At 36.7% G+C, this 141,127-nt stretch overlaps 4 protein-coding genes across 6 annotated transcripts; 3 read left to right on the top strand and 1 right to left on the bottom strand.

The window, feature by feature from the left end:
• The first annotated feature begins 7,494 nt into the window (after window positions 1-7,494).
• LOC105380542 (STE20/SPS1-related proline-alanine-rich protein kinase) lies at window positions 7,495-26,165 on the top strand. The gene is made up of 10 exons (XM_048632596.1): window positions 7,495-7,686; window positions 12,034-12,158; window positions 12,506-12,744; window positions 14,916-15,081; window positions 16,948-17,095; window positions 17,573-17,775; window positions 19,404-19,575; window positions 20,009-20,066; window positions 20,580-20,790; window positions 22,747-26,165. The coding sequence occupies exons 1-10, from the start codon at window positions 7,605-7,607 to the stop codon at window positions 22,819-22,821; spliced, it is 1,479 nt and encodes a 492-aa protein (XP_048488553.1). The 5' UTR covers window positions 7,495-7,604; the 3' UTR covers window positions 22,822-26,165.
• Window positions 26,166-29,010: 2,845 nt separating this feature from the next.
• On the top strand, window positions 29,011-34,740 carry LOC105380498 (U-scoloptoxin(19)-Sm1a). 2 transcript variants are annotated; one of them, XM_011550072.3, is made up of 3 exons: window positions 29,011-29,178; window positions 31,627-31,769; window positions 33,372-34,740. In XM_011550072.3, exons 1-3 carry the CDS (start codon window positions 29,085-29,087, stop codon window positions 33,378-33,380), a joined length of 246 nt encoding a protein of 81 aa, XP_011548374.1. In that variant the 5' UTR covers window positions 29,011-29,084; the 3' UTR covers window positions 33,381-34,740. The 2 variants fall into 2 exon arrangements, with proteins under 2 accessions (XP_011548374.1, XP_011548372.1); XM_011550070.3 differs by having other exon boundaries at window positions 29,017-29,178; window positions 31,624-31,769.
• Window positions 34,741-37,067: 2,327 nt separating this feature from the next.
• Window positions 37,068-55,531, top strand: LOC105380541 (BTB/POZ domain-containing protein Tiwaz). The gene is made up of 5 exons (XM_038122131.2): window positions 37,068-37,637; window positions 49,189-49,374; window positions 51,077-51,282; window positions 52,622-52,782; window positions 53,284-55,531. The coding sequence occupies exons 2-4, from the start codon at window positions 49,190-49,192 to the stop codon at window positions 52,768-52,770; spliced, it is 540 nt and encodes a 179-aa protein (XP_037978059.1). The 5' UTR covers window positions 37,068-37,637; window position 49,189; the 3' UTR covers window positions 52,771-52,782; window positions 53,284-55,531.
• A 2,267-nt stretch (window positions 55,532-57,798) lies between these two features.
• Window positions 57,799-110,765, bottom strand: LOC105380497 (aryl hydrocarbon receptor nuclear translocator-like protein 1). 2 transcript variants are annotated; one of them, XM_038122040.2, is made up of 11 exons: window positions 110,610-110,765; window positions 99,558-99,741; window positions 78,209-78,381; window positions 69,318-69,475; window positions 67,578-67,768; window positions 66,285-66,453; window positions 64,585-64,816; window positions 60,613-60,875; window positions 59,583-60,177; window positions 59,261-59,337; window positions 57,799-58,937 (listed from the first exon to the last, which is right to left on the bottom strand). In XM_038122040.2, exons 2-11 carry the CDS (start codon window positions 99,713-99,715, stop codon window positions 58,854-58,856), a joined length of 2,100 nt encoding a protein of 699 aa, XP_037977968.2. In that variant the 5' UTR covers window positions 99,716-99,741; window positions 110,610-110,765; the 3' UTR covers window positions 57,799-58,853. The 2 variants fall into 2 exon arrangements, with proteins under 2 accessions (XP_037977968.2, XP_048488596.1); XM_048632639.1 differs by lacking the exons at window positions 99,558-99,741; window positions 110,610-110,765 and adding an exon at window positions 90,706-91,042.
• Between the last annotated feature and the right edge of the window lie 30,362 nt (window positions 110,766-141,127).

The following is a 141,127-nucleotide window of genomic DNA, read 5'->3' on the forward strand; positions in this document are numbered from 1 at the left end:
AATCTTTGTGTAAACGCGCTCATCTACTTTATTTCGCCCATAACTTTTCAAGCAAATTCAACGAATGTGAAGAAGATGCACAAAAAAATATGAATCGGGGATTTTTTTTTGACACAGCACAGATTAGGTCAGAGTGACATTACTTTATGTACGAGGCAGCTGACGTCACAACATGGCCGATAGCGTTTTCAGGGTTCAAAATCTGGAGTTTAATTAGAAGCCGAAATCAATATACTTATTTTGGTTTCGTAAATTAATACCTACTCATTTATTGTCCTGAATTTGATATGAATCTCTATTTAAAAACCAAATAGGTATGGCTGTGAGCGTTTTCGCCTGTTTACGAAAAGTGAAACTTTAAAATTAAGTAGGTATTTACTAGGTCCCAAAATATGAGAGTACATATATTATTTTGTTTGATGTAACAGAGCAATTATCAATCATAGGAGTCCTTCTTTAAAAAAGGGTCAAGTAGCCTATTAGTGTACGGTTGACCGGAATAATGTATATTTTGTAAGGCTTACTTAACTCTGAATAACAAAATATCTCCTTTAAATAACATTATGAATTTGATACACCAACCGATCGTCACATTGATTTTTTTTAAACCGTCCCTTTTTATAAGAAACCGTCCGTTTTTAGGCAAACTACCGTCCGAAATGGTTCTATGGGACTGGCAACACTGCCGTGAGTGTATTATCTATTTCCTCGGTGCGTGAATTAAATAGTTATTACCTAGGTATTTAAATTTTTTAGGCCTATATAAGAAATAAGTAATACAGTCAAATAAATAAATTAAGGGTTGTTTTAATAAAGTAAGTACCTACAAGGTGCAATACAAATGAATACTTATGAAAATTCAATTAAGTACCTAGTGAAAACTTGTAATCCCATCAAAAACATTACTTGTCAAAAAAAAACAAGTCTCGTAACTCAGTTGTTCTACGGTAAAAAGTTGTGAGATCCATGTAATACCAAGTCTTATCCACGCACGCATCTCAATCTTTAAAATCTTTAATGTTTTAATATATTGACTCGGCCATCGCATGGAGACACGTGTTAATTAAATTATTTAGTGCGATGATATATTTATATAAAACATTAAAGATTTTTATATCTAGAAAACTGGACCAAAATTGAAAAAATTTACTCGAGTTGGTGGGCCACTACCGTGCTCCCAAATATTTTAGTTTTCAAACACTACTTATATTCCAAATTTAAAGCTTCTAGGTCTGCTAGAAGTGCCTTAGAATTTTTATGATCGGTGAGTGAGTCAGTGACAAAATTTAGAAACTTTGACCCGTTATAATTCTTAAACTACTGGTTCAAATTGAATGAAATTTGAAATATACCGTGTCTTTACAATGCCTGCATGGTTAGTGAAAATTCAGTCTTCTAGTTTTATCCACAACGAAGTTACAGGGGGTCGAAAATAGCCTGAATTGCTTCGAGAAAAGGATGGTACGGCCGTGCCGCTTTTTTGCTCGACTTGGTGGGGGGCACTGCGTGCCCCCAGATTGGCTTTCAACTGTTTATTTTTAGTGTATATCTGTAAAATTATCCATAAAATAAAATAAGTACTTAAACTAAGAAAAAGATTTATGAATTAACGATGAAGCCGTAATAAGTTCCTTTAAAACTTTTCTTGAAAATGTAAGTTTTGGCAATAAGTACTGAAATTACAATGATGATAGTGGATCCGAATTTAAGGACTTCAGTGTAAGTAGGTACCTACTTATAGTTATAGTTATAGTTATAGAAAAGGGGAGGGCAACCAGTGCCCATTCGCCACTGCGACCTAAAAGATCTATTGTGACTCCCCTTGCCGAGTCAAATCTCACTCTCCAGGCCCAGGTCTTTTATAAACCTGATGATTTTACCGGGAGGGAGAGACCTGACATCTATGGGGGCTAATTTGTAGCCGCCCAAGATTCTGTTTCTCTTGTGAATGATGGCCTCACATTCACAGAGAATATGCATGGGCGTTTCGTCCTCTTCATTGCAGAATCTACAAATTGGAGTGTCGGACAGACCCATTTTATGTAGGTGACTGTTCAACCTACAGTGACCTGATAAGGTTCTTGTTAAAACCCTTATCTGGTTGCGTGTGAGCTCCAAAACTCGACGCGTAAATTTCTGTGAATAGCCCACGATTAGGGCTCTTGCATGGTGTTGCCCTGGTACATTATTCCAAGCTTCTAAGCTTTGGTTATGTGCCCAGTCCTTGATCTCGCGACGACTGGTGCATTTTGGTAGCCCGATGATGGGCTCGGGGCCCAACGGTAGGCTTTCTGCTCCCAGACGTGCGAGCTCATCTGCTTCCTCATTGCCATTGATGCCACAATGCCCGGGCACCCACCGCAGGATCACTCTGTTGTTAGCGCCAATTTTGTTCAGGATGAGGATGCACTCCATTATAAGTTTGGAGTTAACTTCTGCAGAAGTCAATGCTTTAAGAGCAGCTTGGCTGTCTGACAAGGTACCTACTTACCTATTCAATTGATTCCAAAATTGATACCATTTTACTTGAATGATCTTAAAATAAAGAACTATGACCTGTAGGCCGGTTGAAGGACTGATGTGGGGATCTGTCCGACTCGCTTGCATGTGTCTAATCGATTCAGAATTTAGTAAGTTACCTTGTTACTTTAATCATATCGAAATAGCATGGAAAGTAACCATGAAATGACCTTCCGTTTGAAGATTTTAAAGCTTTTTTCTTGATGGTGAGGGAATTTGACTCCCTTTCGTAACTATATACCAGTATAGTAGTTCAAGAGCACAACTCTCTCTCTCAGCCTTCCGTAGTCCACTGTTGGACATAGGCCTCTCCTAACGATCGCCACCCCAAACGGTCACCCGCCATCTGCATCCAGCGGCTTCCCGCTACCTTCCGCAGATCATCAGACCAACGGGTTGGGGGGCGACCGACACGCCGTTTGCCGACACGGGGTCTCCACTCCAGAACCTTTCTACTCCAGCGGTCGTCGGCTCTGCGGGCTACGTGGCCAGCCCATTGCCATTTCAGCGTGCTAATCCTTTTGGCTATGTCGGTAACTTTAGTTCTCCTGCGGATTTCTTCATTACGAATCCTATCTCGCAGGGACACGCCTAACATAGCCCTTTCCATAGCACGCTGAGCAACTCTGAGCTTGTGGATAAGCCCTTTGGTGAAGCACCACGTCTCGGCTCCGTAAGTCATCACTGGCAACACGCACTGATTGAAAACTTTTGTTTTCAGACACTGAGGTATGTTTTCAGTGAAGATGTGACGTAATTTCCCGAACGCTGCCCATCCGAGTTGGATTCTACGAGCTACCTCTTTATCGAAGTTGGATTTACCTAATCGGATCACTTGTCCTAGGTAGGGATACTGATCAACAACTTCGATGGTGACACCTCCTACAGTTACGGGCGATGATGAAACATGTTCGTTCGACATGACCTTTGTCTTGTCCATGTTCATTTTCAGCCCAACTTGTTTAGAGGCATCATTGAGGTCTGTGAGCATTTCGCCCAACTCCTCCAGCGTTTCCGCCATAATAACTATGTCATCAGCAAATCGTAGATGAGAGATATATTCGCCATTGACGTTAATGCCCAGTCTTTTCCACTCTACAAGCTTAAAAACATCTTCCAGTGCACAGGTGAACAGTTTCGGAGAAATAACATCTCCCTGTCTCACGCCCCTTTGCAACTGGATCGGTTTTGTGCTATGTTCGTGTAATCGAACTGACATTGTGGCAGCATTGTACATACATCTCAACACCTCGATATAGCGATAGTCTATATGGCACCGCTGAAGGGATTGAAGCATCGCCCAGAGCTCAATAGAATCAAAGGCTTTCTCATAGTCCACAAACGCTAGACATAAAGGTAGATTATACTCCTCGGTCTTCTGTATAACCTGCCGAAGCGTGTGTATGTGATCTATGGTACTATAGCCTTTTCGGAACCCGGCTTGTTCGGGTGGCTGGAAGTCGTCGAGTCTTTGCTCGAGACGATTCGTAATAACTCTCGAAAACAGCTTGTACACATGGCTCAGAAGTGCAATGGGTCTATAATTCTTCAATAGGGCTTTGTTGCCTTTCTTGAAGAACAAAGTCACTACACTTCTGCTCCATGCCTCCGGGCTTGTGCCTTCGAGTATGACGGAATTAAACAGCCTCCGAAGTGCTATTAAAATCGGTCTACCGCCGGCTTTCAGAAGTTCTGTCGTTATTCCATCATCTCCCGGAGCTTTGTTGTTTTTTAGCTGTTTGAGAGCTATACTAATCTCGTCTAGACTGACGTCCGGAATATCTTCGGTATAGTGTCGGGTGAGTGGCGCTCGGCTGTCGTGAGCACCGCTGGTAATAGGGTTTTGTGTTGTGGTGTATAACTGTCCGTAGAATCTCTCAATTTCTCCCAGAATTTCGGGCACTGATGAAACGGTGTTGCCAGTGTCGGTCTTCAGTTGGGTCAACAGAGTCTGCCGAACAGATCGATCTCTAGCAAAGACTTTGGAGCCCTTGTTTTGCTCTATTGCGTCTTGAATGCGCTTGCAATTGTAGCGTCTCATATCGCAACGTCTTGCTTTGGCGATCTGTCTGTTGAGTTTTTGAGGTCCTCGGTTGGTTCGGGACGAAAAATATTTCGATCCTACCTCTCGGACAGTTTCCACAAACCTATTGTTTAAATCGTCAACTGTAACGCAATTCTCTAAACATATCAGGCGGTCGCAAAGCTCAGACTGAAAGCTTTCGGGATCCTGGATTTGAGCAGGAGTAGGACGGAGCGTGGACTTCATTAGACGGGAGCGTTCTATTTTGCAGTTTATATTCAAAGTGCCTCTTACGAGTCGGTGATCGCTGCCGGTCTTAACCCTACTGATCACTGAGACATCATTGAATATGTGCTTCTTATCCGTCAATATGAAGTCGATCTCGTTTTTAGTCTTCCCATCGGGGCTAATCCACGTCCACTTCCTTTGTGGCTTCTTCTTGTAGAAGGAGTTCATCATATAGAGGCCCTCCTTCTCCAAGAAGTCAGCCAGCATTTGCCCACGATGGTTCCTGACTCCAAATCCATGTGACCCCACTTTCGTCTCGCCGCCTTCTTGTTTTCCGAGTTTCGCGTTAAAGTCTCCCATCACCACCGTGAAATGAGTAGTGAACTTACGCAGGGCAGACGATACGTCTTCATACGCAAGTTCGACCTCATCATCGGTGTGCTTAGATGTGGGTGCGTAAACCTGTATGACCTTCATTGAGTATCGTTTAGATATTCTCAGGATGAGGTACGCAACCCGTGTCGACACACTTCCGATTTCAACGATGTTGTTGACGAGGGACTTGTTGACGATGAACCCGACACCCCCTTGGGACAGTTGGTCGCCCTCCCGGTGGTACAGCAAGTTTCCGGACTGGAGAATTTCCGTATCCTCTCCCTCTCGTCGGACTTCGGATAACCCTATAATGTCCCATTTTAACTTGCTGATTTCCTCTTCCAGCTCCTCTATCTTCACGTCTTCCCTCAGTGTCCGTGCGTTATATGTTGCCAGGTGCAAGGGTCGGTTGGGCTGGTAGCCGACTCTCTGCCGGAGATTCTTCGCACCCCCTGCCCCGCCGTTACCGTGACCGCTACCGGAGTCCGGGATAGCGGGGCTGCCGGGGACTGGGGGCCGGGGCTTTGTTTTTTCCATCATTAGGAGGTGTATTTGCCATAATCACCGCGCTTGGCAGGCGTGTTGGTGATTCTCCTTTTTTACGGCGGGAGATCGCCGCCTCTGCTAGGAGAGGAGGTCGGGTCGATTTACCGCCGCCCGACATTCGGCGTTGTCACTCGTTAGCACCACCCAGGGGGCACGTGTAGGGTAACTAGGGTTTGTACCTACGGACGTGAGCGACAAGCCCCCCACAACTCAACTCAATAAATAAAAAAAATTTAGTTTTTATGTTAAGTGGGCCCAAAATCAACAATAATAAGGGTTCTGAAAAATAAATCAAAACCTCATTCCGATGTCCGTGTTAGATACGATGCACTTTACTCTGGTTATGAATCGTTGGATGACCTCAGTAAAATGCTCCAAGACCTCAACGGGTTCCCAACAGGTGGGCGTCAAGATCGACAAGACGAAAGTCATGGCCAATTCTCAGGTAGACCCATTTCCCGCCTGGTGCACGAGCCTACACCCTTTTCCTACATTGGAAGGAGACCCGTGCCCCACCAGTGGGGACGTCATGGGTTATGATGATGAAAAGTATATAAATAAGGTAGGTAAAGTTCGGCTTGACTTTGAAGTTACCTGCGATTATGCTTTTGTACCTTGTCAAACTAACGAACCACCTTCTTTCAAAGATTGACAGTTGGTTAGTATAGCGGGATGAGCGGGATAAAAAGTAGCGAGTTTAATCTAGGGTGTGAGCTTCCTAAAAAAATCCGTTTAGGCTCACTTGCGTAGACCTGGGTTAGCGAATTAACTCGGAGATATTTTTAACCCTGTACTTACTCCATGCAAGTTTGCGTGATAGAGTACACACATCGATATCAACTTCATATATCTTTTATAATAAGGATAAAGTAACTAGGACTAAGGCCCCCATTATTGTAAAGAAATCCCCAAACCAGTTAATTTTATTTAATATTTCAAGAGATTTTTATTAAGCACTTTTTACCCATGACAGCCTAGAAGTACTTAACACTAATGTTACTGCATTCCTTGGACACGGGCCACTCTCAAGCTGGATTCTTCTATTACCTTCTGCACGCGGAGTGCAAGTTTTTAAACCGTTCGAGTAGTGGCGAGTAAACGCCAATATGTCTATGATACAGGAGAGTCGCCACCTACCGGTGCACTCGTAGCACTAGCTCGGCTCGACACAAAGCCTTGATTTGAATTCACTGCTCGAACAAATATCAATCGCTTTAATCTCTATCTAAATCTCGAATATCATACATACACAAAAAAACCAGCGGCAGAATATTGCAGTTTTTCAGGCACCATCAAGGGAGTAAACTCTGAATAGACCCTAACATTTATTATTTACTTTTGTTGTTTTTTGACTATGGAAAATAAAACCGGTTCATAAACGTTTCTTAGTCGACCAAATAGCCACGAAGTACCGATTATAACTAACAGATGGCATTAGAAGCGCAACACTCACCAATAATCGTATGGTATGGAGTAGTTACCTAGCCAAGGAACATAAGTACATCTATTCTAACGAGAATTGGACAAAAGGAAATCAGAATGCAACATACCTACACAGATATACAGTCTATACCAAATTCGCAACGTTAAAGTTGGTCTTCTACCGGCGAAATGAGGATTTTTATCAAGCGTTAGTGATACGCTCAGAATATTAACAGCCCCGCGTGACTCGCGTCTACACAGAGTATTTCATTTCATTTTTACAGAATAAATAATATATCAGTAAACATTTGTGAATCTTGACACATTTGACGTTTATCTGTCATTATTTTGTGAGTTCTTGGCAGTGGCATTGTCATTTTGTCATTTTGTCGCATTTCGTTTCGTTCGGCGACTTTCAGCGGCAGCGTCGGCAGATGTTGTAGATTGGTTGGGTGAATTGGGGTATTTACTGGGAGTTTTTAAGTAAAAGATGGCTGCTCCAGCTGCTACGAGCGCTCCTGTGCCTCCATGGTCAAATAGCCAAGATGACTACGAATTACACGATGTTATTGGTAAGTTATTTTTACATTCTATTCATGGACATTTACCATTAACATAATGGCCAAACCTATTTACAAAATATTTTTCAAAGCAACCGAATACTATACCTAAGTTTGGTACCGTTTTTTAGACTTCTACTAAGGTACTTACTCTTTTTATTTGATGACCTAAATTATTACAGTTAGAACGTTGCAAGCTGGTCAATAATCAGTAACCTACTTTGATTTAAGTTTTTTGTTAGTGTGACAGTAGAATACTTAAGGGCCAGTTATCAATAACTAATTCAATGGCTTTTCTGTTAGAATTATATTCCAGAGCTACTATCCTGCTAGGATTTATTGTAAGGGTTTTCCAGATCTAAGGTGCAGGTTGGTTATCCCGAAAAGTTTTTGGGTGAGTTGGATACATGTTCGTATTTTGTCAATTTATGAGGACTGGTCGGGTTATTTTGATTTGTGTAAGGACGCTTTGTATACTTGAATATACTACCTAAAACTCTGTTTAACAATCTTATCTAAATACCCACGGAATTCGTGGATATTTTAGTTTTAAAAGCTGATATTTTTTTCTTTACACGAGGGTAATTCCAATTGAATGCATGTTATTCCGAATGACATTTAAAATTAGTTTTAGGTAATTTAAGCTAAAGGACCATATGTATTTTTCGATCAGCTATAACCTCGCAAAAACCTATTTCAAAATATGGCCTGGAACTGCCCAGAAGTCTTATACACATTTATATGATATTTCTAATTTGCAATTACCCGATCCATAGAATTTCATAATAAAATGTTCCAACATTCGGAATTATCCGAATTATGGAAAATACAAAAATAAGAGCTAGGGTTTTTAAACTTAAGTTGGCATCAAGGTGAATGGTTCCATGGTTCAAAGTATGGCTGCGTTTGGAAGAAATCGGTAAAAATCGGAATTACCCGAAATTCGGCATTACCCACCTGCACCTTAACTCATTTTAGGTTAGTGGAATTTAATTGAAAACTAGTACAATCAAGATTTCTTCATAAAAAGTTAATATGAAAGCTGTGCTGATGCCACTGTCAGCTTTAACCAAACCCAGCAGTTAAAGCTGATTGTAGATGAGACAATACATTTTTACTGTCACGGAAATCTATCCGTTAATATTATGAAGAGGAAAGATTTGTATGTTGTTACACTTTCATGCAGGAAGCTGAAATTGGAACTTTACTTTTTATCCGGGAATTTGCTTGGGATAACTTTTTAAGGCTAAGTTAAGCTCAACAAATAAGCAGTAGCAAGAATCTATTGCTTTTTAAGAGCAACCTAATAAGTGTTGTTTGAGCCATTACAAACATGCAAACTTGCAATCGCACTTTAAAGTATGTCAGAATGTGAACTTAAGTGCGAGTGTAACCAAAGATGTTCAAGTATAGCCAAGCATTATTTTATGGGAGCCAAGTTGTCTCATAATAATTTATTATCAATTTTAAACCATATTTGAATACAGTTTTGATTTCACTTAAAATAATTTCTATCGAGAATTCCTAAATAAAATCTGGCATGACTAATAAATTTAAAATTAAGTAACAAGATGCCCCCCAACAATCTTTCAAACTTCACCTTTTTATTATATAAAAAAAATAAAATAAAATAAAATAAAATATTTTTAATTCAGATAATAAAATCCATATTGACAGTTTAGATTAAAATTAAAATTATAAAAACACTCATTAAATACATGCACCAGATCAGAAATAGAATAAAATACAATAAAATTACCAAACAATCAAAACAGAATGATTAAATTAAATTAATTATTAAATTATTATTGTCAATTACTTAAATTAAACTAAATATCCAAAATAAACTAAATGACTCTTCTTATTAAAGTTTTCCATAGTGAGGAGGCCATATCCACTACTGTATTCAGAATGGTGTTGGGACTGTTCCGCACTCTGTTTATCAGGGATGTGGTTTTTTTGCGCATAACAGCATGGAAGCCGTCGGTGTAGTTAAGTGCAAACATTCCTGATGCGCTACAGTAGCGAGGTAGTCCCAACAGCATTCTGAATATATTGTTGTACTGGATACGCAGGGTATCCAGCGATTTTTTGGTATGATCAACCCACAGACTTCCCGTGTAAAAGCTCTGACAGTAAGCTTTAAACAACGATATTTTCACTTCTGTGTTACAACGGTGAAATCTGCGGGCAAGCATATTACCTCTGATCGCCAGAGCCCTGCGCTCCCTCTCGATGTCAATATCGTCATTGAGCTCATCATTCAGCCAGTGTCCCAAGTATTTGCACTGCGACACCCTTTTCACATCAATTTTATTTAACTGGATGTTGAGAGTGTTCTCGGGAGACTTAGCTGCAGACTTAAAAATAATGTATTCACATTTCTTAACGTTGTAAGTGAGACCGTGAGAGGCAGAGTACGACTCGCAGACCGCCAAAAGCTCCCTGAGTCCACGGGCCGATGGGCTCAGCAGCACCATATCATCGGCGTAGCTTAGGTTATTGACGCGAACGCCCCCAACGCTACAGCCAGACCTGGTGCTGCTCAGCTTCACTATGAGGTCGTTGACATACACGTTGAAAAGCTTGGGAGACGTCAGTCCCCCCTGTCTTACCCCGCATTCCAACGTATATGGCTCAGACAGTGCACCAGCCCACCTTACCAGGTTTGACTGGTTAGAATACCAGTACCGGAATAGGTTCAGCACTTCCACCGGTACACCCCTGTCCCCCAGCTTCCCCCAAAGTACATCATATGACACAAGGTCAAAGGCCTTGGAGAGATCCAGGAAACAGGCGTACACCGGTGTTTTACGAGCAGTGTAGTACCGGACAGTATGCTTGAGACTCAATATCGCGCTTTCAGTAGAGAGTCCGGGTCTAAAACCGAACTGCGCATCGTGTAGGTTCAGATATGGGTCTAAACAAGAATCAAGCAGACTGTCCAGCACTTTGGCAACGGTGGTCGCGAGAGAGATTGGCCGATAGTTCCCTCTATCAGTGATATCTCCCGTACGGTTTTTCACAATGGGCACAACCAGTGTTCTCATTAGTTTATGAGGTAAGTATGAATGACTCATACACATTGTGAAAAACATCGCGAGTATCCTGGGAAGGTGAACACCGGCAAACTTCAAGTGCTCCACACTCAGCCCATCATGGCCAGGGGACTTACCACCAGTCATCTTCCTGAGTACATGCCTGATCTGCGCTGCAGTGAAGCGTGTATACGGCAGCTCCTCCACTCCACAGCTCTGATGTGTGTCGCACACGGATGATGCTGAGGGGCCGAGCGGAGAGTGTACTTGAAAGTGAGACCTGAATAGATCAGCAATGGCAGCAGGATCACTTCTGCCGTCCACACACGCCGCAAGACCAGGCCTGACATCCAACTTTTTTGTAGCCTTCCAGAATTTCCCAAACCTTTTCGCATGTCTGTGGTCAGCCAATACGTTCATTTTAAGTTGGTCCTGGTTGTTTTGACACCACCTAAGACGACTTTTGAACCTTTTCCTCGACTCAGACATGCTTATAAATACGGGGCCCCTGGTAGGTCTCCTACACAGTACCCAAGTTTCAAAGTCACGCCTGGCCTCTTGGTGTGCTTCGCGAACATGCCTATTCCAGCCACACAAGTGTTTCGCCTTCTTAGGTCTGCTGCTCAACTCCCCACTCGACCTCTCAGCCGCATCACTTAGTATGTGGATCAGTTTATCATACATCCCATCCAGCACAGACCTATGACTATCGGAGCCACATAGACCACGGCTGCACTCAGTAAACTCAGGCGGAAAGTCAATATCCCTTAACCTAGTGTTGCACAAGAGGTGGTACGTATTGGTCTGAGACTCATTTCTTTCCCCCCATATAACTGAGTCGCGATAGACTGTGCGAGTATTTATTTTCGGCCTTACTACGGACAGATTACATTTCATAAATAATGGGAGGTGATCTGACACAAAAACATCCTATATTGTTATATATTATTATTTAAGTACAAATTTATAGTACATATCTTAATGCTGTACAAATATATATAGCAAAAACTTGTGCTGTTAAAATATTTTTTATGACATAATTGTACCTACATAATACTATCACATTCTGAATGGTTGCAATCAAGTGACCTAGTGTGATGCAGGAACTTAAAAAACACACAGCAATCAATAATATTGTTTAATATATCTACATAATAAACTATAAATTATGTATATACAGTAAATTAATGGAAAAAAGAAACAAAGAAATGGTGGCCAGTATTAGTAATTGCAGAGTTCATTATAACAAAGGCTTTCAGGTCACATGATCTATAATGTATAGTTGTAAAGTGCCATCTAATAACTGTTACATTTTTAATAGGCATGGGAGCAACTGCAGTTGTCTTCCGGGCATTTTGTAAGCCGCGGCAGGAGAAGTGTGCCATCAAGAGGATCAATTTGGAAAAGTGGAACACGTCCATGGAAGAACTGCTCAAGGAGATTCAGGTATGTTTTTGTAATTTATGCAATATTATCATCATCAGCCTATGACAGTTCCGTTCCAAAGTATGTCACTGGATGCGATCTATAGCTTTCATCATCAACGAATATGTAGGTACATATATACCATTTGATACAATACAATGTTCATATATATGGTACTCATTTGATACATTGTTTAATTAATAATAAATGTTATCGTTTTCATTATACCATCCCTAGTCCCTACATGGGGCCCTACATCCGTCCACAGCCCAACCTGACAAATATAGTTAGGCTTTTACAAAAAGGGTAAGAAAAAAGAGGGTAACGCATGGTTAAAAGTACATATTTAACAAAAAAAAATGTTGTAGGCTATGTCAAGCTGCAACCACGAGAATGTAGTGACGTACTACACCAGCTTTGTGGTCCACGATGAGCTATGGCTGGTTCTCAAGCTGCTGGAAGGGGGCAGCCTTCTTGACGTCATCAAGCACAAGATGAAAGTCACCAACTGCAAGAATGGCGTGTTTGACGAGGCGACCATCGCGACCGTACTCAAGGAAGTACTCAAGGGACTCGAGTACTTCCACAGCAATGGCCAAATACACAGGTATGTTGTTGAAACCGTAGATGTAGAACATTCAGTTACATGCGTAGCTTTATAATGTTGTACCTTGTCCAACTCAGGAACTACCTACATGGTAAACCTGATGGTTTGTTAGTTTTACCAGCTGCCTTAATTTGGTGGTTTTAGCAATAGTGATAGCATTAATCATGCTACGATTTTTTTAAATATGTATTATTGTGACAAATATTACTCAAATTTAAGCAGCCAGATTCAGACTACAGTAACAAAAGTGTAAGATAGCTACTTATTATAGCTGACCGTACTACTTTTGGGTATTTGAATGCAAATACATGGAAGTCAAATGCTGTATGGTAGAGTTTTGTACTATGTTTTGTATTGTAGCTTTTGCACGCGAACTAAGAGCTGTTGCGCTAATCACGACTCTCTGTCGTTGCATTACACGTGTCGATTGCATGACAGCAATCTAAAACTTCGACTTTCGTCTAGCCAGAGTGCCCCCCTGTGCCGTACCTACGTATTTACTTATGTAGGTTACCACGGCACGGGTAAGAAGCACTTGGTTCTAAATCTATATTTTGTTGTCTTGTACCTAATTCAACTTTTGCAACCAAATATTCAAATTTGCGTTATTTTCAAATGCGATGCGAAAGCGATTATCTTTGTTGCCTAACAATAGTGGTTTCATGCGTCACTATTTGCTGACGAATGACAAAATAGGTGTATGATGTGCTAGCAAATATGTTAAAATTTATACCTGTTTTTTTGTTATGCTCTCGTTTAAATTTGTTTGTTCTGGAATAAACGTACCTATATACAAAGTATCGCCATTCTGATCTAAGGCGTACAATATAATTTGACACCTCCATAATAATAGACGGCGAATGAAAATGTAGTACAGTCAGCTAAAGAGATATGTGTCTTTATGTCACCCCAGCGCATACAGTTTGATCCTGAGACGCATGGGTGAAAGATCATTTAAATACTATTTTGTCGATAGGCAAACCATCTCTTTAATTTAATCCCCGAATTCAAAGAGCTTTCCACTTCAAAATAGGTTTAAAATTGACGTTGTGACACAGTTTTTATATACGAATTTCATATTTTTTACTGACTTAAAGAATATTATAATATTCAATATTGCACATTGTTTCTTTTGAAACCTACTTAGGTTTCGAATTTCTAATATTAATGTGCAGAGTTTACTGAAAGAGAATACTTCTGCGTAGTTTGAGACAATTCTCTTTATAAGGAAGGTCATTATATTATGCCAACACTTGATTTTGTATTATTAGAGGTACCTATATAGGTAGGCAAGTACCTTCTTATTTTTGTATGTTGTCCCAGGATATCGAGATGCAATTTAAAATGTATTGTGTCGAATGCAACGGCAATAATAATAATATAGGTATACTAAAATAATTTATATTTTTAAAGATGAAGCGAATTACTGTTTGTTTTTGCGAACTACCAATCTATTCTATTCTCTGTGGGGGTCTAAGTACCTGCACCTGGCTCTCTAGAGTGGAACCGTTGTGCATATCCCCAAGGTCTAAACTGCCTCTGTCTGAACTACCAATCTTTGTTATATATAAAATTATACATAATACTATGGATACAATCGTGTATGATAGTATGTTAATTTATTTTATGTGAATTAATTTTAACTTAGGGTATAGGTACTTACCCAACACTTATTTAAATGTAGCAGGTACCTAAATTGGACCTTTTCAGTTTATCAGGTAAATTATGCTCGCGCCTATGTAAAATTTATGAATATAATTATATTATAATGAGCTGCGAATGATATGGGCTTAAACTATTTCCATCATACCTACATTTGTAATAAAAAAACTGGGTTTTATTCTTCATATGAAAAGCACCAAAGGGACAATTGCACCAATTTACTCCTGAACGGAAAAAGCTAGCTTAATGACGCCGTCGCATATTAAAGTACTTTTTATGGCGCACTAGAATATTAGCAACTAAAAAGTAATACTTTAACCCTTTTTTATTAAATATAAAAAAATGGGGTTATTTGGTGACCACATTTTGTAAGTGGAAGAGTTTATACCTTACGAGTGTACATTTTAATAACGTACATATTTAGGTACGATCTTAATTACATTTAGGTGCATGTTAATAACATTACTAAGCGTAGTACCTAAGTAAAAATCAGTACCACTGTCTTCCAGGGACATCAAAGCGGGTAACATTCTGCTAGGGGAGGACGGGACGGTGCAGATAGCCGACTTCGGCGTGTCCGCGTGGCTCGCCACCGGCCGCGACATGTCTCGGCAGAAGGTGCGCCACACCTTCGTCGGCACCCCGTGCTGGATGGCTCCCGAAGTCATGGAACAAGTAAGTGGCATCGTTCTGCTAGTTGTAAGCCCCTTTGGTTGGGACGTCGTAGCGTCGTTGTTGTCATATATTTATGTCTTATGAGCCGATGACTGTTTCTATGGGATGCCGTCGCATGACATCGCAATGCGCCAATGGGGCCTCTCCGTTAGGGTCCAGTGATGCGACGCCTGTGTGCGGGTGTCTGCAAGTCCATATAAGAAACCCTCACAGACTCGCGCCACGCTGGACGGCATGCGAATTGATGTTGAACCTGTGGAATACCGTGTACCACCCGGCGGCAGAATAGCGTCGCCATCCCGCCCGCTCTTGCTATGTGGTGGAGCCCTCAACATACAATACAGACGCAGAAATGACGAGCCAGAGCACCATGAGAGCGCAAACCCAGGGTGCTCCAGGGAGGTCGCTCTATAATGGTTACGCAATCGGCACGCTTATTACAACCATATACGTGAACATTTTGGTTCGTTCGTCGATTCGTCGATTGAGTCGATTTAGAGAGTGACCCCCCTGATTGTTATATTATGTATAATACATGTGCCAATCGCATGTCCGTTCTCCGAAACTTCATATTTCGTGTTGCAAAAGTACCTAACCCAATATCTGTATCTAATTACGTTAACGTTGACTTAGTTAAAAACAGCGTTTTAAAATTATTATTAGCATTACGTAGAAGCGGCTAAATATTCTTCAATACACCTACATTTTAGGTATGAGATATAAGTAGTATGTACGTCTGCCGAATAAGCATTGGATTCGTCGAACCAAAAACCTTTTTTGTAAACATGACTACGATGCTGAAATTTGATGTGTGAGTAATTCGATGCAATATTATAAACATCATAGGTACTTAAAATGTATTGGAAAGTTTAGTTTCGTAACTTATCAGATATGCTCACGAATATGACTAAGTAATAACTGGGGTACTTATAGTCTGAGTAGTCTGACACGCAGACTTGTGTGGGCGCTTATTAATATTCTATCGATTTGTCGTCGAAAGTGCACTTACGTAGCTTTCCTCGATGTACTTACATTAAATACCTCCCTTCTGAGAATAATAATTGAACGTAAATGCGAGCGCCATACCTACCTCCTGTGATTATTTATTGTAATTGGATTCCTTTGAACATGTTGATAACTTGATAGCTCTATTAGTGCCTTCATCATATTACACCGGCGTACCTTACCTACAGTAATAGACTACTTTGTTCAATATTCTTCGCCGAAGGTAGAGATTATCTTTCCCTTTGTAGTTTAGACACAAAAGCTTATTTATGTTCAACAAAGACATAAAGCACAATAGATACACAATAGATACAAATTTCACAAATAAACTATCGCGGATCAATATGTTCTACATGTTTATCTCACAACAAGAATATCAAATTCAGACACATTAAATACTGAGTGAGATAAACCACCATATAATTATGTACATCATTGAGATTTCTATAGTTCTTCTCAAACCATACCTTTTCAGATTCAGGGCCTTCAGGGGCCAATAGACTTTTTACCTTCTTAGCGTGTCGGTAACAAAACCTGATTTTGTCTATAAAAGGATAGCGGCAGGCGACTGACCAAATTCTGATTAGCTAGTTTGTTTACTGCCCAGGGTGTACCGGACGTGCATAAAGTACTGTAGCTACGTCACTCGGGGATGCTCCTTTAGGCTGTTTTTAACAGAATGCGAACTTGATCACACGCTCGGGATTGCCCCGCACGCGTTCATACCAGTATTCATTGTAACGTATGGAATATGCGCGGGCGTGATGAAATCGGCATGCTATTAAAAACAACCTTAGAGTTTTCTACATTTATAGGTACTGTATGCTCAACTTATGTATAATATTTTATTATATTTTTCAGGATCACGGCTACGACTTCAAGGCTGATATTTGGTCGTTCGGCATCACGGCCATAGAGATGGCCACCGGCACTGCACCATACCACAAGTATCCCCCGATGAAGGTTCTCATGCTGACGCTACAGAAAGACCCTCCTACCCTAGACACAGGTTAGTATGATGTCTGTTACTATAGAATAGATTGGTGTTTTATATACAGGGCGGAAAAGTGGTAGGTATGTATTGAGTACTAATGAGCCATGTAAACTGCTAGTGCGCATCGTAACGTAAGCAAAAATGATTAAGTATTAACAACAACTTGTATCCACGACTTCTAATAATGAAAATTGGTGATAGTTATATAAATTTGAGCGCAGTAGAGTTTTACGTGGCATGTATAGGTACTGTAAATTAAATAAAAAATTAACACTACTGAAAAGTTAACGTCCATTTGTATCTTTTTAGATAGATAGATAGAATATTCTACACATATTTACAAATGTTTATAAATAAACTTACATAACTTAAATACTAACACAACATATGAACAAAAATGGCGGCCTTATTGCTAGCGATTGTTTCAAGACAACCTTAGGGTGGAAGGATATTTATGATCTTTTTATTGACTTCCTTCATCTCATCTTTCAGGTGCGGAAGACAAGGAGCAGTACAAAGCTTACGGCAAGACGTTCAGGAAGATGATCATAGATTGTCTCCAGAAGGACCCCACGAAGCGTCCCACCGCTACTGAGCTGCTGAAACACCCGTTCTACAAGAAGGCCAAAGACAGAAAGTACTTAACGCACACGCTGGTCGCTATTGGGCCCAGTCTGGAAACCAGGGCTCATAAGGTAACAGTGAAGAACATTGGCGCCTGAATTTTATTAGGTTGTAGCAGATGATAAGTTGTTGAACGACGCTATCTGCCAAATGAAATCCATGGAAATATACAGAAAAAAGATAATGTTTTTTGTTTTCCGAAATAGCTAATTTAGCTTACTTAACCTAAAGTCGTTTGCAATAGAAACCAACAATCATGTAAACAAATATGGCGGACTGACATTGACAGCGTATTGTTTATGCCCATAGTGATGTCATAGTGTTCTAATTAGATTAAATATATAAGCCATAGACTATAAAATAAAACTGATTATATATAAAAAAAACCGGCCAAGTGCGAGTCGGGCTCGCGCACAAAGGGTTCCGTAGCAGCAATTACAGTTAAATCAACCTATCTCAAAAACTATAAGAGATACTTTGATCAAACCAAAAATCGTTGAAAGAGTTAATTAGCATGCATCACCTCTATTTTTTTTAGAATTTTATACCCCGTAGTTATAAAAATAGAGGGGGGGGGGACATACTTTTTACGACTTTGAGAGCTGATATCTCAAAAACTGTTCACTTTAAGAAAAATGTTTTTTAGAAAACTTTATATCATTTTAAAAGACCTTTCCATTGATACCCCACACGGGTATGTACATCGAAAAAAAAAAATTTCATCCCTCAGTTACATGTATGGGGGGCCCCACCCCCAATTCTTTTTTTTACTATTTAGTGTCATATTTTTGTAGCGGTTCATACAACACATATTCCCATCAAATTTCATCACTGTAGTACTTATAGTTTCCGAGTAAATCGGCTGTGACAGACGGACAGACGGACATGACGAAACTATAAGGGTTCCGTTTTTGCCATTTTGGCTACGGAACCCTAAAAAGTGTTTATTAAAACAAATTTAAATCTTCGTCTTCGTCATCATCACTATCAGAAGTGTCGCCGGTGACCGTAATTATAAATGGAACCACTATGTCATCGCTTGCCATGTCTAAAATGCCGTCGAGCTTTTTCATTTCTTCCTCTTCCTTTTTTCGTTTTGGTTAATTATATTAAGCTCTTGAATTTTTTTTTAATTGTATTCAAATAATATTAAATTAAAATAATTTATTAAATTAAAAATAAAAGATAACTTCAGATTACGAACAACACTAACTTTTCAATGACTTATAGAGTTCGATGAGTAAAAAACTAAGATGACAGCTTGTCAAATACTTCGAAATTTTTACGTTGCAAATGTTTTAACAAATTTAACTTATAAATACAAGTTAAATCGTGTTGAAGATAATGTGAAAACAATGGTGTGTTCGTTGAAATCAGACTATGTTCATAAATTGATCGAAAATGTATGTGATTACGGAGTAATCGTGACAATTTGGTTTGTTTACATGATTGCTGGTTTCCATTGCAAACCACTATATACATATGTCCTCAATAAGTCTGCTATCGTCCATTGGTGGACGTAGGCCTCCTCCAAGCCGCAACGTAACACTCAGTCATTGACCATCCTCACCTCACCTACCTTTGAAGTTGGCCGGCTGGGTGGCCTCGCGCGGTCGCCTGTTCTCTTCGTTCAATTCAAAGGAAATTTTCCCCCCCTTTAATCGGTCCTTCAGCCTTCTAAACATACACAAATTGACAGGCAAGCAAAAGGCAGCCGGGCACGTCGGGCCGCCTGCACCGCACGGTGACCGGCGAATGGGTGTGGAGCGAGGAGGAGGAGGAGCGGGCCGAGGACCAACCGGCGTCCGACGAGGAGCCGGCCGACGAGCACCGGCCAATGAACGAGCTGCAGCGCGCTGACTCGTCAGCTAGTGAAGATGTGAGTGCTGTTGAACTAGTGCAAAACTGGTTGAGAGATTTTGTTTTCAAAGGGTGGCCACCGTCTTTTTAAAATGTGATTAATGATAGATAGTTTTCTAAGCTATGCGCGAAAACACCGCATTTTCGCGCATAGCTTAGAAAACTGTATCGGGTACATCCCTATACAGTCAGATACTTGTTTTAGAGAAAGATACAGTATAATTAATGTATAATACACGGCAGGACCAAGAAAGTTTCCACTGTTAAAGTTCGCACTAGTAAGAAGCTAGTGTAGATACGTGTGATATTGGTGACAGCCCTAATCACGACTTCTGTAACACTTTTTCGCGTCTATAGAACCCTGAAGAATGATAATTTGTACACCGACTAATATTTATGTTTCTGTGTTTCAGGAGAAAGACGACCGCTTTGAGCAGCGGCCAGTTTCCGGGGGATTGAGCGAAGATATGCCGGAGGTCATCAATCTGGTGTTACGTATGCGGTAAGTTAAAAGTTGTTTGATCAATTATTTACGACATATTCAGATTCAATAAAATGCTGACATTGCCTCGGCCGAGCTTTTAGCTAACGGTTACCTCAAGATCTAAAATAAACAGCCGCAGAACTTCAGGATAAAAGGCATGTGAGTCCCTGTTACTAAAAGAAAATCCTAACGGAAACCCATATTTTGTTGAAATTGTGCATCTAAAATTGTAACGCTACTCATATTAGTATCAGATTCATTAGTGTTCCGTCCCGGAGTGGCATTTACGCACCCAGACGGTATCTTTCCTTCCCTCATTCACCCCCTTGTTTATTTACATACATACATAATGTTTAGGACTGTAATCCCCGAGGTGGTAATCAGAAGTGACTAACAAGCGAGACACCCGCTTTTCGCTGTACATTCGCATCATGTAACATTGCTATACTCTCCTAGGTCGTGAAGTCGCGAGCCGTATATTTATTGATTATACTCATATATTACATAATTATATACATATTTTGCTCACAGAAACGCCCGCCGTGAACTCAACGACATCCGCTTCGAGTACATAACCGGCAAGGACACGGCCGAGGGTATAGCCGCAGAACTCGTCGGAGCCGGGCTGGTGGACGGCGCGGACTCGGCCGCCATCGCCGCCAACCTCGACAAGCTCATCGCCAGCTACCACGTCGAGCCCAAGCCGGAGGGCGGCCCGTGCAAGGCTGTCACTTTCCATTTGGTAAGTAATTAATAATTTAACTGTTTATTGCAGAAATGTAGGATACTAGCTGTTTCGGCGAGCTTCGCTGAGCCTTAAGAAGTTTTCCCGTGGGAATTCCGCGATAAAAGTAGCCTATGTGTTAATCCAGGGTGTCAGCTAACACAATACCAAATTTCATTTAAATCGGTTCAGCAGTTTTGACGTTAAGAAGTAACAATCATACACACATACTGTCAAACTTTCTCATTTATAATATTAGTAAGATAAATGTTCAAAAAGCTTAATGCTAAAAGCATTTTCCACCATCCAACCTACAGGAGGTACAGTTCCCATATTAATAATGCGCATGCAAATCTTCGCAAACTGTCGTATTCCCGGAAACACCCGAATCTAGCCTTAAACAATGCACTTGGATTTTGCACCTTGATTGAAAGAAATAGGAGTCAATGTCATGTGTACATAATAGAAAACAATTCGGGCTGTCGGCGGCTGTCACCAATCAGTCAAAGGTCCTTCAGTTCTTGTCAGTCAGTTATGTGGAATTATATATGTATAGAGCTGTTATTTACACATCGTTCTTGGTTTTTTTTATCAAATGTGAATTTAATTTCCACTTCAATAAAATTATTTTTGATGACGCCTTATTACGAAACAAGTTAAAGAATAAAATATATGTCACATTGATAGACTTGAGAGCGGTGGTAGCTCAGTCGGGTGAGCGCCCGCTTCTCAATCAAGAGATGCGGGTTCGAATTATAATATTATGAATTATCGAATCATATTTCGTTACTGATAAATCAATATCTCTTTTAGCACCAAATACATAATTCTACTAAAATTGCATTAAGAAAATGCACTTAACCATTCTAAATATAGTCGTTTGCAATAGAATCCAACAATCATGTAAACAAATATGGCGGACTGACATTGACAGCGTATTGTTTATGCCCATAGTGATGTCATAGTGTTCTAATTAGATTAAATATATAAGCCATAGACTATAAAATAAAACTGATTAAAAATAAAAAAAAGTGTTTATTAAAACAAATTTAAATCTTCGTCTTCTTTATCATCACTATCAGAAGTGTCGCCGGTGACCGTAATTATAAATGGAACCACTGTGTCATCGCTTGCCGTGTCTAAAATGCCGTCGAGCTTTTTCATTTCTTCCTCTTCCTTTTTTCGTTTTAGTTAATTATATTAAGCTCATGAAAATTATTTTTTATTGTATTGAAATAATATTAAATTAAAATAAAAAATTAAAAGATAACTTCGGATTACGAACAACACTAACTTTTCAATGACTTATAGAGTTCGATGAGTAAAAAACTAAGATGACAGCTTGTCAAATACTTCGAAATTTTTACGTTGCAAATGTTTTAACAAATTTAACTTATAAATACAAGTTAAATCGTGTTGAAGATAATGTGAAAACAATGGTGCGTTCGTTGAAATCAGACTATGTTCATAATTGATCGTCAAATGTATGTTAATACGGAGTAATCGTGACAATTTGGTTTGTTTACATGATTAATAATATAATAATAATAATAATAATAATAATGTATTTATTTCACAAAAAAGGTTACAGTAAACTTAAACTAACTTAACAGATATTAACAATTTTTGTGTTTAAAACTAGGTTACATGGTGAGGTTTTATAAAGTTAGTTGCTTGCTGAATTTATTTAATTTATTTACTTGATTGTTGGATTCTATTGCAAACGACTATACAAATAGTTTTCTAACGCTCGGGAAAAACGACCGTTGCCGAACAATGACGAAGATTTCTATGCGCATTATCAATTTTGGGGAACTGTACATGAATACTAGTTTTACGCACGTAAAGAATGAAAAAATATGAAAATTTGAGATGTATGATTGCAAAAGAGGTAGATTGGCTAACTGAGTCTCCTGCTCTATTTGATTTGGTTTGATTTTTTTTTATTACAATTGTACTTATTTTCTGTTTCAGAATTCCGCAGATCCAAGCCAACCATTTGATGACAAAGCTCTCATAGGCTTTGCCCAAATATCAATTGTTGACTGAACAAGACAGGGTTATTTTAAATTTACATTACCTATGCTAAATATTTATCTACACTTCGCGAAGGATAGGGTAACTTTTGTATTGATTTTTTATTTACTGTAGTATGGTTGCTGCTTACTTATCAATTAGATATGTTTTAATTATGATAGTTATTCAATAAAAAGCTAACTGATTTAAACAATCTACCTTATAATCATGAGCACTTCTCATATTTAAAAAATGCATTAAAAAGAGACAACGCTCTCTCTTTCAACTTATTCTATTCAGGATTTAGTAAACTTTTCAGGTAATCAAGCATGGTTTTTTTATTATTATTTTATACTTACCTTAGATGTACCGATTTCCGAATTGATGCGTCAGCAGTGACCATTAGCTATCGCCGGTTGGTAGCGCAATTTTAAACCTAGTAATTTTGTACAGTGTATTTATTTTAATTTAATAGAGGCATGTATTAAAGTGACAATAAATGAATCTCATCTGGTGTGAAAAGTTTGTAGCGTATTGAGGAAATGGCCGAATTAGGAAATTGTTTATACAAATTGTACTTATATTTTTTACATATTAATTATGTTGATTGTATTTTAAAGTATGTGAAGTAAAGTCAACCACTGTTTGGCTGGATACCATGAAAAGACAAATTAATACCTTAAAATGTAAGTGGTTGACTTTAGACAAACATGTACACTTTATAGTACAATGGGTGCCCTTATTCCGTGCCCCTTACTGTATTTGTCCTAATGCTTAGCTTAGTCTATTAAAATATACATGATTTTACTCCTAATGTGGTGCTACAGAATTAACCATTTCGGTATTATGAAGTAGTACACCGTTACTTTATAATCAAAATAGTATTCTTATTATTAACGTACTTACTCTCGGTACATTAAGTACTATAAGCGTTATTATGTTCTTAATTTTATATCGTGCTTCTAGTATCAATGTATTTGTTATAGCTAGGTATATAAATGATGTGCATTTAGATTTCATTGTTGTATACAGTTTTAGATGTTTCTAACTGTTCCCTTGGGAGGGTGGCCTACGTCAGAGGTGACTTTCAGACACAGACTATATAACCTGATAGGCGGCACTTTGGCAGAGAACTGCGTTCGCCAAAATTATGCTTTATTTAGCATACAAAGCCCCTGCTGTCAAGTAGACTAGATAGTTAAAAAAAATTATGCCATTGAACGTTCCAATGAAAACAAAATATCCTCTCCCCGTAGTCCAAGTAAAATTATAGCATGTGTTTTTACGGTGAAGGAAACAATCGTGAGGAAATCTGCCCATCTAGATGTGTGAACCCACCTACCCGCAATGGACCAGCGTGGTGGGAAATGTTCCAAGCTTAGGAAAGCAGTTTAGACCTTAGGGTTTGCAAAAACGTTCCAATAGATAGAGCCAGGTGCAGTCAGGCACTAAACACCCTTGCAGATACCTACCTAATAAGAAAAGATAAAATAAACTCCCGGAACTTATTACTTTTAGGGATTAGATTTTCACACTGAACTGAATCTATGCGTTGTCTTTTAGGCTATATGGTCTGTGTTTCCAGGCCACCTTCACACTATTTGCTTAAATTTTAAGATTCGTCTCGATTTGGCTCACATTTTGTCACTGACGATGGTTTTAGGTCCCATAACCTCGACTTCTTGTATATCTAACACAGGTTTTGATAGATTCTGTAAACTATGAAAGGTTTATGTTTTTCTGGCATACAAAGTGGCGCTTTTAGCGAAAACTTTCAAGTTACTATCAAATATTTATGATCTGTACAAAGGGTCTCAACTGAGTGAGCAGAGTTTCTGTGACTAAGGAGTGTCACAGTCAGCAGCACATAGTGAGCACTAATCGGAACGAGATCTTATTGTACCACGGGATAGGTTGTAAGCCGTATCGCCGTTTTAGAACGAGTACAATGTAAAATAAGTGGGTACAAATGTAGAATGTATATGTGGAGGTTTTCTCTCGGTGGTTTACATCAACGTCGGAGAAATCTTATAAATTGTACTTAAATTCCAAAGAAATTATTGATCATATTGTGGCATGAACTTACGGCAAATAGTTTAAAATCTGTTTTATCGTTATGAGTCGAATTAAACGTACGTAATATTATATACTTAAATAGGTATTACCTATATTTTCCCTTTATGTTTTAAGGACTGTTTACTATGTTAAATTTTCATGATAATTATATTATGAATGATTTAATTCCCATATTTATAGAGTTTAAAGTAGATCACTAAATGTTCCTATAAATACGTTACTTGTTTATGTTAACTAGTAGTTTACTACTGTGTGACTATGTACAACATTTTATTTTGGTCTTATGTGACTTAATAACATTAATATACAACTACTTACACGTAAACCTTGATACTTTTTCAAGGGTTTTAAATCAAATTAAAATAAATTACAAGCTTTGATGAAGTATTAAAATTTAACCCCGTATTTATAGAACTAACATAAATCGAGAAACCGAGTTTTACTCTTTGTGTCACTTGAAAATATGAAAATCGTGTACTATGCACCAATTTCAAACCATTAATTGTATTGGTGTATTGTCCTATGAATGGGGGTTAGTGTATGATATTACTTAAATTGTATTGCACTCATTTCTGTATTCAAAGTAAGTATGTGTAAGTCGATAGACATCGTTTTATTAAGATTCTTTATATACAGTGTAATATTTAGGGCAAAACTACTTCAGCGAGTAGTCGCATTTAAAAAATATATTCCTATAATTACGTGTTAATAGTTAATTATGTTTTTTTTAAAACAACTATACGATCTACCGCGACACTGTCTAGCTCGTGCCTTCGCAATAATATGAAAATACCGTAATACGTATTTTATATGATTTTACCCTAAGATGTCAGCTAATTGATAATTTTGTAGTCTAAATATTTCGCCAAAACAAAACTGAACAATCCATTGCACAGCCACAAATCAATCGCAATAATCAAACTACTGCGACAGGTATAATTGATAAGTTAGTGAAACATGGTATAAAGCTTAATTACTTATGTTGTGATGACGAAATAATTATGAAGTTTCAGACAGATCAAGATTAAAGGTTACAAAAAAGCACTACCTTGGTTCTTTAACATGCAACCCTAAGGGCCAACCCACACGTAGTAGGAACCACAACCACACGAAATCGAAATCTTGCGTATAGTCAAACAGTGTCTTCGAGGGTATAGTATCACATGTTTTTGTAGTTATGCGTTATGTTTACGACAAGACTGTCTATGTCATCTCTATGTCAAGTTATAGGTGTCGCTGACAGTTGCGTTGTGTTACTATTTCGTCAGTATCACACAAGCGGTCGATAATGACTGCTAAATGTGGTAGGTATAGTGCCACAAACTTATCTGTTCCGGTGAGAGCGAACTAAATTGGTCCATTTAATCTATGTCAATATGAAATTCATTTAGTAAGTAATGAGGTATGGACCAATTTAGTTCGCTCTCACCGGAACAGATAAGTTTGTGGCACTATACATGTAAATAGAATTATTCATTTTAAATAAAACATATTATACGCCCGACCACGTGGTGTGGTTGTGTTATGGTACCTGTGGATTGGCCCTAACGGTAAATGACCTTGGTAGCGTATCCGAAATGTTTTGAAGGTATCAAATAAAAAAATATTTTAGATCTTCTTTTTCAAATTAAATAACTCAGTGCTAAAATTAAAATCTGCCCTTCAGAATCAAGAGCAAAAATTTGCTAATTTTAAGAAAGTATAATTGTACTTGTAAAAATAATTACAAACAAAAATTAAATACAAAATCTTAATAGGAAATTTTTCTTTGAAAATTTTAATAAGTAATTTGTGGCCAGTACTTTTGCACGATCAATATTTCAGAATAAAAAGTTAGATTATTATGTCACTGTTTTTTCAGGGCTACATTAAATTCTGTGAATTCTTCTTTCTTTCGGTAATAAACAAAAATACCTCCGGTATACTTGTATACCTACATATTTTTAAGTTCTGTAATTATTACTATAATTAAATTATACGTAAAATTGCTGTGTACCTATTCACATTAAATAAAGTGTGATTGTTCTCAAATACCTGTGTTATTTATTTCTAATGTACCTATCTAAAGCCTACTATACACATGCCGGCGGCACGGCAGTAACTAGCCGCCGGCACCGTGTTTAGGAGCCTTAAGGCTGAAAGAGAAGACCAATCGATAGTTTTACGCAATTAACATCCAAGACCCGAAAACAAAATACGTGTCTAGGTAATCAGTTTACACAAATATCGGCGACCGGAGAACGAACCCTTTTAATACATAAAAAAACGATTACTTCGAGTCAATCTGAATAAACCTCTGTCCTAGGCCAGGTTAGCTAAACTGTATTATAGTAACCCAGCCCCAGGCCTGCCCTACATTACGAAGGCCGATGCTACATTGTATCTAATCTACTGTGATCTAGAACGGGATAACGACTCACAGGATACGCCAATAGCACTTAGGTAGATCCTTAATTTAGAATACCTACCTCAACTACCTACAATTTAACAAGCTGTTATGCTACGCACAAATTGCACGCACGTACAATGATGCAGCATCAATTGCATATTTTATTATTTGGAATTGACCGTTTAACCGATTAGATACATTTAACCGAAAAACATTCTTTACATTCTAATATTGTACTTACCTATGGAAGTTTAAGTACCTAAAGGTTGTTTTCCACCGGAGACGACACTGCGCAACTCAAAACGCAGAGGGTTTTGAGGTTTTTATGATAAACGGGCCTAAAATCCACATTAAATTGCAACCCTAAATTATTCTACCTGGTGGTAGGTACGTCGTGTGATACCTACCTATTATATGAATAGGTACCCCTGTATGTTTATTGAATTGTTAGTTATGTTGCAAAGTTCATAGAAGCGATCGCATCCAATCGTCGAGTGATCAATTAATTAAATCGATGAGGCGTCACATGAGAGGCGAAGAGAGGGTCACATGCATTCATTGAAACCCGATTGAAACACAAACAATACGTAGTAAGTAAGGTCAAGTGTGAAACCTTCAGTTTTTCGTATATTGAGGGCGAACATTGGATAAATACATATTTAGAATTAGGTAATTACTAAACCAATCGGGTGTCGAGTTGTGTATGTGTCGTTCTATTTATTGACCTATGTCATGCTAAATATTTATGTAAAACGTCATTATGGATAGTTATTCAATGAATTAGTAAAGTTGTAAACACTGTAAGAAAATTACGTATTACTACTCGTATTTAATTATACTGTACTTACCTACTGTACCTATACTGTTTGTCTGAAAAGATTTCCGTTTTATATATAAAAAAAAACTACTGACAGTTGTGTTTTTCCTACTTAACTAGGAAATTTGTGAAAATTGAAAAGATTCATTCAGGATGGTGCACATAGAAAATCTGATTAGAGTTTTTGTACTTTCGTCCACACCTATATTCAAAGAATTTCATTTCGAAACAATAACATTGATTAAACATCAAGCAATAGGTACTAGCCAGCGAAGCTGTAAGATGGCACAGCCACAGAGGCTGCTAAGGTTAACATCGTGAAGCTTTGTTTGTTAAGAATGAAACAATTAAGGTTGCTGAAAAATTACCCCTTTCAGAGTATATTTTGCCACTTCAGTTTTTTGAAAACTGCCTATGTTTATCCGAAACAAAATGGGTAGTTTTCGGACATACGTTAGAACCTTTAGACACGTAAACCCAGCAGGAAGTCGTCGGCTTAATCCTGACCTGTCTGTGTCCCTGAAAGTATTAAATTCCTCTATCGAAAATAGAATTTTTAATTTTCATGCAATAATACAGGAATAATCTTACCGGTACCCCCGTGGAGTGTACGTATTGTGTGTACCGTACCTGCCTTAACGATTATGGCTATAAAATCACAGGGCGGTTACTGTATTATGCCGAATACCGAAGTTTCGGAGCGCTGTTGGCCACGACTCTATCACGTTGTAGGTATTAACCACTCACGTGTCGGTGACCCATTGGTAAACCAGATAGATTTTTTATTGTCTCCGATTTCCCGGCAAGTGACAGGTTAAACATACCGATGGCACGACAGCTCTCGTTCGTTCGTTTTTCGTCATTATAGAGTAACCTTCCTTATAGATACATGATCGTGTTTATATGAGTGAGTAGTTAGCTGCCAGCTGTATATAAAGAAGTTGGTGCGTGTGGCCGCTACCAGACGCGATCCTACCGAGCTGAGCAGCAGACCACAGAGACATAGCGGTGACAATGCGTATCCTACTAGCGCTGACGGTGTCGGTTCTGCTCTTTGCCGCAGTGCACTCCAACCCTAAAGGGAGAAGGTCTACCACCCCACATGACAGTAAGTTTTTTAACTATTTGTTCATTTCTATTTGTTTCTCTATTTAGTAGTTTTTGATTATTCAATGAATTTATAATTTATTTGCATCATTATTTTTGAATAATAGAGTAATTTTTTTTATATTCAATATTCATTATTAAATTAATTAATTATTTAATTTCATTTTCTGATATTCACCTTACTATAACACCCTAATACACACTACTGGTGATAATTATAATTTCACACTTGGTTTTTCCTGCTAACTCCACCTTGCGCCTTTGTTATATTGAAAATATTATTTATTTACACATTTGCAAAAGCGAATTATTGACCATTTACCATATTCAGTATGTACCCTTTCATAATATTATTATCTGTAATCATAACATAAGTTCTTTAGTACTAGGCCTACCAACTTATTTTATACCGATCCTGAAATATAGACTACTAGCTGTTCCCGCGAGCTTCGCTTCGCCTTAAAAAGTTTTCCCGTGGGAATTCCGGGATAAAAAGTAGCCTATGTTCTTTCTCAGGGTCAAGACCATATGTGTACCAAATTTCATTCAAATCTGTTCAGTAGTTTTGGCGTGAGAGAGTAACAGGCAGACAGACAGACAGACACAGTTACTTTCGCATTTATAATATTAGTTAGGATATAGGATATAGGTATAGGTATGCATAGGTACCTATATTTATTCTCAGCGGTAGCTGAAGGGTAGTTTATTCATGTATGTGTGGCAAAAAGGGTACACTAAGGTGAAACCTACGTGTGCATCATGTTATAATTACCTATAGGTATCTAAGCCGGAAAATAAAATCAAAATTTCATAATTCGGGAAAAAATCAATTAATTCTCCTTAGTAAAAAGTCATGTGACCAACAAAGTAGGTTTCGGTTTCGTATACTTACCCTTTTTGCAAAACCCTGTATAAAACACATCCTAGTAATTTAATTTTCAATCTGTAAAACTGGGCTGGCCCAAGTAGGTATTCCAAAACCTACGAGTACCTACTTAACTAACAACACAACTACATGGATTTAAAACAAGAAACCGAATAAGTATCTTCTCCCAAAAGGTATCACCGTCGAGTGGTATTAAAATAAAAATATTATGTTTTAACACATAATAAAACATAGTAGGACGACCGATAGTGTAGTGGTTAGAGATAATGACTGGTTATGCAGGGGGGTCCCAGGTTCCATCCCCGGCCGGCAGATCATTACATTTGTTCTCGAGTCCCAAATGTTTGTTTGTGTATGTGGTATCTTCAACCCGCAACGTAGAGATTATGGGAATTCGAGGCCCATGTCCCATAGAACAACGCGGACTCGGGTGACCATTCATACTCAATGCCCATGTCCTACAATGAAATATTAACGCTCTGTGTGTGTGTTTTTTTTAACTTTTGGAATGAAGATTTTTAATTTGTTGTATGAGTAATTGATTAATAGTATCATAACATGCATTATTTAAATCCAAAATCTATTAAAAATAGTACTTATCACATCATATATTATAAATTCATATAGGTATAGCGTCGTTAGTATGAACAATGACTGAATCGCAGGATCTTAATGCAGTTTGCATTGCGTCCCAGCATGTGGCATTATTCAGATATGTACTTTATTACCTACGATTTTCCTACGTAATGTTTACGTTTATAAATACCGATTCATCGGTGGAAAAGTTTTATGATTTCGTTAGTAAACACGGCGACGGATTAACATATTCGCATGCAGAATTATTATTAGTGATTGGTGAGGTGATATGATCTACATTGGTCGTAGCCAGGTGTTCTCAAAATTCATTCTTATGGGAAAAATTCATAGTACTCAAGTGTAAAACTGGATTGCTGAGTTAATTTTGTTATCAATGTCGGGGGTTTTTATTAAGTTCGGTTAGTTTATTGTTATGAGTGTGATAGTATTTTGTCACATGATTCTGGATAAACAGCCGGAGCCGAGTTGGTCACGTGAAGTCTGTTGTGACGGATGACCATGTGATGCTTTATCAATTTTGATAGTGTGTAACATAAATTAATACTGATAATTTTTAATTTTCTTAAAATCATTTAGAGCTACTCGCTAGAGTAGAGTAGACTTATATCCCTTGGTTTAGTAAGCTGCGAATTTAGCTCACATTTTAGATTACTTAGTTTCGTTTTGTTGCATTTGTTCTGTTCATACCTGCAAAAAATAGGTACTGTGTCCTATACGTCCTATCTATAACTTACTGTTAAAATGCCAAACTAATCTACCTACCTATACCTTATTTATTTATCTACATATAATATTATTTGTACTTATTTGTTCTTATTATTACTTAAATATTATTATTTCGACATAACTCTCACTCACGAGAAGATGCTCTCTTTGCATCTGTGCTAAACCCCTGAACAACTACATGACATAACCTATTCAACGCGTTACATTTAAAGGGTAAACGTACCTTATATCTTCCAGTAGTGAGCATCATCGAGCTGGAGGAGCCGTGCGTGCGCCAGGGGGGGATCTGCATGAGGAAGGAGGACTGCCCCAAGGACTACATGGTGAACGTGAGGGCCATACTGTGCCCCCAGCAGCACAGCCTCGGCGTGGAGTGTTGCTATGTGAGTATAGACAAAAAGGCGGCGGCTTACCTCAAACTGCTTCTGGATTACGTTAAAACTTAGTTTTAAGGTTTTTTTTGGGATGGTTTCTGTTGCATGAATAGCTTATAATACAATAGTCTTACTTATTTTCTGTACCCTAAAAATATATGTTAAAGATAAATGTTTATGTTTTGAGCACGCTTAGTAACGTGGCGTGGTACCTACAATTTAGTTCCTAGGATGAACGCTAGGGGAGCGCGAAGTATTTATCTCATACTTTAACTATTTTATTTACCTACACGATTACAATTTTGTTACTGCTGAGCCATTTTCATTGTTTGAAATGCGATTGACAGTTATATTGAATATTTGTCTGAATAATGTGTCTAGTAAAAATCATGTAAAATGCTATACAGGTAGGTTACCTAATCGTGCAGGTAACCTACCTGCACGATAACTAGAGTTACTTAACAGTCATACAAATTTAAAAGAAGATTATTAATTTGAACAAAATAAAGTTGACCCTCTCAATATATTTACTGACGCGTAGCCTCCTTATAAAGAAAAGGAACTTTGTTCTGTTGATCAATGGATTAATAAAAGTGATTATTTAACGTAATTATGATTAGGTGGTTGTTGTCAGTAGTAGTAGTAAACCAGATTGTACCTACCCAGCTTGTACCTACTACTATATACAAGCTGCATTGCGATTCTGTAATTCAGACTTCACTTCGATCTTCATTCTCCCTTCACCTTTCACTTCACGTTCGAACAGTAATGACACTATATGTATGTCATCTCATACATTATTTGTCAAAATCTCGAAATTACTTTAGTTTAGTTAGTGCATTCGATGTGTCTACGGAAGTTACAGATTGCCAATTTGAAAACTCACTCCGGATTCAGAATCGAGTTTTGACAATTAGTTTTATAGAATCGCAAGGCTGGGTACAATCTGGTTGACCGTGGTTTTATATGGTTTTATACGAATTATTCAGATATTAAACTAGTAAGTAAGTAGGTAAGTAATAGGAAGTATTATAGTATATACGTATTTTAATAATACCTACTAAGCTTTTCATTATGTGCATGTTAAACTTAAGTATTAAAATAAATTATGATACTATTTACATTAATTTCATTTTTTTTCATTCATTCTCGTTCATTTCAGTACCTACATTTAGAAGTAATGCTAACTTCGTTATTAGACTCATTATGCAATCACTGAGAGCGAACTAATATAAATAATTATAAAATATATAAAAAACTGATTTTCAGAAACTTACTAAAAGAAATAATTCAATTTTGAGACCAATCCTAATTTTCCTGAATTTTAATTTCAATATTATTTCTCATGATAAGAACAGGACGTACTAGTCAATACGAATTATGCAAGCTTAAACACAGAGGAGTTCCCTCGACTGCCTTCCGTTTCCATCATCAGATCAGCCATCAGTGGAATTTTATTTTTGAAATTAAAATTGGACTACCCCTGAGGTAAACCTACAAAATATACATCAAAAGAGCATAAAGACGAAGAATTGGGAATTTCCATGCGGTTTTATTGCTAAGTATGCTTTGTAACACCTTAATAAAATAAGTTTGTTTCTTTGTTTTTAGAATAATTGAAGATCTCCTTTGGCTTAGCCAGACTCCGCCTACGATAAAAACTAAGTTATATCAAGTAAGTTTATAAATGTACAAAATATATGAAAATTATGTTATTATATTATAGTTACCAGTAGTACATAAAATTTTGTTTATAAGTAAGTATAGGTTTTATATTGTAATATTTTTGGTACTCATGAGCGAATGCGCGTTTCTCTCTTAACAATCAAAAAAAAATAATTATTATTCGCAGATTGTATTTATTAAGTATAGAATAAATTTATCATGTATTTTCAGTGCTAAAGCTATAAAATTTGTAATGAGGTTTTAAAAACCATACTTTATGTGTATTTGTTTGTTAATTCTTATTTATTTTTAAAATAAGTATGTACCCACTATAATTTGGCAAATCTATTATTTGAATTACTCCAGAATTATTTAATGTAATATTTAAAAAACCAAATGAATAAATATCATATATAAAATCAAGGCATAAAGTAAACAAGAGTAAACATTAGAAAAAAAATATCCGTTTTTAAAGGTACCTATATAATATACCTAACCTACACTACTTATAATATATTTGATATGCTCTAGCGCTATAAAAATATATATCCTACTCTAATATGTAAGTATATAGTGTATCATTTTTATTTACATGTGTATTTCATATACTTACTCACGTGAAAAGAAACAGTTCCACTTAAAAAATCCGACACTAAATGGTCTGAATTTTTTATACATTTAATAAGAAATTTTAACAAAATATTTACGTATTTACTTGGTATTATTCTGGTGATCTTTTAAAACTTTAATATTTCAGACGGCGTAATGAAGCTAGTCCTTTCCACTTAGGACTAACTTGGTGCTTTTCTGACTGGAAATTTTTCATTGCCCGTGAGTGTAGTTTTCAGAAAATTGCTAGCATTTTATAGTCTCTAATTTCAATATTAAAAACTCAAGTAAGTAATACGAAATTAAGTTTTCTAAACATAAAAAATATATTATTTATTATATAAATATAGTGTTATTATTAATATTGAATAACTATAATATGAACTTTCAATGATAAATACAGGATGTAACTGGCTGTGTAACCTGCGCGGTAGTGGTACAGTAGACCGAACCACGTAGCTCTCCAAAAAATTACATAAATCTGTTAAATTGGCCTACTTCTTTCTCATCAACCACCGTAAAAATTAAGCTTTAAAACTCTAATAAAACAGATGTTTACATACATACGTGTACAATTACATAGGATATAACGCACGTTAGGAAAAATTAAGACTTTATAAATTGATCTACTTAGGTATTAGAATTAAGTACATACCTACCTATAATATAAATGGTTAAAATAAATTTTATACCGAAACAGCTTAAATTGCCTTTTATTAACGAGATGCTTTTCTTCCTTGGCTATAAGTAAGTATTGCATATAAATAACAATGTGATAAAGTATGTCTCGGGATTGTTTAAACAGTCTTGTTATGAATAGATCATGAATAGGCAATACCTAATTACCAAGCTCACATGTTAATTCAAAAATCTATTCACATCATTAAGTGCGTAGTTAGAATGGGCAAGTACAAAAACATCTAAGTACTTACATGCAAATTATCGGGTCCTTAGTTGGGTAGGTAGGTACTTCAGTAGTAAACTACAATTATTACATAAGTTTCTAAATTAACATAATGGAACAATAGAGTAGTTTTTAGGAATCCGTATCTAAGAAGGTAAAACCGCAATCCATATATTATCATTACTTTATTGTCCGTTTGTCAAGTTCATTTCTGAAAAAAACTGAAATACAATATTATTATTCTGAAGGACTTACTAGCGAGCACTGTCATTAAACCCTTACTGCATACAATTGTAATTTTGAGTTTTCAGTAAATATTTTCATAATTACATGACCTGGATTTTTTGCCTGCTTTTTTATGGTATATTATAACATAAGTATATTTTTGTCATACATAACAAAAAATCCATGCACTAAGGGGTAAAAAATAAGTAAAACTTAATTTAAAAAAAAAAATTCGGCAAGTTACAGGCCGAAAATAACAATATTCGTAATACTTATTCAACTTTTTAGAACCACCTCTGAATATCTAGAATCTATAAAGTTAAATACTTACATATTTATTTCCAGTAGAAGAGAACGGTTTTGGCGTTTTTATTAAGTTACCTACTTCTTGATTTATTTAATTTTACAGTTAATGTAATGAAGACTGTGGATGAAATCATTTGTTATTATTATTTGTTATATTTTTACCTGTACCTAGTTACCTGAATTACGACGCAATTTTTTCATCGCTGGGTGCTCATCGATCTATTTTTAAACACTCTGTAGAATAACTAGGTAAATATTCTCAGTTAAAGTATAATTATAAAATGCTATGTTACACTTGCGTATGCAGATAAAAATGTGGATGTCGATTTGATACAATACGACATCATAATGTATTAAACTATGGGGCCAATGATAAAAATCATTCCCCTTGAAGCCTGAAAGGAGAATGGCCATTTTTCTATGGCGCCATGACCCAGAGCGGCCATTGATGAAACATACACTGATGTGTAGTCCGTGACTACAGCATATACTGGTATTAATTTTATTATTATGAGGCATGGGAGAACGAAGATATAGGTGATGAAAGATCAAGTCTTTCTACTGTACTAGATGTTACCCTCGAGCTAAAAATTTATTTTAAAAGTGTTCCCGTGGGAATTCCTGGATAAAAAGTATTTTATAATAAGTACTTCGGGATAACGGAAACTTGAATAGAATGAAATAATTTTTGAAATTGGTCTCTTTATAAAAATAGGTTTCTGAGTGTGAAATGTGCAAAAATAATTATGATATTATTTGCATAAATAAAATCATGTAATACATTTTGTGATGCGCTATGTATTGGGAATCCCATGATTTAGATTATAAAACTTATTTGTGCGTGTACCATTCATCAAAATCTTATTTAACAAAAAACATATATTTAATTAATTTACTTTTTAACCCTAATATCTCAAGAACCCCATGGTTTAGATTTTTTTAACTATTTTTCCCTGATAATAGACATTTTTATCAATTACTTAAAATAGGTTTGGTTAGTGGCTGCTAACTTATGCAAAGCGGGTCAGGTTTCGCCATTCTTCTTTACGTGGCAAATGAGTTTCAGCCGAATTCTCGCTAGATGACTCTGTCGGCGGAGCTTTTACATTGCGGCATGGTTTGATCTTTCAGGCAGGTATATTAATTCGGGCAGCCCTTCATAAAATCGCTTAGTGTAACATGAGGCCTTATTAGGATTAGGTACAGTGCCTTATTTATAACGCACTTTAGTACCTTCTTCCTATCTAGGTATTAGTAGAATTAGTACTTTATATTTTTGAACGGATTGTCGTGTAGGTTTTGTAAGCGACAGTCCTAAGCTAACTCTAAACGCGGTCCTTTCATAAGTTTTATTAAAAAATATTTAAACAAAGGACCACACCACAACGCTAGAATAATTAATGCCGCAAATTGAAAAAAAAACATTTCATCTCTTTAAAGCTTTTTACCAAAACTGCTAGATAAAATCTGTTCCACCCAATCATGCACAATAAAGAAGTTATTTAACTAGGAACAACCGATCTCAGTGTTACTAACTACATAAACATTTTGCATATTATGTGGCCGAATAGTTGTAGCAGCTACCTATTCGTAGCAGTACAATAATAATACAACGTGAGTATGCCTGCCTAAATAAGTTTCGCATAGTAATATATTGAATCATATTATAAATAGCACTTTTAAGATGAATTTTAATTTACAACAATTTACCTACAACTTGTATTGAATCTTGAATAGAACAAAATTTATTTAGAAAGACTAACGGAGTTACCCCTTTTCGGTTAACTTAATTTATTTACATTTACATCTTTTCAACACGTAAGTAGTAAAGTTTAGTATAATATAAAGATATTTAACCCTTAACGAAGCTGTGCAGAAAGCACAGTGTGAAAAATTTTGCACCACTTCAGCTTCAATTATTACTTCGAAAATGGACAATATAAAATATTCAACTGCAACAACAGAACAAAAAAAAATATGGGGAATTCTGTCTCTCACCCCCTGGCAACACCAGAGAATAGGGTTGGGGTAGGTCGCTAGTGGTGGACCCTCTCTCCCGCATCAGTCCATTCTCGGCGCGCACTGTGAGCGCTCGCGTGAAGTCGCTCTGTCGTCGGTGTTACCACGCTGCGCTACGTTTTTCGTCTACCTGTCGGGAAAAAAACAAGGTGAGGATGAGAACTTTTTTGACTGCGATTTTTTTTTTATTGTGTTGTTGTATTTTTATTTTATTTTTTATAGACTACTTTTTAGTTGGATTATATATGTACTAACGTCTATTTACTTAATAAATAGTACAAGTTTATTTGAATAATACTGTCATATTGAGAACTATTTCTTGAAGTTTTTGAAACATGAGTAAAGTTATATAGTACTAGCTGTCCCCGCGCGCTTCGCTTCGCCTTAAAAAGTTTTCCCGTGGGAATTCCGGGATAAAAAGTAGCCTATGTTCTTTCCCAGGGTCTAGACCGTATGTATACCAAATTTCATTCAAATCCGTTCAGTAGTTTTGGCGTGAAAGAGTAACAGACAGACAGACAGACAGACACAGTTACTTTCGCATTTATAATATTAGTTAGGATTTATTACTTACTGTATGTACTTACCTTAGGTGAGACATCGTGTGTAGCAAATAGCATTATTTCTATAAAAACTATTTTAATTACTTGTTTAGGTACCTAAATTTATTTCCAACTTTTATAAGAAAGAAGGAATTTGTTGCTAAAAATGCCAAATTGACAACATTTCAAATAAAATGCTCACCGATTTTATTTTATTTTCGACGAGATATCACAAATTTAGATGACCCGTATTTTTTTATTTCTTAATATTTCTATGTTTTAATATATTTTTTTGATTTCAAAGTTCAAAATATTTTTAGTATGAGTGACGTCACGTCGAGGCTTGGGATAAAAATATTTTCGTTGCCTGCCTAACCTAAAAAAAAAAAACCGGCCAAGTGCGAGTCGGGCTCGCGCACAAAGGGTTCCGTAGCAGCAATTACAGTTAAATCAACCTATCTCAAAAACTATAAGAGATACTTTGATCAAACCAAAAATCGTTGAAAGAGTTAATTAGCATGCATCACCTCTATTTTTTTTAGAATTTTATACCCCGTAGTTATAAAAATAGAGGGGGGGGGACATACTTTTTACGACTTTGAGAGCTGATATCTCAAAAACCGTTCACTTTAAGAAAAATGTTTTTTTAGAAAACTTTATATCATTTTAAAAGACCTTTCCATTGATACCCCACACGGGTATGTACATCGAAAAAAAAAATTTCATCCCTCAGTTACATGTATGGGGGGCCCCAGCATGCAATACCGCAATACCGGTATTCGTAATACCGGGATCCCGTACAAAATTCCCGCTTTTTTCAATACCGGTATTGAAAGTTAATACCGGTATTGAAGTAATACCGGAATCGGACTTTTTTAGGCTATAAATAAAGCGATTAAGATTTAGTTAGCCTTGTGTGTGTATATACTGTGAAAGCGCACTTGTTCCCAACCGTTTAATGCAGTTTTCGGCTGCTAGAAATCTACTGTTGACCATGCGTAAACCGGCACCGGATGTAAAAAAATAGTTTATTCTAAAATTTAAACTCTAAAACTGATTTCTCGTAAAAATCTACAACAAAATACAGAATATGATTGCATTTTCTTGTTTTATTTTGATGTATACGACCTTTAAACACAGTATATGCCATTTATTACAAGGAAGTCTAATACCGGTATTAATACCGGGATCCCGGTATTGAGTTGTAATACCGGAACTCAATACCGGTATTGAAAATTGTTCCGGTATTGCATGCCCTAGGCCCCACCCCCAATTCTTTTTTTTTACTATTTAGTGTCATATTTTTGTAGCGGTTCATACAACACATATTCCCATCAAATTTCATCACTGTAGTACTTATAGTTTCCGAGTAAATCGGCTGTGACAGACGGACAGACGGACAGACGGACATGACGAAACTATAAGGGTTCCGTTTTTGCCATTTTGGCTACGGAACCCTAAAAAGTTGGATGACATTAACTTGACATGAACAAGGACCAATCAGCTTCAACTTCAACTTTATTTTGTGGCAAGGACCAATCACGTGCTTCCGTCATTGACAAGGACACATAAAAGTGACAGACATTTGAGTGATGTTTGTCATTGTCATTGTCAAAGTGACATAACATGTTTTTTTGTTGTTTATGTTTTAGAAGTAAAAGCCCGTTTAATTATTATGCCACATCGTGGTGTCACGAATGATAATTTAGATTTTTATGTTTTTCTCTGAAATAAATCAAAAGAAAAATCGGAAACATTTTTTTTTGTGAATATTAGAGCCATATCTCTAAATGGTTTTCGAATTTCAACTGTATAAAATTTTGAAATGTTGTCAATTAGGGTCGCAGCACTGTCAAGCAGGAGAGTTACTCTACCCTGACGAAAAACGAACGAACGAGAGCTGTCGTGCAATCGGCACGTTAAATACAACTAGGTAGAGTCGCAGTTCACGTAGTAGCGCTCCGAAACTTAATATTTTTCTTATAGAGTGACCCCCAAACCTTAGACCTAAGGGGTATACGGTAGATCAGTGCTGTATCGCTTCTAGAGACTATAGTAATTGTTGGCTAATGCCGAATTTCTAATACGTAGGTACATAGGCCACATTATGTCTCACAAAAAATAAAAACACTGTGTCCCAGGCTGTAGTGAAACTACCTGCTTCCGTAACACAGGGCCACGGGTTCGGATCCCGCCATGGGCAAACACTCGTGTGATTAGTTCTATTCCCGCGAGCTTCGGTTCTCCTTAAAATACTTTCAGTATTTTCACGTGAATCTTATGCTTTACCTTTATTCTAAATAATTCTGATGTACCGACGATCAGATTCATTAGTATATAATATATAATATGTACCTACACGTTTGTACCTTGTAAAAGTTTGATTTAATAAATCGGCGCTTGGCGGTTAATGAGTTTGACAAGGTACAAAAGTGATAGTTGCGTAAAAGCTCCGCTACTCCGCTCCGCTCTGTGGAAAAGCTGCTAAGGGCTGATTTTTCAATAGTCAGATAAGTGTTATCTGAGGAATAAAATTATAGCTGTCACTGTCTAATACAATTCTAATACAAATTCGGTCGCGATAGCATCAGAATTAATCCTCAGATAACTTTTATTTGACTATTGAAAAATCAGCCCTAAGTTACTTAGCTGACAGTTAAGAGTGAATTTTACCAAACGCTATTAAACTTGATAACAAACCTAGTTAATTATTAAAAAAACATACATATTATAAACCTATTTAAAGGACACTGGGCACAAATATATGGAAGCTGCGACCATCACCAATAAAAATGAGTGATACGTCGTTGAAAAGGTATTTTTTTGCAGAATATGAATAACGGAAGCGCTAGTCCTGATTTACTGTCCAATTAGAGTAATCGTATCTTGAAAGTTTTTATATTTTATTTCTGTATTTTTAATGTTTTTGTTGTTTTTTTACATTTACTTTTAATTTTTATAACAAAATGATCATCATTCATCATAATATTATATTTGTTTATTATCTCAGTAAATAAAACCAGTTGAAAGTAATTTCTCCTATTTTAATAATACGTGTTTACGTGTATTACGCCCTAACTGTCATCAGAAGAGAGAGTGCAATGCCATAGAAAAATACTTCCTTCCGACGAATATATTACAAAATTGACAACTTATACGGACTCACTCTCGCTCACTTGAAGAGCTATCCAACGATGTATGACTCATCTTTATTGGACATAGGTCCCAAAACGCCCAATGTCCTTTGTATTTATACTTAAATCCAATTTTAAATAGGTACATACATTGACCTATATATTACTAGCGTAAGGACAGGCCCAACCGCTCTAGAAAATGACACCCTCGCGTTGGCCCTAAAACCTCATAAATCTGTCATAATTTGTATGAAATTAGGGCCAGCGCGCGGGTGCCATTTTCTTTTGACAAAACGTTCTGACGGGCGTATCCTTGTTTTGTGTTTGGTAAAAGGTACCTACCATAAAAATCGATTCAGAAGGCTTAAATTAACATTTTAGTGTTAACAAAACCGGATTAATTGCACTCTCTCAGTGTCTCCCTAAAACTAAATTTGCCCTAGGTACACGTAAATTAAATATTATTATCTTTTAAAATTAAACAATGAGATACCTTACGCTATAAATTAATTATGGTTAAAATAATTACTTTAAACTCCGAATTGATATAAGTGAAATTCCGAATTTCAATTACAACCTGCCACTGCCAATGCCAATTGCCTCCTAGGCCTCCGCCACCTACCAATCAGCTCACCCTTACTGACTAAATAATTAATTAACCAATCAAACAATTAGTTTACCAGTTGTACCTGCTCAAATTGAATCACACCGAGCATAGAACACTAAACAGTCCTAGCAAACTACCTATATGTTAACTTAATTGTATCCAACCATTCATATGTACGTATACCTATGCGAGCATTTGTATAGGTTAAGTTGGGTTTTCGAAAACGTTTCTTATCTACCGCCGGCGGCTATGAATGCTTGGTAAAAGAAGAGGGCTAGGTACGGGCTTGGCGCGCCAGAGCCCCGGGGCTCCGCAGCGCCGCCGCCGCCGCGCGCTCGCAGCGCCCGGGGCAGCCAGCCGGGGGCGAAGCCCCGCCCGCCTGCCGGCCCAATAACTCCGCCGTAATATACAACTCCGCGTATACATGCTACCCTGGTACAACAAAACAAACATTTGCTGTGTGTCACTCGTTTTTTGATGGCAAATATGAAACGCGGAGTAGACAGTTAATTAATTAGTTGGCAGCTATTAACCATTAGCTAATAAGGGATAATGAAAACCGTGCATTAGTATTATCGGTCGGCGTATTGCGGATGAACTATCATTGTTTTCAATCAAATCATCAATACAGTTTAGCAGTCTAGCTGGTGGTATTTATTCACATTTTAATTGAAACTTCATGTTTGGTGATGAAAATGTACGAAAAACTATCTTAGTCAAAAATACTGACTTTCAATATTATTTTCTAAATCTGTGATACTGAGGTAAGATGAGGCAAAATAAACTTTACCTGTCCTTAGAGGTATGTGATGCATTTCAGTCCATATGATAGCGAGGCTGCAGCAAGGAGTGCATTGTTAATACTTATTACTAATACCGGGTGTTAGTGATCAGATTTATTTCATATTTTCTTAATGTACCTACCTATCTATTAAACAACAAAAAAATATTAAAATGTACTTACTCACAAAATTTATAAAAGCAGCTACGTTTTTACAAAATGTATAAAGCCGCTGCGGATCCCAAAAACCGTGCGTACAAGAGGGCCATAGGCCACGGGCAAGTGCCGCAAAAGAAAAGCAAGGGTTCATTCTCGAGTTCGTCGATCATTTTGTCCTGATTTCTCGGGGCTTGAAATAATAATTTATGATCGCACTGCGTTTAATATGTAAAGAGGTCTCGAAATGTTGAGTCGTGATGTAGGTATGGCACGGGAGAGGTTCCACTCCCACGGTCGCAGCGACGACAGGGATTCTTTTCAAAACGGTCTTGTTTGTATGTAGGCATGCCAAGTTCTCCAGTAGCTTTGTTTCCCGTCTAGAATTAGTAGTAGGTAGCAAGCAGTAATATAAATAATGATATATTTAGGCAGACTTATTGACATTCATTGTATTAATTCATCATAGGTAAGAAAGGTAAGTACTTATATAACACGTATTGTCAAATATTTAATGCCATTCATTTTGGCTGTAGTTTATTTGTTTAATAGTTGGATTAAAAAGACACACAAAAAATGTTTGCCAATAAAGTTTGGCACAAAAGTGCCAAATAAGAATAAATATACAGTATGATGAAAAATCTTCCAGGATTTTGTAACTTACATATTTATCTTTTTTTGACTAATCATTTCATTAATACTGAATACTGACTTAAAATATTATAGTTACGGGCAAACATGTAAGAAATGAAATACGTAAACTGCAATACCTTCCGCTGTTCCCCTAATGGTAACCGGAGTCTTCGGAAAATGAGAAGAGCTAGTTATCTAGACTGATCTAGACAAAACATCACTGTTACCTGTAAGCAGCCTGGAAGGAGCTAAGAGATCGCGGATTGTAAACAATGAAGCTCGGGTTTTCCAATACGGGGGATGTCGGATATTTGATATGAGTTTTCTATCCAGCAGATGTTGTTTAAGCAAATACTCGGTACGGAACAACCGTCTGTACTTAATTCTATTATTCGTCCTTGTTTGTTTACGGGAGCGGAATATGTACGAGTGTACAAAGTAATTTTAATTAAATCCTGAAAACTCCGGTTCTTCTGTAAGTTTACATGGTTAATTGTACAGGATGTTTAGAAAAAGATTAGTTGTAAGAGTTTGACTAAGTACTACATCGTCATTTCGTGGTAGGCTGGTAGCATCAGTGGTCTATATATACACTCGGCACTCGTCTGCTCTTCCTCTGTAGGTATATTAGTCCATCGCTCTGACAATGCTTTGTGTACCTACATCTATTCTAAATTTTCGCCTTGCAAGGTTGGCTAGAACTTCAACCCAACTCTACTTTCATTATCGTTTTCGAATATAAAGTTGAGGATTATTAGATAAATGCCTAGCATGGCGGGTTCAGGGCGTATCGATCTTCAACAAAACATACTACAGGGTGTTAATTACATGCTTCCGATCAATTTAACTACATCGCCTAATTTAACAAGTTTTCAAGAAACAAACCGTAGTTGTGGCAAATAAACTTTTTTTTCCGTGAGGTAGGAGGATTAGGTATTGATTAATGTTTTCGAGTACATCAGATTTACAGGGTGTATGAAATAATTAACGGACAACTCATGTTATCAACTTATTACATAATTCCCGAAATTGCTTACTTTGGCTAATTATAATTGAGCATGAGCACTCTGGGAATAGCTTATATTAGGGCAAAACACCAAAATGTTCATATGGTCAAGGGACACTGACATAAAAATAATAGCATGCAGGTAACAAATATTCATGGTATAATTAGTAATAATGCAAATACTTATTTACTTATAACAAAATCGACGCAATGCTAACTCCAGGCACCCACATCGCTTCAGCATCTCCCCGCTAGTCCGAATAAGGGTTTGAGCAGTTCCTACGAATGCTCTCTGTAAGGCGACTATTGTTGGGTCTCGCTTGTAGCCCGCGGTAGCGCCCCAGGCGAGAGCTCTTGTATGGAATGAAGGTAGCTCCGGCTAAACCTAAGCAATATTGTAAAATGAAATTCGCCCGTACTTTATGTAGGTAGGTTAATACTTATTAGAAAAAAATTATGATGAGTAAATGTTAGGGGAGGTTTTTTTTCGAACATACTGTTGTTCGTATATTCCTACTGAATGGTACAGATCTATAAGTTTAGTTTTTTATTTAGGTTAGGTTTGCTTCCCCTATAAGTACTTACTGGTTTTTATGGGTAGCTTTACCGAGGGGAAATGCTGATAATAAATGAAATGAAAAAATATTCACACAAAACACACAGTTACCAAGAAAAATAAGTAAGTGTTCGCAAATAATAAAGCTATTACAGTAAGCAGTAAGACAAACAATAATTCTGACATAATAATCCTCGTTTGGTAGGCGGGTAACTTAAAATAATTATGCTCTCAAAAAAGCTCCAAAGCTCTCATTCTAATTGACAACATTTCAAAAAACTAAAGCTGCTGTAAATTGAAAACCATTTCGAGATTTAGCTCTCAAGGCCACAAAAAAATGTTTTTGTATTTTTTGGATATATCATTTTCGAGAAAATCATAAAATAGTAAAAAAGTGCTGATGACGTCATGCATCAGGGGCGATGCATTTTGATGATCAAAGCCTATAGATTTAAAAACAAAGTAACTGTCACTTTCATTTTTGATTGACGTTGACGTTTTATCGAGTCGTTGTTTTATTTGGGTCATTTTCATAAATTCTGTTCTGACACTTTCTGACTATTTTTTTAATTTATCATATAAAATGGTTAGTACTTATTAAGAGATGACCTCTATTTAATATGTCCCAGAGCATGCCACCGCCTACATAGCTGAAAAAATGCTTCTGCTTATTTTTTTACATGATAAGTACCTACTTTGTATCATCAGAAATATCAATGTCATTTGAAAATGACCCATTTGTTGGTTGGCATGTAAACAAAGTTTAAATGTCACTTGTCAATGTCATTTATGTTTTTTTTCGAGACTAAGGCAATAGACAAAAATAAAAATTGAGCCTAATATGTGATGTCACTCCCGGTTTTAAAATAATTAACTTTAAAGTTTAAAATAACATGCAAAAATTCATGTATCTACAAAATAAAAAAATACGGGTTCTCTAATTTTTTATAACCTTTCCGAATAGCTAATAAAAATATAGGGTAAAAAAAATGAAATGTTGTCCATTGTACATACTTACATTATTTACACACTTACCCATAATTAGGCAGGTAGGTTATTTATATACTTATAAGTTATACCTAATATCATTGATTTTGTAGGTAGTTTGCAAAAGTTTTCTTGCGGCGACTTAGCCAACAAGTAATTACGTAAAGTAATTAGTAAAAGCAATTGTAGAGTCTAGGCACTAAGCAATACAGTGCACTACAATCGCTTATTTATCGCTTCGCTAGCGTTCGTTGTCAATGAATTACTTAGTTCAAGAAACTACCCCTGAGTTTAGATACTCATGTCATAAGCTCAATTTTGCCATCATTGCTACCATAAAACTGGATTAATTTCCACTAAAGTCTCAGAAACGTTCTTTAAAACGTCACTTCACGCCATTTTATAGCTAATAAATTCATATTGTCCAGTTTAAAACATAGAAAATTGAACAAAAATTAATAAAAAAGGCAAATCGTATTAAAAGCGTTTACTTCCGAATATCAACTACTCAATGCATTAATTCGATACATATGTACTTAAATAAACTTTTTTTACGGACCCTCGAAAGCGTCGCTTATGTGTCAGGTCTAAATGGAAAATGAACGTTTGCGACTGAATAGAGACAGATAATATGACAGGAGTGGCTCTACATTATTTTTTTCCCCAACATCCCAAGTGGACACTCAGTTTTACACTTTTACACGTTGTACGTACTTAACTTGGCATAAAAAGCAAATGTAGCACAATTTTATAATGGCTCCTATTATTGCACAAAAGTACTTATATAATTATATTACTTATCATTAACTGAAGTGACCCACTGACTTTTTAATCTGGATCATGCTGTGGTTTTATTGTTGCTCCCTATATTGTCTGAGCCTCTACTAATTTTCCGCAGCTAGATTGAAAATAATTGAAGCCCGGATCTCCTTAGCCCAAGAAGTATGAGGTATGAATCATGCGTAGGTATTGAAAAATATAATTCAAGTGTTAAATACTAAGATAAGTAAGTAGTTCACTTTTGTAATTAAAGTACCTAAGCTAGCCTGTGTACGGTAGGTGCGTGCAACTACTTCGATGACATGAATTTTACAGTAACTTCGCCTTGATATGCTCATGTAGGTTGTTGGTAGCGGTTAAGTACAGTACTCTACCCCACCGCATACACGTAGCGTAGCCGATGGCGTATTTTTAATGAAACCAGGCAGGCAGGCATCTACGCCAAGCTTGGAGCCCTAGGGCTTCTGTCTGACTACCGTGCGGTGGTACAGTGGGGGTCTCACTAAACGAAACACGTTTGACTGTTCACCGCTCTTAATTCATGCGCCGCAATACTTAATTTCGACTCCGAGTGTTGCTTATGCAGTGTCTTTCACTGTACGGGCGGTTTTAATGTCACGTGTGAAAAATGTGCGGTAGTTTTACAATGTATCAGTTTTCATTTACACGTTGTAGCGTGGGATGTTGTTGCCGCTCCCGTTACATGCGATCATCATGTTTCGGCGCGAATATGGGAAAGTTAAATACCGTTTTAAGTTAAAATTACCTAATTGTAGGTATACATAGGATCATGGGCACATTTTTTTTCCCAGCGATTATTATCGGCCCGTTATTAATTTATTTCGGTGTTTTGAATATTGATCGATAGCGCGGGGTAGCATTGGAAATTCGACCAGTTTTCTTATGTCATCTAATAACGTTATATAAAAAATATTTTTATAGTCAATGTTCTGATTACTCGTACATAAAAATAATACTTATGTATCTAGGTATGTATCTACTTTTATGTACATAGGTATATACTTCCTTCCAACCACCATGATACCATGATACCAATCATTGTAGTATATCAAATGGAGCAGGTAAATGTATATACGTATATAATACGTAGTTAACTAAGTACCTATACATATATGAAGAGTTTAGTTCTCGGTTCTCGTGAGAAGAACAGCCAAGAGCCTAGGGCTTCGCTCGCGGCTCAATAATAGTAATGGGTCATTAGAACATTCCCAACGATATTAGAATCTAAGAGACAGACAGACTTAGTTAGATGAAGGATGAAGATGTGTTTGTGTTATGGATATGGCCAGTAACCAGTAACTTAGGAAGGTTTGCCTTGTATAATTTGCATTTTTTATTTCTTATATGTTGACTTTAAAACATTATTTTATGCAGAAGTGCAAGTTTATCCCCACGGTTCTCTCCTTCACTCATAACAATATATTCTATGTACATATGTACTAGAAGTAGTTACTTAGTGATCATTCTAAACATTTTACAATGTAACCCAATTTCAAATAGAATGCTCGTAACATGAATAAGCAATTCCCGTGCACAGCTCCCTACATTGCATTCATCGTTTTTCACCTCACAAAATGTATTATTTCTCTTTCAAAAAGTACAAATATACCCATGTGAATGGGCTCACATATTCCGAGTGTGAAAGTTGCTAGATAGTGCCGGTGTCAGGCGACATTACTGGAGATGCATTCAAAAGATAAAAATAATTGAAGTTGGACTCAGGACTGCAGTCTCGGACTTCCCCGAGGGGCTTGGTTATAAAAGACCACTACTTGTGGGGAGCCCTTTGTGCATGCTCGGTGGGACACCATTGACGCCACCTCAAACATGACGATTGCAGTGTGCTTGAGCTGTCTCTAAAAGTAGAAGGGTTTGTTGGAGCTTTTGGTTTAGATTTTTTTAGTGTAAGAGTGGAGAATCGAATAAAATAAATAAATAAAAAGCGGAACACACGAGAAAAAATAAAACTAAATGTTGGCTTCACAACTGAGAACGTCAAGTTAAGCACATCTTAAGTGATGCTGTGATTGGCAGATTTGCTTTCGTAGATTTACTAATCGATTCGGGCCATTTCACAATAAGCTTCAATAGTTGGATTGTGATAAAAAATGCAATTTATCTAAATAATAACGTTGTGACATTGCATGCAGCCGGTTCTGAAGGCAGGTGATAGAATAAAAAACCGAAATAAAAGGATACCTCTAATTCCATTTGAACAAAGATTTAGACAGCACCAAATATAACACACCCTCTTCTCACGATGCGCGATATCGCGGACCAGGGGGGTTATTATAATAATATAATAATATGACGAAAAACTAAGTTTCCGATCGCTGCTGCGCAAGCCACCACTCTACCTCGTTGTTTTAAACTTGCCAATATCACAGCTCTCGTTCATCCGTTTTTCGTCACTATAGAGTAACCCCCCAGCTAGCTCACACATCGTGGGAACCCAGCCTAGCTTCAGCCCTCTCATCCATGTTTCCCCTGCCCCCAGCATGCTATCATCAGTGAAGCCGGGCAGCCCCCAGCCCGAGACGGCGGCCTGCTCCATGGACATGGACCTCGCCAAGAAGCCCATCGCCGGGATCCCCCGTGTAGCCGTCACCACCAAGTTCAACGCCCCCGTGCACATCGACGTCGGCGGCACCATCTATACGTCGTCGCTGGAAACTTTGACCGCGTAAGTAGATTTTTAGTCCTGGCGGAAAGGAGGGGCTTTATGTCTGTCTGTGCTTGCCGTGAAGAGTGCTTGGAGATTATCAGCTTTTGTGTCTGATTGATTCCAAATTTCGAAATGTACTTAATCATCATTCTGATGTGCCGTTTGAAGATAAGCTCTTTAATAATATTATGAGAGATAGATTGGGCATGCTTGTGAGAGTATGTTTTTGTCATCTAAATAATTTGGCTGGCGAAATGCGGTCGCTAGGAAATATTTCATGGGCGACTTTTAGACTGCAGTGTTTTAATGCAATTTAATAAATGGGTCAGGTTACTTAAAAATTGCTTGTACTTAGCAATATATTTCAATTTACAAGATTTAGGTATACAATAAAAGTAATAAATGTGCATGTCAAAGAATATTCAAATATTTCAAATGAACAGAATGCCACATCAAAGGAATATTAACTAAAATAATCTAGGCACCTAGCTCGGTACGAAACTGCAAACGGCCGATTGCCATTTGGTTTCAAAGCGTTACTCTTATATCAATAACCCACTCAAATGGCAATGAAATATTCAAAATGTAGCCAACCTCACTACCGCACATAGGTACCTCGGTTGCGTAGGTAGATCGGGTTGTAAATAAGGTTGTTTTATCAGCGGCGCGCGCGAGTTATTTCTCGTTGCGAGTCGACGGCCGCGGGGCCTGCCGCGGGCTGGGACCAGGGCCCCCACCCCCAACTCGGCTCTTTTAATCAACTCACTCCAGGGCATGAAAGTAAATATCTTGCCAATTGTACCCCACGGCGTCTCCCTGACGTAACGATTACTATGGCATAAAATCGAAGCGGCGAATTTTGAATTATTCATCCTGTATGTGCGTCGCCGCTGCATGCTGTTGCTGCAACATATTATTCTTTTTTTTTGTTTGAAAATTTGGCGTTATACTTAATGAATATTTATTTTAATTTTAAAGCGTCAGTTTTAGGTGATTGTGTAAATTTTGGAAAAAGCGCGCGAGCTTTGTTTCGCTTTAAAATTGGTCTCCTGTGAATTTCAGGAATAAAGTTCACAGTAAGTAATATTAGAATAAGAATTAAAGCGAAAGTTTTTTTCTTCAAAATAACCTTTTCGGACGGTATTTAGTCGTATGGACTTATTTATGTGAATGTAAATTGAATCGGACCCTCTAGCTAGGTGTTTGAGCCAATATCCGCTGCAACGCTGCAAGGTTGCAACTGACTCAATAACTGCATCTGGCCACTTCCACGACGGATCAACTATTTGAACTGGAACTAACTTCCTGCGGTCGAGTTAGCTCTCAAATACAGACACAAATCATGGCAATTAGTCTGAATACGATTCACTTAAATGTTAGAAAGAGAACTTGCCATGATTCTCTCTTTTGATGTTGAATTGAGCCTATTTATATATTTTATATTGGAGTTTGCATTGTTAAACGACCGAGTGTTGTGGCGTTCCTTGGGAAAGACGAGGATGATTATTGGCTAATGATGATGATTGTTAAACCGCCCTGGCACCAAATTGGGTCAGGCCAGTGCATCTACAATAATGTCAAAATTCAAAAGATTAGCTTGAACTTTGATTTTGCACTAAATAACTCTAACCGAAAAAATGCCTGCTAAAAATATTAAAAAAAAAATACAACGATTTAGATACTTACCTACTTAACACAACTACTCCCAACCCTATTCCAGGTACCCCGAATCAAGACTGGGCAAGATGTTCAACGGGACCATCCCCATAGTCCTAGACACGCTGAAGCAGCACTACTTCATCGACCGCGACGGCGGCATGTTCAAGCATATCCTCAACTTCCTGAGGAATAAGAAGCTGCTTCTGCCCACCGACTTCTCCAGTCTTGAGCTGTTAATGCACGAGGCTCACTACTTTGAGCTGGACCGTAAGTTTTTTTTCATTAGAGATAATATAAAGGACGTTGTGTGTCATGTACGGAAACCTTCAATTTAATTAGTAAATGTACATTATTAAATAATAAGTCTAAGTAGCACTTTGTTCGTGTAATAAGCGAATGTTTTCTTTGTTACTCATCTTTGCTGGCGTTTATTTTACCTACGCATATTTTCATAACACTTATGTTTGTACTAAGTTGCACTCTGAGCCCGTCATGAGCAAGCGGGAACTTTGTATGAAGTCTAAAAACATGATAAAGTTTTAAGTTTGACTGAAGCATCGCTTCTCTTTCCACTGTTACTTGCAAAATAGAGCTTTTGAAATATAACCTATGCTACACTTTCTAGTAAGTTAGACGTGAACTGTCATCAGCACCTGCAGCTTAAGGTTCACAGTTAGAATATTGTAACTTAATAAGGTATATGTGATCTTTTTACTGTGCGTGATAAGTGGTAGTGGTAGTGTTAGTAAAATGTGTAGTTATTTGTCTTACATTAGAGATGCCACAGGATCTGACAATCTGAGTTCCTCCTTACGGCTTGCAACACCCTGTAATATATTTTAATTCTTTTAGAAAAAGCGGAAAAATATGCAATAAAATTTAACTGAAACGTTCTTTGACATAATTGCAATCTAGATGTAATTAACTCTCAGAGCTTGTCTTTGTAAAGCATTTACAAAGACGAGCAGAGTCCGTGTTATCTCGAATAAAAGTTTAAGCTTTGCGTTTCTTCTACATAGCGTTTGAAAACAGCAAAAAGAATACATCCACAAAAATAAGATTATAATTAAAGTGTTTGTGCTAGGGTGGTTAAGTAGCTCTTTGTTTTGTTATCTAATGCTAAAAACGCATGCAGACCAAGAACTTAATATGAGCCTTCTACGATAAAGCGAAGTGTTAACCATTACCTAGCTATTGGTTCCACTTCATAAATGTTATAAAAACCAGTGCATGCGATGCGATATGATGCGATGTGTATAATAATATGTGATGCGAATGTGACACCTTTTTAAAGGTATAAAATCGTTGTTAGTAGGTACACTATAGAAAAGACTTTCAAACTTAGTAGGGGTTTCCGCGATCTTCACTTCGCCTTAAAAAGTATTCCCGTGTGAATTCCTAGATAAAAAGTAGCCGATGTGTTAATCCAGTGTGTCACCTAACTCCATACCAAATTTAATTAAAATCGGTTCAGCCGTTTTGACGTGTATCAGTAACAAACATACACACACACACGCACATATACTCACCTTTATAATATTAGTAGGATTATGACTACTTCAACACTACACCCTGAAGTCCTAATCCCGACCGCATCTCCTTCCAGACATGGTGTTCGCCCTCACGAAGCTGCAAAGCGCCCGCGAGGGGGTTGCGCAGGAGCGCGAGTGGCTGAGCCAGGCCACCGACCGGCTCAAGCAGGAGGCCGAGCTGCTGCGGCAGGAGCGGGACCGCCTGCAGCAGCAGTGGTCGTGAGACAAGCGCACGGTGAGCAAGAGCATAGAACTATGCTTTTTGAACAGGTGTTACTTTTTGACAGGTGTCACTTCACTTTTTTACAGTGGTAGCTTTTTGACAGCTGTCGAATGTCTGTCAATGCTCGAGCTTGGATTCGTTATTATAAAAGAGTAATGTACACGTTATTAAATTTATACGTTAGCATAAACTTCGTATAAGTGGTATAGTACGATCTTGTTATACTTAGATAGGTATTAGGTATACTTATTACGGTTGAGTTGCGAGCTTTGGAAATATTTCAAGTTCTCTTTCCATCGCATGACTTATAGGTACTGCCATCACATTTAAGTACAAAAACAGTATGCAAATGCTCCCAAAAAAAACATATCACAGCCATATACAGTCATAACAGAATACACAGTGTTCAAAATTATGAAGAGAAACAAAATAATTACTTATATTATACAGTAAATAACAACAACACCCAATTTTTATAAAATAATTCTCATAATGATTACTGTATCGTTTCAGGAGGCACCAGCTGTCCTGTCACCGCACCATCTTGGGAAGAAGAAGAAGAGATCCAACAAGGAACCCCTTAACTAGGGCTACAGATGACATGAACGATAAATGCAAACAATATTGCATGATTAACATGTAGACAAAGGATAAAAACTCTTTGCTTCTTTATGAACTGAATATTAGTTCTGTTGATGTATTAATAATGACGATCGCATACACATTTTTAATTCTACAATTAATAATAATGTTATCATTAATGATCCATAGGGAAAAAATAATGTAAATTTACTTTTAATATGATGGAGAGAGGGCAAGTATGTCTACTGTACTTACTTAATAATACTACTCAATTTGTAGTTTTTCACACTATGTTACATGGCGCATGGGAATCTACCACAGAAAACTTAATGAATCTACTCTAGCAAATATGTTAGAGTGTTATTCCATCTGATGGATGTTGTAAATTAGAGTTAATAATATAATAGATTAGAGCTATGCACAAATTTACTATACAATGTACGTGCATTTTTGACTTTTGTATGTAAAAACCCTAATTAGTGGTAGTTATGTATGTATGATGTTAGATTATGTTTAGGACAGAGTCCAGTGATTTATTCTTATGCGTAGGTAGCTATTATAGAAGTTATACTTAATTTATTTGTATAAATTTCTGCATAGTTTATTAATAAAACATTTCTCCCATCCGACATATTGCTGCTCAGTGTCTTCAAAACATAATACCTACCTAATTTATCAAAGCAAACCACCGAAAGATCAAATATCAGATCACGATAACAATAGCAACCTACATCAGGAATCATTGTGATGGTTTAAAATACAGAGCCAGCTAGAATAGGTATGAGTAAGTCTCGCTATCCAGCATTCATTATTACCGGTCGCCCCGGCCGGCCGGTCGCCCCGGGCGCGCCCCGGGCGAAGCGAGCGAGGGGCCGGCATAATCACCGGTTCTTGCCCAAATGCCCCGGGCAACCGGCACCGTCGCCTGTGGAGGGTTACTCTACCTTCACAAAAAAATAAAGAACGATAGCTGTTGCGCAAATGAATTAGAGTCGTGATTAGCGCAGCAGTGATAGAAAAATTACGTTTTTGGGAAGTTAGAATAGAGGTAGAGTTACTGAGCCGCCGGCTATGGAGATAACGTCTGTGTGAATATAAATCCGTTGACTGTGTTATTTTATTTCGATGGGGATTTATTTGTTTGTTACATAGTTGTGTCCTAAATTATATTAACTAAGTATATTTATATTAGGTACTAGCCTTAGGAACCTTAATGGATTTTGATGAAAGCTCTCGAGCGTCTACATATAATATAGTTTGCGTAATATTGAAACAAAAAAAAAACAATCAGTGTGCCCACTCTCATTTTTGATCGGTAGATACTAGATAATAGAGGTGCGTTCCAAATTGGTACCTATAATTAGTTAGATGTGTATTATAAAGCCAAAAGAGGGTGACAAAGCTTTTGTATATTATTTTAAACAACATATTTATTTCTAAGAATTTTTAAAAGTAGTGAAAAAAAAGAAGTATTTCTGAGTCACTCTCTTTTTGGCCTTTTTTATCCGACTTCGAAAAAGGAAGGGGTTCTCAATATGTCTCTATGTATGTTTATTTTCTATGTCTTTGTTTGAAAAATCATAGCTATCCGATCGAGGAGTCGGTTTTGTTGTGAGTATTATGTTTAGAGGCATGCATGTAGGTATGGAAGTAAGTAGCTATGTATTAAACTATTAACATTTAATTTTATTGTACCTAGTACGTACTAGCCTACTAGCACTATGGTTAGGTACTAAGCTAGTACTTAAGTCTAAACTTTAACTTTTGTGAAAATATCAGTTAACTTAAACTTTATTACTAGGTATAAATACTGCAGATAATCTACAGTGTAGATTATAGGTAATTTTAAGTTATAAGCAGGTATGTTCGAAATAAACTGAACTTATATTTTGGTTGTAGTCAAAGTCAATAACTTCATTATTACTTATATATTGTTTAAGAATTTAAGATGCAATTTATTATATTGAGCTAGCATTAATTCTCTAACTTTATCTATTGTATTTTAATTATAATTTATTACTTATTATGTTACACTGTTATGTGCTGTGTAGGTACTTTATTATCTACACATCACATAATACATAACTATGAACCGTGCAAGACTAAAGTATATCCATTTAAAAAAGATAGCGATGTCTAAACAGTTGAGTAGGTTTGTAAATAAAACATTAATTCACTACGAGACATTTATTTTCCAATTAAAATATATTTTTACCCACGTAGATAATTATAATGATAGTATTCATATAGGTATATGTAGGTATTATTATGAGATAATATGTATGGTTATTATAATAATAGACACAATGAAATTTCTAACATCGATATGCGAAAAATATTTAGACATTATCAAAGACAAAACAGAATGTATCACATGAAATGGCAACGGTCTAACAGTCTTTCCATTCAATATCAGTACCCCCAATCCACAACACTCGTAACCGACAATCCTTTATATAATATAATATATATTAAGTATATAATTATTAAATATAGCATGCCAAAATAGTTAGAATATATCTACGCTACGTAATAAAATAAGTAGGTAATTTTGTTAAAAATAGATATGTACCTATGTTTACATCATAAAATATCGGTAAATATAATTTCAAAAATACTTACAACTGCTTTATACCATAAAGACAAACGTATTGTTTTATAAAAATAACTTTGTGCTCTTAGGTACTCGTATTACGCTTTTATAAGAAAAATACATAAGTACTAAAATATATAAAAATATTTACTTGGTTTACCACATCAAGGCTTTTTGAAGATGTTAATGATAAATATAACAAACAAACAAAGATAATTCAATGGTTATATATCAGTAAAAGAGGGATACTGAAGTTTTTTCTTTCACAAAAAAATGGCTTGAGTCCTTAAATTGGTTATATAAAGTCTGATCATTTTAGCATTAACTATTTAATTTCATTCACGGATTAATTGGACGTCGTCCCTGTAAAATCATATTTAATATAGTGTGCTAATATTGAAGTAGCAATTATTTTATACAAGACAAGTATAAATAACTATTTCAATACACTTTGCTCGAAAACATTACTTTCTGGGTTGAATAAGAATGTTTAAAAGATTGTTTTTTTTTCTTTCGCACTTTTTCAATTTAGTTACGATACATTAATTATTCTGAGTAGGTTGGTGCTTAATTAATGTTTTTTTCGGCTATTAGTAAAGTAAAAATATTTTGCTGTTTTCTTAAAAGTGTAAGTATACTGATAAATGTATTTTGATACAGTAAAAAACCACAGGGCCAATCATTTTTTTGAATACACCTTTCCACGAGCTAAATTTAAAATAGTAAATACAAGTGTTTGCACTACTATCGCAATATACAATAATTTTATTTAAGTAATTAACGAGAATAACGAGATTTGTTTTAGTTTGGATATTAATGTATATTTCGGAGGGTATATTCTTTACAAAAGATTAGTCTTGTTACAAAATTCGATTAGGACGTTGTTTTTACTCATATATGTATAGAAGGTTAATGAAATCATTATGTATTTTAAGATGTCGAAAAGTGACTAGAGATCCAAAAGATTTTAAATACAAAATTTTATATTTTAAAATTAATTTTTGACTGTTTTATGTGTTAATGTTAAACTTATCAGTCTTTAGGATTAGAATACTATTAGAAGGAGTTAAAACCAATAAAAAAACATGGATTAGGCCAATAAAAGCAAAGCAAACACAGCATGGTGCAGGACTAATACCCAAATTTAGATACAACTTACATAAATTATATTTAAAATATGAATTCAAAACTGCAATTTGTACTTTTTCAGTTTTATTTTATATTTATTAATAAAACAAAAATATATGGTTTTGTACGAAATGGAACAGATCCTCGCTCAAGTTATAAAAATATTGGTTTGACTTTCATAAATACCTTTGGAATGTCTCGGATATTTAATAGTTTCAAAAAAAAGTAGGGATCGCATTTTTTCATAAGTATTAATAAACTTGTAAAATTTTGTTTAACATTTGATTGCCGACCTGTTGTAAATGATGTCTGATTTTAGTAGGTAGAAAAGATTAAAATTTTTTATTTTCGCAAGTATAATGCATCAAACCAATAATTTCATCGTTTACTGCATATGCAGAACCATAAATCCAATATTCATAGATTCATAGTAATATAAATTATTTTGATATTAATTATTTGTACTAATAGCCATGCCGATGCCTACATGTACCTACTTTAAAACTGGGATTTACTGTATATAATTACTGTAATAAATTAAATTATAAATCCAAAATAATATGTACTAACATTCCAGAGGGTTTTGTATAGTTAGCTATATATTTATTTAGATAGCTAATGATTTGATTTTATTTAATGATATTATAAAAGAGCCCTCCAAAATAAAAATTAAATGTTGTACGGGAATATTAATTTAACCAAGAATCAATATATACGAGTAGGTACTTAAATATATATATATATAGAGTACCTACCTCTAAATACAGAAAATATAATAATTATTATTCTATAACGAACATATTTTTTATGTCACTTGTATCTATTGTATAAAAAATAAGGTAGACAAAATTAGCATATACTATTCTTAACCAAACTCTTGCTGAAAACAACTACTTTACTAGTCGGTTAATAATAAAAAAACCTATTCACGGCTCAAAAATACATAAGTATTGGGTATATCAAAACTAGAAATTAAAACCAAAATGCACTAGTTTTGGGTTTTAAGTACCTACCTATTAATATTTACCAGTACAAAAAAACAATGATAATGACCCCAAAATGCCTACAGTAGTTAAACAAACTAAATATGATTCATCTTTTACAACGATAACACAATCTTAACGCTAAATTAAAAAAAGACCTCACTTTTATTCTAATGCGAAAGACTATGCTCAAAATATTGATAGAACTATTTTATTCTCTAAATCATATCATGTTATGAGTACAAACGAGATCCAAAATTAATTCACGGTACGTGAAAATGATAAAAGTAAAAAAGATGAAAATATCGCACTGAATAGAGTTCTAGGCCAACTTATTTCCCATAATAATAGATAGGTACCTCGAGAGGTACATAACAATAATATACGAATAGAAATATATGATATAATTACGAGATTGAAAAAAAAAACTACATTCTAAACTAGACCATCGTCAAATAGTCATTGGTGTATCATTCCCCACAGAAGCTTTCGAACCAATGACCTCAATGCTTACCCCAAAATCTCAAAGCTACGATTACGTAGACTACGTAGAGACACATGCATAAGATAGTAAATGATATATTATTTATGGTATATATGATTATAGAGCTACATATTAATGTAGACACAGAAAAAGATATATGTACCTATGGTTAATATTATAATCTCTGTAAACACATAAGTGTTTTAGAGAGTAACTCCACCCTTCGTCACAACTTTTGCCAAACATTCAAGAACTAAGTACTGCACCAATTTACCAAATTGGCTGGATGTTTCTCAATGTGTCGTGTGTTAGTTCAGAAAGTGGCTGCTCCGCCGACAGCTTCGTCCAAGGCCTGGTTGTCGATGTTCTCAAACAGCTCCTGGAAATCGGCCTCCAACTGAAACAGACAGAGACATAATCATTAACTAATTAATTATGACCACTGTATTAAAATTATGGTCATTATAATTAAAGTGATTGAAATGAAAGCTGTGATAAAGGTATGTTTTGAAAATTACAGACGGAAGTTAGAGCAAAATCTGACACATGTTAGACAAATAATTATTATACGCTAGCAGTTCCCGCGAGCTTCGCTTCGCCTTAAAAAGTGTTTCCGTGGAATTCCGCCATAAAAAAATAGCCTATGTTCTTTCTCAGGGTCTAGAATATACAAAATATACAAAATTTAAATAAACAAGTGGTTTCTTTGCTCGTACATACCAGTAACTCCGAAAAAGGGTCAATAGGTTCATTGTCGGGACCCCCAGCTTGCAATATGTTAAGAGCGCTGTCCAGTCCTGTAAAAATTAAAAACATTATAAGTATTTATTATGTTTATGTAATAATTAAATCTACGTGTAAGATTTGATTAGATCTTGAAGAGAAGAGGTTTTTAATCTAACAACGAGCTATTCAGCTGGAGTGATCGCAACTGGCTTTGATTCTGCTTCTCAAGACAAATACATATGGTATCGCATACCGTTCATTAAAAATTTAGTACCTATTTATATTCAATTGAAAAAAAGCTCACATAAATACATACCAGGATCATTCAGCAGCCCATCAATGCAGCTCATATCGAATTCTTCAACAGCCTTTTCTTGGATTTCCGGGAAAATCTCCTCAAAAGCGGTAGTCTCGCACATTTTCTTCTTGAATGTATTCCCGTCGTTCACATCATCATTCGGGCGCTTCATGGAGTAGCCCTGATGGCCGTACCCCATGCCACCCCCGCCTCCGTTCGGTGGAGCCGCGCGGAATATCTCATCACATATTTTCGGGACCAAGTCCTCATCAGCATTGAACGGGAATGGCGTGTCAGCCATGAATGCGGTTTCGAATGGGTCTTGGTTCTTCAGACCCATGTTTGCCTTGAACGCCCTGTTCTGTTTCGGCACTGGCTTGATGACAGGTGTCTCTTGGCCTTTCATTTGTTTCGGGCGTCCCGTGAGTTTTTCCTCTGGCACGAGCTCGGTGATCTTCCCGATGGAGCTGCAGATGCGGTCCGCCATGGGCGGCACGATCGACAGCGGGGTCTTGTTGCCGTCCCGCGGCGGCGGCGGCTTGGGGATACTGTTGACCAGATTCATGATCACCTCCTTTAGGGTCGCCGGGTCCTCCAGGGGTAAAGCGTTGGGCTGCAATTTAAAATAACATTTAATTTCACGGACCCTCATACCTAATATTAATATGTAATTTGATAGAGATAACTAGATTATGGAGGTAGCATATTGTTTTGTTTGTCAGGTATAACATGGCTATAGAGTCTCCACTATGTTATTGTATTTTTGACGTTTCTATATGTCTGGTAAGTAAAGTTGGTTTTCCTTTGCAGTCGTCAAATATGTATGGGATTTCAAATGTCTAAAAACCAATAATATAATGGACAGAGTATGGGTTCGATCAAACCGCTCTTATTCTCTGTTTAGAAATTTGCCCTCGTGGCTTTGACTGCTAGTGTAGCATGAATGATGCACATAACCAGCGCAAAATGCCCATCTTGGATTGAAAAAATCTTGATACAGTGCTGTAAAAAAAATAGTTATACATAATATTCATAAAAGAAAACTTACAAGCAACGGCTTCTGCGGCACTTGCTCCATGAGCGGCGCGATGCTCTCCTTGTACTTCTCCTTCATGAGCTTGATGAGGTGCTCGCCCTGTGCCTGGTCCACCAGCGTGTTGGAGCAGATGAAGGTCTTCACGGTGCCCAGCTGCTTGTCCACTTCCAGCACCCCGCGGGTCCTCAGGTAGATGAACTCGCCGTTCTTCGTCAGCAGGCGGTAGCACGACTCGCCCATCAACTTCGAGTTGTCGTAAACCGCCGAAGTCAGAGCTGAGGAGAATTGGGAAAATCGTAAGTTTGGGAACATCGGAGTCACACGAGTAGATATTTAAAAGATTACAAATAAATTATATTAGCAAAGATTTACAAAACAGTAACTTGAGTATTCGTAACTCCCAATTGGGACGGGGGAATTATAATATTGATCTATAATATGTGGGCTAGTAGGTTTCAAAACGACTGGACCGCTTTGATAGTTTTCTTTGTTTCACAGAAATTATTTGTCGAAGTCTTGAGAAGTAACCAATGCGGATTCAATTCGGTTGGACTGCGTTCAATAATGCTAAGTTAATGAAAGTTAATAAAGCCTTACCAAGCGCAAAACGTTGGTTATCCATAACACAACCCTAACAGAGGCAAGGTAGAATAATCGGCAAATGTAGAAAGTAATAAAAAATCACTGAAACGCCTTTCTTCGACTGCAACTTTCCTGCTACTGAACACCGAATGATTTATGAGTGCTGATGAATGATGATGCGCTGACCCACATCGCACCGCCAAGTACATCTAACGCTGCATTTTGTTTCAAAACAAATGTACTTGATCCGTTTATTTATTACGCGTAAATATAAAATTGACAACGTTTCTTTTAATATGGGTTCTTCTATTTCACTGACGACCGATTGTGAAATCATGATCTTTTGTTTTTCATGCTGTTTCTCCAATGCTTATTTGCAGGATATTATATACTTGAGTGTAATTGTTTACAGTTTCGTTACAATATTATGGCTACAACTTGATTTTAATTAGGTAAGGCATGCAAAATTTTTGACTGCTGCTGCTGTAAAAAACCTTTGTATCGATAGCTAAGGTTCCTACTACAGTTTTAAAAAATCTCGTTAGATTGATACAATTATGTTGTCGATAATATCTCATCAAATAGGTAAAAATACCATACATACCTACGTTACATTAACTCTATAAAAATACTAAAATGTAACTAGTTTTAACGCAGCGTGCAAACATCATAGGTACCTAATAAAACTACCTAAGTAAGCTCAACAAAGTAAGCAGAGAAACTATCACACAATCAATTAGCAAATTACATTAATAGTTGAAGAAGTGGAAATTCACCTCATTTCATATAAGTAAGTTGACATTATGTCATAGGATCACGTTATCTAAAATGTAAGTACTTTGTCTAGCACTAAGAGATAGCAAATAGAAACAGTCAACAATGTCGCTATGTTCGAGAAATGTGCAAACATTATATCTACATTGAAAGTGTACTAAATAGTCATATTGGTCATACAAAGATGTGACTAGGCATGCGTGTTCGATGAAAACCGGGTGACTAGGAAGCGACAACGGCACAGGAGTACATAGTTATTTTATATTGGCCTACATTGATTGTCGATTTTGAAGGCACAAATTTAATAATAAATAGGTGGCAAACTAAATCTCACATCTAAAATACGTAGAAAAGTTTTTCTAGACTTTGACAGTGGTACTAACCTAAAATTAAATTTGGTGCCTACAGAATCGCTAGGTTTACATTACATGTATCCGTGAGTACTGAATAAAATTTAAAGTAGTCTCCCCCTTACTATTGAATGTAGACTAAAGATAGTACTTACTGGTTTAGAACCGATTATAGACGTAGTCCGGAGTTTCCATACAAATCAGTAATCTAAAGCCCGGTTTAAACCAGAACAATCTTTTGTTTTTGCATCGCAACGGTTAGCACTTTACATGACAAAGAAATTCTTATTAAAACTTGGAGATGAAGATCTGATTTAAATCATCAAAGTAGTTCACCGACGAATGCAGTTTTGAAAGGAATGCTAAACTTGGAGTCTGCCTGTCTTTACGTAGCACGGACACACATTCGTCTATTTGAATAAAAATAAAACTTATTAGTAAGCTAGTGGTTGGAATTTAGGTAAGTCTTCCAAAAACCCGTAGGTATTTAAAAGGAGGTGACTCGCAATAATCTTCCTTATTTCTAAACAATTCATTGGTACATGGCTGGATTCGTTCGAATCCACGTCGGACCAAGACCTTAACCGTTACGCCGCCACGACTCTAAACCTTAGCCCTTTCGAACCTGAATGATACGAATGTGCGCTCGATTTTTTAGAAATTCTACTTTAGCGTTAAACTTATTTCACCGCGTGGAACCGAAACGCATCGTTTGTGCGTATCGTTGTAAATGCCTAAAAAAATTGTGGTTGATATTTGAAATCAGTTGGCCTGTGACAGGCGAAGAAATTGGCGGCGTTCCTTGAACCTGACAGCGAGCGTGTTTAGGAATTAATGTAATTTTGCTGTTTTAGCTAATTTTCTTCACATATTTTATGCTACATTGTAATATTACAGTCTTATCTTTGTTGTTAGCATAGTAAAGTTTGCACAACACAATGATTCCGTGATAATTTTTGTCCGACAAAACTGAAACGCACGAATGTGCGGTTCAGGTTCAAAATGTACAAATGCACAAAATTGCATGAGGTACTTTTTGTCATAATAATAGTACTTTTCGTTCCATGAACCAGTTCCATGGGGTCTCAGACATTTGGAAGGCGTTCATGGGCCAAATTATTATGTAGGGACCCGTTTGACAAAATTAATCTATATGAAATGTGACACCAACCGACGATATTCCCTGCTTAGACTATAGAAGAAAGCCCAAAGAAACCCCCCAGTTGGTGCAGGACTGTTCTAAGATATGGAGAAAATAAATAAAGGGTTATGGAATGGGTGCTAAATGGACTGGGTAACTGGGACTATGGAAGGACTATGGCTCCTGTCTGACCTATATATTTCGCACATGGATAAAAAGGCAGGGGGTGACTTGCACACACAGCCAATGAACCCCCCACCCCCCCAAAACAGTCGCTAGCACATTACAGTGGCGTAGCAGCAAGGGGGCAACATGACATGAGGTACTAAGGATGGAGGGGGATTCCACAGCTCTCAGAATAATCAAGTTATGGGTGAAGATATCTACAATACCTTACTGGGTAACATATCCTTCTTTGAGCATTTCTGTTCTAGAGAAACACCACTCAAACCAGCCAAGCAAGGGGTGGGAGATCCTGTTCCTCTTCAGTGTTCTGGACAACCAGTAAAGGCAAGCCAGAGACGAGGAACAGGGGTTCTCCGTAGAATCTGGTGGGTGGAGTCCCTAATGCCCAACAGCTGGCCAGAAGCTGCCCTGCTATTTTATGATTATCATTATTATTATTATTTTCAATGCATGCTGAAACTTAAGATATAAGCTAATAATGATTTATTTTTAGTATTGTACCTTAATATGCACTTCGCTTTCATATTTCACGCCTTAAATATGTTATTTATGTTTCGGAATTCAAAACTATATTATTATCATTAGAATTAAAAAAATAGTCAAAAAGCTAAGTTTTTTTAAAATTTTTATAATATTGTTGCAATGATTGATTTAAAAAAGTGTTTAATACATATTTTCTGTTTTTTATTTCAGTCAATTGAATAGGTATCCTAAGTAAAATATGGTAATGCACAATGGTGTTTTAGTGGTATTGAAACCCAGATAGCACGAACGTGCTATGGCTTTTCCGGGAAAACGGAAAATGCATGATTTTTTTTATAATTTTTCCCTAGCCCTTTAAGGCATAAAAGGCAATATTATGCTATTTTTTTTAACATATGATAGAAAAAAAAACTCAGGTTCGAAAGGGTTAGAAGAGACTTAGAACTTGTAATAAAACACAATACTCACTCTCCTTCAAAGCGACGAGCACGTAGCGAACCTCATCACGATGCATGAAGTTCATGGCATTCAGACCGAACACCTCGCGCTTCATGTAGCCCGTGATGAGCGAGATCTTCTGATCCGACTGGACAATCTCGCCATCGATGGAGTGGCGGGTGTGGTACTCCATCACGAAGGTTTCCAAGATGCGCTCGGAGCCGAAGGAGGCGGTGTATGGGCGCACCAGGCCGATGAACACCTGTTGCGACGGTTATTGGGTAAGATTAGATTAAGAATATACGAATTAGATGGAGTATCAGTGCAAAAGAAATGTCTCGATAAATAATACTAAACTTCTAATAATGAAGCCATTTCGGATAAGTTAACGTTCAGTTAGAATATTTGTGACCTTATTCATTAATACAATGGTTGTCTTAAAACAGCTTGACAGTATACAAAATCATCAGTTTTTTTATTTGTTATTATATGTGACACACCATCTGGTTCGTATTTTGTTAATCTAAGTTAAATACAGACGAATTGATAAACTCCTTTATTTTTGAAGTCGGTTAAAAGAAAAGTATTGTGGAATGGGATAGATAGACTAGCGGATTGTGGAAGAAGTAATTGATGAAGTAGAGTAGAGGATACCTAAACCTATTACCTATCACGTTTGTAGTGTGAGGTGCTAGGAAATTCTAAAAGAAATTAATTGTAGTCATAGGCTCATCACTGAATCTCATCAATGATGTAAATTTAAATATATATGTATGAAAAATTCTTGTTCTCTATGATTCTTTTAATGAATAAGTACGTAAAAAGAATCATCGTCATATTGGAGTAGATTAATCTAAATATCTACAATCATCAAAAATACATGTACCTACCTATCAATAGGCTTATTCTGAAAGTTATTTGCTGCCACGTGATGGATGCAAGATGTATACTTAAACTATGTCCTGTTTGTTAGTCGCAGTGATATACCAGTTTTATAGGTGGCTCTCATCTGAACTTGAACCTAGATAGTAATAATATGTCTTGGGCAACTTTGTCAGAACGCACCGATAACACCCCGGGTTCAGGTTACGCCGGTCAGAGGGTAAGTACCTACCTACATGCTCATGTTTACGACTCTCATTTGTCAAGCCACCTGCAATGCGACTAAGAAAGTAGGTAGGTGGTCGGTACCATTGCAGTTTCTTTTATCTGGGTTACTATACATGTGTGGACATCTCACACACGGCCATCCGAGCCCAAGCTCGGCAGAGCTTATAATATGACATAGGTATTTGTATACCTAGATCTGACAGATTTGTGACAGATCAGTGACACTGCTTAAGGATCGTGGATCAATAATAATATATGTGTCGGTGCGGTAGTGCCAAGGCAGCATGCAGCAGTGGTAAACTACCACCGAACTTTAGCAATTTAAGAATACTTAAGCAGCGTCGCTCGCCTATCAAACATCAGTCAGTTCTGTACAAGTTAAGTCAGAGTTAACAAGTGGGCGTTGCTTTAGCCCCAGTTTCACCATACTCTGTTAGATCATAACAAGGGATTATTTGTTGACTTTTGACAAATCTCTCAGATTTTAATATGGAGATCACGTATAATTTATGAAATTACAATGTAACAGGGATTTTAATGATCTAACATACTATGGTGAACCTGGGCATAATCATTATTAATTGCTAATGTATCAGTGGCGGTAACCCCACAATACTCACGATATCATTCCCACTAGCGCAGGGATTGTCTCCCCTCGCTCGCGCGCGGCGCACCATCTGGCAGCAGCGGGAGTAGCCGCGGCAGGCGCGGTCGGACTTGCGCAGGGACCCCTCCACCACACACTGCACGTACTGGGCCGGCTCCGAGCGCTGCGTCTGCTTCTTCAGCCTGGACAGAGGATGTAGAATAACCCCCTTATGAATAAAAAAGTTTAAGAACGTTCTGTCCCACTCTCTCTCAAAGAACAATTTGTTCTTTCTCCGAGAGGGACAAAACAGTTCATTAGCTAAAACGTTGTACTTATAACTTTTCTATTAAAAACGGGTCAGTGGAGGAATAACATCAAACTACAGTAGTTAAGTGAGTAATTTTGTGATTTTCTCATTGGAACTTTTTCATATCTCGTGAGTGTACGTGTATAATCGTAGAAGGCCAAATATGCTTTAGAGACAGGCTGAACGAATTTGTGGTCTGAAAATAGGCAGCAGAGACAGTGAAAAACACTAGAACAACAGTACTACACAGGTTTGTAGCCGTGGTACAAAACTATGATCTTACAGATTCCTCCAGATACCTTGGATGGAAATACTAATATCAATATAGTGGACTGTAAAGTATGTGCATGTGCACTAGGTGTAGGCAAATATGAATGGTATTTCCGGGAAAAAAAATAAGATGGAACTGAATTTATACCTTTGGAATACTCAGAAGGGAATTTTCTTGAAAACCTTTCAAAGTATTGGAACTCTACAATAGGTAGTTCAATAAACACGTTTATATGTTTTCGCATTGTGCGTGGTAGAAGTCTATTAATATTGAAACGACACGTTCAAGAAAAGTGTTGTGTTGTATCATGTAGGTATGCACTACAGGAACAGGAATAGATGTATCTACTCGTAATAGAATACAATACAACGTATGTAGGCACTCTATCTATATTTACTTTCCAATAAGAATACTATCGGAGACCGGATGCCACTGTTAGTCTAGTAAATTTGAATTGTAGGAAACTGATATAAATAACAATAAGTATCATTGCTTACAAAAGGTTTTCCGCTAATTTAAAATAATATACGTAATTTAATTTGTATAAAAACTGGTGAATGTCAAATATTACTCAATTCCCAAATATCGTCGGACTGAAGATTTTATACAATACACTGCTTTCAAACAGTCAACGCTACCGCCACTTGGCTTTGTATCAAACTGTCAGTTCAACGATATCGTGTCTTGTCGTTATCGTTTCAGTGTGAAACCATTAACCTAAATATTTTTTTCTTAGACCAACTTACCTGATGACGAACGTGCGGCGTTCGTTGGCCAGCGCCTGCTTGATCTTCGCCTTGGCCTCAGGGTCGTCGGGAACCAGTAGCTCCCCGTTCGGACCGAGGATGTTGGGCGTGGTCGGCATCAGCTGCTGCCTCAGGAACTCGCGGTCGTCAGGGTGGACCACGTTCATGATGGGGTGGCCGAGGAGTTCCAGCTGAGAAGCGGTGTTAGATTAGCAGTGCCCACCCACCCGGTTATTCTATACGTCGAGAGATTTCGTGCAATCAGCACTTTTAAAATAACCAGATAGACGCGTGGATCGCGCAGCAGCGCTCCAAAACTTCCATTTAGGTACTAAAGACATAATATTGTATATATAAGTGACATAATATATAAGTATTCTATTCTATTCTATTCTATTCTATAGAGTGACCCCCCGCTGGAGCCTGATTCCGCAGGCACAGGTAATCCCAAGTGTCGACATAGAGATATAGGTATCTAATTTAAATCTCATCTAAAATGACCGTTGCTAAAAGAGGGTTTCGAGGTAGCCATGTAGAATATCGCTTATTACCAACAACTAATTCCGATCCGATGTGATACCCTAGAAAATTCACCCTATAGGATGGATTCTGGGAAACGAATTTATTGAGGTGGGGTAAACTCGGCGACTAGTTATATGTTTCCCAGAATGCACCCACATTTTAATTGCAACAGATCGGAATAACAGCAGAAGTGAGAATAACTAGTACTTTAATAATTTTCACCCGAGATAAACGTTTTCTCGGCGATATCTCAATATTCTTTTCTTTCATTATCTTGTACCTTCGTAATTGAGTTCTTGGTAAATTGAACCTACTGGCATACTAGAAAGTAACGACAGCAGAAAATATAAAAAGCAGATGATGAACCAGCAAAGTTTTTTGGGACCAAATAGTGCTAGCAGAGCAACCAAATTTTCTTGCTGATTTTAAAGTACATAACATAGGTACGCACAATGCATGTTTACCAACGTCATCGTCAGCATGTTTTTGTATTTATTGAGTCCAAAGGATGTTTGAGCTTAGGTAAGTATATTTTATTGTTGTATACAAAACGGACGAAACAGCAATAATGTTGAAAAGTTTTAATACCTATCGTAAACAACTCAGTAATAACTATTCGAAAAACGTTTTTAAAAGTATATAACAATCGCCGACACTGAGCTTTTAATAAGCTTTTGTCAGTTGTCATGAACAATGGCCGGGGTATCCGGGGCGACTGCGGGGTAAAAGTTCAGCTTCCAGGGAAAATCGGCTTGCAGCTGTACCGACTATTACCTAACTGTTAAGCAGTTTGGCGAACTGTTCCATAAACTTTGGACATTTCAATTTCGTTTCAGTGAAATTTGGTCAATGCAGCTTGACAAACTTGTTCACACACACAAACACACACCTTGCTCTGAAAGCGCTTAATTAGAAGCCCTTGTTTCAAGGAATCAAAAAAAAAAGTTTTTATGAAAAAAATATGTGTCGCAAAGTACAAAAGAAAATGCTGTATATTTATATCATTTATCGTGTGGTTACCACCACAACGTATATCTGCCCCGGCCGGGGATCGAACCCGGGACCTTTGGAGTTAGTAATCTTAACGCAACCAGAATGCCCAGCACGCGGATCGCGAGCGTTTGCGACGCAAATCTCGATTAAGAGCGATTGCCACGCAAAACTTTTGTCATGTTGCGTCTTGCGCCCCGTGCTAGGCCGTCTGGTCTCAAAACTAACCTCAGTGTAGCCGATGTAGTCCTGCACATTCTGGGAGGCGACGACCACTAGCCCCTTGTAGGTGACGGTGAGGAGAAAGCCGTCCATAGCCTTCAGCAGCCCCAGCGCCGTCGCCCCGGAGATGTCCGGGGAAGACTGCCCGATGGAGTCTCCAAACACTATGTAACAATAGAAAATTATATGTAACCTACTGGTTGAGTGATTGCACGAGGAAAAAAATAATAAAAAAAATTGAACTGATTATTTCATAAAAAAGGTTAATTGGATAAATTAGTAATTCCCGGTTTAATCTTTACATATTTGAGAGTTTTATCCCTGGGAAGGTTGCCCTCATTTTACATAACTATGTGGTTATAATTAAGTGCCTAATCAATACAAATATAATATAATTAAAATTCTGGATGTGAATTATCTGCACAGGAGTGAGTATCTGCTAAGGGAGGGGTAACAAAAAAAAATCGAAAATCATTTCACTTGGTTGGTTGGGATAGATAGATAATTCTTTATTGCACACTAACACAGAAATTACAATAGTAAATGCACAACATAGACGGTGCAAATGGCGGCCTTATTACTAACAGTCATTTCTTCCACACTACCGCGGAGGAGAGATATAATACAAAAGGGATCTACCTACTAGGCTGATACAGACACATCCACATACACAGAGACGTTAAAAAGATGACACCTCTCTTTTTACGTCATTGGTTGAATGCAAGGACTCAGGACATGGGCCTCCTAGAAGACTGGAGGTTTGTTGCCTATCTCCATGCTAAGCTAATACCTGCTGCGGCTGGGATTCGAACCCGAGACCTTCAGAGTCACTGACCATAACAACTACGCAATCAGGTCATCGGTCATAATACTAAGGACAATAGTGATTAACATTATTAGGACTGTAAATAAAACTAAACGCCTTATTTTACTTTATTTGTATTTGTTAAAATATAAGTAGGTAAGTAACTGCAATAGTTTTTTGAATCAGATTTTGATGGCGAAGTAAAAATAAGTAGATTTGGCAAAATGTTGCAATAGTTCGATTTTCAAATATTTTATGAAACTCATGAATTTTATGGAATGACGCAGATAGATAAAGTCACCCCATTTTAAAATGCATATTCAAATAATAAACATCAATACATTATTTCCTGCATATTGCTTCATATTATAACAGTGTTTACTTAGCATATCAATAGTAGAAATAGGTAATTATGGCAAGCATTTATTTTATTTGATAATTATTTTTTGTGAAAACAATAGTTTTCAAAACAGTACAAAGAGCAAATAATGAAGAACCGAGTTACGAAATTTGGGCATGTCTTGACAATCCGGACACGAAGTAACAACAAAGATAAAATCTGTAGATTATTATTTTGGCAAAGTTGCATCCAGACTTAATTGAACAGCAGATTTTTTGGAAAACGTATATAGCCATTTAACTGAATAAAATACTACCACAGTGAAAACCGTTTAGCATTAAAATACAAACTTTGAAATTTTCAGAGAGAAAAATTAATAAAAACTAGTTTGTTTCAAGATAATAAAGGTGTCGCCTTGTCTATTAGGTTGGCTTTTACATGAATAAATAAGGAGTCTCTCAGTCTATTAGGTAAATACGGCGTTGCCTTGTAAAAACTATGTAAGTAAGTACCTACATTAAATACTGAAGGTAGGGCATGTTACTGAAACTGCATAAATATATAAATCAGGGAATCGATTCTCTTCAAAGTAACATACTTGCATGTTCAGTAAAAGGAAAATATACTCCAGATTTGTCAAGCAGGCGTGTAAAGGGAGCAGTCAATTATTATCTTTCGTAATTTTCAGTTAATTTCGACTGCAGATCTACCTAGGGCCTATGTGCTGAGTATGTGATTTCGTAACTGTAACAGGCAGGTAGTAACCAACACAGACGAACCTATTATTCACTGGCACTGCAAAATTCACGTCATGGCTTGAAAGGTTATTGACCAATGTACGTCAGAGCAACCAATAGAGTGATCATTTCATGCAACTGACGTAATATGCTGTGTACAAGGGAGCTGAATAACTGTCGTATAGCTGGAGTATAGATGCAATATTGAAGCGCATGCAGTCAATGTTAAACACAGGATATTGGAAAATTAGTTGCTGTAATTCTCCAATACCCATGTGTTTTTTTTTTTGCTATTCTGTAAATAGATCAAGTTCCTAATTACTAACATAAATATTAAATATTTATTCTGCACCAACTGGAAATATGTTTAAAAGTTTAAAAAGTTATGTTGTTTATGAAAATGAAACCCTAACGACATTGTAGCTGTAACTGGCTGTAGCCTATAACCCTACTATACCTAATTGAGAAACATTATCAATAACCGCGCGGGTGCGATAATAATTAACTTCACAAGCAACAGCGATTAATTTGTAATAAATAACCTAAACACTCATATCAATCTAATGGTATTAGAAACATTGTATGGTGTTTGTGTATCGTTGCAATTATGCTGAATGCAATTATAATTTCTAGATAAACTTTCTAATGTGTAAGTACACGAATCAATTAGCTATTGAAGTAAACAAATGCAAAAGATAAACCCGATAAGACTAATCGTCTGTGTCAGACTCTGGATATGCAGCTGGGCTAAAGTCTTGACAAACAACTTTATCATGCACCATAATAACTTGAGCAAATTATGCCATGTAGCATTTAGCCCGGAGTCAACTCTTGATAGACGAAATACTAAGTTTTCGACAAGTATTACGCTCATCAACCACCATTCTAAAGCATATTGCATGAGAGTATCTGGAATTTTGTGTTTCTAATAACAAGAATAGCCTCTCTTTACTCATAATTTAGTTATGTCTACGAACGATAACTAGGTACATGCATAAAGTACAAGGGACCCAAATAGACCTAACCGAGACTTCGCATATCAGTTGTTAAATCAAGTATTAATAGGTAGGCTACTGTACTGGGTATTATATTAATAGTACCTATTATACTAGGGTACTCCTATTATATTATATTCCTACCAATTGAGGATTTAGGAAACACAAAAAATAAGAGAAATCCCTTCTACGGGACCCTTTACGGTCGAATCCCACCGGCACTTGCCGCATATTATTGATAAATACTCGTAGAAGACAGTTTGATGGCATTGTCTAGGTGTTGTTACATTGTATGCAGTCTGGCTGATGATAAGCATGGCGTGTTCGGCCACGTGATCACTCTGATATAGACTCGACGGTGGGCAATATCATTCAAGGACGTGGCGTCACGTATTAATAACTGCTTTTCTAATGATTGGAAGTAAAAATATATAATTCGTAGGTAAACGCATTTTCTAGATAAATATATTTCCTAATTTATGGTCACGACTCGAATCCCCGATAATTTTTCGGTGATCATTTTCGTACTCATATTGTAAGTGTATATGGTCCAAAACAATATTCTACCAATAGTAAAAACTCACGTGACAAACAAAAATTGCTACATAAAAAATAAAATAAAATTCATATTAGTTGAAAAAACCGCGTCAGGGGGGTCTTTTGTCATAGTAGCATGATATTTTTCTGCAGGCCTTCCTCATCCAGTCACTACCAGCTGCTTGTCTGGTCGTCCTCGGTCCAGAAGCGGTGTACCGTTTAACGATGCAGGTGTCATTTGTAACGACAACGCATCATTTTATAGAAAATTGATAATAAAATCTCAAATAATTGCTTAATTGATTTCAAACACACACACAAATAAAACAGAAGCTTAACACGTTGTTAAGTAATTTATTAAGGACTGTTAATACTTTTATTACGATTAATAAACTGTGAGAGTATTTGCTCCTTTAAAACAACCGAAGCAGTTATAAATATATTATAAAAGCACGATTCAATGGTGATTGGTGACTCATCACAGAATTATAAATACAATGAGACTGGCACTAATCGATGCGTTAGTACTTACAACTTCTTTACTTTATATGATTTCTCGAGCTATCCTATACCACAATAACTATAAACATAAAAGTAGAGCTGTAAACTAGATATTTGTAACTTAATCCCTGCTTATAACTGGGCTCAAAGTTTGGCGCACGCGTTTTGGTGTCTCGCGCGTATTCAAAAAAAAAAATCCCGTCGTAGGTAAATCTAATGAAAAAAATAGAAAGTTAAACTCAATAATAAGACAGAGAACAATTTGTTCATTGACAGAGAGTGACATAACAGTTCGATATATAAAAACTAATTTATGAGTAAGGGGGATTAATTGTTTATAAGAGCCCGGATTAAAAACTTTAACTAGCAAAAAAGCCTATAAAACCAGTTCATATCAAACGAGTTTCAAACCCAAAGATATTTAGAAAATTCGAAAAGGTTATGTAATTAAAAGCCTGTATCACAATGTCTGGATAAAATATAGTTTGTGGATAAAAATCGTACCTTCATAATAACCTTCATAATATGCGCAGGCCACCTCCCGCCCCCTTACTCAAGCCGGTAGGTATAGAAAAACCAAAAATGAATTTAATATAACTATAATATAAAAAATGAACTAGCTAGGAGAAATCTCAAGTACATAACGCATTCGAGTTATGTACAAAATTTGAATAACTAGATCAGAGTGCTAACTGCGTCACAAGGACAGTCGCCATCTTCTCCAAGTATCTAATGGTATTTGCATTATATTGTGTGGAAAACGAGGATAGATGCCTGACATTTAAAATAATTGAATTATAATAAAAATAATATAATATGTAAGTACCTATAGTATTATTTTGAATAAGTTATATTCTTTGTGGGGGTGTAAGTACCTACACCTGGCTCTCTCGAGTGGAACCTTTGTGCATATCCCCAAGGTCTTAACTGCCTTCCTAAGCTTGGACCATTTTCCACCACGCTGGTCCACTGCGGGTTGGTGGGTTCACATATCTAGATGTGCTAAATCTAGATATATGCAGGTTTCCTCACGATGTTTTCCTTCACCGTAAGAGCGATGGTATACATTGTACTTAAATTCAAAGAACTCATTGGTACATGTCAGGGCCGGGATTCGAACCCGCATCTCTGGCGTGAGAAGCGGGCGCTTGTTTACCCGACTGAGCTACCACCGCTCTTTTTTAAATAAGTATTTTTTTAAGTTTAGTTAAGAAATAAAAAAATGCCTGCCGTCGACTCAATTTACCTGGGGTTATGCTTATGCATGATCAATTGATCAGATGCTTGTGTATATTACATAAAACAATTCGTACTAAACCTTGAAAAAAACATTTATGCTACGAGTACATTGCAAAGAACTTGAAGTCGATGTTTATACATAGGTACAAAAGTATTTATACGTAAAGTAAAAGTCGTCGCTTGCAAATAGTTGTAGTAGGGAGTCCTTAGAAAGGTCTTTTGACGTCTATGAAACTTTGAGCTGCTGGCTGTAAAAGCTTGTGAAGTACCTACCTACTTTAACCAAGGAGGTTGAATATATACGTGCACTAACTACACTTCGAGAAAAGCAGCAATTCTTTGAAATGTTTGTTTGTTTTGAAATGTAAGAACAGAACGACGTGCATGTATTGCATTTACCTACTACCAACCTAAAACAAGACTGGAGGGTTATTGTCGTAATCTCCGCGCTTGGCAGGCGTGTTATAGATGTCTAAGATGTCACAGAACACAAACGTTGGACACCCTTACCTATTGCCTACCCTAAAAAGTAACAGCTGGCATTCGTGGGCGCAGAACTGCAGAAATAGGTAAGTACAATGATGCACACTCCGCGATTTCAGAAGATCGTTGCCGTTAGGCTGAGGTAAGCCAGGGACGGGATATTCCCTCGCTCGGGCGTATGTCCAGCAGCGGACGATTAATGGAGCATTATGATGTAAGTATACTACTTTGTACGATCTATAAGTACTTTTACGAGTCAACACTCAATATTGAGAGGAACATAAACTGTACAGTATTAACTCAATACTGCACAGTTTCAGTTTATAATCCTCTCAATAAGGTACTCATATAATTGCGCAGCTAAGTATAGATTACTCAATAAACCCCGAGCCTGAAGAGCTATTTGATTTCCTTCGGGATAAGTAACTTTATTTACAGCCGCGGATCTAATCAGCCCTGACTCGGCCGTCCACGTACTGCTCAGACAAACATTAAACACTAACGTATCCGTAAGAAAACACCGGAAGTAGAAATGAACTATTTCATGATACTAATCCCGGTAGTTTGAAGTGACTCGCACGCGAGCCACTCATCTATTGCAAACCATTTCAGAATAAGTAGATAAGGGTACAAGTTAAAAAAAATTGGTGAGCAGAAGTCTTAAAGATGCTCACCACAAGTAATGATGCATGTGTAAATAAACGCTTCGATCGCATACACTTACAACAGACAACAACTTCTCCATCTACTTAGTAAATAATTATTTCATTACAGCTAAAAGCTCCCTCTCCGTTTCGCCATCGCGCTGCAAACACACACATTTAAATCGGCACTATTTGAATATTGCTTAAGGGATTTTACCTTGGAGCCGGTTCATTTACAAAGTTGCAACTGTAGAGATTCGCAATCGCAGCATAAATTCATTAGCTTATTTGATTCAGTTCCCAGTAGTCCGTCGCATGGCTTCAGATGTGGCAAGTGCTCAAGTACTGCTTGCATGCGCTCAGCTTAACTAGCTTAGCACTATAATGAAATCAGGGACATTCGCCACAGTTGACGCACTAAAAATAGGGGACCCAAAACATTATCAACAAATTATACTGTTGGTAAATTAAATGAAAGCATTATTCGATAAATATTCGTAGATGTACGATGTAGGCAATGTAATATAATAATGTTTAAGCATAAGCATAGCCTATTCTATTATCATACACAACTGATCATAGGCCTCTTTCGAATAGCGCAAGACCACATCATTCGGTCCCAAGAAAGTGTCAGAATACCGGTGGTGACCCAATAAGGGGGGTTGGGATATTTACCTACCATATACAACAGTCGTGCATTATATATACATTTACTTCGACAGTCTAATCACAAAATCAATATTGTGATTTATTTTATCATCATCATACAGGCAATTACTAGTTGTATGTTACAATTTACATCGACTTAAAAGCGGCCCCGTCCACTGAGTGGATATAGTTAGACTGTCGTTGGTTTAATAGACACTACTAGTGAATTAATAAACACTGTTATGTACGTACTGCCTGAAATTCAGTCAATATAAAATTCTTAAATCATTAAAATGTTTCAATTGTTAGTTATTTAACATTCATCCAACGTTACCGACAATAATGTACATGCTATGAATTCGTGTTCGTAACGACTACAGAAGGAGAAAATATGATTAATTGTAAAGGAAATTAACTTCACATGTTTTACATAAAGGAAAAAATCAAGTTAAGCGGCGCATCCGTAGAGGACGTCCATAATTGAAAAGCTTTCACATTTAATACCATATGGTATTCAATATGCGATAGGAAGTAAGTACTTTAGTAGTAAATTGAATTCTTCAGTTCCTTGTTACAGTACACAAGAGCCATCCTTTGTGAAAGAGGACATGGACAACGGAAAAAAAATATTCATCACAGTAAAAGCGCTCGCTTAATAAATAGTGTCCGCTGCGTTTTCCGTGAAACGTAAATTTTTTAGCGAGAGCAAAGGACATAAAATATTTACAAAGGCCATCATGAATATCAAAAAATATTTCGCAATTTAATAATTAATGCGCAGCATTTATGAAACGAGTTCAGTAAAGGTTCAGTATGACCAGGGATACTGAAGAAATATCTGCTAGATAGTTCAGTCAAGTAGGTTAGGTTAGGTAAGAACACTGTAACATTTCGCCTTACAGTTGAAGAAAATCTTCATATTAAATTTATAGTCACACCATAAGATTATGTAGTGTGTGTGTGTTAGTAAAAATTTAAATAAGCAAGTGGATGTTTAACTCATTTGCATTTATCACCTGAAACGCACCGCAAATTGAAATAACGCACAGCCAATAATATTACCATGACCATGAGTTGTCTATGATTGTTGACTAGAAGGGTCACCTAAACCCACCTTCGTTTTATTACTAACATTTTCGCACAGCCATGATACCTTATAATTACTGAGGGAATGCGTTCGCGTACTTTCTGCGATTTTATATTACATCGATTATCCTCTCTTGCCAGTAGATGTTACACCTATAACACACATTATTAGAAAACTAGCAGTTCCCGCGCGCTTCGCTTCGCCTTAAAAAGTTTTCCTGTGGGAATTCCGGGATAAAAAGTAGCCTATGTTCTTTCCCAGGGTCTAGACCATATGTATACAGAATTTCATTCAAATCCGTTCAGTAGTTTTGGCGTGAAAGAGTAACAGACAGACAGACAGACAGACAGACAGACAGACACAGTTACTTTCGCATTTATAATATTAGTAAGGATTATGTAAAGCCGCAGCGGGTAGGTGTTATTATTACATCTTCGCAAAGTCCAGTAATCAGTACATAAGCCAATCTAGACCCTGTTCTCGCAGCTTCTCGCCTGTAAAATATTACAGTCAGCACACCTTGTTACAACTGCGCGAAGCTGAAGTGGCAGTGGGCTGATCATATCTGCCGAAGAACCGATAACCGTTGGGGTAGACGAGTTCTCGAGTGGAGACCACGAGCAGGCAAACACAGCGTGGGACGCCCTTCTGCCCGCTGGACTGACGACCTTAGCCGATAGTGGCTGGATGAGGAAGGCCGAGGACCGAGTGTTGTGGCGCTCCTTGGGAGAGGCCTACGCCCAGCAGTGGATGATTATGATGATGAAAGCTCAGAATGTGCATTCTCCAAGCTTCTTGCCTCTAGACGCTCAACCAGGGATACTCGTCTAAGCGCTAAACCTAAACCAGACCTCATTAGAACAGCTTAAAGTGTCACTGACCGTGCTGGTGGGCCCTCAGGTAGTGCGCCGTGAGACGCAGCACGCCGGTCTTGTCGATGCGGCGGGAGGCGGCCAGCACGGGGGGCACCATGGCCGCGAGCTCCGAGATGGACTGGTTCAGCTTATCGCGCCGCTGCTTCTCCGCCTTGTTGCGGATCTCGCGGGGGTTGTCGCTGTAAAAAGGACAATCAGTCAGGTACAGTCACATTGGAGAGGTTTTAATGAACAGTTTCACCATAGGCTGTTAGAACATTAACAGCCCTGTTACATTGTAATGTAGTCAATTATACGTCATCTCTATATTAAATTGTTGAGGACCTTGTTATGATCTAACGGAGTATGGTGAAACTGGGGCTAAATGCGGAAAATTCGCTCGCTACGTTAGAAGGTAGAGTAAAGTTTTGGAGGTGATACAAGGGAAATTTTGGGCGTATTGACGCCCCTGCGATGTGGTTTTTAGGTTATATGAGTGCGTGTGCGGTGTGAAGAGCACTGAAAACCCAAATTTGGCGCCACCATTGCCGACCCTTAGTGGTTGCAAAATTACTCTCTGAACCTACTTTTACAAGAAAATGGTACCTAAACGTAATCCTTGCCACTGAAAGTTCATTTATAAAATTCCAACCTGAAGAATAAACTATTCCTGAAACAAGATTTCACGACCTGAGGTTCGGCAACGCTGACTCTCTATAATTAAAGTACTTGTACCGAAGTCGCAATTTTGAATAACATCCGATGCAGCGCGTTTTTTCATTATCTCCAAAGAATATCCAAAGCTAGGAACTCACTACTTCTCGTATAATTAAAAAGCTTTAATATTTCAAAATTATCTGTAGTTATGAAATAAGCGAGCACGTTTATGAAATCTCGAGTTTTTTCATGTAAAGTTGAGAGTTTGCAGAAAGACTTTTTTTTTATTCTGAAGAGCTTTTTATGTAAGCTCGAGCTTGTAAACGGCACCGCTGCACGTGACGGAACTCTCCTCACAAAACTGTAAAGAACTACAAATTATAACTTTTCTAGGTTTACCCTTTCACAGAAAAAAACCTATTAAAGAACTTATAAAAACTGCGAGAGAAAAACAATTTCCCCTTTTCATTTTTAATTCGCAGGATAATAAAAGCAATTACGCATAAAGTTATGAACCACTGAAGTTAATTAACTGCATAATCATACAGAGTTACCTGATACCGAGAAAGATATTTATCATCGGATTGCGGTTTGACGAACAAAGCTATGAAATTAATTTTCGGTGTTTACTGGTAATTCATATCGAGGCCGGCCGCATCAAATTCTGCTTAGTCAATGTATTGTGAATCGAAAACAACTCGAATTGCAAACCAAATTGAAACCGATATTTGAGAAATTGTACAGTAGTGGGTTATTTGAGCGTAAGTAAACAAGCTCTAGATTTCTAGATACTTATTAGGTACCTATACTTAATTGTACTGCGTTGAATAACTGCGCAGTAGCCCTGCCGTGCTAGTGTGGGTAGAAGAACGGAATTGTTTAAAATGTAGAATATTAGAATACATCTAAGTATATCCCATCACTTTTGTATGTGCTTACTTTCCTCCGATCCCTCCAGTCTCAAGATAACAGGAGTCTCTAGTCGGAGTCCTGCAGTCCTAGTAATCCTAGGTCATCCCTATTGGCATCCTCATGCGTGCTTAGGTTGATCAATAACTAGATATCTGGTCTAAATCTAACCAACCCTTAAATATTATTACGAATAATGGCCAATCTAAGAGGCTGACCTGAAACTAAGACAGCTACGGAGTACAATATAGATGGTGTAGCGCAAGAATGATTTTGATTTTTTTCATGAATTTGAAACTCATGCGCCGCACTTGCTGCGACCTTTCCGACTTTCTAAACTAGCTATTATCTATCAACACGATACTGAACTGAAAATACTACAGCTTAATTAATATAATGATTACGATATTTGGCCCAATTCCGGCACAGCCCCATATTTCAGTGAAAGTGCATTAGAGCGCCAAAAACTGTTTCCTCTGGCATGTTACCTATTACGAACTCCCGCTTTAAAATTGTGCAGTTCAGTCAGCTTCCACGAACACCTACTGCTGACTACCTAGTCCGTGCTTTACGTGTCACATGACAAAGCGTTTGCGACTGGCTTCGAGTGACCGGCCGAGGGCTCTCGCCATTTAATCCACAAAGTGACTACGGCATCAATAGGTATCCTATACGCGAACCTGAACTTGTAATAGTGGAGCGAATCTGACTCTTGCCAAGTATGAGATATTAGATCTGAACAATAGACTTAAGGCTGCTTAATAAGGAATTTCGGTGCAGGTTTTGTAATGTTGGATCTGCCGCCGGCGGCACATTTACACTTGAATAATGAAATGTTATATTTTAAAAGGGAACGTATTCATAACGAATAACTGGAAAATTTACTGTGCATCGCTGATTTGGCAGTTATGTTTGAAGCTTATTATTATTATGATACGAACACAAACTTAATATATAGGGTGTCCAATAAGTTAACGTAATCCCGCCAGATTTGACCCCACATATGGGGGATTTTTCTCGATGAAATCACTCGTAGAATCTACTCTTAAAGTTTATCGGGTCCGAAAAACAGCAACACATTGTATAAGTACTTAATATTTTTGCTAGCTTATTGTTTGGGCATGTCTGTTTGTCGTCTTTTGTTGAAAATTGTAAACTCACAAACGTATAAAGAATCTACCTATATTTGGGATGACTGATTATAGCCACTTTTATCAAAATAGGACTACCCACTACCCACCTTATGTAATATACAGTCAGACCTCCCCACGGCTAAAGCCAAAGCAATAATAGTATTTCAAATTGACCTTCCTTAACTGAATAATAGCATCGTCAGGTGCATAAAGTTCGTTATTATGTTATCTGTAAATTCCATTGAATGAAACATGATATTCATAGATACATAAGTAGGTATGTACTCGAACCTAATAAAATATATATTGTCTTGTTAGTGTTAGTAGCTAATCTTTACGTTGAGTAAGGTCTTTGGCTTAACTAACAATAAAATTTATAATTCTAGGAATTTACATATACCTAAGTAGTAACATAATAAATAAATGTTCATTAAACGAGTATTACTGTTATTAAATAGAAAAAAAACATTTCGTTTGTTAATGGTGGTTAGTATGGTAGTTCTCATTTGTAGGCTTGATATAGCATGGAAGGAATGGAAACTCAGAACCATAATAAGTGGCGCTATGATTCAGATGCAGAGTGTGAGATTTCACGTTTCAGGCAATTCTATAAGTAAATTCAATATATAAGTAGAATACATACGGTAATAATATAATATATTATGTACTGGAATAGCTTCGAATACAGAATAGCTAAATTTAGTACTCAGCTCAAGTGTTAGTCATAAAATATATAGGCTTAATGTCGATACCGACGTATTACACTACTTTGTTGGAATCTAAACTTCTATTACTAACTCTGGCTGCCGGGATCAACTTCCTCTTTGCACAAATATTGTAGTTGCTTTTACATAGTAGTGTAATATTGGTAAACTCTACCTAAATCTCAGTTAATACGAGGGTTAGATTCTCAAGAGATGCGGTTTCACATTAAAGTAACATTGTGTACTGAACAGTCTCGAGCAATGAAAAAGTTGCTTAAGTAATAAAGTTAAAAGTGCCAAATGGCCCCAAATTTTTAAAACATTTAGGTAATAAAAATTATTAATACAATATTTACGATTTTCGTTGGAAATATTCTGATGTACTTGGTGCTATTTCACTGTAATTTGTTCATTGCTACCTGAAAGTTTTTGACGAATTATTGTAAGTAACAATATTTGTTTCTCTTTCACGGGAAAAACGCTACTCTAGAATATTTAATATTTAATGGAATTTTCCATAAAAGGATAGAATTTCCACTGGAAAACGTTATAAGACGAAGCGAACCTCGCGGCAAAAGCTAATAATGTTCATAATGTTTGTGTAAGTATATGACTGCGATGAGTTTCTTTCTAAGGCGCTCCGCACACTGCTAGAGTCGGCGCGGCGTCGCGGTGGCGTCGCATCGACTTTAACTGCCAGTTTCAATAATTCTATCTACCGATGACTGGTAGTTACTTTCATACTATTTTGACACATTAAAAGTTACAACCTGTCAAAAGCGTATGAAAGCAGCTACCAGTCATCGGTAGATAGAGTTATTGAAACTGCAGTAAGGCGCAGAGAACCTAGTTACGGAGATCATCTCTAATGTCGAGATATCGCCTTCGATTATCTCGGGTGAATATTGAATAAAAACCGGCCAAGTGCGAGTCGGGCTCGCGCACAAAGGGTTCCGTAGCAGCAAAATTACAGTTAAATCAACCTATCTCAAAAACTATAAGAGATACTTTGATCAAACCAAAAATCGTTGAAAGAGTTAATTAGCATGCATCACCTCTATTTTTTTTAGAATTTTATACCCCGTAGTTATAAAAATAGAGGGGGGGGGACATACTTTTTACGACTTTGAGAGCTGATATCTCAAAAACCGTTCACTTTAAGAAAAATGTTTTTAGAAAACTTTATATCATTTTAAAAGACCTTTCCATTGATACCCCACACGGGTATGTACATCGAAAAAAAAAAATTCATCCCTCAGTTACATGTATGGGGGGCCCCACCCCCAATTCTTTTTTTTACTATTTAGTGTCATATTTTTGTAGCGGTTCATACAACACATATTCCCATCAAATTTCATCACTGTAGTACTTATAGTTTCCGAGTAAATCGGCTGTGACAGACGGACAGACGGACAGACGGACAGACGGACATGACGAAACTATAAGGGTTCCGTTTTTGCCATTTTGGCTACGGAACCCTAAAAATGGTATCCTGGCTATCACGCGTAAAACGTCAAGAGATACATCTTGGGTTTTGAGATTTAGGTATCTCTGGGCGGTTCCCTTTTACCTATTCAATATAGGTAGGTACTTAATATGTATAAAAATTAAAAGGCTGACATATTGTTTGTCGTTATGTTAATAATGTTCTGCATAATATGAATAGCGTAATTTGACCAGTAAAACATAATAATGTCAATCCTACATTATAATCAGCATAAAAATGCAACGTTACAACGGAAATAGATTTGATTTCTAAGTAAATTACCTACTATCAATAAATATTAGGTAGGTATGCTTAATACTTCATGTTTTTCAGCAAAAATATTTAGTTACTTGTAAATTGTAATGAGGTTTAAAAATCTATAGATAAGTACTAAATTAATAACTGTTTAGCAATAATAATACATGCTGATTTATAGGTAGGTACAGAAATAAATACCTATAATAATGTATATGGTACCCTTAGGTCGTTTGTCCATCGCACAGTCAACGTCACGCCACGAGAACGAGATTATTTCAGGCCGAGTTTAGTATGTGCGGTGCCTTAGAATGTTTCAAAATTAGTAAAAGTAAGCCAAAAAGTATCAAAAACAAAAAATCCTTATATGGAAATTTAAAAGAAATAGTTAAGTTGTTTTGTTTGAGGACAGGGATAGGCACAAAATATATCCAATAAACCAACAATCACTCATCTTACAAATAAAGATTTTCATTTTGTTTCAACTACCTATGTATTATGTTGGCTAGGATTGAAAATACATCGTTGAATACAAAGTAGATAATTACAATGATTTTCTGGTACTTAGCCCAAACTTCAGTAATGGACCAGTAGGCACGCTACGATCCATTGCCAAGATTATATTTAGCGTGCACTCAGATTTGCACTCAATCACATCGGAAGACCAAGTCACATGGAAAGTACCGACACTTCCTGCTTCATAGTAAACTTCAGTCTATTTAATCACATCTGCCCTTATAAAGTAATAAATAAATAATAATAAATATGTGGGGACATCTCACACACGGCCATCCGACCCCAAGCTAGGCAGAACCTGTGTTATGGGTGTCGGACAGCTGATATATCTACACAAATACATAGATAGATAGATACTAAATATAAATATCAACACCCAAGACCCGAGTACAAATATCTGTCTTTAAACAAATATCTGCCCCAGCCGGGAATCGAACCCGGGACCTTCGGCTCAGTAGTCAGGGCACTAACCACTACGCCATTCGGTCGTCGAATAATAGAAACGTGGTTTTTCCTCAACCGTGCATACTACGTATTTTTTTGTACTTCGTGCTTTTGAGAATGAGCAATATGATGATTGTTCCTCTGTCTCCACGAGGAGCATAAGGCTTCCACAGTTCTTCTGCAGATGTTCCTGTCCTGAAGGGCTAGCACGGGGCGCAATTAAGACGTGATAAAAGTTCTCCATCGCGCTCGCTCTTGAGGCTGCGCGATGTGAGTGAGCGCGATGAAAAACTTTTGTCACGTCTTAAATGCGCCCCGTGCTAGCCCTTCTGGTCTCTTCCCTTTCTTTGTCTCTTCCAAGTTCTTGCAGGTTTCACTTTTCGCCTTCTACCCTGCGGTTCCAACCTAACGCTTCTTTGTTGATATTCTCCTCTGTTTTTCTAAGACAGTGCCCGATGTCCGATGCAAATCCATTTCTTTTGTAAATCTCTTTGTTTACGGGGTCGCGTTTCCTTCCAGAGATCTTCATTGGAGATATCTTCAGGGCCGGAGAATTTGCCGCAGGTCAATACACTCACGATTAATGAAAAGGTACCAGTGACATATGGAACTTCAATGGCAGGTGGAACATTTTCATTGCTCGTGAGCGTAGCTTAAATATACGCCACCCAACACCAAAGCAACAGCAGCAATGAATAGTTATTTAGGTACCTATAACTAAGAATTACTTTGTATTCTAAAATAATATAATTGTACAAACGTCTATACAAATATTATTTCAATAAAGCATTTTAATGGAAGATGGAGAGAAGGCGAAACAAATAATAAAAACAGGGTCAGCCTGCAAAACTAATCGTCAAAGTTTAATTAAACCGGGTGTATTTTTTCCATTTTTATTTCATCTAGGGACAGTCTTTCATGGTTAACGAAATGCGTGAAGCGACCAAGAACTATTAAATACATAGATAGATAATACTTTATTGCACATAATCAAAAATTACAAAAAGAAATCCACAATTTAGAAGAAAAGTGCAATTTTTTTTATAATGCCTAGTTGTTGAGAATTACATGCATAATCACTACTTACTAACTTTCCGCAAACAATACTAGACTAGGTACTTTCCAGTATTTAGTAGGTAGTAATTTAGTTAAAATATTCTTTAAATACATGTTACCCAAGGGGTAAAACCTACTACTACTATAAAGGGTCATATTTTCATGCCTGTTTTCGGGCAATTCTTCCTATATAATCATACTTTCAAAATATCAGTGATGAAAAAGGTACCTATTGAAATGTAGGCACGTGTAATACTTATATTTGCAGGCCAGTGTACATTTTTAGTGAGAGTCCGATAGCAGTTGCAATTACATTATTGGCCACATCGACACACTCTCATGGGCAATAGTTACATCAACTCATACATGATTTTGCATAAAATGATGGCATCTACCAATCCCTCGGCTATCGAACACACGAGTTCACATTAATAACTTGATCAGAAAATATGTATATTACGACAGCATTGGGAAAACTTCCGATGATCCTACATTATGAAAATACTCTAAAGAATAACTCTGGGGGATACAAGGAAAATACAGTGTGCTGTTTGAATTTTAACAGTTCGAAAACTACTTATTTTCATTCGTTTTTTAAAATATAGGTACTTACCGCAAAACAGGATAATAAAGTATCCTATTTAAAAACTAGCTTCGCTTCGTCTTAAAAGGTTTGCCGGGTTTTTAGAGTATTCCGCGATAAAAAGAACCCTAAGGTATAAGTTAATCAAATGTATCAGTTTATTTAGTATCGACCTGTATTACTCGTTTAAATAGTAATAATTTTCCACTGATTTTCTTTTGATAGCCATTTAAAAAGCTTTATTTAGTGACGATTTTACACTCGATAATCCGACGCGTGCCACTAAAGAACTGGGTCCGTTTATGTAGGCTTATCCGTTACCAGAGTGTCTACCACTGTACGTGATGTTTGACCACGTAGATTGCCAGCACTCACAGGTTTTAATTTTTTGCCTAAAGGCAACTGAACCCTAAAAAACTTAATCAAAAAATTTTAAGCTATGAGGATCGACCAATGATCGAACCTATATTTTATATTAACCAATAATAGAATTGTACGATCGACAACAATTGTAAATTTTGTGTAAACTAACTGTTCTCACTGATTTTGATCTTCCCTGACTGTACTGAGCAACCAATTTGTAACTTCGATTGCCTATTGATAGTGACAGTGTGATGCTGAGATACCCAATATAGTTCAAATTACACCATCAAACGTAGGAAGCTCCAGATTGAAGCGAATAATTATTAAGTCATCAAAGCTAATGAACATTATGAAAATGTGTACATATTTAGTATCAAATTAACTTAACACGCACCCATACACGAGCTAGTATTTGAGAGTATTTTTAACCATCTACGAAAATAGAAGGAGGTTTTCAATTTGTCGGTATTTACAACCTCAAAGCCATACCATAGCATAGACTTGAATATATTATAATTGTGTTTATAAAATTTTCAACTATAGCGTCTCTCAAGTAAATGGTCTTAAGAATTCATCTGTTAGTAATACTAATATACATCTATAGTGTAAAGGTACACCTATACATATACCTAATAAATATATATAATTAATTAATATAACATAATTATGAGCGAGAAGTGTCAGCCGTAAACAAGCTGATGTATTTTATCATTAAATGTTATGATCATTATCATATTATTGCTTTACTTTGTATTCTCAATTAAGATATCATACATGTGAAGGGTTAAATTCTATTTGCTTTGTGTTAAAGTCGAAAGTTTATTCTTTTCTAATCATAAACAGGATTAGTACCGAATATTAACATTTCATATTTTCTTTAGGTAGGTACTTTGTATATGTATGCAGCGAAACAAATTGGTGATCGGCCAAAAACAATAATTTTATTTGCAACGGTGATGATGATGATGATCGTGACTGACAGCCAAAGGAAGGAAAGTAAAGATCATAAGTACAGGGTGTTGCAAAAAAGGTATACTTTCGGTATAGGTTTCGGCTTAGTATACCCTTTTTGCAACACCCTGTATAGGTAAATGTAGTGTAAGGAGCGGATTAAAATAATTTATAACAATAAAATAAAATAACATTAAAACGCCTCACACCTACTCAAAGTAAGTTCTCCCCATACCTACCTACTGTAAAGATCACCAATATTGAGTAGTAGTACCAATGTAATATTTTTTATTTCTGTTGCTACAGATAAGCTGAGGCGCGAGCATAGGATTCGATACTATTTTCGAATCTACACGAAGGGTCGCTTTTACCAAACGCGAAACGTATTTAAATCAAATTTTAAATACATTTTGTACCAACTGACAGACGTATGACAGGCTACTAAATACGTTTAGCGTTTGGTGAAATTCCACCTAACATGGAAAAAACAAATGCCACTTTTGGAACTAACAAATTTGCCTTACATTTTGACAGTGACATTTGACGATACGCAACCAATACGCAACGTAAACGGAGGTTTCGAATCCTGTGCTCGGGCAACTGAAAGAGGGCTCGCACAGCGGTGGTAGCTCAGTCGGGTAATCGCCCGCTTCTCACGCCAGACATGCGGGTTCGAATCCCGGTGCTGACATGTACCAATGAGTTCTTTGAATTTAAGTACATTGTATACCATCGCTCTTACGGTGAAGGAAAACATCGTGAAGAAACATTTAACTTTTGAAATTGGCAGTAAGCAATAAGGCCGCCTCTTTGTACTGTTTTATTTTTAAGATTTTGTTTCGTATTTTTTGTTTTAGTGCAAATAAAGTTCGAAATGAATTGATTTTAAATTGGCATCCGTCACCCTGGTCGGGACTCGAACCCGGGACCTTCGACCGTGCCATGACAAATGCTAACATCTTCGTTTGCGTAAATTATAGCAATAATAAATCCTTGATAACAGGGTACGATTGATTGAGTACTTCGATCACGTAACGTACCTATGTCCAATACAAAGTTCGGCCATTCAAAAGTTAATAACTAACTAGTGGGTAGGTATATAGGAACTGAAGAAACTGTAGATATGAAATAATTGAAGAACATAGTAAAAAACATTACTCTCCTCCTTCGGCAGTCGGGCAAAAAAACAGTTTTTTTGTCATTGTATTACCAGGTACCCTCGTAATATTACTATATTTCTTTCTATTTATACATTGCAATTTCCACAACAACATTATTTCATTTGTAAGATGGCGAAAGTTTATGACATCAAATTAAAAGCCTTACCACTAGACTGTCCAACATTTAATAAAAGGCTCAGAACTAGCTTATTGCAACTCTTTAAGGTAGGCTGATTTATGAACTGCGATAGCTGTATCTGTATAGCCCAGCAGTGGGAAAATACATAGACTATTTAAAAAAAAAAGTTGTGTCTGAATTGTGAAAAATATAAAAAACTAAAGTCTTTTTAATGTACTCGTAATTAAAAACTATAGTTCGCTTAGTTTAGTAGGTAGGATTATACGCGTTGTGTAGGAAAACTAGTATATATAAGCAGAAAGAGGTTTATTACTCAGTGCGACGAGTATTTCTAAACCACTTCCGTTGTACAACTTTTGATAATACGCAAAAATAATGCTTCTTTATAAACATTTTGTTGGTGACTTTACAATAATGATGCAACACTCCGTATAACGGCCAACGCAACGGCGCCGTGCCTCGACTCATGGCTTTGCCCGCCCTCGCCGCGCCGCCCGCCCTGGGCCTCCGCCCGCCCGCCTTCGCGGAGGCTCTCTACTCTACCACGGCTGTGGCGCCGGCGGTGGAGGCAAAACTTGAACCTACAGGAGACTTTGCAAGAGTAATCGTGAGCCCCGTAATAATAGCAATTAAGATGATTCTCTATGGAAATTAGGTAAGACTATGATATTATAGCATACATTATAACAAGTATGAGGACAGACAAACTATCGCAAACTTGTTTCAACGACAATTTTCGGATCAAAATTCGATTCAACTTGTACTTTATTATAATTAGCTACACCCGGCGGCGGCGGCGCACCCTGGGCAGTTAGCGTCTGACAACTGATGGTTACAAACACTAGTCTTGCCGGTAAGAAGAAGAATTGCTTTGTTCTAACTAAATGACTTTAGCATCAATGAGCAGCCCAACTCGCGGGGTTTAGGAAATTTAAAGGCACAAATTCATCCCCTTATAGGGAAAAACGCAGTTCTTTTATGGGATGTCCATGGGAGTAAATATAAAAAAACCTAAGAAACAGTTATTCAGAGGAAAACTTTCAAAGCAGGGCGAAGCTCACGGGCAACAGCTAGTTGAATGACAAAATTCCTTTTTCAAAAGTTTTACATATCCGGAAGTATCCGGATTTCCGATTTCCTGTGAGAATTTAACTCAATAAACGCAATAACATGTTACATGTACGATCGCAATGTAATATCTACAATAGTATGCTCCAGGGCAGATTGAAATTAAAAATACCTTCAATCATACTTAGATCAAAATCTTAAATCAATAATTAAGTAGGTATCTTAATTATATAGGTCAGTCTAATGAATAGTTGTGCACATATACCTAGGTACATACAAAACTTTAAGTTGTGCAAATAATACTTTAAGTAGATTAGGAAGTACAATTGTGCAGTCAGAATGTATTAAAACCTACTCATAGCTATTTATAATACGGTATGCAAAATTCTTAGTGTTTCAATTTATTTATCAATCAATGCAGACAGGAAATAATATTATGGTCCGAGGTGTAAGTACAGGTCTGCCAAAATGCTGACCAATCGTGTAGGTAATAGCGGTTAGAGATGGTGGCTGTTGTGTGAAATGTGACGGATTCGATTTCCAGCTGCAGCCGATATTTTGCATTCCGACCTTGGATGTACCCAAGGATGGAACTACATAGGTACCTATATCTAATGGGATAAACATTATATTATAACACCGGCAATAAGTGGGAGCAGCAATGCACCTCTGCCTGCACCATATAGGAGTAGATCGGCGCATGCGAGTATATTGTTTATGCTGTACATATTACGGGCTGTTGTTGAGTACCAATATCAATTACTTACCGCCAGTGCAATCAGCACATGCGAGTTGAGTGTGGATATTGGATACTTACATACATAATAATAGCCAAACATCCGTGCAAACCGGGATAAACAAGCAACTCTCAGGAGTTACAGGCTAATACCGGCGCCAGTTTACCCTATCAGAACTAAAACACCGATGTTAACAATTAGGCGCATGATGTTATTAGAAACATTGAAGCCGGCTACTTGGCAGCGCGCGTAGGTACATATTGTTGCAAACAGTAAACAACTGCTAATAGATACGTGTTGATAAATACAATTACTTAGTTGGAATTAATTAGAAATTCTCGATTGATAATTTATGATTCTTACCATCGCGGCATCGGCGGCGGCGGCATGGCGATCTGGTCGTAGTACTGCTGCTGCATGAGTTGCTGAGGAGGGATGTTGGAGGAGGAAGGCCGGGGCTGGTAGAGCGGCATGGTGTGGGGGTAGTAGGAGTAAGGGTCGGCCGGGGCCGGGGGCGCGGGGGGCGGCGGGTACTGCGGCATCGACGGCAGCCACTGGGGCAGCGGGGTCCAGTTCTGCGACATGACGGCGACGAAGACGAGAGATTACTGCGCAGCGGGTTCGATGCACGCGTGCAGCGCTAGCATGGCAGACCGAGCGACTGACGCCGTCGCCCCGCGCGTGCCTCCGCCTGCACTTTGCGACGCATTTACCAACAACACTACAATTCCTTTATCTGCTACATTCTGCCTATCTGCAGTGTCAGCGATGACCACTGATTATGCTCTCTCTTCGTAAACAACCTAATTAAGTGGCTAATCTCCGGGTTAGACTTAGTTGCTTATAGCCTCATGTCGGGTGGAAAGTTCCAGCCGCCGCGTGGTTGGCGGGTGCCCGGGGAAGCGCCGCGGTGGTCGAGCCTCGTGGAGTTTTCCGACCGAAACTCAACGCCGCATTCATTTCACTTCAGTGGACTCGTTCCTTACAAATTGCAAGCGAACATGGCTTAGGAGAAATTGCATATTTTTTGCAATGTATATTTATGTATGTAGGTAAATTTTATAGGTTTATCTAGCTAAACAAATAAAATTCGGACACTAATTAAGTACTTACCTAGCTATTTTGAAATCTTTTACAAAATTATTGTTTCTTTGAGAACATATATAATGCGCAAACAAAATAACATTCATATTATACAAAAACCGGCCAAGTGCGAGTCGGGCTCGCGCACAAAGGGTTCCGTAGCAGCAAATATAATAAACTTTAAATCAACCTATCTCAAAAACTATAAGAGATACTTTGATCAAACCAAAAATCGTTGAAAGAGTTAATTAGCATGCATCACCTCTATTTTTTTTAGAATTTTATACCCCGTAGTTATAAAAATAGAGGGGGGGGGACATACTTTTTACGACTTTGAGAGCTGATATCTCAAAAACCGTTCACTTTAAGAAAAATGTTTTTTAGAAAACTTTATATCATTTTAAAAGACCTTTCCATTGATACCCCACACGGGTATGTACATCGAAAAAAAAAAATTCATCCCTCAGTTACATGTATGGGGGGCCCCACCCCCAATTCTTTTTTTTACTATTTAGTGTCATATTTTTGTAGCGGTTCATACAACACATATTCCCATCAAATTTAATCACTGTAGTACTTATAGTTTCCGAGTAAATCGGCTGTGACAGACGGACAGACGGACAGACGGACAGACGGACATGACGAAACTATAAGGGTTCCGTTTTTGCCATTTTGGCTACGGAACCCTAAAAAACATATTTGTCATCATCATCAGCCCGAAATCACCCACTGCTGGATGCCTGATCAAAAGAGCGCAACAACAGTATATCCTCGACCTTCCTCGTCCAACTGCTATCGACTACAAGGCTAATGTCGTCGGTCCAGCCGGAGGGCTTCCCACGGTACGTTTGCCTAATGAAATCAGCAACAACCGCGTGAATTTTAAAGCTGTTCTAAAGGAAAAATATATTATTATATTGGGTACATTCAACTTCCTTCTACCCGCTCACTTATAAATTTCCTCAGTGCAAGCAGCGTAGGCGAACCTGCCATAGAGTTTGTACTCTTTAATTTACAAACGGACCTTTGTTTGCTAACTGTACTTCAGCTGCAGGTTTCAATCGCAACCTTCGCTGTTGTTTCCGACTTGACACTGCAACAGCGCAAAAATATTTTCGTTTGATATTAATCAAGGGACATATTAATAAGTTCTTCTTTAATGTAATTATATATATTCTATATTCTTTGTGTAATTTAATAATTAATATTTTATGTCAAGTCAGTCCGTGACTTCACCCAGGGTTTTAGCTGAAAACCAGCGATATGGCTTACCATAGCACCAAGCTGAGCTAGAACCCGTTTCTGCACCGGGAAGCAACACCCTTGCTCATTTCGCATTACTTTAAGCTTTTTTATTATTATTAATATTTTATTTTATTATGATATGCAATTCAAAAAATAATAAATAGCCGGTTTTTTATAATGATGGTTTGTTTTGTAGGTCTTTTTTCATGATTTTAAATTTGAATTTGATGAAATACATTTAATAAAAAATATATTTTCGCGGCATAACTATATTTATAATGAATATCAGAGATTTAAGACAGATTTCGGTAGTATTTTTTTTTGTCATATTAAATCATGTTTTTAGTTTGCGAATAATGTTGAATGAGAAATTTAGTCACCATACAGATATTTTTTTTCGGTCACGAGACCATACTTCTATATAATATAACTAAACAACGGGATAAAAGGAGAATGGCAATTTCTCTATAGCGCAATGACCCAGAGCAGCCATTGATGAAACATACACTGATGTGTAGTCCGTGACTACGGTATATACTGGTATTAATTTTATTATTATGAGGCATGGGAGAACGAAGATATAAGTGCCGAAAGATCAAGTCTTTCTACTGTACTAGATGTTACCCTTGAGCTAAAAATAGTTTTTAAAAGTGTTCCCGTGGGAATTCCTGGATAAAAAGTATTCTATGTTACTTCGGGATAACGGGAACTTAAATAGAACGAAATAATTTTTGAAATTGATCTCTTAATAAAAATAGGTTTCCGAGTGTGAAATGTGCAAAAATAATCTTGATATTATTTGCAGAAATAAAATCATGTAATACATTTTGTGATGCACTATGTATTGGGAATCTCATGATTTAGATTATAAAACTTGTTTGTGCGTGTACTATTCATCAAAAACTTATTTAACGAAAAAAAATATATTAATTAATTTACTTTTGAACCCTAATATCTCAAGAACCCCATGGTTTAGATTTTTTTAAATATTTTTCCCTGATAGTAGACATTTTTATCAATAACTTAAAATAGGTTTGGTTAGTGGCTGCAAACTTACGCAAAGCGGGTCAGGTTTCGCCATTCTTCTTTACTTTATAGAAACTTTGATGGCCACATGACTTTTTACTATGGCGCAGCAAGATTTTTTTCTCAAAATTATAAAATTCCTCCTCCTCCTGTCCTGGGTCCTCTTTTGGCTTAGTATACCTACTAACCACTAGTAGAAGTGTTAAATTACAACCTATTTTGAATTATTGATACTGTTTGCATCTGTATGGGTGCGGCGGCGTCATTTAACAAGAAAGGGAATGCCATGCTCGAAGCTCAGACTTACTTAAAGCAAAGTCTCTGAGGAGATTGGAATCATATGTACAGAAAGTGGTGGAAAACGCATATTAATCACCGAAAAACGCTGATTTAATTTAAGCGTCCACCTATCGAGTATCGGCATCGTACGAAACGGATGCATCGCATTCAGTATTCTTTCTATAGAAATTTACACAAGTACGTCCACTTCATCGGCATTTCCGACGCCGGCGCCGTTTCTCCATACAATTTTGAAAATCCGTTTGGTCCGATACGTACCTGACGTGGACGCTTTTGGTTGCAAGAAGACGACCAAATGTTACGGTCATTCAAGTGATTCAACGTCTCCAGTGACAGTCTACAAAGTGGCGCCTCTAGCAATAAGTAAAAAGTTTACGTTTTCTAATGTCATGAGACTCATGAGTCATCTTACATTATCTGTCAAAAGTTTCATGATAGTTTCCGCTAGAGGCGCCACTTTTTATGCGAGAAAAAGTACACTCCTATAGTTTTTGACAAACTATCAAACCTGTACTAGACCCGCAGATGACAAATGAAAACGTAAAACTTTTTTGTTTTTATGAATTGAGCCGTACTAGTGTCATGGAATTTATGGAAATCTCTGAAAATCATGGACGAAGGTTTTAGTGGACTCGTGAACATAACCAGTGGCCGGTAAAATATGTAGGTACAATAATACTAACAACAGCTTGCACTAAACACTATTAACAATGTAAAATTTACCTTTAATTTTAATCTACTTTTTCAAGTTGACAATACAAATTCAAATCCAGTGAAACATACACATAAAATGATTCTGAGAATATATTCCACATTGTTGGAACCGCGGATGCATAGAAAAAACGTAGTTTTGTGCGCCATAAAAATGGATTGGAATTCCTACAGTATGATTTTTCCATTTTCACCAATCTGGACACGTGCAAGCTTTTTTCTAGTTTAATATTGACTCTAAAATATAGCGGGTTCGGTGGTGTGGTCCTGATGGGTTATCGGAATTTCACCTTCAGCGATGTAAAAGTTTTGTTCTAAAAAAACTGCTTTTCAATTTCACGTAGGTAACTTTTTAAAATAGAGTGAAAGATTCATCCAGAATACAATGAAGTGCGCTATTTTTTTGGTTTAGGGTAGTCACTATACCTATATGGTTTAGGGTCTTGAATTTTATTCCAACTTAGTACTTACCATACGTCTTGCCAGACCGGAAAAGGGTAGCGAAGCGGGTTGCAAGGTAAAAATCGTCTAAGTAATGAAATTGTATGAGCGGAGTTTTTATCCAGTGTCATTCATACATTTTTACTCCGCACACAGCTCCGCAAGACTTCTCCGCTCCGGTGGACAGAGGGCCATGCTTTACTGACAGGCTAGCACGGGGCGCAAGACGCGCAAGTCAAGACGTCACAGTTAAGTTTTGCATCGCGCGTTTTCGAGAGCGAGCGTTATGGATAACTATTGTCACGTCTTCACGTGCGAGCCTTGCGCTCCGTGCTAGGCCTTCTGACTGAGCCATACTGTCTCTGAATTAGTTTTGAACTTGAAGAGGAACGGGATTGATGACAAGAACCTTGGTCGATTGACGAACTTATTGACGAACTGACGTGGACTAGAAACTTAGTGGATTGATCTACCTGACGCTTGGTGTCAAAGGCAAAGAGAAGAGGCAATTCGGTGGTATAGCTACAGCACATTCAATATAGCTTAATTGCTATAGTAAGGGGTTGATTCTGAAAGCAATACATAAGTACTCTTCATTTGCACCTTATTAGATAACACTACTTAAGTATAAACTAAAAATAAGTACAAAAAGGCGGCCTTATAAACCAGACAATTGTATGGAAGAGATAATTTATGATCATATCACTGAAGCAACACTATATCACTGAACGGAATGCAAGCGTCACTTGATAAAAAGAACTAAAAACTTCAGTGTGCGAATAACGAATATTGTCAACTCTAGTCGATAATGATTCGATAGGCCGTTCACTGGAATTCTTATTGTGTCTTATTAGTTTCTAACGTTACCAACTGATGAAGATGTCACACAATTTGCTATCGAATTACCTATCGATTAGAGTCGATAATATTCGTGATTGGCACACAGATGTGCAATTTATCAACTATTGACCAACCGCAAATTTCACACCTTTAGAATCACACCCGATAAGGGGTAGGTCCTAATAACTACTCGTAATCCAGAACCAATTAAGTGAGGTTTAGAGAAGATTAGTTCTTGTAGTTTATTAGATTTTTAGTTTAAAAACTCTTTATTTTCTTGTGCGTAAGGATAGTTTAAGCATATTTTATATTAGTTTGAATATACCTAGGCATTGCTATTATTTGGTAAGTACCTTCTGTGCACCTCTCCTTAAATTCTGTTGATTATCAGCCTTACGAAGATAATAAATACCTACCTATACATCTTAGGTATTCTCGATGGTATTTTTTGTTGGAAACGTTTGAAAATTTAACCACTATGTAGAAACAGATCATGCGGGTTATTTTTTGGGAGCATGTAACAACATCCTGTATAGTAGGAACAGTTACGCAATAGTTTGCTTAGTAAATAAAAAAAATATAATATTTTAAGTACATGACTTTCAGGAGATAGCCCAAGTAACATTTTTGGTTTTAAAAAGGTTTTGAAAAGGTTCTAGAACCTTTGTATGGAAATCAACTCGTGAGACTTAGAAGGCTCGATAACCTTATATTAACCTTATATTAACCTCCTGAGTGCAAAAAGGGCCCACGTTTTAGAACCTTTCTGAGAGCTACAGCAAAACCTATAGCTCAAACCCAGAACCTTTTGAACAACTTACACAGAACCTAAATAAAACCTTCACAACCTTAATTTAACGTTAACATAACCTTGGAAGACAGCTTTTAAGTTCTAAATTAGTCCTGGGTGTAACTCTACTATAACTTGAAACATATTTGATGGATATTTGTAATGCCTTCCCAGGACTCTCGGGTCTTAAAATGTTTCTGTGTAAGATTTTATAATAATTATAATAAATGGCGCCATTACCTGACACTTTCCAAGACTCAAAATGGCTAACTTGTAAGTGTTGTATTAATACAAAATATAGTAAGTAGTTAGGCTGAAGTCAGGAAATATGAAAACCTTGTGCGACTAGCACTTTATTGTGATACTTTCGGATAATAGTTCTGTATAAGTGACGGGCCTTTTGTAAATGATAAATTTGAAGATATTTTAATTAAAAAAAATAGATAAAATTTTATGTTTGGTGTAAATTTATATAAGAAATAAAAGTACTGTCTATATAAAAAAAACATATATTTGGAATAGTATAGGAAACGCTACTGAATTTTCCCTTATTAATTAAAATGTATCTTTTTGGTAAGTTTTTTTTTTTATTTCAGTGAAAAAATATGGCGGCCGTTAGGAAATTACTAAAAAGCATTAAACATATTTTGAGGATGCCTCTAAAGCTTTAAAATATTCTTGTAGGACTTAAATCATGCCTTTAGCTCATAGCCAGTGCTTAATGCTTTTGGTTTTCACCAAGTAGTCCTAATTTGTTTGCCTAGACAACTCTTATCAACCTAAAGGTTTAAGATAGGTTTTAAAAAATACTTATAAGTAATTTAAATATTCCATAACTTTATGGTTGTATCAAGGTTAAAAATTTAACCTTAAGCTCTCACTTTAGTATTAATGCTAGCTTTTCTAGAAGTAAATCAGGAGTCTACGACAACTATAAGATCCTAGAACTATATGCTCCTGAAATACATGTTAAAATAACGTTAATATAAACTCTTATCAGCAACTACAAGGTTGTATTAATAAACGATTAGTTTTAGGACTTAGTAATCATTCTCAAGTACTCAATATGACCAGATAGCAAAGCATTAACCTTTTCACAACCCTTATAAAACCTAAAGGCATTTCTTACAACCTAAGCTCGAATGAAATGTTACTTGGGAGGTAGGTACATAGCGTGTTGTATTGTACATGTTTCATGCTGAAATATGAACAGCCATGTAAACAAACACTCTAGTAGCCCTACGAAACGAGTGACTGCTGTAATTTGTAAAGTTTTATGTTTGCAGCACTTTCATTATTTTCATATGTTACATGCCTGTAATAGAGTTTAAAATCAAAAGCCAAAGTTTTGTAATTACGTAGACGGTCATTATGTAGTTTCGGGAATATATCGACGGTTTTTTGTTGTTTTAAGTAGTAAGTTTGTTACAAATAATACCTACTTGCATGAATAAAACCTAACTTAATAATATTATAAAACTACTGGACGGATTTTAAGGTTCTATTCTACTAATATTTGTTAACTTCTTTGCCTACTGTCTAGTAAAGGATCGGCCACCTGTAGAAGTGCCTATCAACAACCGATCTCATGATACATAAGGCATTCGGGTCAAGATTGGACGTCATCACGTTATTATGATACGCGGGTATCTGTTTACATGCGAATGCAGCAAATGCAATTTCTCCTCGAATAGTATTGGTTTATAATTTCAGTAACATAATTATTTCGTGAATGCTTAGCTTAGCTATAGTTCGTTAGCTTCTGGTCACGGGGCAATTAATGTGAATATTTAACAATACTTACCTACTAATAACTAATTAGCTAAATATCTTACTGATGTGTTCAACAATGACGATGTACCTATCACACACACACACTCACGCCTTGTACTAATGTACTCCTTTGCGGGGTAGGCAGAGGTGCATTGCTGCACCCACTTTTCGCCAGAGTGTTATGTTAGTCCCAACCCAATGTAATAGGGCGGGCCTATTGCCATTTTACGGGCACATGTACCTATCATCTGCTAATAAACTAGGTGATAATATGATTGTATAATATAATCTATATGTCTATGTCTCAGACCAAGAAATACAATTAAGTAAGTAGGTACTTATCATAAAATTCATAAATAATAACGAGGTAAGTAGTTGAATCTCTGATACTCTGATCTTCCTACATAAGTACATTTCTTAGTAACTAAGTTAGTGTTTAGCGCTGTTAAACGCCTACAAAATCTGTCAAATTTTCTTTTAAACGCTTGCTAAAAAGTTGTATTGTGGTAGTACAATGTTTATAATTGGCTTATATTTATAAATCTCTGAAGTTGTGTAATGTATTTCTAGTCACTTCGTTATTCCAAATCTTGGTGTCCGTTTGATATTAATTTCAAACCACTTTTGTTGCTTCGTGAAGAAAGAAACCTAAAAGGTAAGCGTCGAGCTTTCGGCATCGTTCGCATCGGCAATATTCTTCGTTTGTACATAGGAATTCATCGTGAAACGGCATTGCCGACGCCCTTTCTCCATACATTTATGACAATCCATTCGATGCGATACGTACGATACCGATAGGTCGACTCTTACTTTTAGGGGCTGACCCCTTTGCATAAATTTTCATCGTGAACGTGAAGTAAAATTTGTATGAAAATATGAACAGCGCCCCTGGCGGTCGGTAGCAGCACTAAAATTTTCCTACAAAATTCATCTAGTAATAATGTCACGTTCACGATGAAAATTTATGCTACGGGCCTGTAGTATAAAAATATGTAAGCACACTTACCGAGAAGCATTGCTGCCATCATCATCCCCGGACACCCCTGACAGTGGGGACGACGGTGCCAGCGGGGACGACGGCGCGGGCCCGTCGTCGGAGTCCGACGAGGCGAGGTAGTCCCGGGTGCAGCGGATGACCCCGAGCGAACGGCCCGGCCCCGCCATGGCTCACGGGGACGATAGGCCCATCGCTGGAAGCACCCACGGATGTTAAATGTTGAAGAACAGCAATCCTAATCGTTTGTCGGGAACTAAACGCTCTCGCATACAAAGTGGCGCCTCTACCGGAAAGCATTGTGAAACTTTTGACAGAACATGTATGAGATGACAGGAGAAAACGTGAACTTTTTTAGGTTTACTACAGTTTATCTAGTTTATGATACACTGAAAAAATATAGTTAATGGCGAAAAGAGTGTTACAGTGCCACAAACTTATCTGTTCCGGTGAGAGCTCACGTAAATGTCTAATATTTCTTAATTCTTTAAGATGTTAAGTTTTCCCGTAATGGTAATTTACCCTTGCGGTTTTAATAAACCCATCTAATCTATATCAATATGAAATTTATTAGTAAATAATGAGATATGGACCAATTTAGTGAACTGTCACCGGAACAGATAAGTTTGTCGCACTCTACTAGGTTTGGTCGTTACCCTTCTACAGGGTGTTGCAAAAAGGGTATACTAAGCCGAAACCTACATGTGCAGCATGTTATATCTAAGCCCGAAACTGAAATCAGAATTTGAAAATTCGCGAAAAAAAAAAACATTTTCCATAGAAACTTTTTTAATCACGTGACTTTTACTATGGAAAAAAATATTTTTTTTTGGCGAATTTTTCAAATTCTGATTTCAGTTTCGGGCTTAGATATAACATGCTGCACATGTAGGTTTCGGCTTAGTATACCAATTTTGCAACACCCTGTATAGCTGTACTACGTACATTGTCCATAGCCAGTGGATCTTAAGTTCATTATGAGTGCGCAATTTTCAGGGATATAGTGACGTTTGGAACCTCTTATGACAAATTAATATCTGGCTCCCTATCGCGAACTTTTTTTGACAACGATTTTCGGATTCGTAAATATGTTATTAGGTAGGTACTTCGCGATAGGGCCCCTGTTGTAACACATCAATATATAGTTGGTTATGTAGTTATTAAATCCAAAGTAATGTTTGTCGGGGCTGCCGGCTGCTACTATACCACCTCACATTAGCAATCAACAACCCTTTAAGCAGAAAACGACGACTCATCCAGCCATACACCTAGTTCAACGTGTAGGAATCAACATACATAGGTGTGTAGATTCTAGATCTGTAGGATGTCTCAAGAATGTATTTTCCATCGGCTTGAGGCACGTGCTATAATTGTAGTACGAAAATAAACTTAAAGTTTGCGAGATGGAAGATCGAACCACGTGAGTGACATTATATTGTATCGTATCTAACTAATAATAAAACTATAGATAGGTACCTAGATTAATTTTACTAATAACATATTAACAAGATCATTATTTTAATTTTTTAGTATACTTTGACCCCTCTTTGATCATAAATATCCTTCCACCCTAAGGCGGTCTTGAAAAAATCGCTTAAAGCGATAAGCTATGCGATATTCTATGTATCTATCTATCTAATCGTAGGTGCTGGTGGCAGCCAGATGGCGTAGTGGTTAGTAACTCAGACTACTGCGGCTACGGTTCCGGGTACGATCCCCGGCCGGGACAGATATTGTTACATGCCTTGGTGTCCGACGGATGGCTCACTCCCATTATTTTAGGCCTAAACACACATAGGCGAAAGGTGGGTGCAGCATTCTGCAGCAATGGACCTTGCCTACCCCGCTAGGTAGTTAGTGAGTGTGTCGGTCGTAGGCTAGTAACTTTACTACTTATTTACTTTTCAACCAGAAGGTTTTAGGTGTGCACTAATGGAGCTCTCTGAGTGACGTATCAATTACTGTAGAAAAAATCAGTATAAGTTCCACCTTAGACTAGCAAAAAAATCAAAGCAAGAATGGTAGAAGTCTAATGAATTAATAAGTAATTTACCAAAATTATAACAAAAGAAGGAAACTCAAAATAAAACGGCCAAGAGCGTGTCCGACACGCACAGCAACGGGTTTCATACATTTAGTTAGGGCAACTGCACGACGTCATAAGTTGGTCGAGTAGTAGTACAAAAATAACTATGTATGATACAGACTCCGCTATAGGTAGTTTTCGTTGAAAGTACAGCACATTTTTTCAAAATTATTGTAATAGTATTTCAAAAGTTAAGGTCCAATTTTAACTTTGTATTAAGTAATATATCTCGAGACTGGTTTGATCTACATGTTTTCAAGGCAATTTTGTTGTATCCTATTCTATTCTATTCTCTTCTCTGTGGGGTTGTAAGTACCTGCACCTGGCTCTCTCAAGTGGAACCTTTGCGCATATCCCCAAAGTCTAAACTACCTTCCTAAGCTTGGACCATTTCCCACCACGCTGGTCCACTGCGGGTTGGTGGGTTCACATAATAATATCTAGATGTAATAAATCTAGATATGCAGGTTTCCTCACGATGTTTTCCTTCACCATAAGAGCGATGGTAAACATTGTAATTTAATTCAAAGAACATGCATGTCAGCGCTGACATGCATGTCAGCGCCGGGATTCGAACCCGCATCTCGTGAGAAGCGAGCGCTTACCCGACTGAGCTACCACCACTCTTGTTTTGTTGTATTTTAAGATACCTTTTTACCACACGATGGGGTAAGTCGTTTTTTTTTTAATTAACCTTTCGCTGTATGGGAGGGGGGACAAAAAAAATAATGATTAGATAATTTTAAAAAGGCAATTTTGGGATTAAGAGTATACATCTCCCCACCAATGTTCGTGGCAATCGGTGCAGAAACGGCGAAGGACGAGCCAGGACGGACGGACAGACGGACAGACATGACGAAACTATAAGGGTTCCTAGTAGACTACGGAAGTGGCTATATTGCACATAATAAGGTATAATACTAAGCCGAAAGGAGGTGACTCAGGAGGTCAGAAACTTTGCTAGCCACGTGACTTTTTACTACGTAAAAATAAACCCTCTATGATGTGTTTTACGAACAAAAGCCACTGTCTTCCATGTAATATTTCGTCTTTTACAGCAGTATCAACACTATCAACTATACACCGCACAAATACGGCTTGAAATGTATTTTAGTTTCACTACAATGACCGCTAGATGGCGCAGTCCGCAGCAATGCTACATCGCGGCGTGTTTTGAAACTATACAAGGCCAGAACGCACCCATAGTGTAACTAGCACTGTATAGTTTCAAGAGAGAAAAAATAATATTTTACTTGAAAATATACACGATTTGTGCGTACTAATCGCGTATACTTTCAAGTTGGGATTTACTGAATCGTTCTTGAAAATATACATTGCTATTACGCACATTGCTTGATTGGCGTACTTGTCGAATATAATTTATACCTACATGCTGATTCTGATTTACTTAACTATTTCGGTAAATGTACAATACTACAATTTACTTGTTCTGCCTGTCATACCGATAGAAAGTGAATAAATAAAGATGAACAAGCTCTAATTTGATTGATAAATTGATATTTATAGCAATCATACTTGAAAGTAAGAAAACTAATATCTTATTATTTATATGAATTAATATTAATACCTACTACACTTACAAGCAATGAAAAAGTTCCAGTGATGATAGCTCCTGAACGGAAAAAAACTAGCTTAATGACGCCGTCGGCAATAATAAAGTACATTTAACAGCGCATCAAAATATTATTATTACCAACTTATAACGTAAATTTTGATCAAATTCTAAATTAAATGTTTAGAAAAATTGGGGTAATTTGGTGTTGACTTTTTGTTACTTGGACTTATTCATTGCTCGTGAGTGTAGTAGGTATTACCCTATAGACCTATTACAGACATATTTTTCATCAAGGTTTGAATTCACCGTAATTGTCTTTTATGAATTGTTCTACACCCTCTTCTGAGATCATTTTTACTATTTACAACAGTTCTACAGTTTAATTTAAATCAATTTACTTTTTAACTGTACCTACGATGTAAACAAAAAACACGTTAAGAAAATAATGCCAAGTGCGGAATGATGATGCAATGTTTAGAAAGCAATAGACTTATTACTATAAAGATAAAGAAAGAGAGATCAACAATTCAAAATGGCTACCTGGTAACTAATCACGTATAGTTTCAAGTGCTCGCATTGCCGCTTGGCACTTGAAAATATACACGATTAGTACGCAGTGGTAACTGCTGCAGTATATTTTCAAGCCATAATTTTGGCTTAACTTACTTGAAAATATACGCGATTAGTGCGTAATGGCCTTGTATACTTTCAAGTAAATCATGGCACCATTTTAATTTGAAAATATACGCGAGCAGTCCCAACCTCTGCGTTCTGGCCTTGTATAGTTTCAAAACACGCTACATCGCGGTATGGTTTGGTTTCACTACTTTCACCAACATTTCTGCTTTTCCATTTAATATTATTTCTCCAAAAGAATTACAAATTCACTTACCTAATGAAAAACAAAATATTTTCGAAATTGCTTATTTTGTATAAGTAATTAATTACCTACATAAGTAGGCACCTATCTCAACTGAACAAAAGTAAACCGTAATTTTTCGAAGTCATAGAGATATTTAACCTTTTTCTAACACTGACCCCCTATCGCGAACTTGTAAAGACAACGATTTTAGGATCCAATTTGTATTGAATTTGACACTAATTACTTATGATAAGACCCCTGAAGGGCTAGCACGGACAATAGTTTTGCATCGCGCTCACTTACTTATGTCTTTGTCACGTCTTAATTGCGCCCCGTGCCAGCCCTTCTGATACGTAAGGTCCTTACTGTCCTTAGGTAAACTGAACCTGAATAAGTATTATAAACCTGAAACCGTTGCAAGTAAAGAGCGCTCCTTGCAGGGCGGAAATGTTGAAGGAGTGGAAATAAAATGTACAAAGAGTGAAAAAATAAGTCGGGCACTGGAGGAAAACCAGCTTAAATCTACAAATTAGCTCATTTTAATTAAAGGACACATTTCTTTATTTTTGAAAGAATTTCTGTGTATTTCTTTAGCATATTACCTACATCTGCATAAAAGATGGAAACCTCCACATCTAGGGCTTATGCTAAGGTCCCGACAATTTAATTACCTTTGTTATTGGGACAACACACACCTCTTAATTATGTCTGGGATTAGTTATTTCAATTTTAAGGTTAAACGGAGTTAAACCCAATCCTTCAGGCTAATTAAATTTTTTGGAACCAACCTACATATACCCAGTGCTTACTATAGATGCAACGAATAGCGATTTAGCCGAATACTGAATATTCGGCGGCGCTCTCAGCCGAATACGGAATATTCGCACTGGTGCTTAACACTGGTGGGAAAACCAACTCGAAACAAAACCCAAACCTTATTATAATATACGAGTATTTTGTTAAAAAATATCGGTCCGGTGAGAGTGGTGTGTTTGCAGTGAGAGACTATTCTCAGAAGCAGGTAAGTATTGTTTATGAAGAAAAGCGCTATCGTCTCTTACCAACAAATGTCGGAAAACTTGTCTTTTTTCACCACGATTTGCCTTTTAATAAATATACTATTAAATATACTGATGTTGTATTCTTGTTAATGTTTAAATTAATGATTGTTGGATAATTAAAAGTTTCGATTAAATTTCTTTTTACCCGACTGCCGAAGGAAGAGGGTAATGTTTTTCGATTGTATGTGTATGTATGTATGTATATTTGTCTGTTTCTTTGTTCTCTCCTGTAGCCTAAACGGGACCAACTTGACCGCTATCTAAGTAACATTCAGCTAAATTGTGAACCAACTGCTCGTCCCCGCCTGCGATACTTTCCATTAACATTGGGGCTTGTATTCATCTTTTTAGCGTGCAGTCGGGGTTATTGTTTGTTTATAATTAAGTAAGGTCAACCGGGGCCAAGTCGCCTACGGGGCTAATGCCTCGAATCCATTTATCTTCCGAACCACGTACTTTAGAACTACTGGAGTCATCTGCTATCTATCTTTGTAACTGAAACTTTTACCTCTGACCAATAGATGTCGTATCCGGGTAAATTTTCTGAACAAATCTGCCATTTTAATTTTTTCACCTCTTTCGGCCTCCTCAGGTTTCCTGACAGGTTTTTTTGAATCGTTCCAAATGTGTGTTTGTTTAAAAGAATCTATGTTTCCTAACTGTAAATACTGTTATTGTTTTGTTGCTTTACATATTGTTTTGATTATTTTATTGAAATAACGTAAGAATCGGACACAATTTGTAATTACAAAATTGTAGGTTTAGCTTTTATTTTGGGGTAAATGCCTCTGGGCTGATGGGGTTATTGCCTCTATTGCGGCGCAATAGCCCCATTTTCAGAGGTTCTAAACATTTTATGTTATGATAAATGTATTTAATACACTCACGGGCAATGAAAAAGTTCCAGTGACATTAGCACCAAATTACTCCTAAACGAAAAATACTAGGTTAATGACGCCTTCTGCAATATTGAAGAACATTTAACGGCATATCGGAATTAACATTCTTAGATTGGTAATCCAACTAAAACGTAAATAATTTTAATATATAATAAACTAAATATTTTAAAAATTGGCGTCATTTTCTGTTGACATGATAATGTTGTTAACACGGTATATAGAAAATAATCATATAATAATTAAAAAATAGTCATATTAACAGAATGGTCCCACTTGTTTTTAAAACTCTAAATAGTTTTGTAATGGTTAAAATTCCGTCAGACTCTAAAAATTATATACTTACTAATTGAAAGTTGTGGTTTGATTGCAAATTCAAAAAAGTATGCCCTTGTATGCTTTTATACTGTATTTTAATTTGTCACGTAAGTATTTATACTATTTAAGTCCAATAAAGTTTTCATAAATAAAATGTTGAGCACCCCTGGAATCTTGGATGGGGTAAATGCCACTACAAGAAATTAGGCTACGTAGGCGCCATAGCCCCAAAAATTTTTGATCAACTGATTCTCCTTAACTAAGCGCAGTATTTAGTTTACAAGCCAGTAATTAGCTACGTTAATAGTAATTCTATAAATTATATCTACTTAAACTTGTAAAAACCTCTTCCAAGCACACAAAACTAGTGAAAGAGGCATTAGCCCCACTAGGGGTTATTGCGCCTAAAAATGCAATTTTTTGTAGAAACGCCGTTTACAAGTAGAAGATATTTAAAATTCTACAAAATTGCATCAAAATATGAAACAAGATAAAATTTCCTAATATGTATCACAAGTTATAGCTTAATAGGGCGTATAGTCTGTTTGTTATGATCAAATGAATATGAAAGTCAAAGTATTGTGGCGCAATGGCCCCGGTTGACCTTACATTTTTTTTCGAATACTACTTACTATTCACACACATACACACATATCTACACACACTCACATACACACACACATGCACTCACACACACACACACGCACACTCACACACACACATACACACACACACACACACACAAACACACACACACACACACACACACACACTCAGTCACTTAATTTTCTTTTATCTTCTTATTTTAAAATGTTTAAACCTAAACTTATTAATAAGTAAATAACTTAGTTAACTTAACAATATCAATGCTTGTCTGTAAGAGTTACCTACTTTAGAAGAGCGGGGCTTCCTAATAAAAGTTTTTAAAAATACTTAAAAGGATTGCTCCAGTCATGTACAATTGTACACCTAGATTAAGTATGGTTATTGAAATAAAGATTATTATTATTATTTATATTCGGCCGAATACCTTATACTTTAAAAAGTAGTTGTATCTTGTAAAAGTAAAAAAGGCAATTTCATCGAAACATAATTCGGCCTATTCGGCCAGTTTTCCAGTAATAGGCCGAATCCGAATACCGAATAGTTGCCGAATATTCGTTGCATCGCTATTACTATTACTTAGATACAATGTAGAAGTCTAAGTTATAAACTAACGTTAAACTTATTACGTTACTCTTTTTCCATCGGGGGGAGGGGGGGCCTTTAAAATTTGGGGCCTTTTCGAGTCAGCATACCTAGGTAGACTAATAGAAGGAAAATATAGAATTAAATATAAGTAGGTAGGTTATAAATACCAATCGGCTGTGCCATTTCAAAACACAGTAACAGCCAAGAGACAAAATTTTCAGGAGAGCCAAAAAACGTTTTTGTCCCTTCATTTCAATGCCCTGGTAAAACTATGATACATATCTCAACGAATTTAAGCTTAAAAGAAGCGGCAGAACCTAGGCTTTACATACAATACTATTTCATTTAAATATGACTAATATTGTTGCTGTAATGCACAAAAGAAAACACTAACTAGGTTTTAAATGGTTTTCTCACCCTAAAACCGCCCTCACTGACCATTTTATAACCTAGTAAGAGCCATTATTGTGTAATTTAAGACAAAATAAGTATATTGAAATTGCAATAATAACGTAATAATTTATATGTTTTCTCTTTTTTATATGTTTTGGCGAGATAGGATTCGTAATGAAGAAATCCGCAGGAGAACTAAAGTTACCGACATAGCCAAAAGGATTAGCACGCTGAAGTGGCAATGGGCTGGCCACGTAGCCCGCAGAGCCGACGACCGCTGGAGTAGAAAGGTTCTGGAGTGGAGACCCCGTGTCGGCAAACGGCGTGTCGGTCGCCCCCCAACCCGTTGGTCTGATGATCTGCGGAAGGTAGCGGGAAGCCGCTGGATGCAGATGGCGGGTGACCGTTTGGGGTGGCGATCGTTAGGAGAGGCCTATGTCCAACAGTGGACTACGGAAGGCTGAGAGAGAGAGAGAGATATGTTTTGGATCCTTCACATAATATAAATCAAATTTTGCAGCACTTTTACACGACCGCACTATGTAATAGCTGACATACCGGCATATTTTTAAGTTTGCTTTTGTTTTATCTAAAATTCTAAATGAACTAAATCGCCATATTAAGAAGGCATGTCTGACACGAACATTATTTATGGCTGCCTTAAATTAGACAATATTTCCTAAATTTTGAGCTAAAATTAGTTTACTATGTATGAGTTTTTTTTTGGTTTATGCAAAATAGGGCTAGTAGAAAGGTTCTGACGAGAAAGGTTTCTATTGCTTTTATAAAGAAGACAAAATTTCCGTATGTTCTACTTTTAATTCAACTCTCTAGGTCTCATTGGTTCAAAGATAAAGGTTCTGAAATATCAGATTTTTTTTTCGAAAAAGTGTTAGTAATAATGTATGCCATTTGTGACTTACTAAAATTAACGGGCAAAAATTGACCTTTGCTGACCATTTCAAAACCTAGTATGAGCCATTGACCATTTTAAAACACAGTAAGTCATTTTAACTTACTATGTTTTAAAATTTATTAAGCGTCCGTAGTCGAGCGGAAGCGTCCGTAGTCGAGCGGGCTTCAGTGATCGTAACTGATCACTGAGGTTAAGCAACAACTGACACGGTCAGCCATTGGATGGGTGACCGATTTCAAGTGGTTCTTTTCTGGACGCTTCCGTGCTTCGGACGGCACGTTAAGCCGTGGGTCCCGGTTGCTGCTTCGGCAGCAGTCGTTAAGCCTAGTCAGAGGCCTTCGGGCGGCTTGAAAACATCTGACAGTCGGGTTGCCCACTTACCCGACAACTTCAGTGCATTGTACTCAATTAAAAACGGCGATACGGCTCGCGACCTATCACGTGAGTACAATGTACAGCGAAAAGCGGGTGACTCGCTTGCGAGTCACCTCTGACTACCCCTTCGGGGATTACAGTCGTGAGCATATGCGATGTTTTAAAATGGTTGGTGGCTCTTACTATGTTTTAAAATGGTTTTCGTGGCATTTTTGATATCGCAGGGTGGAGTTAATAGATTTTTAGAATTTTTATTTTCGTTTCTGAGCGGTTTTTTGATATTCTGACAGTGCAGTTTTGTGCGCAACCTCCTAAAATAATGTATAAATCAAAGACCCGATTTTTTTTAAAGTTGGCGCTTACTGTGTTTTGAAATGGCACAGCCGCAATGTGTGAGCATTTTGAGGGTGGAACTTTTTCATTGCTCGCGAATGACCACTTTTGTGTTTTGTTTACTCGTAAATGGACCCTCTGTAAAAATAATTATGATGTTCGTAAACGACGTCGATAAACTCTATGCGTTCCATCAATCACAGCGTCGTACTTATGGCGAATCAAGATAAATAGTGACAGTTAATCTACGTCGATAACGAAGCCGTAGCAGCAGCAGGATATTTCAGACCTTGAGTAAGTGGAACATATGTGAGACAAAAATGGTAAGTAATAGGAGAGCCATGTACCTAGTTACCTCAGGGTCGAGGGGTCATTCAAATAAACTTTTGTACTACTAACCACTCTTTAAATTCACTTTTCTTTTATTATAAGTACAGGCTTTGGCTTTTTAAAATTCAACAAAAGCTGTTTCTATTCCTTTAAGATTATTGCCTCCCTGACCCTGAGTATATACTTGATACTAAGTATACTTTACTATGTGTAGGTCTAGGTACCCAACTAGGTGCAGTGCAGTATAAGACCCAGTAACCCAGTACGTTGCGACTGCAACACTTGAAGTGCACGTAAAAGAGCCCAAAACAAAACAAAGCACAACATTATTAATTTACCGGCCCAACGTCCACTGTTCGGCAGGCCCCCACTATCAGTGTACCTGGCTACTCAATGTTACGCCTGCAGTGTTCCCATCCCAGTACCTATCCCGAGTTCCCCTAATATCAATGTCAATGTAGGCCACTCTCTACACTCGCTCTACATAAATAGGTAGCGAGGTCGTTCACCCCGCCGCGGCTGACACTGCATACAATCTAGCTCCGCTGCATTTAATGCAACACACACACCTAGGCATGCAGCTATTATTTGTTATGACATCAACTCTGTTTCTACACTACCTACTCAGCATTTTGCCAAGTCTATTTCACATTTTATTTTAGGTTTTTGTGCTACATAAACATTGAAACTAAGCAAAATTAAATGATAAACACAACGATATACACACCAAAATCGGCTTCCTTCACTTTCTCGATCAACATTTAGTTAGATAAGTTTAGTTTTTCAAGATTTAAAAACACACTGGTCCTCAAATTGTTTTTTTCTAGCGATTATCATTTTTGTCACTGTAAAGCCACTCCACGATATCAGCCGGGGCAGTGTTGACTGCACTTGCGGTTGTGATGTGCTGGGGTCTACTACAAACATACTATGCCTATGCCTATAGAATACCGAAACGTAACAAAGTTTTGGGAGGGTCTTTACTTTTAGAATCGGCATCCAAATACAAAGTAGCGCCATCTATGTCTAGCTCTTATAACTACATAATAAGGACGAATATCCTAAATTGAGGTGTACACTGTGCAATGTGCATTGCGTGCAGTGGCTCGAGGTGTAAACAGTTTCCCTTATTTACCCTAGATGGCAGTGTGATACTGAATATAAACGGATCTTGAGATTAACTTCGTTGACTTCCTATTCCTAATAAGTACAGTCAGTTTCAAGAACCTCTCTCTACGGATCACGAATAGTTATTACTTATACGTAGTATTTTTAATATAGGTACTTGGGTGAAATCGCCAAAATTTGTACGTAACAAAAACGTAACAAAAGGGAAACGTTACAAAAATGTTACAAAAAGGAACTATTCGGACTCGATCACACTACTTTGAATAAATATAACAATTTTTAATTAATCAGCACTACGGCGAAGCGAAAAGGAGTGTTATGATTTTGACCGGTATCTATTAAATAATTAAAACACGAACTACTTTCGTAATTTTTGAACAAAAATATTTAAAAAATATATATATATCTATGAGGTTTTTTTTTATTAATTGAATTATTAATTATTTTGGTATTAGGTATCACTAGTTAGGATAATTGAAATTAAACTTCTGTACAACTTTTATGTTTTTGTAATTTATTAGTTTAAAAAATGTCATCACATTCTTGTCAGTCTGAATGTGCCCTTAGCTTTCCTTTTTGTAACGTTACAAAGAAAATTGTAACAAAATGGAACAAAAATTCTTACGTTCATAAGCTAAAAATATTTTAACACACGTGGATTTAGTTTTCCGAAAATTTTACTAACTGAATAGTAAACAGACTGAAATTATGATTTTACGTGCAGGAATTACTTTGTAAATACTTTCCTTTAACTTAATTTGTCGGTTGTTACAAAGGGGAACACTGAAAAGTCTTTTTTCTTCCGAGTTCACTATAACTTCGATAACGACTACAAACAAAATGGCGGAGACGCGACACTAACGCCACTTCTAAGAAAACTTTTGCTCGTGGTGATACCAGTAAAATAATTTAGATTTAATACTATTTTATACAAAAAAATACTGTTACAAAGAGCATAACAAAGAAATATGATATTTTTATTAAGATTTAAATTTATGTAAATTTCAATAACCACTGTACAAAATATGATTACTTATTCTACTAATATGATTTACCAAAATTTTCTATGTGAAGTTGTTATATTTTTCTCATTTAGTAGGTTTTAGTGCAACCAAGAGAAATGGACAAAAAATGTACAAATTTTGGCGATTTCACCCACTTACAAAATTATTGCAAAAATTCATACGTAAATGAATTAAACCGTCTTCAAAAACATTAGACTGTAAGGGCAAGATAATAGACGAATTGATTTTGATAAAGTTGGTTAAAAATTTAAAATACTAATTGCACGGCACCAACTTCAAAAAAAATCGTAAGTCACATTGGATTGGGCCACTTATCGGTTTACACTCACGGGCAATGAAAAAGTTCCACTCACAAAATGCCGATAACAAACGACCCCCATTTTTTCAGACATTTTATTTAAAATTTCAACAAAATATTACCGTTTTTAGTTGGAAATATCCTGATGCTCTGTTAAATTTAATGTACTTCAATGTTGCAGAAGGCATCAATAAACTAGCCTTTTCAGTTTAGGAGTTATTTGGTGCTTTTCTCAGTGGAACCTTCTCATTGCCTGCATTTAAAATTAGCATGCGAGAAATTTTATTGCAATAATTTGTCAAAAGTCAAGCTTAAAATGACAATACTTCTTGACAATAGTTACGAATCATTCAAGCCTACAAATATTTCATGCGGGACTGGACTAGGCTTCTGGCACGCACGATAGCATTTCAGAGCTTATGTAAACCTACCATTAAATATACCCAACTTTTTTTTCTGATTGAATTAATCTGCTGTAGTGGCAGGCAGGCAGGACACAAGAGGACAAGGATGCTTCAATTCCGTGCAGAATATTGCACTACAAAACTACGCATCTACACACAGGAAATGCAATTAAGGTCAAAGGGCTTTTCGATTAAAATCAGAACAATCATTTTAAAATTCAAAAATGCGGAAATGTTTAATATCAGTCAGAACTTCACACTGTTTAGGTCAAGTCAGGTCATGGACAGGCACTAGAACCAGGTATTATGTAGGTACCTTACACAATCAGGGACGTACTAACCAGTTTATAAGTTCTAAGTAATTGTTGCATAAGGTATGATTATAATCATTGTTACTACACATGGATTCGAAGGTCATGATCATGAATAAATAAAAACTTTATAAGTAGGTATTACGACGTGACTTATTTATACAGCTATCCGAATGGCAATAAACTAAATTATGAGCTTTATAAGTTCGGACAATAAATAAAATTGGTACTTACCGACATCTAAAATACTAATTGAACTGTTTTATATCTGTGTATTTGATGCTTATAACCTTATAAGTAATTAACTTTTTTATCGGCTATAATACTTATGTAGATCTGTAGATATGCCACTAAGTAAGTAGGTTAGTACAAATTTATAAAGTAGGTAGGTATACTTCTCTCCCTTCGATAGAATTTTTAATCAATATCATTAGGACGTACCTACGTAGATAATTTTAATATGGAACAAAGCGATACTACAATCTGTTTTTAGTATTTTTTTAACATAATTTGACGACACGTGAACCATATAGATACCATTATATCGGGCGCAGCGCAGGGTTCCAAAATTTTGACTGATACCTATTTGGTTATGCAAACGACACGAAATTTCCTCGTATTTAATATTTTTTCAGACTACAGCCTAGCTCCAGTGTTTATCACCGGCACGCTAAGAAGAAGGAGTGTAATTTCTCATGAGTCATGCCCTAATTCATTTACCTTTGATTGATCGAGTGTTTACTTGCCGAGTAGGGAGCAGACACCGGGTCACCGCAACCAAGGACATATTATCATACAGTCACAGAGCCCCACAATTCCATGAATTAGAACAAAAGTTTACGATTTTTTCCGGTGGATTTAGTTTGCAGTGAGCAAGTAATGAGGCGCGAAGTGGAACCGTGGCCGTGACACTCGCACCTCAACTCAATCCACGATTTATTATTATAATTACTCAATTAAACCGATAGCTAGCTCGCTGGACGCGGCCATTGTTTAAGCTGGACTTCTTGAAAATTCTCTGAATAAATTGCGAGTTACAATGCCGACAGCACTAATCTAGGTCTTTAGTTGCGGTAACCTTCTTTTATTTTTTAAATTTGTTAGCTAGTACCTAGGTATTGTTTAACCGTAGGTTGTAGGCTAGTGCGTACTTAGAGATACGTAGTTAAATTTATTCGCGAAAAGCAGGGGTACTAAAAGTATTGTAAACAATAACCTCTGGTATGGTGTATGGTAGCGACTTATTGTGACTCTTGGAACCCCAGAATAGGCCCGTGGCTCAATTGATAGTTGAGGTACCGATATTTAGGAATCTCTTTTATAAATACGAGATGTCAACGGTAAGAGCTACTTCTGCTGAAAAGACAGAGAAACAATGTTTCTTAGGGGAAAGCAACTTTTTCGCTTTATCGAGTCGTAGAATTAAAGTCCTCAGAATCAGCCTGCTGTCGGCTTACAATATCCTTTTAAATGCTGTAAGTACATAGTATAGATACAGGACATAAGTAGTAGGTACATAGACGCCACTACTATGTACTCATGAATTATCTCACTATCAAACATCGAAAAGCACTGAAGCATGTTACCGCCCTTCCTTTACCACAAAGCCTTGATACAACCGGACAAGGCCTAATATACAATACTTACAGATTTTAAAATAATTAAGTAGGTACCTACTGAAAATATAAATTTATTATTCCTTCTAACGGCCATTCAATACGGCCACGATCCAAAGTTAAGCCAAGCTAATAATCTAGCTATACCAGAACTAACTTGAGCCAATCAAGTTACCCATCTTAAAGACCCTTCTGTGCAAAATAAATTATAGCCTTCTTATTCATCATAATATTATAAGTACATAATTATCTTACGAAGGGCTTGTATAAAGGTTGACGTATGTTAGCAAAAAAAGTATTTTTGACTGGTATAAACATATAAGTTAAAATATCCTGGGGGTGAAACTTTGATAAACCATGTGCGTAAATATGGTTGATCAAAGGGGTGAGGCAATTAGGTTCTACCTTTTTTGGCATAAGTTTTTTTTGACTAATCTCGTATTGCATAGTAACGTTTGGTCAAAGTCTCGTTACGCCGAAAATCGTATGGCATAAATCTCGTTTAGTAAAAAGTTATTTCGCATAACATTGTTTAGCCTAATAATGGTATGGCCAAATCTTGAATAGCCTAATAATGCTATGGCATAGGTTTATACAAAGTAATAATATTCGTTTGGCTTTAACTTTGACGGAGCGTTTCCCTACATAGCGCAAACTGGTGCCTTGTATTGTTTCCGCTGTTTGGAAAACGCTCCGCTCCGCTTCGCTGCGCTCCGCTTTGGTTTTGATGAACATGTGCACCTAACACGCTCCTCCTCGCTTTGCTCGTCGTCGCACCTATTTTTAGGTTTCGATCTCATGGGGTTTGTAATAATTATATTGGTCGTTAACTTTCGATTTTTTGATCATACAATATCGTGATTTTCGGGATGTAGGAGAAAAATACCACAATTTGTACATTTACTACATACTTAATATATTATTTATTAAGATAACATAAGGAGAAACAAGTTTATACATAGGTATAGACGAACATAAATTTGAGCAAACGAAACTTAGGTGTTTAAAGATTGTGCCTAAAGAGTTTTAGACGAAACGAGCCTTATGCCACATAAGTCTTGGCAAAGTGATGGTTCGGCCAAAAAAGTTTAGACCATACGAGTTATGCGAAATGAGTTTTGGTCAATAAAGATTATGCCAGATGAGCGGAACCCAGGCAATTAATTTAACTTAAATATCTTTAATCCACATAAAGATGAAAGCTTCACGGTAACAAAGTTTATCGTTCATATGATTTCAAAACTCAAATCACATAAACTCTGCTGTAAAATAATAAGTGAAACTTAGCCCCGATATAATTCTGCCTCATTCCTATTTATCGCCTTTCAGTGTTAAGGTCATAGCACACTTTAAACTTGTAACGTCGCGATGCCGCTGCCGTCGTCGTCGGCCATGGCTGCGGATAAAATCGTGTAGGTTAATTTGTTCTATGTGTATGAACTTAAGGACACCAACGGATTCCTACTATAATCGGCATCACGACCCATTACGTCCCCACTGCTTGGGCACGGGTCTCATTCCAATGAAGGAAGGGTTTTAGGCCTAGTCCACCACGCTGGCCTAGTGCGGGTTGGTGGACCCCAACACATGCAAGCTTGGGCTGAGAGAGTTGTCGGGTAAGTGGGCAACCCGACTGTTAGATGTTTTCAAGCCGCTAGTAATCATTATTTTTTCCTCTCATAAGTATTGAATCAAAAGACATGAAATACTTCAGCGCTTTCAGACATGGGGTTACGGTGCAATAATATCTTAAATCTTATATTTATTAAGCGGGTACTCGTATTGCAAAAGTCGTATACTAAGCCGCAAGGGGATAAGGTGACTCAGGGGGTCAATTAAAATAAGTTAAGTATAGGATTGTTTTTAAATATTCTTTAGTAAGTACAGTTAATTAAGTATTATTAGTAGTAGCACTAGATGGAGTGTGGGTGCAAAAAAAAAACGTCACGACAAAAAACACCACACTTCCCAAATTAGCTTTTATTTTAAACAAGCAGTTTCCGCGAGCTTCGCTTTGCCTTAAAAAGTTTTTCCGTGGGAATTCCGGGATAAAAAGCAGCCTATGTTCTTTCCAGGGTCTAGACCTAGAATTTCATTCAAATCTGTTCATTACTTTTGGCGTGAAAGAGTAGCAGACTTACAGACAGACAGACACAGTTACTTTCGCATTTATAATAGGTATTAGTTAAGATTAGTTCGGTTATAAGATTTGTGACTTTTTTCATTGGTACAATGGTTGTCATTAGGTTGAACTTAAAGTTTATTTCAGTTTGACAGTAAACAAAATGCGGACCGCCTAACAGCAAATGATGGGCACAAATATATGGAAGCTGGGACCAGCACCAATAGAAATGAGTGATACGTCGTTGAAAAGGTATTTTTTGCAGAATATGAATAACTGAAGCGCTAGTCCTGATTTACTGTCCAATTAGAATAATCGTACCTTGAAAGTTTTTATATTTTATTTCTGTAATTTTAATGTTTTTGTTATTTTTTCACATTCATTTTTATTTTTTATAACAAAATGATCATCTTTCATTATAATATTATATTTGTTTATTATCTCAGTAAGTAAAACCAGTTGAAAGTAATTTCTCCCATTTTAATAATACGTGTTTACGTGTATTACGCCCTAACTGTCATCAGGAGAGAATGCCATAGAAAAATACTTCCTTCCGACGAATATATTTCAAAATGGACAACTTATACGCATTTGTCGTCATAACATTTTTTTTATCACTTGAAAAGAGCTATCCAACGATGTATGACTCAACTTTATTGGACATAGGTCCAAAAACGCCCATTGTCATTTTGCCTTGTTTCTGTATGTGGGACACGACTCCATCTAGCTCGCATTGTTTATAAAAAGGCAGCAGGTCATTTAACCTGGCAGTGCAGCCATATTTACCTGGCTCCAAGGCCACCCCAGCCGGCTCCGAACTCAAACGTGTCTCATTAGCATAGGTACTGCACTTCTTGTTTTTGATTTATATGTTACTAGCTGTTCCAGCGAGCTTCGCTTCGCCTTAAAAAGTTTTCCCGTGGGACTTCCGGGATAAAAGTAGCCTATGTTCTTTCTCAGGGTCTAGACCATATGTATAGCAAATTTAATTCAAATCCGTTCAGTACTTTTGGCGTGAAAGAGTAACAGACAGACAGACAGACACAGTTACTTTCGCATTTATAATATTAGTTAGGATACTGGATGTTGCTACTGGATTCCTTTCGCTTTAAAAAGTTTATCACATTGGGATTCCGAAGTAGTCTACTAGGAACCCTTTTAGTTTCGTCATGTCTGTGCGTCTGTCCATCTGTCTGTCCTGGCTCATTCCCCACCGTTTCTGCACCGATTGCCACGAAAATTGGTGAAAAAATGCATACTTGCTAATAATCCAAGTTATTTTTTACCCCCTGTCCCTTCTCCCATACAGCCATAAGTTAATTCGAAAAAAAAACGAGTCACCCCATAGTTTGGTGTATTGTTAAAAACGTATCTTTAAATACAACAAAAATTGCCTTAAAAACTATGTGGATCAAACCCCCCAGTCTCGACATATATTAATACAAAATTAAAAATAAATCGTCCCCGCCTTTTAAAAATACAATTACAATAATTCTGAAAAAAATGTGCTGTATACCTCCAAGTAAGTAATTTCAACTAGAACTATAGCGATCTCTGTAACATAAATAGATATTTTTATACAACTCGACCAACTTATGACGTGCAGAAAGGTATACATTTATGGTCTAGACCCTGACAAAGAACATAGGCTACTTTTTATCCCGGAATTCCCACGGGAATACTTTTGAAACGAAGCTCGCGGGAACAGCTAGTATTACATATTTACGTTTTCTCAAACGGCTTCTGTTTCCTAAACCTAGCTGTTTCCTTTTTTTTGCTATTGTCACTGGAACTTTTTCTGGTTCATGAAACGCCCTCTGAGCTTATTCATACCGGTAATTCAAAAGATTAATTATAATAGTTACCTATTTATTTAATATGCAAATTTAGAGCCCTGTTTTTTGTTAAGTATATTCCTGTTTTTGTAGGTTGTAGGTCATTGTCATCAGCTAGACAAGTTAAATTAATTGATGCTTAGCAGTTAGCATTCAATTGCAAACTCTAGACGTGTTAAATTGATAAACTTGGTCGTATAAATGATTTATTTTAAATAATATTCCTAATTTATCAAAGACTTGTTACTACGTCGTAATTCGTTCGACTTCTGCGCAAATTTTAGTACCTAGACTGACCTAGATTGGGTATAATGATAGTAGTAAGGACATATTCTTTTATACTTAGAAATAAGGTTTTTTTAATACATCGTCAATGATCGTTGTGAAATCTGGATTTTAGAAAATCACGAAACAATATAGGTACCTACAGGTGTTGCACAATACTAAGCCGAAACCTAAATGTGCAGCATGGTATATCTAAGCCCGAAAAAAAAACAGAATTTCAAAATTCGCGAAAAAAAAAGTTTTTCTGCATAGTAAAAAAGTCACGTGACCAACAAAGTTTCTATGGAAAAAATAATATATATTTTTTGCTATTTCTTTAATTCAGATTTCATTTTGGGCTTAGATAATATATACCATGCTGCACATGTAGGTTTCGGCTTAGTATACCTACCCTTTTTGTAACACTCTGTATAGGCCCTTGACGTATTTAACCAAAAAAAATACAATCTGAGACTTTTATACAGCATGAAATAAAATCAAAACAGGGACTAGTTTGTACCCTATCTACACATTTACATTAGCAATACATTCTCTTGTGTAGTTGAGTTGAACGTAACAACGACCAAAGCAGTCACGGTCAAGAATTTAGCAAATCGGAGTTAAGTACTAATTATAGTGGACTTGCTTTACTAATTTTGAAGGAATGGAAGGTCCACAGGTGGACACAGACCAAGACTGGAGGGTTCTACCTTGTTGGAATATAAACACGTGGATGTTCAGCTGTGGCATTCTTTAAGTAAGTAAAGCTTTTGAAAAAAATACTCAACCGTCAGTGGTCCGTGGTGAGGAACTGGCCAAGCTTCATCATTGATTACATCAATATTTTGTAAGTATACCTATTTCCAACCAACCGTTCCAACTCCAACCCCCCGACGTACTTTGTCCTGAAAGAGAAATAAAAAGACCAGCCACGATCATGACCCCTGTAAGCAATACTAATAACTATTAGTAACGGAACTACAGGTTAACTATTACCCGGCAATAATTCATAACACCTACATACGTAACATGTGTAAGTCCTCTACCAGTATCGGCCTTGACTTTCACCTTCGCACCTTGACGAGCCGCCGATCCGTTGGCAATGACTAACTGCCGTATTAAAACACTTTAAACTGTATAACTAACACACAATTAATATAATAATATGCATAATATCATAATTTGGCAGATTTTGAACGCACGAAACTCTAGCGCTGTCGTTTTTAGCAAAAATTTACGGTGACTTCCTTTAGAGATGTGTTGTGATTGAGCTCTTTACATAATTATAAAAACATGATAACTATTAGTTGAATCCGCACCTCTATTGAAGTTATTCGCACCTATTGGTGGGTATCAAACGCATAGCATCATAGCATAAAAGCACATCTACCATGTGAAAATGTGTCTTTGCTTTAGAATCTGAAAGAAAGTTTACATCATTAAAGTTTTGGGAAGTGCTCCTGTGCCGATGCACAGATGTTATTATTTATAGGATAAAGAAATTAAACCCTTCATTGGAAGGAGAGCCGTGAACCAGCAGTGGGGACGTGATTGGTCGTGATGATGAAGCATGTAAGTATAATGCTTATCATCATATACGAATCTGTTTAAAGATATTGTGTAACTATTAAGTAGATTTAATCAAATATCAACATTAATTAATGTAACACTTTCATTCAATAAAATGAGTGAAAAACCTTGTGTCAGCATGTGTTTGGGATTAGGTCAAGTTTACTAGAATCACGCGAATGGTTGTAAAATGACAAATTAACCGATAACTTACATTTCTTCAGTCTGAGTCATGTTAACGCTCCAGACATCGTGGGGCTTGGCCTAGGCTTGGCGTGATAACGTTGGCAAATATCTTTCACCGCCTGCTACCTAGTTATCAATCATTTCAAGGAAAAAAATCAATTTTAATTACTTCTACTTACCAAGTAAAGTGCATTTCTCTCAAAGTCGTGCTTCAGTTGCACGCCTTTAAATATAATTTAAACATTATTTACCAATAAAATGGCCTTCTGCATAATGCCGTTTTTTTTCCTACAGGGAAGCAAATCACTTCCGCTTCCCGAGAACTTTTGCAAGAATGATGATCACCTATCTATGTTATGTTTATTCAATAAATCAATAGTGTCTGTATCTATCGGAGATACCTAACAAACAGTGGTTCAGCGATCAGTAGGTACCTACAACCTACACGTATTTTATAGGAAATCCTCTAAAGCCTCAAAAAAGTTTATTTCAGATTCTAGGTGTATCAATTTTAATGATAGACTCACGAGCAATGAAAAGTTCCAGTGACTTATGAAACGGCAATGTCAGGTGCAGGTGGAACTTTTTCATTGGTCGTGAGTGTGTTAGTATTAGCCGAACTCCTTTGGGAACTAATGGAATCTTAGGCGCGAACCCTGGCATCTTTCAGGTCAAGGTAAGTTGTTGGTACTAAATTACTGCAATTTGTTCGGCTTGCATTTTAGTTCTACAGTTAACAAGATAGACATAACGATGTAAGTAATTGTTCTTTGCCAGTGCCTGGAATTTATTTTTATTTGAGTAAAGAGACAGATTGCAAAGATACAAAGCTAGCACTTTATCTAAAAAAAATTTTTTAATTCGAAATTGGAATTTAAAAACGAAATGTAATTGTGTGTGTGAGTAAAATGTAATGTACAATGTCAGCTTCTGTCTGTAAATTAATTGAATCTATTCAATCTATTCGGCAAATATGGCTGACCTACCACCACTTCAGCTTAAACACATTTTAACAGCTACCTATGTCGGTAACTGGAGTTCTCTTACGAATTACCTTATGTCTTATGTGTTCCTTCAGAGGAAACCCAAGCATGGTAAGCAAGGTTATCCATAAGTTTTATAATTTATGCAAGCGATCACTGGTAGGTACTATAAGCGTTCTCTAGTATGTAAAAGAACATAGGGATAGTACCTTCTGGTGCAAGCTAATATCCGACAGTCGGCAAAAGTAAAGATTTATAATATTAATATAATAATACAAGTAATTCCGGTCACGACCTCTTGCTTTATTTATTGTAAGATTTTATCTGGTTGTAAGTACCTTGCTATTCCTTACCGGATTATACTAGTTATGTTTAAAATACTTAGCTACAGGGTTAAGCCCCAATTTCTCCATAGTCGGTTATCTAACCGACCAGGGATGGTTAGTCAATTTTACGTCATCTCCATATAAAATTCTTGACAGATGTGTCAATAGTCACCATTAATCCCTGGTTATGCTCTAACCGACTATGGAGAAATTGGCACCAAGTATTTTATCAGTGACGTTCCTATGTCCAATTGTCCCGACACACCTGACCAATTCAGAAAATATGAAAAATATATAGGTATAGTATTGCGATCAGTCGGTAGACCGCCGACCCGTTGGTCCCGATGACATTAGGAGAGTGACTGGACCAAACTGGATGAGAGTAGCACAGGACCGTGGAACTTGGCATAACATGGAGGAGGCCTATACCCTGCAGTGGGTTGACATAGGCTGATGATGATGATAGTAATGAATGTGATTAAATGCCATAAACATACAAGTAAAAAATTGGCGGGTTATAATGCCGATCCACCTGATAATTATGTACGATAATTTTATCGTTTTATAAACTAATATTTAGGTAGATAGAAATAATAAAGTACCTACTTTGCTACAAATACAAAACTTCAAGGAATAATACTTACAGCATTTTGCGTTTCAAAAATGTAGATTTTTATGAATAAATGGTTTAATTGAGCAGTTAGCACTTTATTAATTAGGTACCTACGTTTTATTAAATAAAGCTGCTTATTCATAAATATTCACGATTGGTCTGCTTGTTTTTGCTTACTGTTTCAAGATTATTTGCACAGTGTATACATTTTTAAAACTAGTTTTCCTAAGTAAAAAAAAACAAAGAACTTAAACAAAAGTATAGAAGACAGCGAAATATGGAAATGGACAATTCAATTTTAATTATCATTTAAAATAGGTACTTATAACAAAATACAACGCTACTTACAGACTATTGTCCTTTAATAAATATAACAGATCGATTAAATACGATCTTAAACAATTATTTAGCATCCACTTCCGTTTTCACGACTTTGTAGTTGGACTGTAACAATATTTAGAATTTTAAGTTCTCATTTTGAGTGAATGTTTTTTATAATGTTCTTATGAGAAATAAAGTATCTTAAACCTTAAACCTTAGACTACTGTTGTTTAAGTAGTACAACTTATTTTATTTCATAAGTACCTACATACCTATATGTATAGTTAGGTAATTAATTCTGTAAGTAGGTACTTAGGTACTATTAGTTCCTACATATAATTTACTAGAACGGAACCTTAAATACTTTACCTATCATAAAATCTACCTAACCTTCTCATTATATTAAAAAAAAACTTTATGTATGTGTCTCAAACTAGGATACCCTGTGCTGATATGGGTATTTGTATCCGTATCCGTATCCTACATAGAGACGAAATTCATGTGTTTCGCGTAGATTTACTCATCTCCTACCGACCTATTGTAAGGTTAATACACGTCAGAGTGTCGTACCTATCGGTCAGTTCATGCCTTGCACATAACAATGAGAATTAGCAACACAATAATACAAGTAATCGCCAATTTTCTACCACTCGCCTTTCGAGTCGAGTGTTAGAACTCATTGCAAATTGGTCACTATCTAATTTAGATAATACCTATACATAATGATCGTGAATTCATGAATAAAGCGCCACGACTTTGAAGGCGAGTGGCTGAGAAAAGATTGAGAATCGCCTCCAGACGTGACTGGCCAACATCCATATCCATGTTATTTACTTAATTAGTTTATCATACAATACATATCGTAACTTCATCATTCAATATCCTACAATTATGTATCAGGTATGTCACGCCAGTTATTTCATTATGTAAATAAGATCCGCCATGAAGTAGAATTCATCACAGCCCAAGCCCACTCAAGATTGTAAATAGTCGCGCCGTCAAACTGGGAAAAACGGAAGTCCGCGATCTGGAATGCAAAAAATATAACAAAGATTGGTAACCGGATCTGGCAATTTGATTACACATTAGATCCAGTTTCTCACTTGAGTAACTCTACCTTACCACGAACTTAACTCCTTATCAACGATATTTGAGCCAACCGTAGTGCTGCATTTTAAATTCTCGCCCGTCTTTTCTCAGCTGTGGAACTGAAAGTTAAGTACATAGTTCGTCAACTGCTCAAGTTATTTTAGTAGTATGTATGTATGAATTACTTATAGTATAGTCTTAGCACAACACATAATATATGTATATCGGTGAAATGATTGTATATTATGTCGCCATGTACTGACGGTCACAGGGTCGTATCTCAGCAGTACAATATGTTGTTATTATATAAAGTCTGGTGAAGCTTGCATAGTCTACTTCTCAACATTTAAATGTACTATTGTTATACTTAGTAACACTCAAATATTATCATAAAGATTGTGTACGTGACCGACAACAGGTCTCGTTTACGGAAATCCTACCACTTTTTGTTTAAAGCGACACATTCAATTGGTTTAGACGTCCCAATTAATTGTAATAACATTAAAATCCATTGAATGAAATTTTAACCGCGCTCAGTATTATCCGTTCGAGATTTAATGGTGACCTTCAATTACTAGAAAACCATTCTTTCGTTCGCTTCGGGGTTTGCTGATTTTATTATGTTTTACCTAATTTAGCAAAAATGAGGATTATGTGACCTTTATGTAGAGGCTGTTGCACAAGTGTTATATAGCTTAACGACTCATAGGCATAAACCCCGGCGTCACGGTAGCGTTGACTTGCGAATATCAATAAGTGAACGCGTAATTTAATTAGCTCTAATGAAACGTTGTTTTAACGGATCCTCAAAAACACAAGTATACATGGAAACGGACTGTTTAGAACTCTGAACTGAATCTTTTTAAAGGCGATACAGAAGAATGAGCACTTCATTTGCCTACGGTTTGATCAATGACAAATTTATCACTTTTTACTATGATTAAAATGATACCTACGTAGGTACCTACTTATACCTAAGTAAAGTTCTCACGACAGTCACTACCACGTCTAGCTTTACGATGGATGAAACCTTAGGTTCTCTATACATACATCCATCCATCCTGAATGACGTCCCTCAGCAGGGACAAAGGGCTTTGAGAAGATTTCTCCATTTGACTCGATCTTGAGCAGCGGCTGCGAGATCTTCGGTTCTCTATGGGACATTATAATAAGTATCTTTGGACTCCGGTGAAATTAGACATATTAAAAATCTATTGTATTTCGGCTGATATCGCGACTACAGGGCGAAAAAGGTTAAATCATTTTAATTTACACTTCAAGCAATCGGTAGCTTTCCATTCTGCTTATACTTAGGGTTATTCCGATCTAATTGAGCTGGGCAGCATTTATTATGACAGGAAAATTACTGAAAGTGTCGTCGTCAACCGCATCGTAGCATCATCGAGAACTAAGCGGTTTCGAGAGATGAATTAGTCACTCATATCATCCCAGTAAAAATCCCCATGCGTACGACGTACGTACGTTTAAATAAATTAAGTAGCACCGCTTCACATTCCGATAATCCACATTATTTTACCTACATATATGTATATTATAGTCTCCCGTTACGACGTGATAGACGTAATAGTTACATAATAATAATATGAATCGTTCATTTACTTGCGATACCTTATGTCGATTCTGAAGAGAATTCTTTTTTTTTGTTTTAGACCTCACATTCGACTGTATGATTCTCTCTTTAAGTCTGAATTTCCACACATTTAAAAAATGCATTCGTCATTTTCTTTTATAATGCACAAAGATTTTTTTTAATTTAAATATATTTTATTATGTAGAAAAAGGGCATAGTCACTACATACTTACCACTTTTGTAACACTCGTATCTACATTTTAGAATTATGTAGATATATGTATATATTTTCTATGATAATTTGGTTGTATGGACGGAAGTATACTAATTGACCTTGAGTGCCAAAAATAGACATAAGTATTGCAATTAAGAACTAAATTATCTCCAAACCTAATTCTAAAATTAGACATAATTTTTAAGGTGATTGCTGTCACGGTATAGTAACTTTTAACTGGCTAATGTTATTTGTACGTAGGTACCTTAACTACCTACCTTTTGTTTGATTCTGGTCTACCTTAAAAAATATGTAAGTACCTAAGTTTTACAGATTCATAAACTTTAATTTACAAAAGTATTTAAATTAGAACAATAATTATATAATTCAGTATAAATAAAAAAAAACACCTTTCATCATTTACCTAGAATGTAGAAGCTATTGTCGTTACTGCCTGAAACGACCGTTTTCGCAAGTTACAGTAGAAGGTACTGAGTATTTGAATCTAAGTTCTAAAAATTGGAATCTGCATGAATTGAAGAGGGCGTGAAACGTGTCAGTTTTAGGAAAAACGCTTTCAAACGGAAGTTATGACTTTTTTCATCTGGCCGCGCTACTTGGCCTTACAATTCACAAGCTGGTTAAATGTTTATATACCTATGTTTATTGAGAACACCAAAAGGCAGCGTAACAATATAAATTTAACAAAGTAAGGCCAATAACAGGTATCCCTAAATTAACTTAAAGTGTAAGGTTCCAAAATTTGCTTGCTTTTAAGGTTCTCTAGATGCCTATCCATGAATATGGGTATTGAAAAGATTGCATCGCATAAACTAAAGGTCCCAAGGGGCACTTGAGGCTGCATTGTTTGTCTTGGACATTGAGTTTATACTGAGATTAAGTTTCTTATTTATCTGAAAGTGCATAGGGAGGTATTGTTATTGTTACGAGCGCAAAGAGATCGTATTTTTTACTCACGCTTTCAGTCTTGCAGTCGTACTTCCCGCTATCTGAGATGCAACTTCGGTTCATAATTCAGGAGCAAAGAAGGACCATTCTCGAGTCATAAACCCAGTCAAATGGAGATTTTGTTAACCTTAAAAATCGTATGTTTGTGGTACCTAAGTATCGAATTTATTTTAAAGATGAGAAATGAGAATGGTTCTCATGATTCAGACTCTATATGTTTTTTTAATGAAAAAATTACTTATCCTTTCATTAATATTTACCTATGTTTCTTAATCTTTATATGATACCTTGCATTTTTTACCAAAAATACCTGCTACAAATTAGAATATTTAGTATAAATTCATATCCCCCCTTACGGTGAACAGTGTGTGACTCATTCTATGCATGTTATATTAATAATGCGTAAGGAAAATTTTAATTGAAATGCCTCCATGTTCATTTATTTATGCATTTAGTCCCTTTAGGTCGACAAAAACCTTGGGATATTCAAATCACCCGTTTATTTAACAGGGGATTACCGGTTACTGGAAACCCAGAAATCATTCATAATGTCTTTTACTTGTTAAAACTTATCCGTTTATCCTCCTTTTGCATAACAACAACGTATTTTCTTAAATTCCTTAATGGTTTTATTCAATATGTGCGTACTTATTACTCCTATTAGGTATGTGCGATCGTGATTTATTGCGGTGATAAATTAATGTATAATTATAAGACACATGCCTACACCCATCATCTAATAGTGGTCTCTATTGGCTATTGTTCCGTAATCATAAAACAGCCTGCTTAAGGTACATTAGGTACGGTCAGGTGCAGAGAAACTTGTCCCCCCTCTCATACTAACAATGCTTCTGAGGGGGGTCAGGTTTATCTACACCTGACCGTACCTAATGTACATCTACTGTACCTTAGGTTAGTATCTAGAGAACCTAGGAGGTTCCCTTCACGCACCTCGCAGATCTAATGATTGAACCTCATCAGCCCTGATACGTCGCCGTCGGTTGTTTCAGCTGAGATGATGCTTACTTACAAAATTTTCTTATTAAGCACAAATACTATTGCGAAACTCATACAATAGATACTTTAAATAATACAATAGATAAAATAAAAATAGATAGACAAAATCTATAGAATTTAATTATGGGATATCACTGAAACCGTAACTCAAAACGTCTCCATAACGTTACAGGGATCACCTTAGCTGAAACGAGGTCTATAATAATAATAATAATATATATGTGGGGACATCTCACACACGGCTTTCCGACCAAGCTAGGCAGAGCCTATGTTATGGGTATCGGACAGCCAAGCCAGACCTGCAATTTGCTTTGTAACAGTATATATTTTATTATACAGTAGTTCACAACTTGTCAATTGTTACTATTTATACTATGGTTAAGTATATCGATAGCTCAGCTAAAGATTCAAGAACAGCTGTTGGCACTAAGTTTATTTCCTGTCTTAGACTGAGCCTTATGCGTTCATCAGATAACGGATTGTCACGAATGGTTCGAATATAGGAAGCATTGATCACATTGTTTGTCTAAGGGCCGATTTTTCAATGCTCAGATAGACAGATAGATAGCGTTTATTCGACAGATAGCGAAATATTACATTTTTCAAATGTCAGATAGAACTTATTCGTCCAATAACTCAGTTAACTGGAGAATGAATCTATCTGCTGCTTGGGCCGCCAGATAGGGCTTATTCGATTGATAATTTGACATTTGAGGTTATTGTAAGTTCTTTTTTGCGTTTATACCAATTCTAAACTACCGAGCGCAGAGAATAATCGTCATTTTCAATGGATATTTTCGATGATATTGATGATATGGCTATCGAAGAAGAGGCAGTAATGAACGAATATATTAATCCATTTGAAAGGAAAGTCACAGTCATCAAAACGAGGCCTGATCATTATAGTATGGGGGATGCAAAAGAATTTCATCGCCAAAAGGCACCAGACTAGAAACATTATGTTGATTTATTTTCAATCATTAATTTTATAAAACAGGAATGTAGCAGCACTTCCTTCATTAAAAAATATTAAGGTACATATAGTTTTTCATTTTACGATAAGTAGGTAACCTATGCTATATATAAGTATCTAAGACATCCCTCCGGCTTGGCGGGATGATCTTCAATGTCCAGTATTGGACTGCTATAGGCTGAGGAGAAAAGAGAGAAACCATCCAGTACTTGATAATAAAACATAGGTGTTATAATTGTTTCTTTCAGTTTTTATTTGTTAATTCTAAATTAAGGATATGTTGAATGGTAATGTTGGAGAAAATGCCTAACACCTTTTCTTCTACATCGATAAATGGAGGTGCATTTGAGGGCCCACCTCCAGTTTTGTACATCTCCTGCCTTTGCAGGGAAGACTTCTTCATTGTATTTTTGATGCCCTCGTACTTTAACTTAAGGGTTTTCCATGAGCGGACACTTGTGGTTATACCACTGGAGTTAAAAGAAAACTCAATTTTCTTCCATGCAGTCTCCTTATCTTTATTTGTTGCAGCATCGGTATTTTTATTTTCTATGACATGTTTGAATTTATCTACCAAACTCACTACACAGTAACTTCAGCATTATTAAATGCGCTAAACGCTCTCTTTTTTGTGAAACCATTGTGATCTCATTGTGATTCAAAAATAAAAAATTTAAATACCAAAATCAAAACAACCAAACCAAACAGTCAGTGAGGCTTGTGCATTGTGGTTTGATTGCTCTTTGCTTGACAGTGATAGTTGTCACTGACAACTGAAATAGTAGTCTGTCCTGCTTTAGCACTAGTGTCTGCATATACTTGTTTCATCTCTCCTGAGTTCAAATAGAAAAATCGGTAAGATAGTTATCTATGGAATAAATCACAATTGAAAAATGGTTTAGCAACTACCAGGCCGATAAACAGCCAAATAAAATTATTCGTTAGATAGTTATTTGACCTTTTATCCTGGCATTGAAAAATCGGCCCTAAAGGAAGTAAAATAAAATAAGTTCACATAATCAATTAGTTACAATATGTATGTAGGTACGATACTCTTATACTATGTACCTATTATGATGTCAATAATACTCTGAAGAACAATGTCGTAACTCTTATATTTTACGTAAGTAAGTATATTTTCTACTGTTTGGGGTATTAAGTATTAGGTAAGTATGTATATGTGGCTTGGTAAAGTCTCATAGATTACCCTAGTATCCGTGAGTTTGATGTTACTTATCATCGCAGAATAGCCTCGGGCATCCATTCCAGTATGATGCGAAGCTCGCACAGGACCTTTGGGGGTTTGATAATACGTACGTAAATACCTCTACTATTCAATCATTCATAAATAGTTTTTCAGTATGTAGAGCTGAATTACCCTCTTTCGGCTTACTATATACTTACAAAAGTGTTGTAACAATCTTTATAAAATTCATAATGACTGTTTGTCGGCAATGTTTAAATATCTTGATAAAGGAAGTACTTACTTATAATGTTATAAAAGGTACAGTCAGTAAGTACCTACGTGATTAACAATTAACTTACGTATATCTGAGATCATGCCACAGTATAACGACAAGATATAAATAAAATATTTCCCATATCAATGATACATTCCATATTCATTAGTTCTTTGATTTAAATGTAAATAGAGTCGACAAGTCTGTCCGTAGCGATTTAGATAGGTATATTAGACCTTTTAGATATTGTATTTGGAGATGTTGATAATATAGGTATGTAGGTTTGTATCTGTGTTATAAGTAAGTATGGTAGAGGTAGCCATCTATATTTAGGATTGATAAGATAGCCATCTGCCAAAGAACCAATAATCGGTATAACTGAATTCTAAAGCAGATATCACGAAACAGTAGTTAACGATGGCCTAGCAAAATCGTGATCACGCGTCTCTTATCATTATAAATAATGCTCATCGGTTGCCTCCGGTTCTACCTAAGTTCTATCTAAGATTTATTAGCCTAATCTCGTATTGCACAGTTACGTTTGGTCAAAGTCTCGTTTCGCCGAAAATCGTATGGCATAAATCTCGATTAGTAAAAAGTTATTTCGCATTATCTTGTTTAGCCTAATAATGGTATGGCCAAATCTTGAATAGCCTAATAATGCTATGGCATAGGTTTATACAAAGTAATAATATTCGTTTGGCTTTAACTTTGACGGAGCGTCTCCCTACATAGTGCAAAGGTGCCTTGTATTGTTTCCGCTGTTTGGAAAACGCTCCGCTCCGTGCACCTAACACGCTCCTCCTCGCTTTGCTCGTCGTCGCACCTACCTTTAGGTTTCGATCTCATGGGGTTTGTAATAATTATATTGGTCGTTAACTTTCGATTTTTTTATCATACAATATCGTGATCTTCGGGATGTAGGAGAAAAATACCACAATTTGTACATTCACTACATACTTTATATATTATTTATTAAGATAACATTAGGAGAAACAAGATTATACATAGGTATAGACGAACATAAATTTAAGCAAACGAAACTTAGGTGTTTAAAGATTGTTCCTAAAGAGTTTTAGACGAAACGAGCCTTATGCCACATAAGTCTTGACAAAGTGATGGTTCGGCCAAAAAAGTTTAGACCATACGAGTTATGCGAAATGAGTTTTGGTCAATAAAGATTATGCAAGATGAGCGGAACCCGTTGCCTCCGCTACTGGACATAGCCCTCCACTAGGAAACTCTACTAAGACCGCCATTTTTGTACATATGTGTTATTTTTTAAGTTATGTAAGTTTATTTTATGTGTGTGTACAAATAAATAATATTCTATCTATATCTATCTTTCTCTACAACAGTATGTCCTCGCGCTTCCTTGTCCTGCGACTAACGGATATTGCCTCAGGTTCAGGCCACTGGGGGTCACTCTACGTGACAGTCGCTTGAGTGAGTCGATCTCGAAGTCGAAAATCTTTGTCCTCCGAGCGCCGAGTTCTTAGTTGAGGGAACAGAAAGAAGTCGCTTGGGGCTAGATCTGGTGAGTAAGGTGGATGGTCAAGCAGTTCAAACCGTAATTCATGGATTGTCGCCATGGCAACCGTTGAGGTGTGAGATGGGGCGTTGTTTTGGTGAAACAGAATTTTCTTTTTCTGCAAATGAGGCCACTCACCTCGACTCACTCAAGATGACGACTGTCAAATAAAAACCGCGCGTCAAAAATGGCTGAAACTTTGAAGTGTTGCTGTCAAATGATGCACCATTACATTCCCTGACTTTAATTGATGTGTGCTGCCATCTTCACGTTGAGGTCGGAAACTTTTCAGACCACCTACGTATATGACGATAAACTAAGTTACGAGGCGCAGCTGCGGGAGCCATGTGCGAAATAATATTTTGCTGTATTAAACAGTCAGCTCTCGTTCGTTCTTTTTTGTCAATAGTAAGTAGAGTAACCCTAAGCCCCTGATACCCACTTCTTCTGGTCTTGGTCTCTACATGTTTCTACCCCATCGCGGTTGGCTGTTCATCTAAGAAAATTAAGAGCCCAATTCCTTAAAAAAAATATAATATCATTATAATTATAATATTGTTATACTTAATCGTAGTTTAACATTAGTTATAAATAACATTATTTAAAAAGCTTGCTTATATAAATTTGCGCCTAGTAAGTCATGATAATAATAATTCATTATGTATAACATTGACCTCAAAATGCACCTTGAAAATGCGATGGCGTGTACATTATGAAGAAATGAACAACTCCGTTCCTATGTAACTCAACAATGAAACTTTCAATTGCAGGTTTCGATGAACCATTTTCCGTGTTGCTACGCCCTTAATTATATTTATTGTACTCATGAATAATTATGCAGCACTTAAGGCTTTAGTTTTACTTCTGGTTTACAGAGGATATCTACTCGATCGAAACAGTTTCGGTGGTTCCGGTTAAACCTTCGTAGAGTGATTTTAGACACGATTAATAATGACAGTATTTACTATTTCCGAGTTCCGTTTGTATCAGACAGCTGTGGAACGCCCCTCAAATAAATCTAGTTCAATAGATAGGCTGTAGCTATAATAGAACCTCGTAGTTCGAGTGCCCAAACGCGCGCTTGGGGTTACTCTATACTCACGAAAAACGAACGAACGAGAGCTGTCATGCGATCGTCACGCTTAACACAACGGGATAGAGTGTGGCTCGCACAGCAGAGAGCCAAAATTTAGATTTCCGTCATATAGAGTGAACCCCCTCCTCACGGATATTGTCTGTAGATTACTCGGTTATCGGAAATGTTATGGTGATTGAACTTACACCATCGAGTATCGAGTTGCATGTTACGACAAATTCCATAATAGATATGTTGTATTAGGTATAATTTGTATCGATATAAATAAATTAAAATTAAACGAAAGGTGTTCGTATTAAGTATTTTGTATCTAGCATTTATAGGGTATCGGAATTTCTAATTCATTCTAGGGTGATGTACCTCTACCTACATTATAAAATTATCATATTCAAATAAATAATTCCTTTTTCTTACATTTTATGTTTTTGAACAGCATGTGAGAGACAGAGAGAGACAACAATTAAATGGTAGACAAATAAGTACCTACTTTATTTTTTTTTAAATGAAGTAACCCAATACTTTAGGTAATATATTATTATAATAGCGAGTTTAACCCCGCAGGGGTAAGGCGTAGTTTTACATAGTTTAGACCTTGTGCGTTTCGTTTCTTGGTCCGGATTTTATCTCGTATCCGCACAGATAAAATATTATTACTGAGTAATGGCCGTAAATTTGATTCGCATTAGGAGCGTGCCTATTATGATTAATTTGTAAAGATTAATTAGTTTTGTACCTACATATTAAACAAATACCTTTCGTGTTATATTAACAGTAATTAATTTTATTATTATTCTTTGTATTGCGCCGCCCATTGCAATGGATTTTGTTGAGAGAAAAATAGCTTATTTACACTATTAGCTACCTAAGCCTTAGTGCCAATTTCTCCATAGTCGGTTATCTAACCGACCAGGGATTGGTTAGTCAATTATACGTCATCTCGATATAAAATTCTTGACAGATGTGTCAAAAGTCAACCACTAATACCTGGTTATGCTCTAACCAACTGTGGAGAAATTGGCACTTAGCTTTTTAAGTACTTATATAAAATTATTAATTTAAAACATAGTTTTCGTACATGATTCCGCCCTTATCTCTGTAATAAACTCAATATAAATATTTTTAGCACCAGCCTTATTCATAACAGCCATATTCGCGTCCAGGAGCTTTTGAGCTTAAGAGGCAGTTGAATTAATATAATTCGAGATTCGCTTCCCGACACAATGACTTTTGAAACTCAGAACGCTTCACGGAGTTATGGATTAAAAGCTATTCGAATTTAAACTTGATAGAACCCGCTTATTGTTGTGGCCAGATTTTGTTTACAATTAAAAAAATATATCTATTACAGTATCTACACAGATCTACAACATAGGTTGAGCTTACTCAAGCCACTGCGATTCATGCTATCGTATCTATCGTAACAATTTCTCGTAGCGTGTTCACCATTACACATGGCATGTGACGCACTGTAAGTCTGCGCCTGCGCCCCGTACAGCTTTACACCGTCTGAAACATTCCGGATTTGTCTCAGTGAAGTAATTGGCGAAACAGCCGGGCAGCCTTGCCGGGGCCAAGTAGCATTGGCCGCTCCAGCAGCCAGCAAGGTAATAGATTACTTTCGATTACTGTCATATGACGTCGCCACCGTCGCGACACGGGTTCTCAACTTGCAGCGGTTCCTTGTTTTAAACTCCCGTTTACAACCACACCTACAATTTTAATTGTCGTGCTAACTGACTCATAGTGCGTACGGCTTCTGCGATTCCATCCATTATGATAATTATTACGGAACACTCAGATGTGATGTGTTGGTGGTCATTCTCACAACAGAAACATGCCACTTTTTAGGCAGCTCATTTACTGTGCATCAAACTACGTCTTTCAAGGGACATTATCCATTAGTTTAATTAGCTCATAATAAAAAAAAAACATATCATTGTACAAAATGCATAACCAAGTTTATTATATAACACATACAATACAAATCTACATCAATGTCCGTGTGAAGATTATGCTTGGCCATGTGACAAGCTAACTGGCGTAAGGTTGACAGGTATTTAAGTCTGCTTATGTAACGAGCAGTAAATAAATGGTACATATAGTATAGAACAGATCCAAATTGTTCTCGGAACAAGGTGATAAGTGACGTGGAGCTGACCTCTACGTGGTCTGAAATCGGAATCAATATTCGTCAACTGCTACTGTTTAATGCACATTTTGTCTGCAATTTTTCGTCTTAAGCGAAGTATTGGCCTTCTGGCAAGGTGCAGCCCAGGTCAAGATTAGTCTAATACTAGCCTGAGTCACGGATTCATTATTATTAGTACTTATAACTAAAAGTCGCAGAATAAAAGTTTTCAGACGGACCACTTGAGTCAATTCCTTTTCGGCTTACTAAACCATTTTGCAATACTCTATTAACTATTTTAGTTTAAGTATTTGACTATCGAAAACACCTTCTTTACTTACTTATCCGAGTTAAGCCTCTGTATATCATTCAAAGCGTCCTCCTCCATGCTTCAACAAATTCTACAGTCACAGCTTGCGAATGACCTCTGACTACCCCTTCGGGGATTACAGTCGTGAGCATATATATCTATGTATGTATGTATCTTTCAACAAGTTCTCTAGTCCTATTCGTCATCATCCAGTTTAGTACAGGTAACTTTATCTTGACTACAACTTCTGTACAACCTTGGCCCATCTGCAGTTTTTTTCGCGTGACCGTTTTACTGTAAAGAGCTAAATAGTTATAGAAGGTGTGAATACGAATGTTATCTACCTTCCTATGTTATATTAATATTAATAGTGTTACACAAAGAGCCTAATGTACCAAAATAAATGCTTTTATATTTATTTATGTCATAATGGTAAAACACAAATGAGAACGTTCTGACTATCCATTTCGGTGGTCCGTACCCAATCCTCTTTAACATTTAATTTAATTTATAGGTATGGATATACGGATCACTAGCTTAATGCCTGACATGTCGTGCTACTCTTTGTGCTATTTTAATTTAATGTATTCTAAGACCAGATCAAGTAAATTTCCACAGGAATTCCTAGTAAAAAAGGTGCAGAAAATGCAATGTTTATCATGAACGTTTTCATTGTTCACGTTCAGGGAATAATATTATCCCAATTTTAATATTGAATCTGCATTAAATTGCCAAATAAAACAGAAAAAATTAAAAATACTTGTTGATAAATCGGTACATTGAGTGGTATATTAATCACTAAACCCAATTTAAAGTATAAATGCATTAAAAACTACGACGCCGAATTTTAGATTGCATTAGTGACTTGTATAAATTATATTTTTTCAATAGTCATTGGGTTTCGGCATTAATTTTCTTGCATTGAAGTGACCCAACAGTTATTTACAGAATTTAATTTTAAATTATATGTATAAAAGCTTAATAATGGTAGTAACGCTAAAATATCAGATGTTCATATTAGAGTCGTGCCTAGAATCTAATGTAGGTACCCAACAATTTTAAATGAATAAATAAATATATAGGTATATTTATTATTATTAACCATATTTATTATTAAAAAATAATAATTAAATTAAGAACATAAGTGTAGGATATGATTGGTTTATTATAGCGTATTGTAGCGCAACGCAACCCCTTACATATTTTAAACAAAGGCGTCAAGAAATGGTTTTCAAAATAGGCCGTAGAATAAATAAACTAGTTTGTTCATGTGGGTTTGCCTGCGGTCAACTTGTCAACTAACTTATGTAACTGAACTGACTAACTTATAATATACTTTAAGTACTTACGAGTACCTAAGCTAAGCACCTATAGATATATATTTATTAATTTATTTGAAAACACGACCGAACATTTATACAGACATAACTAAAGCAGATGTAAGTAGGTACCTAATCATAATATTATAAGAAAAGCTCCTCATAACTCTAACCCCCTTATTCATAGAAAAGTTACAATACGTTTTAACTAATAAACTGTTTTGTTCCTCTCTGTCAAAGAACAAATTGTACTTTGTCGGAGAGGGACAAAACAGTTTATTAGTTAAAACGTTCTGTAACTTCTCTATGAATAAGGGGGTAAGTCTGTAAGTACTCTGTAACTGAGGAGTGATTTTTCAGTAGGGCTTATTTCCGTTTTCATATTTTTTTTGCTATGAATGCCACTATAATTTTTTAAGTTATATTATAAAGTAGTTATATAAGACCTTTAGTAAAAAAAAAGTACCTATTTGGGAATAAGCCCCCTCTGAAAAATCACTCCTAAAACTGTAAGTCCTGCTACTGATGTTGAGATGTGTTGAAGATTTTGAAGAATCGTAGGTATAGGTAACGTGATCGTGACCCAGCAAACTTTTTTTTAAATCCTATGCCTCTTGCAATTATTTCATGTAACCTATCCTAACCTATCGCTGGGCAGTCTCGGCACCGACTCATAGCCTACCCATGCTGGCCTACCCCCATACAACCCCCGTGATATGTGGACATCAATCTTTGGATAACTGCTGGAGGATAGTATATTACATGAAATTATGGCCTCATTCTCAGTCAGACCAGAACAATAAAAAATCTTAAAGGATCTTTTTTATACCTACAATACTTATATTAATTTTGCCATACTCATTGTCACGTTTTCTCACGTCACATTAAGACCCTGAAGATTGCTATTTTTCAATATCAGCAATGGAATCGCAATAAACTGGTTTGTTCATGTGGGTTTGCCTGCGGTCAACTTGTCCGAGCGTAAGGACTCACTTGTCATTGGGTAGTGGACAAAGAAAATAAAAGGCTGTCACAAGTAGAGCACCTTGATTCAAGTCCAAGAACTAGGTAGTACTTACTTGCATATTATTATTATGTATGTGTATCTACACATGTGTAATTGTGTATGTACGTACATAAATGTAGGGACTTGTAGAAGTTACGATTTACGAGACTTTCAACTTTATTGAAGGCAATGGGATATACATTATACATAGGTACTTATGTACCTACTTATGTCCAAAAAAATATAGAGCGTAATATTATTATATTTAACCCAATTCTGTCAGTAGGACTTTTATGGCTAAACAAATATTACCTACATACACTTATACCACTTGTGATTATGTCCATGAGATACAGACAGATTTCCAGATGGAAAACTTAAACCGAAGGAGGTGCCTTCATTTTTGGTGACATTTTAATATAAGCCAGGGTATGTGTCTTTTTATGTAAGTATTTGTTCAAGTTAATGAAGAGTAATAGTCTATGGTATAGGTCTTTCTCAAAACGGGCTTATTACATGTATACGAGTCTAATAAAATTGTAGTTTGTTCTCTCAATAATTTATTTATTCTAGAAATCCTTGCTAAATACACAAGGAACACATCAGGAAGCCAATGTTGGATAGTATTTTTAAGGACTATTTTATATGTTAATTAATGTCAATAGAAACGACAGAAATATCGCAATACTTACTTATTTATTTTATTTAAAAATACATTGATTCACCTGTTAGTCTTGCGGTATAGGTATTTGATATAACATTGAAGTCTAATGTTATGATAAAATATGTAATACGGCTTCCTATATACTGTGGCTCTAAGAACATAAAAGTTTGTGGTTTCTTCAATATAGGATAATCTACACTGGTCTACAAAATATATATCACACTTAAAACTTGCAATAACTTGATTTATCTACATAGGTAGCATCGATCTTCAATGGTGTGATTTAGTTTTTTGACTCAGTTTTTGCATCTAAAGATCGAATGCTTAGTTAGTATTTACCTGTAACATCTTGAGAGGTTGGTAGGTACTTAGGTATAGTTATTAACGCAGTTCAATGACACACATAACACTTTATGAAGGTAGATTTATGTCATAGACAAGTACCTACCCAGATGTATATTTCTGACGCAGTAGGTAAATAGATACTATTATGCTTACGGCTTGACTGGTTTTTTACCTCAACATGGTATTTGTTAATGCGAACGTTACTGGGAAAACATAACATGACATCTATCCACGGAGATTTTGTCAAAACGCCAACCGTATTTTCCCTAACTTAAAAACTCGATAGGTTTTTCCTAACAAAAAGAGCCCCGAGCCACGCGGCCGGTAAATACAGTATGAATCAATTAAAACCTAATTTGGTGAACGGAAAATGATTTGTTATTATAACACCTAGTTATTGAGTAATAGTGACGTATGTGGCTCGATAGACGCGGCGTCGCGCGACGACCGGTCCGCGGAGGCCGGCGAGTGACGTCACGACATGCGACACCGTATCAACAAAATACCGGCGAAAAGTAAACGCTCGTAAATGCCCCGGCTGAATCACTTCTGTCATTAGCCACGATACGCAGACCAATTAATTTAATATTTAAAACACCCAAGCTATCCAGACGAATAACGGGTTTGATGGTGACGAGTTTTTAAAAACCAATGAAGCAGGTGCATCTTTGACTGTGAAACGGCTGTTTTATTTACAAACACGGGTGGTAAATAATAGTAGATGCAATGGATGATGGACGACTGTAGGCCACGGTGACAAAAAGTAGCAGTGCTAAGTTTTTTGCTGCAGAGCTAATACCATCGGACCGGTTCTGCGCTTGTGAGAACGTTTACCTTAGGCCTTCGCGCGGGATTTCCCTGCTTTGCTGAAAATACCCGCTTTCTTCATACCGCATCGGTTTCCTACACATAGCTGTTAATCCCCGGTGCAAAATGGACAGGTTTCAAAGTGCCAGTAGTTTAATTATAATTCATTCATATAACACTTCAGTTTAATTTTTTGTCAAGTATTACTTTCAACCAACAGCATAAGTAATAGGTACAGGAACTATACTTACTTATAATGATAATATGTTAAAATAATGAACTCAATACCAGTAGCCTCTGGTGCCGTAAAGCAAAAAGCTCGCGCGGAAAGAGCTTTTCAATAATGACCTATTTAGATATTTAGATATATAGATATATATTAAAAATATTGAAGTATAATTGCCGATATTTATGGAGCAGCCGAATTTAATAAATTAGCTATCTAGATAGATTAAATTATTGACCTAGGTCAACACCGGGAGGTCGCCATACGCGTTCCGGTTGAACCGGAAATATCCATCGCACGTCATTTCCGGGCCTTGGTGATGACAAAGCTTTGCATTTTTTTTCAATCATCATGTGCATTTGATTAATAAGTTTTTCTTTGGTAAAGTAAATCATCTTTCGATAAGTATGCTGAAGTTGCAGAGGAACTGATACCCATTGTGGTATAGATGTGTTCGGTAGTAGAGATTAAGAACCAGTAGGCAAAGGTAAAGTAGGACGCCCTCCGGCTCTCTGGATCCAGGTAGGCATGTAGACGGTTGTTGGGACAATGGATAATAGAACGGTGTGGGTGCATATGTGCATAAACCATAATTTTAATGTTGTATCATACTTGAAAACTGGTAGCTAAGACCTGTAATTACCTACATGAAAAAATAAAATATACTCAATGAGATACATTAGCACATACACAGAATGAAGTCCACCCTTAAATTATAATTATAATCCATAGATATACATATGTGTCCCATACACATGACTCATGACCACAGCTTCCATACGTAAGTATATGTTCAAGTACAATAACTTTAGGGTATTCCCTCTGTATAGCAACAACTAATAATAACAACTCTGCGAGTCAACTTTAAATTTACCTCTTCCTTATACATACAGGATTGAAGTGCCCAAAATAAATCCCAAATTCATACACGTGTTTAGATAATTTATAAAGAAACAAAAGTCTGGGTCACACACAATCAGGTTTAAAAATTTACATAAGTAATTATGTGAGCACTAAAATAGTTCGGCATTACTACGCCTTTGTAGCTTTAATCAGTTAGATATTTTATTATACGCATATGAGCGATAATTTTTCCACTGGACTAAATGAATAAAATGTTCTAATTCCACATAATTAGCCAACAAGTAAAAAATGCAAAATCTTATTTATAAAGAGGACAAATTTTCTAACTAAATTAAGGGAGGGTTCTATATTTTGAATATAATTAAATATATTATAAATTATATTAGTTAGTAGAAATTATTTATAAATGTATCAATATAACACGTGATAAAAGATACACAATATAGTAGATAATCAAAGTACTGTCTAAAATGGCTAATGTACCCGTGTGGTTTTAAAGAAATAATGAGTGAGTACCTAATTAGTATCTAATTCGAATGAATGATAAAACAAAGAAGGCTTTGCATAACTTATAATGGCAAAGGTTTAGGTTTTTGCCCTAATCTTTGTGATCCCAAAGTCTGAGTAGAAGTAAA

The sequence above is a fragment of the Plutella xylostella genome, chromosome Z, assembly GCF_932276165.1.
Source record: "Plutella xylostella chromosome Z, ilPluXylo3.1, whole genome shotgun sequence".
Lineage (NCBI taxonomy): Eukaryota > Metazoa > Arthropoda > Insecta > Lepidoptera > Plutellidae > Plutella > Plutella xylostella.

Coding starts and splice junctions, on each gene's coding strand:
- LOC105380541 (XM_038122131.2), top strand. CDS start 49,190: ATGCTATCATCAGTGAAGCCGGGCAGCCCCCAGCCCGAGACGGCGGCC. Junction 49,375..51,076: donor TCGCTGGAAACTTTGACCGC/GTAAGTAGATTT, acceptor ACCCTATTCCAG/GTACCCCGAATCAAGACTGG. Junction 51,283..52,621: donor TCACTACTTTGAGCTGGACC/GTAAGTTTTTTT, acceptor ATCTCCTTCCAG/ACATGGTGTTCGCCCTCACG.
- LOC105380497 (XM_048632639.1), bottom strand. CDS start 90,926: ATGTCGCAGAACTGGACCCCGCTGCCCCAGTGGCTGCCGTCGATGCCG. Junction 67,769..69,317: donor ACTACATCGGCTACACTGAG/GTTAGTTTTGAG, acceptor ACCGCTTCTCAG/CTGGAACTCCTCGGCCACCC. Junction 60,876..64,584: donor GCTCGTCGCTTTGAAGGAGA/GTGAGTATTGTG, acceptor AATTCTCCTCAG/CTCTGACTTCGGCGGTTTAC.
- LOC105380542 (XM_048632596.1), top strand. CDS start 7,605: ATGGCTGCTCCAGCTGCTACGAGCGCTCCTGTGCCTCCATGGTCAAAT. Junction 15,082..16,947: donor CTCCCGAAGTCATGGAACAA/GTAAGTGGCATC, acceptor TATATTTTTCAG/GATCACGGCTACGACTTCAA. Junction 17,776..19,403: donor TGGAAACCAGGGCTCATAAG/GTAACAGTGAAG, acceptor ACAAATTGACAG/GCAAGCAAAAGGCAGCCGGG.
- LOC105380498 (XM_011550070.3), top strand. CDS start 29,085: ATGCGTATCCTACTAGCGCTGACGGTGTCGGTTCTGCTCTTTGCCGCA. Junction 29,179..31,623: donor GTCTACCACCCCACATGACA/GTAAGTTTTTTA, acceptor TATATCTTCCAG/TAGTGAGCATCATCGAGCTG.